Below are 144,179 nucleotides of genomic sequence, written 5' to 3' on the forward strand. Positions count from 1 at the left end.
TACGAGTAATGTCGATCCAAGCCGCTTCAATCCAACAATACCGCGGAATCAAGAAAAGACTAAGGAGGGCAGCAAAACGCACATCACCGCCCACAAAACCTTTTGTGTTCTACTCGAGAAGACATCTACGCATGAACCTAGCTCATGATGCCACTGTTGGAGAACGTCGCATGGGAAACAAAAATTTTCCAACGCGCACGAAGACCTATCATGGTGATGTCCATCTACGAGAGGGGATGAGTGATCTACGTACCCTTGTACATCGTACAGCAGAAGCGTTAGAGAACGCGGTTGATGTAGTGGAACGTCCTCACGTCCCTCGATCCGCCCCGTGAACAATCCCGCGATCAGTCCCACGATCTAGTACCGAACGGACGGCACCTCCGCGTTCAGCACACGTACAGCTCGACGATGATCTCGGCCTTCTTGATCCAGCAAGAGAGACGGAGAGGTAGAAGAGTTCTCCGGCAGCGTGACGGCGCTCCGGAGGTTGGTGATGATCTTGTCTCAGCAGGGCTCCGCCCGAGCTCCGCAGAAACACGATCTAGAGGAAAAACTATGGAGGTATGTGGTCGGGCAGCCGTGAGAAAGTCGTCTCAAATCTGCCCTAAAAGCCCCATATATATAGGAGGAGGGAGGGGGACCTTGCCTTGGGGTCCAAGGGATCCCCAAGGGGTCGGCCGAGCCAGGGGGGAGGACTCTCCCCCCCCCCCAAACCGAGTCCTACTTGGTTTGGTGGGAGGGAGTCCTTCCCCCTTCCCACTTCTCCTTTTTTTTTCCTTTCCCCTTTGATTTTTTCTCTCTTGGCGCATAGGGGATTGGTGGGCTGTCCCACCAGCCCACTAAGGGCTGGTGTGACTCCCCCAAATGCCTATGGGCTTCCCCGGAGTGGGTTGCCCCCCTCCGGTGAACTTCCGGAACCCATTCGTCATTCCCGGTACATTCCCGGTAACTCCGAAAACCTTCCGGTAATCGAATGAGGTCATCCTATATATCAATCTTCGTTTCCGGACCATTCCGGAAACCCTCGTGACGTCCGTGATCTCATCCGGGACTCCGAACAACATTCGGTAACCAACCATACAACTCAAATACGCATAAAACAACGTCGAACCTTAAGTGTGCAGACCCTGCGGGTTCGAGAACTATGCAGACATGACCCGAGAGACTCCTCGGTCAATATCCAATAGCGGGACCTGGATGCCCATATTGGATCCTACATATTCTACGAAGATCTTATCGTTTGAACCTCAGTGCCAAGGATTCGTATAATCCCGTATGTCATTCCCTTTGTCCTTCGGTATGTTACTTGCCCGAGATTCGATCGTCAGTATCCGCATACCTATTTCAATCTCGTTTACCGGCAAGTCTCTTTACTCGTTCCGTAATACAAGATCCCGTAACTTACACTAAGTTACATTGCTTGCAAGGCTTGTGTGTGATGTTGTATTACCGAGTGGGCCCCGAGATACCTCTCCGTCACACGGAGTGACAAATCCCAGTCTTGATCCATACTAACTTAACCAACACCTTCGGAGATACCTGTAGAGCATCTTTATAGTCACCCAGTTACGTTGCGACGTTTGATACACACAAAGCATTCCTCCGGTGTCAGTGAGTTATATGATCTCATGGTCATAGGAATAAATACTTGACACGTAGAAAACAGTAGCAACAAAATGACACGATCAACATGCTACGTCTATTAGTTTGGGTCTAGTCCATCACGTGATTCTCCCAATGACGTGATCCAGTTATCAAGCAACAACACCTTGTTCATAATCAGAAGACATTGACTATCATTGATCAACTGGCTAGCCAACTAGAGGCATGCTAGGGACGGTGTTTTGTCTATGTATCCACACATGTAAATGAGTCTTCATTCAATACAATTATAGCATGGATAATAAACTATTATCTTGATACAGGAATTATAATAATAACTATTCATTTATTATTGCCTCTAGGGCATAATTCCAACAATCACATCAGAAGCATACCCTGCAAAAACAAGTTAGACGTCCTCTAATTTTGTTGTTGCATGTTTTACGTGGTGACCATGGGTATCTAGTAGGATCGCATCTCACTTACGCAAACACCACAACGGAGATATATGAGTTGCTATTTAACCTCATCCAAGGACCTCCTCGGTCAAATCCGATTCAACTAAAGTTGGAGAAACTGACACTTGCCAGTCATCTTTGAGCAACGGGGTTACTCGTAGCGATGAAACCAGTCTCTCGTAAGCGTACGAGTAATGTCGGTCCAAGCCGCTTTAATCCAACAATACCGCGGAATCAAGAAAATACTAAGGAGGGCAGCAAAACGCACATCACCGCCCACAAATTTTTTGTGTTCTACTCCAGAAGACATCTACGCATGAACCTAGCTCATGATGCCACTGTTGGGGAACGTCTCATGGGAAACAAAAAATTTCCTACGCGCACGAAGACCTATCATGGTGATGTCCATCTACGAGAGGGGATATTCGATCTACGTACCCTTGTAGACCGTACAGCAGAAGCGTTAGTGAACGCGGTTGATGTAGTGGAACGTCCTCACGTCCCTCGATCCGCCCCACGAACCGTCCCGCGATCTGTCCCACGATCTAGTGCCGAACAGACGGCACCTCCACGTTCAGCACACGTATAGCTCGACGATGATCTCGGCCTTCTTGATCCAGCAACAGAGACGAAGAGGTAGATGAGTTCTCCAGCAGCGTGACGGTGCTACGGAGGTTGGTGGTGATCTTATCTCAGCAGGGCTCCGCCTGAGCTCCGCAGAAACGCAATCTAGAGGTAAAACCGTGGAGATATGTGGTCGGGCTGCCGTGGCAAAGTTGTGTCAAATCAGCCCTAAAACCTCCGTATATATAGGGGGAAGAGGGGGAGCCTTGCCTTGGGGTCCAAGGACCCCCAAGGACTTCGGCCGAGCCAAGGGGGGCAACCCTCCCCTTCCAAACCAAGTCCAACTAGGTTTGGAAGGAGGAGTCCTTCCCCCTTTTCCCACCTCCTCTTTTTTTTCTTTTCTCTTTGATTTTCTTCCTATGGCGCATAGGGCCTTCTTTGGCTGTCCCACCAGCCCACTAAGGGCTGGTGCGCCACCCCCCAAGGCCTATGGGCTTCCCCGGGGTGGGTTGCCCCCCCCGGTGAACACCCGGAACCCATTCGTCATTCCCGGTACATTCTCGGTAACTCCGAAAACCTTCCGGTAATCAAATGAGGTCATCCTATATATCAATCTTCGTTTCCGGACCATTCCGGAAACCCTCGTGACGTCCGTGATCTCATCCGGGACTCCGAACAACATTCGGTAACCAACCATATAACTGAAATACGCATAAAACAACGTCGAACCTTAAGTGTGCAGACCCTGCGGGTTCGAGAACTATGTAGACATGACCCGAGAGACTCCTTGGTCAATATCCAATAGCTGGACCTGGATGCCCATATTGGATCCTACATATTCTACGAAGATCTTATCGTTTGAACCTCAGTGCCAAGGATTCATATAATCCCGTATGTCATTCCCTTTGTCCTTCGGTATGTTACTTGCCCGAGATTCGATCGTCAGTATCCGTATACCTATTTCAATCTCGTTTACCGGCAAATATCTTTACTCATTCCGTAATACAAGATCCCGCAACTTACACTAAGTCACATTGCTTGCAAGGCTTGTGTGTGATGTTGTATTACTGAGTGGGCCCCGAGATACCTCTCCGTCACACGGAGTGACAAATCCCAGTCTCGATCCATACTAACTCAACGAACACCTTCGGAGATACGTGTAGAGCATCTTTATAGTCACCCAGTTACGTTGCGACGTTTGATACACACAAAGTATTCCTCCGGTGTCAGTGAGTTATATGATCTCATGGTCATAGGAACAAATACTTGACACGCAGAAAACAGTAGCAACAAAATGACACGATCAACATGCTACGTCTATTAGTTTGGGTCTAGTCCATCACGTGATTCTCCTAATGACGTGATCCAGTTATCAAGCAACAACACCTTGTTTATAATCAGAAGACACTGACTATCTTTGATCAACTGGCTAGCCAACTAGAGGCTTGCTAGGGACAATGTTTTGTCTATGTATCCACACATGTAAATAAGTCTTCATTCAATACAATTATAGCATGGATAATAAACGATTATCTTGATATAGAAATTATAATAATAACTATATTTATTATTGCCTCTAGGGCATAATTCCAACATCCTTCTGGCCTAGCACGGTTACGAACATATTTCTTTAAGACTCCCTTGAACCTCTCGAAGGGGAACATATTGTGTAGAAACACAGGACCGAGAATTCTAATCTCTTCGACTAGGTGAACTAGGAGGTGTGTCATTATATTGAAGAAGGATGGCGGGAACAACAACTCAAAGCTGACCAGACATTGGACCACATCAATCTGTAACCCTGATAGACTTTCTCGATCGATTACCTCTTGAGAAATTGCATTGAGGAATGCACATACCTTCACAATTGCCACGCGAACATTTCCCGGTAGAATTCCCCTCAATGCAACCGAAAGCAATTGCGTCATAAGCACGTGGCAGTCATGAGACTTTAGGTTTTGGAATTTTTTGTCTTTCATATTTACGATTCCCTTTATATTCGACGAGAAGCCAGTCGGGACCTTGATACTGAAAAGGACTTCAAAGAAGATTTCCTTCTCCTCCTTAGTAAGAGCGTAGCTGGCACGCCCTTGAAACTGTCCTGGATGCATGCCATCTCTTCCTTTATGACGTTCCTGGTCCTCCCGTGCTTCCGGTGTATCTTTTGACTTCCCATACAAGCCCAGGAAGCCTAGAATATTCACGCAGAGATTCTTCGTCAGGTGCATCACGTCGATTGCCGAGCGGACCTCATGGACTTCCCAGTAGGGTAGCTCCCAAAATATAGATTTCTTCTTCCACATGGGTACGCGCTTATCAGGGCCGTTAGGAACAGGTTGGCTGCCAGGACCCTTTCCAAAGATTACTTTTAAATCTTTGACCATATCAAATACTTCAGCACCAGTACGGATGACAGGCTTCCCCCGGGGTTCTGCCTTGCCATTGAAATGCTTGCCTTTTTTCTTTAAGGGATGCTTGGGCGTAAGAAAACGACGATTGTACGGGTACACATTCTTCCTACATTTGTTCGGATATATACTTTCTGTCTGATCCAAACAGTGCGTGCATGCATTGTATCCCTTGTTTGACTGTCCTGAAATGTTACTAAGAGCAGGCCAATCATTGATGGTTACGAAAAGCAACGCTCGAAGGTCAAATTCCTCTTGTTTGTGCTCGTCCCACACACGTACACCTGGTTCGGCCCACAGCTGTAAAAGTTCATCAACTAATGGCCTTAGGTACACATCAATATCGTTGCCGGGTTGCTTTGGACCTTGGATAAGCACTAGCATCATAATGAACTTCCGCTTCATGCACAACCAAGGGGGAAGGTTGTAGATACATAGAGTAACGGGCCAGGTGCTGTGACTGCAACTCTGCTCCCCAAAAGGATTCATGCCATCTGTACTCAGACCTAACCATAAGTTCCTTGCGTCAGCTGCAAATCTCGGGAACTCTCTCTCGATTTTTCTCCACTGCCGACCATCAGCGGTGTGCCTCAACTTATCGTCTTTCATACGATCTTCCATGTGCCATCGCAACAACTTCGCATGATCTTTATTTCTGAACAGACGTTTCAACCGTGGTATTATAGGAGCATACCACATCACCTTGGCAGGAACCCTCTTCCTGGGTGGCTCGCCCTCAATATCACCAGGGTCATCTTTTCTGATCTTATACCGCAATGGAGTGCATACCGGGCATTTATCCATATTCTCGTACTTCTCACCGCGTTAGAGGATGCAGTCATTAGGGCATGCATGTATCTTTTGCACGTCTAATCCTAGAGGGCAGACAAGCTTCTTTGCTTCGTACGTACTGGCGGGCAATTCGTTCTTTCTTGGAAGCATCTTCTTCATCAGTACCAGCAACTTTTCGAATGACGAGTCAGTCACACCGGTCTCTGCCTTCCACTTCAGCAATTCCAGTGTGCTATCCAGCTTCTTCTGGCCATCTTCACAAGTTGGGTACAACAATTTTTTGTGGTCCTATAACATCTGCTCGAACTGCAACCTCTCCTTTTCTGTGTCGGAACCTCGCCGTGCATCAGAAATGACCCGGCCAAGATCATCAGCGGGCTCATCTGGTTCCCGTTCTTCATCCTGATCTTCTTCTTCATTGTCTTCCATTGCGGTATCAGCATACTCAGGGAACATAGATCGGTAGTTGTCATCATCGTTCTCTTCTTCTTCATCGTCGTCTTCCATCATAACCCCTCTTTCTCCGTGCTTGGTCCAAACATTATAGCCCGACATAAAACCGGACCGAAGCAGGTGGCTCTAAATGACTCTTGAGGAAGTGTAATCCTTCTCATTCCGACATTCAACACATGGACAAAACATATAGCCACCACCATGCTTGTTCGCATCGGCTGCATCTCGAAAAGAATGCACGCCTTCTTTGTAAGTGGATGTGCGTCGATCACCGTACATTCATGGATGGCTCATCTGTGTTATACGATAGTATATCAAATACAATCACGATCCTAAAAATTAGTACCGCACGGTCTAAACGAGGAAATATAGTTGCTAACCTTTTAGAATAAGTAGAAATAAAGAGGAAGAGGTTTAAGCGTGGCTCAGGCATCTCATATCGTAGTTGTGTTCGGTGAACTAAAGCGGCATCGCTCTAACAGACATTACAACAAACACCTCTAGTGCATCAAAAAAAGTGGAGAGCTAGCACCCACCCACAATCCTCCATCCAAGAAAAATGCAAGGAAGAGGGGAGAGGGGGGCTGTGCTATATATAGGCAGAGGACTTTAGTCCCGTTTTGAGACACGAACCGGGACTAAAGGTGGCGCACATGCGGGCTGCCCGCCGCGTAGCCCTTTAGTCCCGGTTTGGGCTCCTTACGGGCCGGGACTAAAGCCTCGAGGGAGGCATTGAGAATTGGGGCGACATGGCCGGGCCTTTAGTCCCGGCCCAGAGGGTCCCGGCCAGATGCCCGTTTTCCACTAGTGTCGATCCCCTCCAAACTTCTTCAAATTTAAAGAAACCGAACAAGGCCTAAGGGAAATCCGATGGGTGTTTACAACGGCATCTTCTTATTGTTTACTGACAATGTATATTAACTGGCGGCCATATATGTACGCGACAGTGATTATGAATGGCCTATTGTACGTAGATAACAACGACATCTTCTACAGTCTGGTCGTTGCCAGAGGGCGCCCGTCGGGCATTTTTTCACTGTTTTAACCCATGAGACGAAAAGAATGCACAGAATGAACTCGATTTGGAAGTATTTCATGATCTGATCCTTTTTGAAACGCCACAATCCGTGTCATTGCTGTCCCACTACAAAACGTCAGTCTATTGTGACGTTTTCGACCACCACCAAAACGCCAGCCTAACCGAACGTTGCACGTCATGTGGCAACGCCATGGTAGCCGGCGTTTCTAGCCAGGCTAGAAACGCCATGGACATTGGCGTTGGGGTAGTACTTCACATGCATAGCCTCGTCCCTACCAACCTGCATGCATGGCTTTGTTTTTTTAGTGGCCACACATGCATGCATTAATGTTCAGGTACCCTGTTATATGCCATGCCTTCCTCCCTCTTAGTCTCACCTCACCTCTCAACTCAACACCCGACCCATCTAGTCTCCTCCTCTGCCCCTACCAGCACTATGCTGCATGCACAGCTAAACTAAACAAGAAAGGAGCAGTACTCCCTCCGATCCTCAATTCTCTGCGCATAAGAGCATCTCCAATTGTCTGTATGTTTAATTATTGGTATAAGTGTCCATGTCAGCAGCGAACAGCACATTATACAAGTTCTTTAATGGAGTGTATGTTAACCTTATGTAAAATAACTAAGGGGTCCACTAAATGTTGAAGAAATAACCATGTTTGCCTCGGAGCTTGTGTCTGAACCGTTGCTATAAGTTCATACGATTCAATTATCTCTCTTCTTTTATTATGAGACATGTCATTAAAATCATCTATTTGGCAATTTTATCAACGATGATCGTACGACTATTAAAGATGCCTTAAGAAGAAGCACAGATACCAAGGAGGTCCTTGTTATGTATCTTTTGGACTAGTTTGCCCTTGTGCATGCATGAAGATAGCACAATTTGTTTGATCACTGCATGCAACGGATTGGGTAGCTGCTTCAACATGTTTCTCTTTCCCACACGCATGCGCCATGGGCCCGTTTGCATGCCGCTTTGATTGGTTGGAGTGCTGGTGCTTCTGCCAAAGTAATGAAAGCGTATGCGGCAGGTGGGGGGGGCAGAGATGGAAATAATGACGAGCAAAAGGTAGTACGCAGACTAATTAGGAAAAAATGAGCAAAAGTTATACCCAAACAAAAAAGAATCGGAGGGAGTATTAGATAGTAGTAACAATGGCCCTGTTTGGATACTCTAACTCGGTTAGAGGTTAGAGTTAGATTCTAAATCTAGACTAACACTGAACTAACTCTAACCAAGGAGGTGTTTGATGGAAGGGTTAGATTGCCAATAAATGCACTTTTTCCAATCATTTGACTCCTTTATCTAGGATTTTGTGTGATGGAGGGAGAGAGAAAAGTAACTTTTTCTGGACCCCACCTAACTCTAACCCAAAAAACACCTCTTGGGTGGGTTAGATTTTTTAGGTGAGTTAGATGCATCTAACCAACTCTAACCCATCCTGTTTGGATTTTTGAAGCTTAGATGAGTTCAATCTAACCAACTCTAACTCTAACCCTAGGATCCAAACAGGGTCAATGTCTGGGTGTTTGTTCGCAATTGCAAGACATTAATGAGGCCATTAGCAGCAGCGGCAGCGGCCGCACATGTCTCAAGATCACTAGGCAGACTATGTTAACCAAGACGAGGCCATGCATGCATGTGACGCCCACTACAAAAGACGAGGCCATACATGCAGCTTACAACATGTGACGCCACTACAAAAGATGAAGCCATGCATATAGGTTGCAGCATGCAGGTTGGTAGGGACGAGGATATGCATGTGCCAAATTAAAGTCCATGGCGTTTTTAGCGTGGCTAGAAACGCCGGCTACGTTGCCACATGACGTGCAACGTTCGCTGGCGTTTTGGTTGTGGCTGAAAACGCCACAGTAGACTGACTTTTGGTTGTGGTTGGAAACGTCATAATAGACTGACGTTTTGTAGTGGGACAGCAACGTCGTGAATTATAGCGTTTTAAAAAGGTCAGATCATGAAATACTTCTAAATCGAGTTCATTCTATACATTATTTTCGTCTCGTGGGTTAAAACAGTGAAAAAACCCGCCCGCCGGCGAAGCCCGGTCCGGCCCAGAGGAAGGCGAAGGCGGGGCGTTTCCCCTGCTAGTGAGGCGCGGCAGTGTAGGGCTGCTGCTTGACGCGTCGAGGAGATCTCGAGCTTCGCGGTCTGCGCGCCCCGCATCCGCCCGATGCGCACCCATTGGGAGCGGGATGGAGCTTCTGGCCATGCGCCCGTCCAGCAGCGTGTGCGTGCGTGCCCTCGCTGCAACGTGGAGGTGCTAGGCACTGTTTGTACGGCGTGGTCGCCAGGGACGACGCGGACGCGCGCGTCGCTGTTTGAGGGTGATACTGGTGGGAGAGCGCTCGCCCCGTCTAGCGGCCTCTGGCCTGGAGCGGCTGGATCTGCCGGGGATCTGGCGCTATGGCGGCCGGAGGCGTGGAGGTGGTTCGGCAGGCGACCGTCTGCAGCAGGGTTGCATGGTGGCTCCTGATTTTTTGTTCAAAAGCATTGCAATTGACAAAAAACACCATCCCGAATTAAATTGCAAGAAAAGGCCACCTAAATCATAACAGAGGTGCCAACCGACACGGATGACACCTGCCGCCTCCGGTGGAGGCAGCAGCCCCTGCCGCTACAGGGCCATGCGGCGGGCGATACTTTACCAGCCCAAACAGGATCAGCCGGTGGGCCTTGCCGCCAATCAGCCAGGCAGGCTGCCTCCGCCACCCATCCAGACGGCATGCAGATACATGTTTGCCCTACTCGCACAACACAACCAGGTTAATTGTATACTCTGTAGCGAAGTATTTTAAAGCTTGCGGATTCTGTGGGCGCACCACCCGCTGGACTTTCTTCAATGATGATCTTTGATCGCCATGAAAGGCCTTGTTTGGATCCTAGGGTTAGAGTTAGAGTGGGTTAGATTTAAACCATCTAACCCTCAAAGATCCAAACAGGTGGGTTAGAGTTGGTTAGATGCATATAACCATTCAAAAACTCTAACCCATCCAAGAGGTGCTTTTTTGCGTTAGAGTAGGTGGGGTTCAGGGAAAGAGATGTCCAAAGTAGCCAAATAATTAAAAAAGAACATTTATTGTTCATCTAACCCTTCCATCAAAACACCTTTAAAGTTAGAGTTAGTTCAGGTTAGTTTAAGGTTTAGAATCTAACTCTAACTCTAACCAGGTTAGAGTATCCAGACAGGGCCAAAGGTGCTTGCTTGGGCCTTTTGAATTGATTACTCTAATTTTAGAGCAATTACCAAAGCATGATTCTTCTATCCTCGTGAAATAAAATGCATATGCATATGTCAAATCACTATCGCTTGTAGTATTGTCAAAGTTGCATCTATTGAGATCATTTGTTACTTTTCCTATTAACATAATGCATCTGCATGCCGTCTCAATGGGTGGCGACAAGGCTCATCTACTCACAACCTCTCGCATGGCTGTGTGGCGGCATGGTCCACCGTTTGATCCTGTTCCGTCGCTGTTTTTCTAGACAGGTATCGCAACGCCAGCCGCTTGGTCATGTGATGACGGACTGCCGTCTCCGCTCATGGCGGCACGTGTCATGTGTTGGCTGACGTGTCCGTCTCCACGGTTTAGGTGGTCTTTTCTGACAATCTGATTTAGGGATAGTCTTTTTTATCAATTGCACTAGGCAGGTGGTCCTCTTGGACAAAAATCCATGGCTCCCTGACGGGATGGTGGTCCGCGGTGCCGGGTTTGCGCGTCGGTGATGCTTCAGCTCGTTCTTGTGCGGTGTAGCAAGTGGTGTGTACCACGAATATGGCTATGCCTAACTACTGCACAATCCAAATCTCCATCGCACAATCACACGTCGCCTGGCATATCACATCAGCCAGTATACATGGTGTCACATCTGTTCACTCTCTTTCTTCTCTCTTCTCCCTCAAAAACAAATCCGTCCATTTTATTTCACCTTTCCTAACTTAAATTATTTATATCTTCTAAACCAATATTTCAATTTTAAAATAAATTACTTCACTATAATCATGAAACAAAGACCTTTAGAATAGGACTAATATTGAATATATTTGAGCTACTTTGAATTTTTAAATGAGTTAAATCTATTATTGCAACGAGTGAATTAGTTATTTGAAACAAGTGAAATTAGTTATGGAAAACGAGTGAAATGAGTAAACGAGATGAAATTAATTTTTGAAATGATTGAAATCTATCATTGAAACGATGAAATGAGTGAAATGTGTGAAATATGATATTGAAATGAGTGAAATATGTTAACAAAACGAATGAAATGATTGAAATATGTTATTGAAACGAGTGAAATCTGTTATTGAAACGATGATATGAGTGAAATGTGTGAAATATAATATTGAAACGAGTGAAATATGTTACCAAAACAAGTGAAATGAGTTAGATAAAATGTGTCAGAAAAAAGATAGTGTACATCCAGATATGACACCGTGTGTACCGACTGATGTGATGTGCATGACGATGTGTGGTGAAGATTTGGGTTGTGCACGCGATGAGTTGGACAAAATCTAGGCCGCGTCTACTGCTCCGGCTTGGTGATGGTGTGTTGGCGAGGTCGTCCCGGCATAGTTGCTTGGCTCCTGACAAAAGTCATGCTCGACGTCGGTATGGGCTCGTGGCAAATGATGCCCTCGGGTGCGATTTTTCCTTGTTGGGGGCGCCATCGAGGGGATCTGACGCCTCTTCCTGCTTCACGTTCTTGTCTTCGGTGAAAACCGTGTGTAATGGTGACGTCTTTGGTATCATTATTTTATTGGAAGCATTGCCTTGGAGTCAAGTCTGTTGTCGGGAGCACTTGGTTTGTGGTGATGCAGTAAATCTGAAGCGGCAACATTTTGGTGAGCTTGAAGTCGTTGGTGATGCATCCGTCTGGGGCCGGTCGTTTGGTTGATGGGGGTGCAGCAGGAGCACCCCTCGGCGGCACGTCCATCAGGGGAGATGGTGGTGGGCACTTGGAGCACACACGATATGCTTGCGGTGCAAGGCGAGTCATGTTGGGCGCCCTCTCGTGATCGAAGAGACACATGTTTGCTCCTCTTTCGTCGGACATGTCGTCTTTCTTTGGTGATGGTGATGTCGTCAAACATGTTTGTGGCGGCCTTGTCCAAGATGGTCGAGTATTGCTCTTTGACGAGGTTGAATAGAAGTCAAAGTCGTCGGGCCGTGTGCACAGTAGGTGATATACGATGATGCTACGTTTGTCTTTTAGTTTGTGTTATGTCTGCTTTTGGACGTTTATGTATGTTCGGTTGTGCATGAGCCCTAGCTTTGCTAGGTGAGATGTGCTCTTTGTAAAGATTACTAGATCATTAATGGCGCGTGTTGCTGCGCCCATCTATTTATGCGATGGAGTGTTAGGAATTTCTTCAATATATATGAAGAAATTAATTTGCATGAACATATACATTTTTTTAGCCACAAACATATACCTTTGTTAGCACAATAGATGAGATGCATGCCTTCTTTTAGGGCTAGAAGAGGTAGTAATGTTAATTGGTTTTTTTGGGAAGTATTGTGTAGTACGCTGGGACATGGTTTTTTCTTCGGTCTAATTAGCTTCAAGTTGGTGCTTGAATTTTGAATGTAGTGTAATCTTTTAAATAGCACGGCCCACAAGTGGCACGGTGGATAATGAAGCAAACATAAAATCGAAATCAGGAAGCAAAACAGTTCTTAGTACTACAAGTCTACAACACAGTGCAGGTATATCATGGAGCACTGAAGACACCCTGGACCCATTGCCTTCCTAGACAGCATAACAACATGTGCAGTGCTGACAAGAATGATTTATTCAACAACTGGTTTACAACAACGTTTGCATAAATTATATTCCCAGTGTCTAGATACATCCATGTCTAGAAAAATGTAATGCAACTAATTTGGGACGAAGGTAATAGATGTTAAAACCCAAGTAAATAACATACCAGTAAGCTGTCCAAAAGCATGCAGAGATGGAATTACTCAATGTTGCCTGTGCATCCAAAAGAACTAAAAGAAAAATCCCCTAGTGACAATGATGTTCACACTTAGGCTTGTGAATTCTTAATCAAAGTCAGGCTGCATACGACGGAAATCAACATGTAAACATGGCATGAACAAGAGTTCTAATTTAAATGGCACATAACAATAGTCTAAGAAATTATTGATGTGAAAATGCTCAACTGAATCCAACAACATAGCTCACCGTAATTAAGCAAATTATCTCTTATGTTAGCACAACGCCAAAATGAAAAGTGAAGTATGTTACCTGGGAAATTGAGATGTGAACCTTTCCAATCAGTATTAACCCAATAATAGTATTTATATTGTTCAAAGCCTTGCAAAAAAAGAGATGAGTCCATGGTTAAGTGGGTTACCCAACCAATAAAGCACAGATGCATGCTTGGTGTTAATAGAAAAAAAAGTCACAAATAGTATTTCATTCTTAACCTTGAATTATGTACTACTCCAACTACCAACTTTGGCTTATAAAAACGTTGTTGAGTTGAGCTGTAATATACAAACAAAAGTACATAACGAAGGAGTGAGTTATTGTATATGTAGAATAATACCTTCACTTCGTATAAAAATGGTTAGTGAACTAACATTGAGAGAACATAAAGGAAACATAATCATATCCAACATCTATTAATTCCAATGCCTCTTACATTCGTAAATTAATTATAGAAATATAAAATAGTGAACAGTTTGGGTGGCTCTTGAACCAACAGATTTATAACAAACTCGAATTTTATGGTAGCTTCACATGAACATCAATTGTAACATTGAGGTTAATGGCATCTGCTAAAGTGACTCTATGTTATACTCTTCACACAAAGTTCTCACGCTTAGAAAATAAAGACTGATTGAGTACAATGATTCCTCTCCCGCATTGTGTCACGTGACATGCACATTCTTAAGGAAATCACAAGCCTAATAGTTTAATGAAGCAAGTGTTATGAAGACTTAACCAGAAAGAGAGTTTTCTTAGAACAAAGAATGGAGCCTACCCATGCGCATCATGGCCACCATTGCTCCACTTGCGGTCATGAATGTTGACTTGCATGCCTACATTTGGATGTGCATTGGCTCATTTGACACCAATGAACGCTTTCTCAGTGCGGAGCAGAATCGTCCGAACCAAAAACTAAGCATAAGCATGTAGGCAAAAGTGCAGAAGTTTAGTTCAGAAAAATTGAAAGACATTGCAGTTTAAATCTTCTCCATGATTCGATCCATTATACACCAAAGGAAACCATTCCTGATCAAATGTGATTCGCTACTTGGTGCTAAATAGATGGTCAATTGTTATTTTTTGCACCGAAACTTAGATGGTCAATTGTCTCAAGTAATATACATTTCTAATCATATACGGCTGCAAGAGAGAGAGAGAGAGATGAGAGAGAGGAGAGAGAGAGATGAGAGAGAGTTCGGTTGAGAGCGTGAGCTACCGTGATTGGGCCTAAGCACGTTGCAGTCTGCCAGTCTGCCCCTTTGGTGGATTGGTAAACTGACTGGGGTGCTGGGGTTGGGCGACATGGAAGGCGTGGAGCCGTCGACTGAGATTGCAGATGAGAGGGGTTGCAGCGTTGGATCTATACTAGGACTGATGTTGCGGGAGAGAGACAGATAGCTCACCCGTGCTATTGCAGGGGAAGGAACAAACGGCGCGGAGGAGCGCAGAGTCACGGCCTCTCGCCTAGGGACGCCATCCAGGAGAGCTCACGAGTAGAGATGGACTCTTTTGCTCGGGTTCAAGGTCGGGTGAGGGTGACGCAGAAGTTGCCATGACGTTGATCGCGTCACTGGGAGGGTGGTGGCTCGCCGTTGCCGCCATCTACCTCGTCTTGGGCTCTGGCCTGACACCATCTGTCGCCGCCGCCACATACGGCGATAGGGTTTGTGAGGGACTACCTACCGTGGAAAAGAAGAATTAGCGGCGGCAGCAATCAGATCGGGAGAATTGGGGGCGTGACCGTGAGAGGATATGGGGAACGTGCGTGCAATGAACCCATCATGACCGTGTGTGTAGGATCAGACGTTAAATCCTGCCAATGAAGCAGAGGCTTCCGATTTGGTTTCTAGAATAGCGTCCACGGACATCCGGCCCGGGAGTGGCCCATGCGGGAGCAACAACGGTGGATTGGATGGCCGAGAATGACCCAGATTTTGAATCGGACGAGGGTGGTGGCTCGCCGTCGCCGCCATCTGCCTCGTCTTGGACTCCGGCCTGACACCATCCGTCGCCGCCGCCACAGACGGCGATAGGGTTTGTGAGGGACTACCTACCATGGAAAAGAAGAATTAGCGGCGGCAGCAATCAGATCGGGAGAATTGGGGGCGTGACCGTGAGAGGATGTGGGGAACGTGCATGCAGTGAACCCATCACGACCGTGTGTGTAGGATCAGACGTTAAATCCTGCCAATGAAGCACAGGCTTCCGATTTGGTTTCTGGAATAGCGACCACGGACATCCGGCCCGGGAGTGGCCCATGCGGGAGCAACACGATGGATTGGATGGCCGAGAATGACCCAGATTTTGAATCGGACGGCCAAAATTCCTGATAGCTTGAGATGGCTCGCTTTAGGTTCGGTTTTACTGTCCTTAATAGCCCGGTATTTCTCAATTGACCGAGCATCAGTTTATTTATCGCCTTCTCCTAGTGAATAGTAGCAGCTCTCTTTTTATCTTTCAGAAAAAATGAATAGCATATCGTTGTTCTTACCATAGTTAATTAGGACGGTTTTGTGTATTGTTTTACCAAAAAATGTTACTGTTCTCCAAGCAGAAGCAACATTGTAAAAACTACCATATGCTTAACAAGTGGAAACACACTAAGATTGGAATTTGAACATGGTTATCGGGAACAAGCATTTACGATTTAAAATGTGAACAACATTGCAACTCTTTTTAATGCATGCGGACCAATTATTTTTGAAACGCCCTCCCGTCGTCCCCGTGGGCGGCCAAGGGGTAACCCTAGTCGTGCCTACTCCCTCGCCTCTCCTTCATCCACGCCGTCGGGCAAAGCCTAGCTAGTAGGGGTGGCGGAAAGGATCCTCTCCCCTTCAGACGACATGGTTGGCGCGGGATGACGGTTCTATTGGAAATATGCCCTAGAGGCAATAATAAAATAATAATTATTATATTTCCTTGTTCAAGATAATCGTTTATTGTCCATGCTAGAATTGTATTGATTGAAAACTCGGATACATGTGTGGATAGATAGACAACACACTATCCCTAGTAAGCCTCTAGTAGGCTAGCTCGTTGATCAAAGATGGTCAATGTTTTCTGGCCATACACAAGGGTTGTCACTTGATAATTAGATCACATCATTAGGAGAATGATGTGATGGACAAGACCCGAATTATGTACGTAGGATGTGATTGTTTTGTTTTATTGCTACTGTTTTTCAGCATGTCAAGTATATGTTCCTATGAGCATGGGATCATGTAACTCACTGACACCGAAAGAATATCTTGTGTGTATCAAACGTCGTAATGTAACTGGGTGACTATAAAGGTGCTCTACAAGTATCTCCGAAGGTGTCCGTTCTGTTAGCATGGATCAAGACTGGAATTTGTCACTCGTATGACGGAGAGGTATCTCGGGGCCCACTCGGTAATACAAATCACAACAAGCCTTGCAAGCAATGTGACTAAAGAGTTAGCCACGATATTTTGTATTACGAAACGAATAAATAGACTTGGTGGTAACGAGATTCAAATAGGTATAGAGATACCGACGATCGAATCTCGGGCAAGTAACATACCGAAGGACAAAGAGAATGTTATATGGGATTAACTGGATCCTTGACATAGAGGTTCAACCGATAAATATGTTCGTAGAATATGTTGCAGCCAATATGGACATCCAGGTCCCGCTATTGGTTATTGATCGGAGAGTATCTCAGGTCATGTGTGCATAGTTCTCGAACCCGCAGGGTCTGCACACTTAAGGTTCGGTGGCGTTTCGGTATAGTTGAATTATGTATGTTGGTGACCGAATGTTGTTCTGAGTCCCGGATGATATCCCGGACGTCACGAGGAATTTCGGAATGGTCCAGAGACAAAGATTGATATATAGGAAAGGTATATTTGGATCCCGGAAGGTTTTCAGATATTTTCGGTAATGTACCGGGAGTGACGAATGGGTTCCCGGGGTCCATCGGGAGGGGCCACTCACCCGGAGAGGGCCACATAGACCTAATGGTTGGCGCACCAACTCCTAGTGGGTTGGGAGGTCAGCCCAATAAGGCCTATGCGCCAAAAGAGAGAGAGGTGGGGCAAACCTACTAGGAGGAGGACTCCTCCTCCACCAAACCGAATTGGAGGAGGACTCTTCCCCCTCCTTGGTGCGCCGGCCGAATCCCTAGGGTTTTCCCTAGGACGCGACCCCTCCCTCCCTCCTATGTATAGTGGAGGTGAGAGAGGCTAGCCGCACCTTAAGCCACGGTGCAACCCCTCTCCCTCCACTACTTCGTGACACCCCGTAGGTTGTTCCGGTAGTGCACGACGATGCCCTGCCAGATTAGCTCCACCATCATCGTCGTCACGCCGTCGTGCTGTCGGAGAATTCAGCTACTTCTTCGTCTCCCTTGGTGGACCAAGAAGGTGGAGATCGTCATCGAGATGCACATGTGCTGAGCGCGGAGTTGCCGTCCGTTCGGCGCTAGATCGTGATTCGATCGCGGGACGGCTTGCAATTTGGATCGCGAAAACGTTCGACTACATCAACAGTGTTTCTTAACGCTTCCCGCTTAACAATCTACAAGGGTAAGTGGATTCGATCTCTCCTCTCGTAGATGGTCATCACCATGGATAGATCTTATGTGTGCGTAGGAAATTTTTTGTTTCCCATGCAACGTTCCCCAGCACGTTCGTGATGAAGCGCCAAACTAGCGCGGGGTGCGGTGGCATTGCATGCGGATCTTGGCGGCAGCGTGCGGAGCGCGTAGATGACTGGGGTTCATTCTTGCGGTGCGGTGTGGTGGATGTAGGAGGGGCAAGACTCAGTGGTCACGTGAGTCACCGAGTTCGGGTCTGATCCTTCTGGATCCGGCGCCTTGACACCGTCGGCCAGCACAGGGTGGTGGTACTCGTCGCTGACCATATAGGATCTTCATGGATCCAACGCTTGGATGGATCTACGCCGGAGGCTCACCTCCATCTTCCTTGTTCCCAGATTGAGCCCTATGGTACTTTACTCTATGTAGGTGGTGTGTCTCGGCTCGTTGCTGGATATGGAGCACGCAAAGATTGGTGGAACATGATCAAGACTGGAGAAAACTTTGGTCGGCTAGTTTGGCCCAGCATCGGCGACGACATCGATCGTCGTTACCCTTCTTGGAGGCGAAGCCGAGGTCTCTCATATCCACCTCCGACCCGGACGAAAGTCCAAAATCCGTCTCTGGATTGGACGGAGACGGTTCCCTGCACGTCGTAACCTCCATGGAGGCGTCGTATTGAAGGCTTGGATGTTCGGGGGAGAGTTGCAGTGGGTGATGGGCTCCGTGTGTGAGCTTCAACAGTGGCAATGGTGTGGAGGTTGGTAGGAGGAGCGGCAATCCATCTACCGCTTCTATGACGACGAGTCTTGGCGGCAGGGTGCAGTCGAGCATCAGTGATGGATGCGTCTGGATGGACGAGCGCGGAGCGGTGGCACCGTTGGGCGCCGTAAGTGACGTTGACGGATGGCCGGACTAGCAAGGATGATACGGATATCTTCTTTGAAGGCGGGTCAGTTGCTCGATGATGGCGGCGGCTTCTAGAACGTATGCATGTGGTGTATGGTTTAGGTTTGTTGTTCCGACTGTAGATTCCAATACGATATACAAATGGATCGGAGACGACAACGACGGTAGATAAGGGAAGTAAAAGCATTCCTTATTGTCAAGGTTATAGGTGTGAGTGGTGGCTTCGGATGGCTTGATGTATGTTTTTATCAGATATTTGTTGAATAATGAATAAATATGGCTGTATGCAGAGACCCGGCGTTTTAATCTCCGTTTCCAAAAGAACTCTTTTCATAAGCACACAAGGGTTAAAACCACAAGATAAATGTCCTAAATATATTTTTATCCGTACATCGATGTTTGTGTGTAACCGATGATTATTCAGAGGATGGAGAGGGCGTCAATTCAACATTAATCAGAGCACACAATAAACAAGTGACCATCCAAGTAACACAACTCAGTTTGGGATGTCAGCTGGTGGGAGCATGCCCTTGAGGAAAGAGTAGAGAAGAACAAGCGCTCTTTTTGGCTGGTAACTAGGAACCAGATGGCCAGCACCCCTCACGGATGCAAACGTGAAGCCTCCCTTGTACTGCTGAACATAGCCTCCAACCTAAATCCACCACAACCCCATTAATTTCATCACAGGATCAAAGCACAAACATCATATCTGAATTTTACTTAGCTCTTTCTGATGTCCATTTCTGAACACCCGTTAATTACCTCGCTGTCCGGGGTGTACCAAGGGCGCCATGGTTCCGTGATGGGTAGGTTGAGATCCTTGACGGAGTACCTCGTCGCGGTAATGGAGCAGACGTCATCCATATCTCCACTGAAGAAATCATGGTCGTTCTAGTTAGAAACCTGAAGCCTAGCTATTTGATTCTACTAAATGCTCATTGCATGTGTGTGCATGCACAGTAATAGTATACCTGTAGAGCCATACACTTAAGCCACGTTTGACTAGCCTTCTGATGGTTGGCACCATGGAAACTGGGCCGTCGTTATAGCCCAAGTCTAAGCTGAAAGAAATGAAGTTGCGTAGTGCAAATCAGATCGGGGGTGTTCCGCTCAAAGGAAAGGAAAGAAAAAATAGACTGGTTAGACGTGCTCTGTAGCAGGTATCGTGTGTAATACTATATACTTACCTGCAAGCTGTCCACCTCGTGTTGGCCCGGGCGTGCAGAGCTTCTTGCACCTCGCCATTGTTGAGGTAAGCCAGGACGTAGTGGTCGATGCACGGATCGTAGCCAGCCAGCTGATAAATCATAATTTGCAAACACGTACCGTGAATGGCCAAATATATTTTTATTCTTATTATAGCTAGCTATCTTATGCTTGCATTGCTGCCCATGGACATGTGACTGCGTAAAAGAGATCGATCGAGACTAGCCCATCAATCGTGTTATAGTATTGTACTCCCTCCGTCCCGATGTATAAGTCCTAGATCATCGATTTGAGAAATTAAATATGTGTTATATGTCATGAAAAGTATATCACTAGATTTCTACACGGATGTAGTTTCTAAATATATATTTTTTATCACATACGATACATATTTAGATAGTTAAATTATTGATCTAGAATTACACGAATGACTTATACACGGAACGGAGATAGTACTGTATATCTTACGTAGCCGGACGAGTGGTAGGTGCCGTCGCGTTCTGACTTAAGGCAGATCGGGGCGTATATGTTGTGGAGATCGATGTTGCCTTTCTGGGGCCTGTGCGCCGCCACGAAGCACTGCCAGTCGTCTTTCGGCGTGAAGCTGCAGTTGGCACGGATATTGGCCCACCCCTCGTCGGAGATCACCCCATGGTTCCATAAAAACTCGAGGCCCCCCTCGTCGTTCTTGTCGTCGTCGAGGTACGGATTCCCGACCTACATACAACGTGACGATAAAGATAAGTTGCAGGACAAAAAGAGGTAACACGGCATGCGATCAAACTGGGCACTGGACCACTGGTGCTTACCAAGATGCCGCGGAGGTTTATGAGAGTGCCGCGGTAGAGCTCGTTCATGTATTCGATCACGGCGGCGAGCTGCGGCACGTAGTGGCCGCCGTAGCTCTCCCCGGCGATGTAGAAGTCGCGGCCCTTGTACTCCGGGAACCGCTCCAGCCAGTTGAGCAGGAAGACGAACGCGTCCTCGGCGGTCCTCGGGTCGCCCACGTTGTTGTTGTTGTCCGAGTTGTTGCTCGCGTAGGAGAACCCCACGCCGGCCGGCGACTCCAGGAAGATCACGTTGGCCACTGCACATATCATCGTAATCTTGCCAGTTCAGTTCGCATCAGTGATCAGAAGCCGGTTTCACTTGGACGCTAGCTTACGTACGGTTGTTCCAGCCGTGCTTGTTCCTGCTGAGGGTCTTGCCGTCGGGGTTCACTCGGAACGGGCCGAGCTCCGTCATGGCGCCGTAGCCCAGCGACGAGCACCCGGGCCCGCCGTTGAGCCAGAGGAGGAGCGGCTTGGAGGACGCCTCGTAGGGGGCCTCGACGAAGTAGTAAAAGAGCTCCCGGCCCTGCTTCTCGCTCACCGTGACGTAGCCGGCGTACTGGTCGAAGTTGACCCGCGGTGGCTGGCCGGGCAGCGCCGCGATCTTGTCCGCCGCCTTGGCGCCCACCGGCGGGCTCGGGCATCGCGTGGGCAGGTGGCTGAAGCTGCTGGCGTCGGCCCATGGATCAGCTTCCTCATCCACGTTTGCATTACTGGCCCTCTCAGCTCGCCTCTTCTTGGCCCTGGACTCGATGAACCTCATGAGCTGATCCTCCTGTGAGGCATCTGCGAGTGATGCGCCCAGCAGAACGAGCAACAGGAAGAATGTAATGGTGTTCCCAATCATTTTTGCTTGTGACTTTCTGATCGTGTGAAAGATTGGTATGTTGCAAATTTTGGTAGGTAGCTTACCAAGTCTATATAGTGTTGGGAGAAGTATGGTGGGAGAGGGCTGAAGAACTGTCTAAAGCATGCAACTCGGATTCTCCAAGGTGGCTGCCTGCTTGCCTGGTTTGGATTCCACGGAGATGATTATGAGTTTGCATGGCGTGAACGGTCAGGTGAGACGATAATAGCCAGCTCTGTTACATCGAAAGCACCCAACACCTAGCAGTAGGTTAAAAGCGCCGGCGAAAACCAATTTTAACTCGCTGGCTTACTGACAATTTACTTCGATCAAGACCAAGCTTCTGGAAAGTCTTTTTTATGAACTAAATAAACGGGCCCTTCAGATGGATTGTACTACAGGAATGATAAAAAGGAATTCGGTGAAAGATGGCTCCAGAAGGACCACGAAGCTACATCAATAAAGATAAGTAGGTTCTCGGCAAGTTATATGACGATCAAAACTAAAAGGAAATAACAACTGGCCTATGAATTTTACAAAGTGGACCCTAGAAAAGTGATGGAAAACATAATTGGGTTCAATGATTGTCGTGGGTATAAGTCTGACAGTAGAAGTGTATGGTACGAAAGGATGGGCAGAGCCTTAGCTACGGCGAGGATGTATGAGTTCAGGCCCCTCTACGGTGGAGGTAAAAGCCCTACGTCTCAGTGCTCTTGGGAGCTTAGTGTCGAGTGGAATATAGGATTACAGTAAAAGCCAACCCCGCACCAGTGGGGAAGGGCGACTTATATAGAATGCGCTGCCCTTCATAATGGCCCGGTGGACAAGGTGGAATAGTGGCAAATAAATGCCTACGTTACAGGTAACGTAAGCCTTAAATGTAAATAATGGTGTATGAAAACGTATGACCGTTGCCCTCCTGGGAGGTTACGATGTACAGAGTGGAATCCAGTCGGTACGTTAAATATGCTCCGAGTGCTCGTCACCGACTGGATGATGGGGAGTCCTTAGTTCAGTCGGAACTGTCCAAGGGCCTCGTCCTCTATGAAGGGTAGTCCTTGGGTAGGACCTATAGGGCAGGCCTATGACCCTATCCTGGGACTATAACCCCATCATTAGTCCCCGAATGGATCGGGGTTGGAACGATGAAGTGATGTCCGGAGTATGGATCCGACTGGTATGGAGGTGACTTTGGCGTTGTTTGCCTCGATCCATTTTGTCCTGTCAACCAGTGATCCGAGTGACGGTATCGGTGAAACGAACCGTCAGAGACCGAGTGCTTCCGCGGAATCTTTCGACGTGACTGGTCAAACTTACAGCGCCGGATTTTCCGGGATCCTCAAATTTCGATTGCCGCGCGCTCAGCGGGGATGACGACATTGCCATTGAGTAGGTTTCGCCGCCTCAATTACCGCGCCTTTATCTTCTCCACTAACATCGCAGCAGCCGGTTGGGGGGATAAGATTTTGGATCCACCTGTTAGTGACCCAGTCGGAAGCTTATTTAAGCCTCTCCGGCGGGATTCTCTGTTGCGCTGCTCATCCTCCTTGCATTAATCCCGCTTCTCCCGCAGCTCTCTGCACGCCCCAAGCTTCCTCCCTCCCCTCCTCCTCCGCGGATCCGTCGCCTTCGCCATGACGAAGGGGCAGACCAGCAAGCTTGAGTCGCAGAAGAAGAAGAAGAAGGGGGTGGCTCCTACCCGGCGGCGGCAGCGGCGCTGCCGGTGGGTTGGATCCAGGGGGATTTCCTCCCCTCCTCGGTGACGGAGGACGACTTGCTGGAGTTGGTGGAGCACGGCATGATCGTCAACAAGTCCTGGCGGCTGTCGGAAGGCGAGACGGAGCCGGCGCCGAAGGAGGGGGAGCGCGTTCTGCTGCTCAGCCATGTGTTCAGGGGCTTCTCCTTGCCTCCCCACCCATTCTTCCGAGGTATCATGACCTACTTCGGGGCTCAGCTCCATCATTTTCCTCCAAACGCAATAGCCCACCTTGCTGCATTCGTCACCCTTTGTGAGTGCTTTATTGGATGTCCCCCTCACTGGGGGCTCTTTAAGTACGTCTTCTCCGCTAGATCCCAAACTGTCAAAAAGCTTAGCCAGTCGGACAATAATACCCATCTCCTCCAGCTCTGCGGGGGTTTAGGTTTCCATAAAAAAACAAAGAGTAGCTACCCCCCCCCCATCCAGTTGTCTGAGTCAGTTAGGAACTGGCAATCGACCTGGTTCTATTGCCAGGACATTGCTTGTCCGAAAGCCTCGAGCGGGTTGCCACCTTTTAGCCTAGACCGTCCGGGCCCTCCCAGGAAGCTTGCGCTCTCTGAGGGGGAAAGGATCCAAATCCAGCCTTTGGTCGACGCGCTGATAGCCGTCGTCCGCAAGGGAGTCACCGGCACGGACCTGCTGGAGACTTTTCTGGGTCGGCGCATCCAGCCGCTGCAGGACCGACACCATGCCATGTGGCACTACGCGGGGCCTTCGGACTCCACTCGGTCTCATCCAGAGTGCGTGACTAGGTCAACTGTGAGGGCGTGGGTCCGCGGCATCACAGGCGCGTGTGATAACCCCGAAGGAGCCCGGCGGGTGAAGCCCTTCCGCGCCGACAATCCTCCTCCGAATGAGGTAAGCGCATCTTGTCGAGTGCTTTTAATCTTCTTAGATTTATTACTTTTCTTGTCCTGCTGACTCACGTTGCCGACTGTGTTTTGTGCAGGAGTAGACTAACTGGTATTCTGTTGTCTCGAACGGGAATCCAGCCGAGGAAGAGGAGGGCAGCCAGGAGGGCAGCACGGATAGCGCCGAGTACGTCTCCGACAGTGGGGAGACGGAGGAGGAGTCGGAAGAGGGGGAGAAGGAGGAGGAAGGGGAGCAGAGCTCGCCACCTCCACCACCAGAGCACCGAACTAAGCGCCGTCACGATCCTGCTGCTCCGCCGGCTCCTCCGGCGGCCCCGAGTGCTCCGCCAGCCCCTCCCGTGGCTCCGAGTGCTCGGAGTGTGAAGAGGACCAGGGACGCGGCTGCCGAGCCTACGGACCAGCCGTCTAAGGTGGCCAAACTCAGTGGGCCTAAGCCTCGGAAAGCTTTGCCTCGGATGAGGATCGCTGTTCCAGTAGCCTCAGCGTAAGTGTCTTGTTCTTCTATCTTCCTTCAGTATCTGATTGAACTCATGCTTACTTGTCGAGTGGATTTCACTCAACAGAGCTGCTACCTCCGCCACCTCTCTGCCGCGCCAGGACGATGACCCCATGGACACGGATAACACCGCCACGTCCCAGCAAGGTACGTTGTCACGACTCCGAGAGTTTGTATTATTGATTCGCGAGTGCTGTCCTTGACATTTTTCTGTAATTTCATTTTGTTCAGTCGAGCTTCCTTCGAAGGTGATCCATCTGGAGGACGACGACCAAAGGGGGTCAGAGCCAGCATTGGCGCCTGTCCTTGAGGTTGTCCCATCTACTGCTGCTCCCACCATGACCGTCCCGCCGACCGAGACCGTGGCGCCGACTGAGACGGTGCCCCTCACGGCGGGACCAACTGGAGCTGAGCTCGGGATGCCTAGGGAGTCTTCTGTTGCGCCGGGTCCGTCAACCGTTCAATATGACGCCCGACATCTCCCGGAAGACCAGGTGGGGGCCGCCAAGGACGCCATGGTGCAGGTGGAGCTGATGGTGGGTGATGCCAAGGGGGCGTATGACTCCATCGCGTCTTTGTACAAGAAAAGCTTGGAGCTCCAGGACGATATCCGAGTAAGTGCGCTAGTAAGTGTTTACTTTCCTCTTGTCACCCACTTGGGGTTTCAGTGATATACTCGGATGCAGTAGGATGATTTTGTAGTGGGTTCACTCCAAGTGAACCCAGTGGGTGTAGTCCCCGAGACTTCTGTCGAGTGCTTGCACCGGCAGTTGTCTTTATATGTATTTTCCATGACCTGAACAGATCAGAGCTGATATGCCCGAATGGTACCAGTGGGGGCACTCCGAGTGCACCCACTGGGTGTAGTCCCCGAGAGTAGTGTTACTCAGGTCGGGTAATAGTAGTCTCATAGATTTGTCTGTTTGTCATGTAGCTCAATAGGGTCGACCTGTTCGAGCTTCATGCCAGTGGGGTCACTCTTAGTGAACCCACTGGGTGTAGTCCCCGAGACCGCTGTCGATTGCTTGCATCGACAGGGGTCTGAAGAACTTTGAGCTTTGATTGTTTTCCTTGTTGAATGTGTCTGATCTTCCTTTTGTGCTTATTTGGCAGAAGACTTGCGAAATGGGGTGTGCGTACAATGCTCTAAAGGCTGAGAAGATTTAGCGTGCTGCGGACTTGGAGGCGGCTGTGAATGACCTGGCTGGTGTGAAGGGGGCTCTTGCTGACCGAGAGAAGTCTTTGGAGGAGTCTCGGGAGACCAACAAGGCATTGCTAGCCGAAGTTGAAAAATTGAAGAGTCAAAGATCCGAATGGATGGGCCAGCTGAAGTTGATGAACACTCGGTGCATGGTGCAGGAGAAGTACGTCACCGCCTGGGCAAGGAAGATGGTTGCACTGCTTGGTGGTAAGTTTTTGCCGAGCGCTTCTTGACTTTGGAGTCCACTTTGCGCTTACTTTCTGCTTGTCTTTTCTTTGCAGACTTCTGTCGGGACGTTGAGGCTGAAGCAGCCGATATTGAACGGTCGGTTGTTCCGAACGTTCCACTCGGCGACGAAGCCAACCGGGACTTGCTCCGAGCGCATATTCGCCTTAGCAGGGTGGGACCTTTCATTGGCCACCTGAGAGAAGTCATCGGCCGGATCGACAAGGAGCTGTGGCCTGAAGACGATTCTCGACAAGAAATAGACGGGTTGATGACTCGGCTCGATGACGTCCCGAGCAGAGTGCAGTCATGGAAGAAGTCTGTCGCTCGTTGTGGTGCGGACGTGGCGCTATCTCTGGTCCGAGTGCACTGCAAGGAAGCTCGCGAAGAAAAGCTGAAGACGTTGCAGGTTGCCAACACCAAGAAGCTTCGATTCGAAGATTTCATGGAGACCTTCCTGGACACAGCTACTCGCATTGCAGACGGAATCGACCTTGACACCTTTGTGGAGCTTGCCAGTCCCGGTGACGCTTGAAAAAAACTTGATGGTGAACGCACATTTACCTCGGTATGCCGAGTGGTATCTGTATCAAACTTTGGCCACTGCCGTTGGCCGTCACATTCGTAGTTCGGTGTGGATAAGCTTGATTCACACCGAGCCGACTGATCGTAGATCCAACTTTGGATTCGAATCGAATATTTTGCTCTTCTTTCGCCAAGTTTTTTTTGACACGATTTTGGCTCGTGGTTTTTGTTTGGCGTTTCTTGGTGAAGCCAATGGCAAACACGAGGAAGCTTTTTACTTAGGCGACTCTGAGTCGCAGCTAAGTCCCCGAGTGTGACTTTTCGTGCACACTCGAAGTGAGTTGTTACTCATGTAGTTGTCAGTTGGCTTCACATCCACGTGAGCCTCAATGAGGGTCTGCTAAGCCTTCGAGTGTATCACGAGTACACACTCGGAGGAAGCTTTTTTACTTAGGCGACTCTGAGTCGCAGCTAAGTCCCCGAGTGTGACTTTTCGTGCGCACTCGGAGTGAGTTGATACTCATGTAGTTGTCAGTTGTCTTCACATCCACATGAGCCTCAATGAGGGTCTGCTAAGCCTCCAAGTGGGTCTCGAGTATACACTTGGAGGAAGCTTTTTTACTTAGGCGACTCTGAGTCGCAGCTAAGTCCCCGAGTATGACTTTTCGTGCGCACTCGGAGTGAGTTGATACTCATGTAGTTGTCAGTTGTCTTCACATCCACATGAGCCTCAATGAGGGTCTGCTAAGCCTCCAAGTGGATCTCGAGTATACACTTGGAGGAAGCTTTTTTACTTAGGCGACTCTGGATCGCAGCTAAGTCTCCGAGCATGTATTTTAGCGCGCACTCGGAGCGAGTTTGTACTTAGGAGACTCTGGGTCGCAGCTAAGTCCCCGAGTGCGACTTTTAGTGCACTCTCGGAGCGAGTTTGTACTTAGGCGATTCTGAGTCGCAGCTAAGTCCCCGAGTGCGACTTTTAGTGCACACTCGGAGTGAGTTTGTACTTAGGCGATTCTGGGTCGCAGCTAAGTCCCCGAGTGTGACTTTTAGTGCACACTTGGAGCGAGTTTGTACTTAGGCGATTCTGGGTCGCAGTTAAGTCCCCGAGTGCGACTTTTAGTGCACACTCGGAGCGAGTTTGTACTTAGGCGATTCTGGGTCGCAGCTAAGTCCCCGAGTGCGTCTTTTAGTGCACACTCGGAGCGAGTTTGTACTTAGGCAATTCTGGGTCGCAGCTAAGTCCCCGAGTGCGACTTTTAGTGCGCACTCAGAGCGAGTTTTTTAGGCCGGAGTCTACAAACGCGGAAGAATTTTGAATCGGCAAGAAATCAATCTGCTTTGTATTACTTCAATGATACTTGCTCTTTACATTGCCCCCGTCGGCGGTTATGTGTAGAAGCGCTTTAGGAGATCTCCATTCCATGCTCGTGGCTCGTCCGTTTCCCTGTCGAGGTTGCAGAGTCGATATGCTCCGTTGTTCAGCACCTCAGAGACGATGAAGGGTCCTTCCCAGGCGGGAGCCAACTTGTGTGGTCTCTGCTGATCCACTCGGAGCACCAGGTCGCCTCCTTGGAATGTGCGACTCCTGACGTGCCGCGCGTGAAATCGCCGCAGATCTTGTTGATAAATTGTTGAGCGAGTCAGTGCCATCTCGCGCTCTTCTTCTAGAAGATCCACTCCGTCTTGCCTGGCTTGCTCTGCTTCGGCTTCGGAGAAGAGTTCGACTTGTGGAGAGTTGTGAAGCAAATCGCTCGGAAGGACTGCCTCTGCTCCATAAACGAGGAAGAACGGGGATCGTCCTGTAGATCTATTCGGAGTTGTGCGGAGGCCCCACAGCACCGAAGTCAGCTCGGTGACCCATGCGCCGGCGGCATGTCCAACTTCTCGCAGGAGTCGAGGCTTCAACCCTTGAAGAATAAGTCCATTCGCCCGCTCTACTTGCCCGTTTGTTTGGGGGTGCGCCACGGATGCAAAATCCACTCGGATACCTTGGCCTTTGCAAAAACCTTTGAATCGGTCTGGCGATGATGTCTCTGATAAATTTGATGGCCATAAGGGCGTCGAGCTTCTTGATGGGCTTGGCTTCGATCCACTTGGTAAACTTGTCGACTGCTACTAGCAGATGAGTGAATCCTCCTTGACCTGTTCTGAATGCTCCGACTGTGTCTAATCCCCACACAGCGAATGGCCAAACAAGAGGAATTGTCTTCAGCGCAGACGTTGGCTTGTGGGACTTGTTCGAATAGAACTGACAGCCTTCGCATCGGTCAACCATATCTTTTGCCATTTCATTCGCCTGTAACCAGAAGAAACCAGCTCTGAATGCTTTGGCGACGATTGCTCTTGAGGAGGCATGATGATCGCAGGTTCCCGAGTGAATTTCTTCCAAGATTAACTGTCCCTCCTCAGGGGAGATACACCGCTGAAGGACGCCCGAAACACTTTCCCTGTACAACTGGCCATCAATGACGGTGAAGGACTTCGACCTGCGGACGATCTGCCTAGCTTGAACTTCGTCTTCTGGTAACTCTTGCCTCATGATGTACGCAATGAACGACACAGTCCACTCGGGGATGACAGCAAGAATATCCATGATCAAATCAACCACAGCGGGGACGTCAACTTCAGTCGGATCTGTTGAGCTCTTTGGTTGTACTGGCTCCTCTGTAAAGGGATCTTCCTTCACCGAGGGGAGATGTAGGTGCTCGAGGCACACATCACTCGGGACTGGTCTCCGAGTGGATCCAAGTTTTGCCAATTCATCTGCTGCTTGGTTTTTCAGTCGGGGAACATGGTGAACTTCCAGACCTTCAAACTTCTTCTCGAGCTTCCTTACTGCATTGCAGTTGCAGTATGCAGTCATGGTGGGGTTCCTTACATCCCACTCCTTCATTACTTGATTAACCACCAGATCTGAGTCGCCATAGATCATCAGGCGATGGACGCCGAGTGTGATGGCCATGCGCAACCCGTAAAGGAGAGCTTCGTACTCTGCTTCGTTGTTGGAGGAACCGAAATGTATCTGCAACACATACTTGAGTTTATCACCCTTTGGGGATATGATCACTACGCCGGCGCCGGAGCCATTCAACATCTTGGACCCATCGAAGAACATAGTCCAATGGGCCGAGTAGATGTGGGTCGGTTGCTGTTGTTCTACCCATTCTGCTATGAAGTCAGCCAGAGCTTGAGACTTTATAGCTTTCTTGGCTTCGAACTTGATGTCGCAGTATAGCATCTCCATTGCCCACTTTGCCACTCGGCTCGATGCATCCCGATTGTGGAGAATTTCTGACAACGGAGCATCAGATATGATAGACGCCGAGTGGTCTTGGAAGTAATGAGCCACCTTCTTTGGAGTCATGTAGATCCCATAAATAAGCTTCTGATAATGGGGATACCTCTGCTTGGAAGGAGTCAGGACTTCGGAGACATAATATACTGGCCGCTGAACCTTGTACGCTTTTCCTTCTTCTTCGCGTTCGACTGTCAGAACGGTGCTGACGACTTGATTTGTAGCCGCGATGTACAGAAGAAGGGGTTCTTTACTGAGCGGGGCAGTAAGAACCGGCTGGGTGGAAAGCAGGGCTTTGAGGTCGTCGAATGCAATTTGGGCTTCGTCTGTCCACTCGAAGGTATCTGATTTCTTCATGAGTCGGTACAGAGGTAACGCCTTCTCGCCGAGTCGAGCGATAAACCTGCTCAAAGCCGCTAGGCAACCTATGAGCCTTTGAACATTATGTATTCTTACCGGCCGTTCCATTCGGACGATGGTCCTGATCGTTTCGGGGTTGACATCGATCCCTCGTTCGGAAACGAAGAAACCGAGTAACTTCCCGCTGGGAACACCGAATGAACACTTGGCTGGGTTGAGCTTGATATCGTACCTACGTAGGTTGGCGAATGTTTCTGCCAAGTCAGTCAGCAGGTCGGAACCTTTGCGCGACTTGACTACGATATCGTCCATATACGCCTCCACATTTCGACCGATCTGGTCAAGGAGGCATTTTTGGATCATGCGCATAAAAGTTGCTCCTGCATTGTTCAAACCAGATGGCATAGTGATGTAGCAGAAACACCCGAATGGGGTGATGAAGGCTGTTTTTTAATTCATCCGGACCATACAGACGGATCTGATGATAGCCCGAATAGGCATCAAGGAAGGATAAACGCTCACAACCCGCAGTCGAATCAATAATTTGATCGATGCGGGGGAGCGGGAAGTGATCTTTCGGACAGACCTTATTGAGATGCTTGAAATCGATGCACATACGGAGAGACTTGTCCTTCTTGGGCACCATGACCACATTAGGGAGCCACTCGGAGTGGTGCACCTCGCGAATGAAGTTGGCTGCCAAAAGTTTAGCCACCTCCTCTCTGATTGCCTTCCTCTTGTGCGCGGCGGACCGACGCAGGCGTTCGCGGACGGGCCGAGCAGCAGGATCCACATGCAGTCGGTGCTCAGCCAACTCCCTGGGTACACCTGGCATGTCAGCGGGCTTCCATGCGAAAATGTCCCAGTTCTCACGGAGGAATTGGATGAGCTCGGCTTCCTATTTTGGATCAAGGGTGGTGGAGATGTTCATCGGGGCGGCGGTGTCGTCTGTCGGGTGGATGCTGACTTTCTTCGTGTCGCCCGCCGACTGAAATGCGGACTCGGAAGCTGGCTTCTTTGAACGCATCAGGTCAGCGGGGTCGGCGGTCTTTTTGTACTCATCCAGCTCGAGAATAGCCATCTGCTGATCGGCAATCCTCGACCCCTGCTGCAAACACTCCTCGGCTCGCTGCCGATTGCCTGTAACCATGATCACACCTTTGGGACCTGGCATCTTCAGCTTCAAATACACGTAACATGGACGGGCCATGAAACGCGCATACGCCGGACGACCCAGAATCGCGTGGTACGCACTCTGGAAGTCCACCACCTCGAATGTCAGCTTCTCCTTACGGAAGTTCTTGTCAGAGCCGAAGACGACATCCAACGCGATCTGACCGAGTGACTTGGCCTTTCGTCCTGGGACGACTCCGTGGAACTGCATAGTGCTCTCGCTCAGTTTGGACATCGGAATGCCCATTCCCTTGAGAGTGTCGGCGTACATGATGTTCAAACCGCTGCCGCCGTCCATGAGGACTTTGCGCAGTCGGACTCCTTCCACCACCGGGTCGACGACCAGAGCTTGCCTCCCTGGGGTGGGTACGTGTGCTGGATGGTCCGACTGATCAAAGGTGATCGCAGTCTGTGACCACTTGAGGAATGTGAGGGTGGTTGGGGTTGTCATGTTCACCTCCCTGTTCACCAACTTCAGTCGACTTTTGCTTTCCATATCAGCGAAAATCATCAGCGTTGCATGGACTTGGGAGAACGGATCCCCCTTGTCCTCCTCATCCTGCTCGGTGTCCTTTTCACTCGGCTGACCTTCACCGAATCCTTGGATCAGGAGGCGACACTGCCGAGTGGTATGCTTCGGGAAAATGCGTTGCCTTCCTCGTCCATCTTCGTGTGGATTGGACACGGCTGATCCAGGATGGAATTTCCTGACTACCTCTTCTTGGGGGTGTACTGAGCCTTCCCCTTGCCTTTGAACTTGGCATTTGTAACGGCTGCTGCCTCTTCCTGTGGAGTGGATTGAGCTGCTTCTGCATCCGACTGATGTTCCCATCTCCATCGGCGACTGACTTATGCTTGCCGCTACGTATGCGGTCCTCCTCTTCTCCATTTGCATAGCGTGCGGCTATCTCCATCATCTTGCTCATGGAGATGTCACCTGTCCGACCGAATTTAAGGTACAGATCCCTGTACCACTCGTGTGCCTTGAAGGTGCAGACTGCTTGATGCTCCGTGACGTTCTCCACCGTCTGGTAGAGGGTCGTCCAGCGCTGGATGAAATCATGCAAGGGCTCGTTCTGCTTTTGGACGCAGTGCTGGAGCTCCACGAGACCAGCAGGGTGCTTGCACGTGCCCTCGAAGGTCCTGATGAAGACTCGGGACAGATTTGCCCAGCTGTAGATGCTTGATGGAGCCAACTGGTTCAGCCAAGCTCGCGCCGAGCCGTCGAGCATCAGGGGGAGATATTTCATGGCGACCTGGTCATCTCCGCCATCGATCTGGACCGCCACTCTGTAGTCGTCCAACCACGTTTCTGGCTTGGACTCTGCCGTGAACTTGCTGATTCCCGTCGCCAATCGGAAGTTGGGAGGGATGTCAGCTGAACGGATGGCCCGACCGAAGCACTCGGGGCCCGAGACGACGGTCTTGCTTCCACTCGGACGGTCTCTATCGTGACCATCACGGTGGGCTCGACTCCTGTCGACCTTCTTCTGGGCGATGTACCCTCTTGCGTTGGGCCTTGGATCATGCGCGTCGCCGACTGAACGACGATCATCGTGATGCCGAGGTCCGTAGGGCCCACCCCGCGGAGGGGTGCGTGAACGGCGACGATCTTCGGGATTCCTGGAACGGCTGCCCCCTCTGCGTCGCTGATGAGAGTCGGGGCTGAAAACCGACCGTTGCGTGTTCGCGTGAACAGAACTGTTGTGGATCCTGTTGTGCGACTGGGAGACCGCCGAATTTTGCTGCTGCGCCGTATGCAACAGGGCACGGATTTGCTCGATCCCTCTGCCAGCCTTCGAATCAGTCGGCTGGAGAGAATCGGCTATCCTGGCAGCCGCAGGCAGGTTGAGGACGGGTGTGCGGAATACCTCGACGTCGCTCTGGCGAGTGCGTCGACTGACAGAACGACGGTGTTGACGACGAGCGCCAGATGATTTTCCGACCTCATGCTCGTTCCGACCAGTCCGGAGGGGACTTTCATGGGAATCGGCCATGAGAACTTCGGCTGCAGGCCCGTGACCCAGGTACTCGGAAGGTAGCTCAGTCGGAACTGAGTCCAAGCACTGGGATGATGGCGCGACCACAACTGATTCAAGCACCGCCACTTGAGAGGACGCGCTTTGTCGCGGCTGGGCGTGTCGCATGGAGCCGGGGGCAACGGGATCGCTTGTTGCGACGCGTGACGGGGGCGAGGATCGACACCGGGGCCGATGGCTGGAGAAGAAGGATGCCGCGGGAACCGGCACGAAGTGCGTAGCCCCGCGACTAGGGAGCGACTCGACGTCGAGGGGCGCATCCCGAAGCCATGCCGAATCGTCGACGATGAAGGAGAGTGCACCAAAGAGGATCTCGTGACCAATGCACAGATCTCCGCCGGACGACATGATGAAAAGATGAAATCGCAAACTCGCCGGAAGTCGCTTAGACACCTGCCCCAAGGTGGGTGCCAACTGTCGTGGGTATAAGTCTGACAGTAGAAGTGTAGGGTACGAAAGGATGGGCAGAGCCTTAGCTACGGCGAGGATGTATGAGTTCAGGCCCCTCTACGGTGGAGATAAAAGCCCTACGTCTCAGCGCTCTTGGGAGCTTAGTATCGAGTGGAATATAGGATTACAGTAAAAGCCAACCCCCGCACCAGTGGGGAAGGGCGGCTTATATAGAGTGCGCTGCCCTTCATAATGGCACGGTGGACAGGGGTGGAATAGTGGCGAATAAATGCCTACGTTACAGGTAACGTAAGCCTTAAATGTAAATAATGGTGTATGAAAACGTATGACCGTTGCCCTCCTGGGAGGTTACGATGTACAGAGTGGAATCCAGTCGGTACGTTAAATATGCTCTGAGTGCTCGTCACCGACTGAATGATGGGGGAGTCCTTAGTTGAGTCGGAACTGTCCAAGGGCCTCGTCCTCTATGAAGGATAGTCATTGGGTAGGACCTATAGGGCAGGCCTATGACTCTATCCTGGAACTATAACCCCATCAATGATTTTTCTCAACGGACACAACCTCACAATCACCACACCACTTGGGATGACAAGACTTCCGAGAGACGTAGACTCCATTCCACACACTCCATGAAGAAGCAACGTTGCCTTCCTTTTGGCTCCATGGGCTGTAGGTAAAAGAATGGTCACCATTTGGACAGCAGATATGGTGCCGACTGCCGAGGTGGATCCGGCCGGCGGTCAATCGCCATACAAGGAAGCATATACGCTCCAAATCAACTATCATATATGTGTGATACATCTCAAACATATTTATATTTTTTTATTGTCTCATGTTGGTAAAAAGCACCGACAGAAGTCAATTTTACTCGTTGGCTCATTGCCAATTCATTGAGTGACGGCATGACGCTACGCCTCCGTCGACGAGTAAAACAAAAACATCTGCCGCCTCCAGGGTCATCCAAGTGTCGGAAAATAGCTATCGGATCTCCTCAACCGTATGTGTCATGAATTGCAAAAAACAGGTTGTTGCGATGTTCACTCTGCAGCGAACCACCCGATGCGTTCTTTTAGCGTGACGCCTTATTTTCTTAACCGTTATTTTTTACAACAAAGATCATGGTGCAGAAAAACATTTTCAACAGAAATTGTGTTATAAATGTTTTTTTGTCTTTCACCTTTTTGGAACATACATGTTGTTGCGGAAGGATTTTTCAAGAAGGATGATGTTGCAGAAAAAAAATCAATGAAAAAAATGAACGTGTTCGCTACTTGTCTGGACTTTGTATGTTTGTAACATACCATGTGTTACAAACTTGTGTTTGCAACACGTTTGCAACATGCCCAATGTTGTAAACTTGCTGGCCCGTTTCACGTAGCGTTACGTGTCGTATGACTAAAATCAAATCGAACGGTCATAGAAATAACGGATATGCACGAGTCATTCGCCGGTTGAAAGGTAACCTTTCTTAAGTTTACCTCGATTATTGTCGGTTGAAAGGTAACGTTTCTCAAGTTTACCTCGATTAAGATCATGCTCCTGGAAAGTCCTTTTATGCATTAAACGACCCTATATGGAGTGCACATGAATGGTAAAAAAGAATTTGGCAAAAGAGGGTCCAGAAGGACATGAAGCTTCATTAATAAAGACAGATAGGTACACACGGCAAGTTATATCAGGACCCAAACTAAAAGAAAATAGCAAACGGGCCCATCACTATTTTACAAAGTGGACCCTAAAAAAGTGATGGAAAACGTTATTTGGTCCAGTGATTCTTCTCAACGGACACAACCTCACCATCACGACACCATTTGAGATGATAAGACTTACGAGAGACAGAGACTCCATCCCACAGACTCCATGAAGAAGAAACGTTGCATCCCTTTTGGCTCCATGGCATGTAGGTAGAAGAATGGTTGCCATTCGGGCAACAGATATGGTGCCGAGGTAAGTCGATTCTTTTGTCAGGATTTCTACTCTTTTTTACTTGTATTGTTTAGGCTGATTTTCGACTTGCCCCTTTTTGGGCAAGTCGATTTATTTGGATTTTCGACTTACCCCTCTTTGATGCAAGTTGATTTTTTCATAGGCTCATTTTTTGACTTGCCACTATTTTGGGTAAGTTAGTTTTTCTATTGGGCTTGAAGCCCTTACACATTGTTTTTTCTTCTTTGTATGCGTTTTTTAGCTTTTGGTTTTATTTTAAATTTTACCTGGGTTTTTTTGCAACTGTGAGAGTTTCTCGGATGGAGATTCCAGACTTCGACAGAGATTGATTTATTTTTCTTAATAAATTGTCTACAGAGTAATGTCGACCTGCGAGTTCACCAGCCAAACTAACTTCCAGTCCACACACCCACTAGATCAGTTATTCGTATGCTCTCTTACGTTTGTTTCAGATGTCCGACACAGCGACCCTTACTCATTTTATGCATAGCCTGTATATATAATTGGACCCAGCTTTTATTAAAAAGTTTAACAAACAAATGACCATCGCACCCTCAGCCTTCGATTTAGTAATCAACAATAATATAGGTACTCCTCTATCAGCCCTCATACCAATGCCTTATTATTTCTTAACTGATTTCTTCTGCACTATAGGTAGAACTTTATTCAACAAAACTAAGCAAAGCATAATGCATTATATTATTGAGTTAATATAAACGAGGACGTGTCTCTAACATTTATGGGGACAACATACATAAGATGGACAACTGGTCATTTTACAAAAGAACTTGTGCAACAAGATCTAACCAGGGAGCTTGATATGGTATCACACTTATTTATTTGTATCCGACTCGAGGAATTGATTTGTCCAGCCTCTTGCAAACTTACACCCCACTCCATACTGAGAACCCAGGTGACAGAGTTCTGGGTGGCAGGACTCCTTTCATGAAGGAGTATAAAAGAACAAGTGATCTTTTGGGCTGGAAGCTAGGGACCATATGCCCAGCTCCTCGCACGGACGCGAACGTGAAACCTCCCTCGTATTGCTGAACATAGCCTCCGACCTAGATTTGGCCATAATTCAGCTTAGTACACAATCCGGTGAAAAAAAAACTAGCACGTATTGTAGGGTTGTTGCATATATATGGTTACCTCGTTGTCAGGGGTGTACCATGGACGCCACAGTTTTGTGATGGTCAGATTGAGATCCTTGACAGCGTACCTCGTTGCGGTAATCGGGCACTCATCATCCATGTCACCACTGTCATCGAATTAACCACCAAGTTACGAGAGAGGGATATTGTATAGCAACTATGGCAGACATAAAACATCTCCATTTTATGTTTTGAAGGAACTGTGAATGCTTGAAGTAATAAAGTTACCTATAGATCCAGACTCTTAATCCGTTGTCGACAAGCCAACCGATGGTTGGCATCATGGTAACTGGTGAGTCGGTCCAGCCGTTCAATGACCCCTCTCTATGTCAAAACACATAGTGCATATTAGTTTGAGCTTTGCAACACCTACGGGGCTTTACGTGAAGAGGCGGTTTATGTAATGATTGGTCATTAATGGAGGCATAGGGCCCACCCTAAAATTCGAGCGGAGGTGATTGAATAGCGGCGAGGAAAATTATTTAGGGCTACGTAAGGCTGGTTGTAATGTTGAGTATGATACTACATTCGTAATGCATAGTATCATATATTAGTAACATAAAATAATTTATTTATTGTCATAAATAACACATAGTAACACAACATTTAATATGATACGGTATCATGATATGATACTTAACCTTCTCATTTTTCATTTAATTCTATGTCATCTTATCAAAATTGTTTAGTTGGCATGCATGATACCTATGATACTCTCATTACGACCAGCCTAAGATCCATATGTAGGTGTTGCATTTTTTATATTAGATCCGTTCCAAGCCAAAATTTATGAAATTTGACTAAATTTATAGAGAAGATATATACTGGATAAGGTGGCGTAAATATCAACTCCTATATATATACGGAGCCTCTACTAAATATAAGAGAGAGTTTGTTAGCAAGTGTGTCACTTACGCGCACTCTGACCACTCGGTGTTGGTTCTAGCATGCATAGCCTTCTGCACCGTGGGATTGTTCAGGTACGTGTCGATATAGGAATCAATGCACGGATCATAGCCTGGTAGCTGTATCAATTACATCAGCTAATTAGCCAGTGCCTGTGCCACCACCTCTGATTTGCTAATGTTGAACAATTGTTCTTCTCAGAAAGAGAAAGAGCGCATGTATCTTGTGCAGGAGTACGTACGTAGCCACTGGAGTGGAGACTCCCGTCTGGGGACTGAATGCAGACCGGGGCGTAAATGTTGTACGTATCGATGTCGCCGGCATCGAACGAGTCGTCGCACGCTTTGTCCTCGAACTGCCCGCCGGAGTTGCACCTCTCGGTGACATTGTACCACACCTCGTCGGAGATCACCCCGTGGTTCCACAGGAACTCTAACGATCCATATGCGTTGTTGGAACTATCGAGGAGCGGATTGCCGACCTGCGGAAGATGAACCCCGATTTCTGTTAGGCAGAGAAACCAGTACTACATATCAAAGCTAACAACGCCGGCGCCCATGATCGGCCAACTTACGAAGATGCCCTTGAGGTTTACGTCTGTGAGACCGAGCTCACGGAGGGCGACGATGACGGTGGCGAGCTGGGGGACGTAGTGCCCGCTGTAGCTCTCGCCGGCGATATAGAAGTCGCGGCCCTTGTACTCGGGGAACCTCTCCAGCCAGTTGAGCAGGAACATGTAGGCGTCCACCGCGGTCCTCGTGTCGCCGCTCGGCATCGACGTGTTCGAGTAGGAGAATCCTACGCCTGCGGGCGACTCTAAGAAGATCACATTTGCAACTGCATGGCACGAGAACACAAACCATATGAATGTGAGGTTACACAACACAAGAGCGTAGACGAAGTTGTAAGAGGATCTGTCACCACACCGACCATTGTTCCAGGCATGCCTGTTTCTGCTCAGGGTCTTCCCGTCGGGGTTCACACGGAACGGGCCGAGCTCCGCCATGGCGCCGGCGCCGAGCGACGAGCACCCCGGCCCGCCGTTGAGCCAGAGCACGAGCGGCTTGGAGGAGGCCTCGTAGGGCGCCTCGACGAAGTAGTAGAAGAGCGCGCGGCCGTACTCCTCGCTGACCGTGACGTAGCCGGAGTACTGGTCGAAGTTGACGCGCGGGGGCTGGCCGGGCAGCGCCGTGATCCTGTCGGCCTCCCTGGCGCCCGCCGGCGGGGGCTCGCACTTGGTCGGCAGGTGGCTGAAGCTGCTGATCGGGTCGGCCCAGGTGTCCGGCTCCGCAGGCCCATTCGCGCGCGTCTGGGCCCTCGATTTGATGAAGGCCCTCAGCACATCCTTCTCGGTGACAGCATTCGCGAGCGATCCCCCTCCCAGTAGGATCGCCAGTACGAGTACTGCCGCGCAGTACATGGTATTGTTCCTCATCGTAACCTGCGACGAAACTACGGGTGTTACCGGCTTGCTGAGGATACTTATATCGTCTTGGTGTTTTTATACTGATATACGTGGTAGGCATTTCCGATATTCCATGTAGAAACTATGCGAGATTAGGATTCACCGAAACCAGCTTGCTGATAGTTAGGAGATGCATGCATCCCATCGACGTTTGACTGAGCTAAACAATCTTATATTCCAGATATCTTGGTTCGGTAGTGCCGGACATTGTTGGCGTACGTACATCAATGAAATCGACACCAAACTTGCCAACTTGGCCGTCGATGCCGAGGTGACACTCAATCCAAACGATAAGAGACTGAGGTGCAACTTCTTCTCCTAACCAACACTTGCTAGCAGAAAATAGCACATTAGTCCCGGTTTTAAAGCGTCTTTAGTTCTAATTCTGTAAGCGGGACTAAATAAATGGGACCAAAGATCTAAATTTTTAGTTTCATTTGTGTTATGAACCGGGTCTAAAGATGCTTCACGTGGTCGCTGTGGGATACGAAGGCAGAAGGACCTTCAATCCCGGTTGATAACACCGATCGGGACTAAAAGGCGACCACGCGTCAGCAGCAACCAGACGCTGGATTTTTTTTTTTTGAAGTAGGGCTTTAGTGGTTTTGGAGGGTTAAGGTGTTTCACATCGTGTTTCCCCCTTTTTTGTGTCCATCATCTTTGGTTCCTTATGCTTGTTGTTGTTCCCGACCGTGTCAACTAGACGCTATCTAGTACGTACATATTGCAATAAAGAAATCATTACACGACATCGTCATGAATATAAAGAGAAGTAACATCTTTTTCTTCGTGCTTGGTCGAACAACAAGTTTTCACATATCTATTCGACGCTACTACATAAAATGTAAAACTTGCACCTTAATTAGAGTTATTAAGTAAGTCACTCCAAGAAAATGTTTGTTATTTAAATAAAGGGGTAATTATTCTTTTGCCCTCAGTGATGTCCATTTGCTCTGTTTTGCCCTCAGTTGCGAATCGTGCTCAATTTTGCCCCTTATCTGTGTGCAACTACTATGACGAGGCCAAACTGGCAGTTTTGAGTCCATTCCGTCCGCCGGCGTTAGTGATAGTGGGTCCGGATCTTACATGTGGGACCGTGTGGACGTGGGTCCGGAGCTGACATGTGGGACTGTGCAACAACGTCCCCAAATCAATCCTACGGTGGCCACTCAACGCCACTCTATCCCGTCCGCCCGTCGGTCGTCCTGCGTCGCCGCCACCATCTGCGTCGTCGCCACCACCTGCGCGGCCGCGGTCGTCCTGCTACGACTGCCACCTTCCTGCGACGCCACGGGTGGGGCGCTTGCCACCTGCTCGACGCGACTTTCATGCTGGAAGATAAGGTTGCCATACTGGGAAAGGGGGAAAGGAAATAGGATCCCCTCTCTTCTCTACAGGAATGAACTTCTCCTCGCCGACCTATGGCACTATACTTAGGTTAGGCGCCGGTGTGGCCTCCTTCCGTGCGCCCGGCCGGAGCGCTAATAGGTGGGGGGCTGGTGCACACAAAGGAAGTTCGAGGGTGAACCCCAGGGCGAAATGGCGAGCAGCGGCGACCCCGGATGATTTGGCGAGGCGGGCATCGGGCCGGAGATCTACCACGTCCACGACTGGGTTCCCGAGGGGTAAGTCACGCCTCCTGTTTAGATTGAACTTAGTTGTGTATTTCAACAGTCGATTCGACTTGCTTTGACCAGTTAGTTTAGCTAATGGTGTGCTGATTGCGTCTCTGTTTTTCGTCGGTTAGGATGGAGTTGCGGTTTGCTTTCTTGGTGCACATTAGAAGGGACCAGTACATGTTGAATGCAGAGAATAAGAAGAAATTCCAAGGAGATTTCGATTATCGGTTGCCAATGGCTTGTAACTGAAGTTTCAGACAATTTGGGGAGGTAATTTGCAGTCAATATCCTTGGGTTTGCTTGATCAAGTGGAATACAAATACTACGATGGGGAAAAGAAATGGGTGACAATTAGTAATGATGAGGAGCTGGCTACCATGTTTGTTAGGGATAAGGAGAAAGAGAATTTTCATGTGAGGCTGCAAATTGATGTGCTTGAGCAGGCATTTGGACCTAGGATGGCGGGTGCACCTTCTCTGGCAGAAACAAGTCATCGTAATGGCATCTCTAGAGAGAACAGTTCAGTTAGTGCACGGTGACGTGCTGGCTCGACAAGCGTGGGCACCGGCAGTAGGGTCCCCCTTGAAGTGGAGCCTGATGCCTACAATTCTGGGGTTGATGAAGAGAAGCTATATTCTGATGTTATTCAGAATTTACGACGGGCACCTCGGGCTGAAAACCAAGATGAGGCTGTCGTGGGTATAAGCCTGACAGTAGATGTGTAGGGTACGAATGAGATGGGCAGAGTCCTAGCTATGGCGAGGTTGTATGAGTTCAGGTCCCTCTGCGGTGGAGGTAACAGCCCTACGTCTCAGTGCTCTCGGAGCTTGTTACCGAGTGTGATATGGAGTACAAAGATTTGCTAACCCCTTTACCAGTGGGGGAGGGCGGCTTATATAGAGTGCGCTGCCCCCCACAACGGTTCTGACTCAGGGGTGGAGTAGTGGCGATTGAATGCATACGTTACAGGTAACGTATGCTCTAAATGCTAATAGATGCACCCGGAAACGTATGGCAGTTTCCCTCCGGAGAGGTTACGACGTACCGAGTGTATCCAGTCGGTGAGCCTGGTGTCCTCCGAATGCTAGTTACCGACTGGATGATTCAGGGCTTGTTACAGACTGGATGACGGGGATACCTTGATTCTGTCGGGGCAGACTTAGGGTCCTGTCCTTTGTGTGGGGTAGTCCTATGATAGGACGTGTATGGCAGGCCTATGACCCTACCCTAGGACTATGTCCCCATCATTAGTCCCCGAATGGATTGGGGTTGAAACGTAGAAGCGGTGCTTGAGGTTCAGATCCGACTGAACTAGGTTCGGCTTGGGCGTTGCTTGCCTCTATCCATTTTATGTCTCTCGACCAACGCTCCGAGTGGAAGTGCTTGCGAAACAGACAGTCGGGAACCAAGTGCTTCCACGGCATCTTTTGACGCGACCGGTCAACTGACAGCGCCGGATTTTCCGGGATCTGAAATTTCGGGTTCCGCGCGCTCAGCGGGGGCGACGTCAGCGCGCTCGAGTAGCGCCTGACTCCTCGATCCTCGCGCCTTTAACTCCTCCACCGATATTGCCGCGGTTGTTTGGGTGGATAAGATTTTGGGCCCGCTCGCCAGCGACCCAGTCGGTGTTCTATTTAACTCTGGGCGACGAGACCTTTCGGTTACGCTCGCGGAATCCTTCGTTCTTGCTTGCTCCGTCTTCCTCGCCACCTCCTGCGCCTGTACGCCCTTCCCTTCCCCTCTTTCTCGAGAGCTCGCCGTCGCCGCCATGACCAAAGGTCAGACAAACAAGATGGAGGCAAGGAAGAAAAAGAACTAGGCGGCGGCTGCTCAGCGGCGGCAGCGGCCGTTGCCGGGGGTGGATCCAGGGAGACTTTCTCCCCTCCACGGTGACGGAGGGGGACCTGCTGGACCTGGTAGAGCATGGTCAGCTCGTGCATAAGTCCTGGAGGCTGCCGGCGGATGACGAGGTCGAGCCGGCACCACGGGAGGGGGAGCGCGTCTTGCTTCTTAGTCATGTTCACAGAGGTTTCTCTCTGCCCCCGCATCCTTTCTTCAAAGGTATCATCAATCATTTTGGTGCTCAACTCCATCACTTCCCTCCGAATGCCATCGCCCACCTTTCTGCCTTCATTGTTTTGTGCGAGTGCTTTATCGGTTGCCCCCCATTAGGGTTTATTCAAACATATCTTCTCCGCCCGCTCTCAAACCATCAAACGTCTTAGTCAGTCGGATGACAAGACGCATCTCCTCCAGCTCTGCGGGGGTTTAGGGTTTAAGAAAAAGAGTCGGAGTAGCTACCCTGCTCTCCAGTTGAGCGAGTCGGTTAGGAACTGGCAGTCAACGTGGTTCTACTGCCAGGACATAGCCTGTTCGAACGCGTCGACTGGGCTGCCTCCATTTAGTCTAGACCGCCCTGCTCCACCCAAGCAACTCGCCCTCTCGAAAGCCGAGAAGAACGACATCCAGCCTTTGGTCGAGGCACTCGTGGACGTTTTCAGGAGGGGGGTCACCGGTATTGACCTGTTGGAAGTCTTCATTGGTCGGCGAGTCCAGCCTCTGCAGGCCCGCCACCACGCTATGTGGCACTACTCAGGGCCCGAGAATTCCACTCGGACCAACGTGGAGGGCATTCTCGAGGAGAAGGTGACCTCATGGGTGCTCCAAATCACGGGTCCCTGTGAGAACCCCAAAGGAGCCCGCCGAGTGGCGCCTTACAGCGCGGACAACCCTCCACCGAATCAGGTGAGCAGCATTAGCCGAGTGCATTGAACTGTCTTGATTTCAGTCGTGTATATATATCTCCGTGTGATGCTTAATGTTTCCGACTGAACCTCATGCAGGAGTGGACCAACTGGTCTTCCCCCGTCTCGAACGGGAATCCGTTGGAGGAGGAGGAAGAAGGCAGCCAGGAGGGGAGCGTGGAGAGCGCCGAATACGTCTCCGACAGCGGGGAGTCGGAGGAGGAAAACAGCGAGGAAGAGGAAGAGGACGAAGAGTCAGATTCGCCACCTCCGCGGCCAGAGCATCGGAGTAAGCGTCGGCATGAGCCTGCCGTCCCTTCAGCCCCTCCTACGTCATCGAGTGCTCCGCCTGCTGCTCCGGCGGTACCGAGTGTTAGAGGCACCAAGAGGGCCAGGGACGCAGCCACTGAACTTGCAGGTTAGTCTTCCAGGGTGCCCAAGCCGAGTGGGCCCAAACCTAAGAAGGCTCTGCCGCGGATGAGGATGGCCGTCCCCGTCACCTCTACGTAAGTGAATCTAGCTTTCGGCTCTTTCTGTTGACCGAGTGAACTCCTGTTTTACAAGTCGAATGGACTTTACTTGACAGGGTTGCCACTTCTACGACCTCGCCGGCCCGCCAAGGGAACGACCCCATGGACACGGACGACGTCGTTTCGTCTCAACCAGGTATGATGTGGGAGAGTCGGGTATTTTATTTCTGTAGACTGCGCCATCCTTTTCTTTTTCTGAGGCGTTATGTTATTTGGCTTGTCAGGGGCGATCTTCCTGGACGAGGGTGACCAGGGGAGAGCTGACCCCGTCGTGGAGCCTTCCCAAGAGCCTGTCCTGGAGCCTGTCCTTGAGGCCGCTCTTCCTGCTGCCGCCCCCGCCGCCAACGCTCCCCCGACCGAAATGCCTCCCCTGACTGAAGTGCCTCCACCGACTGAACCGGTGCCGGTGGGTGAAGAACCTACTGGGGCGAACCTTGGGATGCCCCATGAACTTTCCACGATTCCCGGTTCATCGAATGCTGAATTCAGCATTCGGCGTGTCCCAGAGGAGCAGGTGGGGGCGGCTAAGGGGGCCATGATCCAGGTGGAGCTGATGGCCGGAGAGGCCAAGAGGGCTTATGACTCCGTTGCGGCCTTGTATCGGCAGAGCTTGGAGCTGCGCAATGACATCCGAGTAAGTAGCCTAGTAAGTACTTACTTTTCTTCTGTAGCCCACTGGGTGGTATTGTTGTTGCAATGGGTTCACTCCGAGTGAACCCAGTGGGTGTAGTCCCCGAGACTTCTGTCGAGTGCTTGCACCGACAGTTGTCTTTATATATTTGGTCTTTATTTTGGTTGTGTCCGTAGACAATATTTCCGAGTGCGAGTACTTATTGCAGTCGGAGCGCTCTTGCGTTAAGAGTCGCCGAGAGTAAGTTGCACGTAGGTGGAGTAGAATTAGCCTTTGATGCGTAGGAAAACATGCATCTCAACAGGGCGGACCTGCGTGAGGTGCATGCCAGTGGGGTCACTCTCAGTGAACCCACTGGGTGTAGTCCCTGAGACCGCTGTCGACTGCTTGCGTCGGCAGGGGTCTTAAGAACTTAGCCTGTGAACTGATAAACTTGCTGATTACCCTTTGTTTCTTGATGCAGAAAACTTGTGAAATGGGAACTGCTTATGAAGCCTTGAGAGCGGAGAGGAACCAGTACGCTGGTGAACTGGAAGCTGCAATGCTCGCCATGGCCGGCATGAAGGGTGCACTGGAAGTACGAGAGAAGTCCTTGGAGGAGGCGCTGGAGGCAAACAGGGTGTTGGTGGCGGAGGTGGAAAGGCTGAAGAAACAAAGGACCGAACTGCACAATCAAATGGCTGTTCGGAACAAACGATGGACAGCTCAGGAGAAGTATGTCAACGACTGGGCTGTCCAGATGATGTCTCGTCTAGCAGGTAAGTCTTATGCTTTGTCGAGTGGTTGTACCGTGTGACGAACACTCGGTTTTTACTGTCTATTTGCTCGTTTGGTGCAGATTTTTGTACTGATGCCGAAGCTGAAGCAGCGGCTGTGGAGCGGTCCATGAAGGACAATGTGCCACTCAGCGAGGACGCCAACCGGGATCTGCTCCGGGCGCATATCCGCGTAGGCAAAGTGGGTCCTTTCATCAGCCGATTGAGAGAAGTCTTCGGCCGCATTGAGAAGGAGCTTTGGCCGAAAGACGAGTCGCGGCAGGAGATGGGGAGTCTGTTGGCGTGACTGGATGAGATTCCGGCCCGAGTGCAATCCTGGAAGAAATCGGCAGCGCGTTGCGGTGCTGACGTTGCGCTGTCCTTGGTCCGAGTCCATTGCAAGGAGGTGCGGGAAGATAAGCTGAAAGCATTGAAGGTCGCCAACACGAAGAAGCTTCAATTCGAAGACTTCATGGAGACGTTCCTTGAGACTGCTACCCGCATCGCAGATGGAATCGACTTGGACACTTTTGTGGAGCCCTCCAGTCCTGACGCCGGCCCAGCTGACGCGTGATCGAACTGTATCCTCGGTATGCCGAGTGTTTACCTGTAATATACTCTGGTCACTTCTGTTGGCGGTCATACTTTTAAATCGGTGCGGGTAAGCTTGATCCGCACCGGGTCAGCTATCATTTTTGAACTTATGTTGTCTTTTGTTCGAATGCTGTTTCGAGTGCAACACATAGTGCATACTCGGAGAAGATTAAGACTTAGGTGATTCTTGGTCACGTCTAAGTCGCCGAGTGTGACGTATATCGCACACTCGGAGGAAGTGAATACTTAGGCGATTAAGGATCGCATCTAAGTCTCCGAGTGTGACGTATAGTGCACACTCGGAGGAAGTTAATACTTAGGCGATTCAGGATCGCAGCTAAGTCCCCGAGTGTGACGTATATCGCACACTCGGGGGAAGTTAATACTTAGGCGGTTCAGGATCGCAGCTAAGTCCCCGAGTGTGACGTATAGTGCATACTCGGAGGAAGTTAATACTTAGGCGATTCAGGATCGCAGCTAAGTCCCCGAGTGTGACGTATAGTGCACACTCGGAGGAAGTTAATACTTAGGCGATTCAGGATCGCCGCTAAGTCCCCGAGTGTGACGTATAGTGCACACTCAGAGGAAGTTAATACTTAGGCGATTAAGGATCACAGCTAAGTCTCCGAGTGTGACGTATATCGCACACTCGGAGGAAGTTAATACTTAGGCGATTCAGGATCGCAGCTAAGTCCCCGAGTGTGACGTATAGTGCACACTCGGAGGAAGTTAATACTTAGGCGATTCAGGATCGCAGCTAAGTCCCCGAGTGTGACGTATAGTGCACACTCGGAGGAAGTTAATACTTAGGCGATTCAGGATCGCAGCTAAGTCCCCGAGTGTGACGTATAGTGCACACTCGGAGGAAGTTAATACTTAGGCGATTCAGGATCGCATCTAAGTCCCCGAGTGTGACGTATAGTGCACACTCGGAGGAAGTTAATACTTAGGCGATTCAGGATCGCAGCTAAGTTCCCGAGTGTGACGTATAGTGCACACTCGGAGGAAGTTAATACTTAGGCGATTCAGGATCGCAGCTAAGTCCCCGAGTGTGACGTATAGTGCACACTCGGAGGAAGTTAATACTTAGGCGATTTAGGATCACAGCTAAGTTCCCGAGTGTGACGTATAGTGCACATTCGGAGGAAGTTAATACTTAGGCGATTCAGGATCGCAGCTAAGTCCCCGAGTGTGACGTATAGTGCACACTCGGAGGAAGTTAATACTTAGGCGATTCAGGATCACATCTAAGTCCCCGAGTGTGACGTATAGTGCACACTCGGAGGAAGTTAATACTTAGGCGATTCATGATCGCAGCTAAGTCCCCGAGTGTGACGTATAGTGCACACTCGGAGGAAGTTAATACTTAGGCGATTCAGGATCGCAACTAAGTTCCCGAGTGTGACGTATAGTGCACACTCGGAGGAAGTTAATACTGAGGCGATTCAGGATCGCAGCTAAGTCCCCGAGTGTGACGTATAGTGCACACTCGGAGGAAGTTAATACTTAGGCGATTCAGGATCGCAGCTAAGTCCCCGAGTGTGACGTATAGTGCACACTCGGAGGAAGTTAATACTTAGGCGATTCATGATCGCAGCTAAGTCCCCGAGTGTGACGTATAGTGCACACTCGGAGGAAGTTAATACTTAGGCGATTCAGGATCGCAACTAAGTTCCCGAGTGTGACGTATAGTGCACACTCGGAGGAAGTTAATACTGAGGCGATTCAGGATCGCAGCTAAGTTCCCGAGTGTGACGTATAGTGCACACTCGGAGGAAGTTAATACTTAGGCGATTCAGGATCGCAGCTAAGTTCCCGAGTGTGACGTATAGTGCACACTCGGAGGAAGTTAATACTTAGGCGATTCAGGATCGCATCTAAGTCCCCGAGTGTGACGTATAGTGCACACTCGGAGGAAGTTAATACTTAGGCGATTCAGGATCGCAGCTATGTCCCCGAGTGTGACGTATAGTGCACACTCGGAGGAAGTTAATACTTAGGCGATTCAGGATCGCAGCTAAGTCCCCGAGTGTGACGTATAGTGCACACTCGAAGGAAGTTAATACTTAGGCGATTCAGGATCGCAGCTAAGTCCCCGAGTGTGACGTATAGTGCACAGTCAGAGGAAGTTAATACTTAGGCGATTCATGATCGCAGCTAAGTTTTTCTTTTTTGTGTGTGAGAACTGTGAATCTGCACAAAACTGAATCTGCGGAATATATTATTTCTTCAAACTTGTTCATTACACTGCTTCAGTCGACGATCATGTATAAAAACGCTTGAGGAGATCTCCGTTCCATGCGCGCGGCTCATCTATCTCCCTCTGAATATTGTAGAGTCTGTATGCTCCGTTGTTCAGCACCTTGGAAATGATGAAAGGCCCTTCCCATGCCGGAGCCAACTTGTGTGGTCTTTGCTGATCCACTCGGAGCACCAAATCGCCAGCTTGGAACGTGCGACTCCAGACGTGACGTGCGTGAAAGTGTCGCAGATCTTGCTGGTAAATTGTTGAGCGAGTGAGTGCCATCTCGCGCTCCTCCTCTAGAAGATCGACTCCATCTTCCCTTGCTTGTTCTGCTTCAGCTTCGGAGAAGAGTTCGACTCGCGGGGCATTGTGACGCAGGTCGCTCGGAAGGACCGCTTCTGCCCCATAGACGAGAAAGAACGGTGATCGCCCCGTTGATCGATTTGGAGTGGTGCGGAGGCCCCAAAGTACTGAAGGTAACTCGGTGACCCATGCACCAGCAGCGTGTCCTACCTCTCGCAAGAGTCGAGGCTTCAAACCTTGAAGGATAAGTCCATTTGCATGCTCAGCTTGTCCATTGGATTGCGGATGTGCTACGGAAGCAAAATCCACTCGGATACCCTCACTCGCACAGAAGCCTTTGAATCTGTCCGAGTCAAAGTTTGTCCCATTGTCCGTGATTATGCTGTGAGGCACCCCGAATCTGGAAATGATGTCTCTGACAAACTTGACAGCTGTTGAGGCATCGAGTTTCTTGATGGGCTTGGCTTCTATCCATTTGGTAAACTTGTCGACTGCCACTAACAGATGTGTGTAGCCTCCTTGGCCTATCTTGAATGGTCCGACTGTGTCTAATCCCCAAACTGCAAATGGCCACACAAGTGGGATTGTCTTTAGTGCAGATGTTGGCTTGTGGGACTTGTTGGAGTAGAACTGACAGCCTTCACATCGGTCGACCATAGCTTTGGCCATCTCGTTAGCCTGCAGCCAGAAGAATCCAGCTCTGAACGCATTGGCGACGATTGCTCTCGAAGAAGCGTGATGACCGCAGGTACCCGAGTGGATTTCCTCTAGGATCAACTGTCCTTCCTATGGGGAAATGCAACGTTGGAAGACGCCTGAAACACTCTCCTTGTACAATTGACCGTCAATGACAGTGAATGCCTTCGACCTGCGAACTATTTGCCGGGCTTGGACTTCATCTTCTGGAAGTTCCTGTCTCAGGATATATGCCATGATCGGCACAGTCCACTCGGGAATGACTACCAGAATCTCTGTGACTAGATCAACCACAGCAGGCACATCGACTTCAGTCGGATCTATTGTGCTCTTAGGTTGTACTGGTTCTTCCGTGAAGGGATCTTCTTTGACTGAAGGAAGATGGAGGTGCTCGAGACAGACATCACTCGGGACTGGTCTCCGAGTGGATCCGAGCTTTGCCAACTCGTCAGCTGCTTGGTTCTTCAGTCTTGGAACATGATGAAGTTCTAGACCCTCAAACTTCTTCTCCAGCTTCCTGACTGCATTGCAGTATGTCGTCATGGTGGGGTTCCTTACATCCCACTCTTTCATCACTTGATTGACCACCAAATCCGAATCGCCGTAGACCATCAGGCGACGGACGCCGAGTGAGATGGCCATGCGCAATCCGTAGAGGAGAGCTTCATACTCTGCCTCGTTGTTGGAGGAATCAAAGTGTATCTGGAGCACGTATTTGAGCTTGTCGCCTTTGGGTGATATGATCACAACACCAGCGCCGGATCCATTCAACATCTTAGACCCATCGAAGAACATTGTCCAATGAGCCGAGTAGATGTGAGTCGGTTGCTGTTGTTCTACCCATTCTGCTATAAATTCAGCCAGGGCTTGAGACTTAATAGCTTTCTTGGCCTCGAACTTGATGTCACGGTACAGCATCTCCATCGCCCACTTCGCCACTCGGCCTGACGCGTCTCGATTGTGGAGAATTTCCAACAAAGGAGAATCAGAAACGACAGATACCGAGTGGTCTTGGAAATAATGGACAACCTTCTTCGCAGTCAAATAGATCCCATAGATAAGCTTCTGATAATGGGGATACCTCTGCTTGGAAGGGGTCAGGACCTCGGAGACGTAGTACACTAGCCGCTGAACTTTGTAAGCTTTGCCTTCCTCCTCTCGCTCGACTGTAAGAACAGTACTAACCACTTGATTTGTGGCCGCGATATATAGAAGAAGGGGCTCTTTACTGAGCGGAGCAGTAAGAACCGGCTGGGTGGAAAGTAGGACTTTGAGGTCGTCGAATGCGATTTGGGCTTCGGCTGTCCACTCGAAGGTATCTGACTTCTTCATGAGTCGGTACAGAGGAAGTGCTTTTTCGCCGAGTCGACTGATAAACCTGCTCAAAGCCGCCAGGCAACCTGTGAGCCGTTGAACATCGTGTATTCTGACCGGCCTATCCATTCGGACGATGGTCCCGATCTTTTCGGGGTTAACATCGATCCCTCGTTCGGAAACGAAGAAACCGAGTAACTTTCCGCTGGGAACGCCGAATGAACATTTGGCTGGGTTTAGCTTGATATCGTACCTACGAAGGTTGGCGAATGTTTCTGCCAAGTCAGTCAGCAGGTCGGAACCTTTGCGTGACTTGACTACGATATCATCCATATATGCCTCCACATTGCGACCGATTTGGTCGAGGAGGCATTTTTGGATCATGCGCATAAAGGTAGCCCCTGCATTCTTCAAACCGAAAGGCATGGTGATGTAGCAGAAGCACCCAAACGGGGTGATGAAGGCTGTTTTCAACTCATCGGGACCATACAGACGGATCTGATGATAACCCGAGTAGGCATCAAGGAATGACAAACGCTCGCATCCCGCAGTCGAATCGACAATTTGATCTATGCGGGGGAGCGGAAAATGGTCTTTCGGGCAGACCTTATTGAGATGCTTGAAGTCAATGCACATTCGGAGTGACTTGTCCTTCTTGGGCACCATGACGACATTGGCGAGCCACTCGGAGTGGTGAACCTCGCGAATGAAGTTGGCAGTCAGCAGCTTGGCCACCTCTTCTCCGATTGCCTTCATCTTGTGCGCGGCGGACCGACGTAGGCGCTCTCGGACGGGCCGAGCGACAGGATCCACATGCAGTCGGTGCTCAGCCAACTCCCTGGGTACACCCGGCATGTCAGAAGGTTTCCATGCGAAGATGTCCCAGTTCTCACGGAGGAATTGGGTGAGCTTGGCTTCCTATTTAGGATCGAGGGTGGTGGAGATGTTCGTCGGGGCGGCAGACTCATCCGTCGGGTGGATGCTGATTTTCTTCGTCTCTCCCGCCGACTGGAACGCGGACTCAGAAGCTGGTTTCTTCGAGCGCATCAGGTCGGCATGGTCGACTGTCTTCTTGTATTCGTCGAGCTCGAGTACCGCCATCTGATGGTCGGCGATTCTTGATCCCTCTTGCAGGCATTCCTCGGCTCGCTGGCGGTTGCCGGTGATGGTGATAATGCCCTTTGGGCCCGACATCTTCAGCTTCAAGTACACATAGCACGGGCGTGCCATGAAACTCACGTACGCCGGGTGGCCCAGAATTGCATGGTAAGCACTCTGGAAATCTACCATCTCGAATGTGAGCTTCTCCTTCGAAAGTTTTTGTCGGAGCCGAAAGTGACGTCCAACGCGATCTGGCCGAGTAACTTGGCCTTTCGCCCGGGGACGACTCTGTGGAACTGCATATTGCTCTCGCTGAGTCTAGACATCGGAATGCCCATTCCCTTGAGGGTGTCGGCGTACATGATGTTCAGTCCGCTACCGCCGTCCATGCGGACTTTGCGCAGACGGACTCCCTCCACCACCGGGTCGACGACCAGAGCATGTCTTCCTAAAGTGGGGACATGCGTTGGATGATCCGACTGATCAATGGTGATCGCAGTCTGAGACCATTTCAGAAACTTGGGAGCAGTCGGAACGGCCATGTTCACCTCTCTGTTCACTAACTTCAGACGACTCTTGCTTTCGACATCAGCAAAAATCATGAGGGTTGCATGGACTTGGGGGAACGGATCCTCCTTGTCTTCCTCGTCCTGCTCGGGATTCTTCTCACTCAATTGTCCTTCGCTGAACCCCTGGATCAGGAGATGACACTGCCGAGTGGTATGCTTCGCGTATATGGGATTGCCTTCTTCATCCATCTTCGTGTGTACTGGACAAGGCTGATCCAGGATGGGATTCTTGAACGACTTTCTCTTGGGGGCAGACTATGCCTTCCCCTTGCCCTTGAACTTGGCGGTGGTCACAGCTGCAGCTTCTGCCTGCGGTGTGGGTGGAACTTTCGGGTTCTGCTTTCGAGTATTACCTCCGTCGGCATCGCCGACTGTCTTGTGTTTGCCGCTCCGGATGCGGTCTTCTTCCTCGCCATTTGCATAACGAGCAGCTATCTCCATCATCTTGCTCATGGAGATGTCGCCTGTCCGACCGAACTTTAAGTACAACTCTCTGTACCGCACGCCTGCCTTGAATGCGCAGACCGCTTGATGCTCGGTGACACTCTCCACCGTGTGGTAAAGAGTCATCCATCGCTGGATGAAGTCGCGCAAGGGCTCATTCGGCTTCTGGACAAAGTGTTGAAGCTCCACAAGGCCTGCAGGGCGTTTGCACGTCCCTTCGAAGGTCCTGATGAACACTCGGGCAAGATCTGCCCAACTGTAAATGCTTGAGGGGGCTAACTGGTTCAGCCAAGCTCGCGCCGAGCCGTCGAGCATCAGAGGGAGGTGCTTCATAGCGACATAATCGTCCCCTCCTCCGATCTGGACTGCCACTCGGTAGTCGTCTAGCCATGTTTCAGGCTTGGTTTCCCCCGTAAATTTGCCGAGCCCCACGGTGGGCGCCAACTGTCGTGGGTATAAGCCTGACAGTAGATGTGTAGGGTACGAATGAGATGGGCAGAGTCCTAGCTACGGCGAGGTTGTATGAGTTCAGGCCCCTCTGCGGTGGAGGTAACAACCCTACGTCTCAGTGCTCTCGGAGCTTGTTACCGAGTGTGATATGGAGTACAAAGATTTGCTAACCCCTTTACCAGTGGGGGAGGGCGGCTTATATAGAGTGCGCTGCCCCCCACAACGGTTCTGACTCAGGGGTGGAGTAGTGGCGATTGAATGCATACGTTACAGGTAACGTATGCTCTAAATGCTAATAGATGCACCCGGAAACGTACGGCAGTTTCCCTCCGGAGAGGTTACGACGTACCGAGTGTATCCAGTCGGTGAGCCTGGTATCCTCCGAATGCTAGTTACCGACTGGATGATTCAGGGCCTGTTACCGACTGGATGACGGGGATACCTTGATTCTGTCGGGGCAGACTTAGGGTCCTGTCCTTTGTGTGGGGTAGTCCTATGATAGGACGTGTATGGCAGGCTTATGACCCTACCCTAGGACTATGTCCCCATCAGAGGCTGACAATGCAGTCTGTGTGGATGATGACGTGGTGGGTGAGGACGAAGACCTTGTAGCTGTTGAATGGGACCCTTTGAACCCTCATATGGAAGAAGGTACTGTTTTCGCATCCATGAGTGAGTGTAGAAATGCACTTGTGACATACTACATCAAGGTAGAACGTACTTTCAAAGTTGACAAGAGCGATCAAGTACGTTACAGAGTGCACTGTCCAACTGAGGGTTGTCCATGGAGGATGCTCGCATCTAAAATGCAAAATAGCGTGAATTTTCAGGTCAAAGCGAACCATTTTAAGCACACATGCCAGGAATCAACCCTTAGGAAGGATACAATCAGTAGAGCCAAGTCAAGATGGGTGGTAGAAGAAGTAAAGAAGTGGGTGAAAGAAAACCAGCAAGTGGGTCCAAAGAAATTGCAGAAGAACATCAAAGACAAGTTCAAGATAGATTTACCATACATGAGGTTATTCAATGGTAAACAACATGCTATGGATTCTATTTATGGTAACTGGCAAGAAAGTTTTCAATTGTTGTATTCATTCAAAGGTGAAGTGGAGAGGACCAACCCATGTAGTATTGTAGATATTGACCACCACACCGTGGATTACACATTCAGGGGAGTCACAAAGACGAAGGAATGCTTTAGGAGGGTTATTGTCTGCTTTAAGGCTTGTCGCCTGGGTTTTTTGACAGGCTGCATGCCTTATTTGGCTATTGATGCTACTTTTCTCAGAGGGAGGTTTAAAGGACAGCTAGTAGCAGCTTGTGCAGTTGATGCACACAATTTTGTATTTCCAGTTGCGTATGGTGTGCTGGAGATAGAGTCTGGGGAGAGCTGGACTTGGTTTTTGCATAATCTGCGCCGGGCTATTGCACATCCCAATGGGTTGGTAATTCATATAGATGCCTGCAAAGGTTTAGAAGTGGCCGTGGACAATGTGTTCCCCTGGAGTAGAGCATACAGAATGCATGCGTCACCTTGCTGCAAATTTTATGAAGAAATTCAAAGGAAAGGTGTATACCGACAATTTACGACCAACATATTTGACTTGAAGTGTGAAGAAGCACAACTACCACTTGAGGAAGTTATACACTAATCCCAAAGTGAAGGGATACTTGGAAACACACCACTCCAAGTTATGGGCCATAAGCCAATTCATTGAACTGAGCAAAGTTGACTATCTGCATAATCATCTTGTAGAGTCTTTCAACTCAACGGTCCGAAAACTAAAGGGTCATTATGTGGTGGATTTGCTTGACATGATAAGGATAGAATACATGCAGAAATTTCATTATCGTGCAGGAATAGCCGAGGCAAAATTCATGGGCCACATTATCATCCCTTCCGTGATGAATGAACTGAAGCAGAAAACAAGAGGCTTGGAAATGAACATGACTCTTTGCTTGGGTACCACAGCAGAGATATCATATTTGGATAAAGAGAAGAGGGAATAGAGATATCCAGTGGATTTAGAAGCTAGAACTTGCAGTTGTAGGCAATGGCAGATAACTGGGTTGCCATGCATTCATGCCTTGTTTTTCATCACCTCTCTCCCAGGTCCAGCAGGGAACATACAATAGTATATGCATGATTACTACTCTGTTGCAAGGTTCAAAGCCACATATGCGTATGCCTTGCCTACTATGGAGGGAAAACAACAATGGGACATAGTGGACCCTGGATTCAAGCTTTGCGCTCCAGCTCTGAAGAGAGCAGCAGGTAGACCAAGGAAGAGTCGAATCAGACCTCGCAGCGAAGGAGCTGGAATTGCAGTGAGGAAGCGTAAGTGCACAAGGTGTGGTGTGTCTGGTCATTTCGGTAAGTATTATGATAACAAGTAGATCCAGCGTTCGGAGAGTGTTTCGAGGAAGGCTTCGATGAAAATATTGGTCAGCAGCCGGCTGCCGCAACAGATGATGAAAATGATGTTCAACAGTCGGTTGCATCAGATGAGGATTTTGACGAGGTTCCAAATGATGATGGTCAACAGCCGCATGATTTTGATGATGATCCAAAATATCCTCCAAATGATGATTCAAGTGAGGCTCCAAATGGTCATCGAAGTGAGGCTTCAAATGGTGATCCAAGTGAGGCTCCAAATGGTGACCAACCTTCCGTCGTTGCGAGTTCTGTGAGGTATGTAAATCTTGCAAATACTACTGTACATTTATCACTTGACACGATCTCATTACCCTTTATGTTTTATACAACTCTGCGGTAGGTTTGAAAAAGACGCGCAAGGTACCGACAATCAAAAGGAGAAGAGAAGAAGCAATGAGCAGAAGGTGCACTAGGAGCAAAGTGATGGCAAGAAGCTCAAGGATCAAACAGAAGCCCCAACGCTATTTATGAGTAATTTTGAAACATTATGAATATGGTTTATGAATAATGTTGTATTTCTGTTGAATGATGTTGGACCTATGTTAGAGCTATGTTTAAATGATGTTGGACCTATGTTGGAACTTCAAATTTGACATGCAATTTGGATGTTGCAATTCTTTCGAAACTTTGGTAGGGTAAACTCACATTCATGAAAAATGTGCTAAAAAAGAGCTCCAAAGATAGGGTAAACGACCTCATTTCTAAGCAAGGTTTTTTTCGACCTTGTCTAAATCAGCCAAATAACTTTCCTACACATATATTCTATATACACACACTATGTGCGCTGGTTTTTCCTTTTTTGAATTGTTTTGAATTTGTTTTGCTCATTTGAATTCTGGTCAAACCTAACTTTGATCATGATTTAAACAAGTCTAAAACATCAAAATGAAAAACTAAGCCTAGACACACCACCATCCACAAGATGTGGTACTAGTCCTCCTATCTTGCCTTCCTCTTCAGCCCTTCCTATAATGATTGCCAACATATCCGCAACTACATTAAATAAGATAGAGGACACGGGATCTTCCTGTGGAAGACGTTTGTGCGTTTGGAAGTAATAACATATGTCATCATTAACTTTAATTCCAACGCTACCTTTTTGTACAAAAGATTCAATGTGGTACCTGCATATGTCGTCAAATCCCTTCATACGTAAGACTTGTTGTAAGAACGGTCATTTAACTTTATCATAAGCTTCCTCCATATTATTGAGATAGATTTTTGAAAGAACTTTTTCAAGCTCTAACCAAGGATTTTGATATGATATCGCACTTATTAATTTATTTCTATCCGGCTGGACTATCTGATTTTTCCGGCCTCTTGCAAACTTTAGACCCAGCTCCATACTGAGAATCCAGGTGGCAGAGCACCAGGTGGCAGAACTCCTTTCATGAAGGAGTAGAAAAGAACAAGTGATCTCTTGGGCTGGAAGCTAGGGACCATATGGCCAGCTCCTCGCACCGACGCAAACGTGAACCCTCCCTCGTACTGCTGAGCGTAGCCTCCGACCTAGATTTGATCGTAATTCAGTTTCGTATGCATTCTAGTCGCAAAAAAGTAGTATTGTAGAATTTATTGTATATACCTCGTTGTCAGGGGTGTACCATGGACGCCATGGTTTTGTGACTGTCAGATTGAGATCCTTGACAGAGTACCTCGTCGCAGTAATCGGGCATGCATCATCCATGTCACCACTGTCATCGGATTAGCAACTATATGGCAGGAAAAAAAATATCTACATTCCGTTTCTTGAAGGAACTCCAAATTGCTTATGCCAAATTACCTGTAGATCCAGACTCTTAATCCGTTGTCGATAAGCCAAGAGATGGTTGGCACCATGGAAACTGGGGAATCGGTCCAGTTGTGCAGTTTCCTACTACCTCTATGTGAAAACATGTATAGTGCATATTAGTTATGTTTTCAGTCAAACCTTGTGAAATTTTGCTAAATTCATAGAAACATATACACGGGAGAAGGTGGGGTAAATGGCCGGCTCAGAAGTACACAGAGCATCTACTGAATTAGAGAGAGTTTGTAAGCAAGTGCGTTACTTACGCACACTCTGACCACTCGGTGTTGGGTCTAGCATGCATAGCCTTCTGAACCTCAGGATTGTTCAGGTAGGCGTCGATATAGGACCCGATGCACGGATCATAGCCTGGTAACTGTATCAATTAAAAGAGCTAATGAGTCATTACCACCACCTCTGATCTGTTAATGCTGAATAATTTTCTTTTCTACAAAAGAGAAAGAGCGCATGTATGATCCGTGCAGGAGTACGTACGTAGCCACTCGAGTGGAGACTCCCGTCTGGCGACTGGATGCAGACCGGGGCGTAAATGTTGTACGAATCGATGGCGCCCTCATTGAACGAGTGTTGCGCTTCAACGCACCCTTTATCCCCAAACCGTCCGAAGCTGCAGTGCTGGCTGATGTTGCCCCACACCTCGTCGGAGATCACCCCGTGGTTCCACAGGAACTCTAACGATCCCTGTCTGTTGTTGGACCAATCGAGGAGCGGATTGCCGACCTGCGGAAATGAACCCCGGTTTCTGTTAGTTAGGGATACCACCAATACAGATCAAAGCTCGCAACGCCGGCGGCCGTGATCAGCCAACTTACGAAGATGCCCTTGAGGTTCATGTCTGTGAGACCGAGTTCGCTTAGGGCGACGATGACGGTGGCGAGCTGGGGGACGTAGTGCCCGCTGTAGCTCTCGCCGGCGATGTAGAAGTCGCGGCCCTTGTACTCGGGGAACCTCTCCAGCCAGTTGAGCAGGAACATGTAGGCGTCCACTGCGGTCCTCGTGTCGCCGCTCGTCACCGTCGTGTTCGAGTACGAGAACCCAACGCCCGCCGGCGACTCTAGGAAGATCACATTTGCCACTGCATAACACCACAACACAAACCGTCAGTGAGTGTGAGATTACACGACCCAAATGCGTACACAAACTTGTACGAGTACTAACTTGTAACAGGATCTGTCAGCCACCTACCATTGTTCCAGGCATGCCTGTTTCTGCTCAGCGTCTTCCCGTCGGGGTTCACACGGAACGGTCCGAGCTCCGCCATGGCGCCGAGGCCGAGGGAAGAGCACCCGGGCCCGCCGTTGAGCCAGAGCACGAGCGGCTTGGAGGAGGCCTCGTAGGGCGCCTCGACGAAGTAGTAGAAGAGCGCGCGGCCGTACTCCTCGCTGACCGTGACATACCCGGAGTACTGGTCGAAGTTGACGCGCGGGGGCTGGCCAGGCAGCGCCGCGATCCTGTCGGCCTCCCTGGTGCCCGCCGGCGGGGTATCACACTTGGTGGGCAGGTGGCGGAAGCTGCTGATCGGGTCGGCCCAGGTGTCCGGCTCCGAAGGCCCATTCACGCGCGTCTGGGCCCTCGATTTGAGGAAGGCCCTCAGCACATCCTTCTCGGTGACAGCATTCGCGACCGATCCTCCTCCCAGTAGGATCGCCAGTACGAGTACTGCCGCGCAGTACATGGCATGGTTCCTCATCGTAACATGCTGAGGATATGTAGATCGTTTTGATGCTTTTATACTGACACGTCGTAACCAGCTGAGGACAATCCAAGCAGCAACTTCGCGGTTAGGATTCTCCGAAATCAGCTTGCTATATACAGCTATAGTAGCTAGCTAATAGCTACGAGATACATGCGTGGCATCGTCGATGTTTGACTGAGCTCGACAATGTGATATTCCAGATATCTTGGTTGCATAGTGCGGGACATTGTTGGAATACAGCAATGAAATTGACATCGAAATCATTTCCTGTCGACGCCGTCGATGCCGAGGTGACATCTCTACGTACGAAACAATCCAAACAATGAGAGTAGGGACCGAGGTGACAAACTGTCCGCCGGTACCAGTACTCTTTATGAACTAATGGTCATGGTTCACTTTTGTACTCGGTTTGTTTTTCCTTTTTTTGTTCTTTCAAATTAGCTTTGTCCCTAGTTATAATTTAAAAGTTTGACCAAGTTTATAGGAAAGAGTATAAACATTCACGGTAACCAATATATATGGTGTGAAAAATTATTCAATGATAAAACCAATAGTATTGATTTAAAAAATTATCTACATACTAACTCAAAAGTAACAAGTTTGCTTAAGACACAGCTAAAATGTGGAATAAATAAAAATGAAAGATGGTATTTTTTCTATTTTGAATCCTGGATCAGACCTAATGGTTCAGTTTTTTTAGAATCAACTTAGGACAGTGAAAGTGCAAGGCCGTCATATATGTATCCACTACTATGAAAAATCCTACGAACAGTACATGGGGTAAAGGCCTAGCAGTACTACAGGGAGTCGTGCTACTGCTAGCTTACTACAACTAACTTTTAGGAGTAGCGCGGCCTAGACCCACGCTACTAGTACTTCTGTTAGGTGTAGTGTGGCTTTGGACACGCGCTGCTACTAAGTAACACCAAACCGGTTGCTGTCCCGCGACACTACTATTTGTGCGTATTTATTTCTTTATATTTATATTTATATTATATTTTTACACCGTTATATAAATTTTTATACATTAGCAATGAAGAGGTTGTGAAAGAAACATAGGTTATATTAAAAATAAGTGGATCCAATTAACCAAGTTGGATTAATAAAACAATAGAATGTTGGGACGGCACACAAGTATCAAATGATAAGTATTGGCAATAACTGTAGTAGGTCTTGTCTACTGCATTCCTTGTATTTTTTGGAGAAAGGCAATAAGTTTTTAATTATAAATAAACAACTTTAGTACGGATGAATGCCAACTATTTTTAAATGAACAATACAAAGTACTTAACAAATTTGTTTGACAAACTCACATAAAGGTTGAATTGGAATCATGTCCACTTCCACCCAAATGTCGATATTATCATCAGAATCATCTTCAGCACCAATATCGAAGGTTATTTTCATATCCTCTTGAAATCTGTAGGCCATGCATAGTGCTCTCTAATTTAAACAACAAAAATGTTTGTGATTTACTGCGTTATAGAGCTTAACCTCAGAAACGAAACCATGTTTCGTCTTATGGTGAGTTCTTGGTCTCCATTTTCTCTCTATCTTCAAAACCGAGCTTGTCTAAGACATAAGGTCTTGCACAGTAGGGAATGCACTACTCGAATTATAAAAAACAAAAATAACACGTTAAAGCAAAATAGCACGAGCCATGCTTACTTACATACTTCCCGTCGTTACATACCGTCTCGTATTCGAAGCACTACTTCAGCGTGAGGTTTGTCTTGTTAGTATGGAAACACCCTGCGTAGTATCTACAAAACGGTGGAAGCCGACGATGGGCCACTTTCAGATTATAAACATTTATAATGGAGTAAAAATAGCATATAGCATAAAAGCATTTGTATTCAATATGCGAGTATTGCCTCCCGTAATCATCGTTATAAAGTCATAAATATGCATCAATTTGACTTACGATTTTGGCCAAGTTGGGTTGCCCGGCTCCTGCGCTTACCCCCTACATTCCCAATTGTTCGGCTAGGGGGTAAAGGGAGCACCTGTGTGATTGTTACTTCCAGGTCATCCTGGTAACAGTGGTAAGTTCCTCAGACTCGGTGAAGCCGAAAGCTAACTATCTTAAGAATATAATTGGTGGGCAACGACGGAAGTGAAAAATTCGGTTCATTAAGGACCACAGAGTTCAGGGACATTCCCCGAACTAAAACCTCCATATTTTCCTCCCACATTGATCAGAGTTAATGTTTCGCGATCATGGTCAAACATGATATCCTGGGAAAAGGAACTTATAAATGAACTATTTTCCCCAAAAGATATTTTTTATGTTAAATAAGTAATCTCTCCGCGTTCCTTTGTTTATAAAACCGTATGACCGGATTGCCTTGTTTGCCATAAAGCCCTTATAAAGGCTTTATAAAGTAGGACAAACACTCCTCGACTATTGGCCGAGGAGGTTAAAGTCGATGGTCGGTCAACAAAGTGTTGTAGAATGCGGATCCGAGCATTAATGATATATAATACTTGAATACATAGATTCATTACACTTAAATTGTGTCAAACATAACAAAGTTTGTGTCAAACAAATATCGATCCTTAATTCGACCACCCGTACCCAAATTAAGGCTCGGGGGCTACTGCATTTCTTATTCAATGCAGCAAATGCAAAGTGCAATACGGTTTCCGAGGAGATTCGATCCTCAGGTCGGTCGGCCGCACCCAACCTGAGTCTCGGAGGCAATAACACACCTGAAAGAAACTTCATTTAGTATGGAACGTAATGTTTCTGCTAAAGTTTTCCGGTATTGTCGAGCTTATGATACCTTAAACTTCTTTATATGCTTTTTCTTTCAGGAGGCGGGACATCCTCTTGTTCGAGGTGTTCTGCGTGGTGATTATTCTTGGAGGATTTTTTCCGACCTACAGTTTGGCATCTTCCCAGCCGAGCTCCACCTCGGTGTTGTCAAAACACACTTAATGGATGAAATAGTTTCCGAGGAGATACAATCCTAGGGTCGGCTATGTTGCTCAACCCAAGTCTCGGGGGCTACTGGTTATATAGCTTGTGAGAGAATAAATTTCACCAACTGGAAAATCTTTTCCGACCCGCAGTTCGGCATCTTTCCTGATGATCTCCACCTTAGTGTTGTTACAACGTACACAACAAGTGCAAAACGGTTTCTGAGGAGATTCGATCCTTAGGTTGGTCAGATGCACCCAACTTGAGGCTCAGGGGCTATTGCACACCGTGTTTTAATTCCTAAAGTATGCCGAGCAAGGAATTGATCCTCAGGTTGTTTTCGCAAATCGACCTCGGTATCACGGTCTATTGGGATCAGTGGATTTATTTTTTCCTTCACGAGCATGTTGGGTTTTAGACCGACTCGCACCTTGAGGACTAGTGACTATATATCTTGACAGTAATTGAACTGCACTAATCGAAATCATCCCACGGTCGAGGTGGTGCACAACCTTGGAAGCAGTCCGACATATAGTTCGAATGCAAATGGCTGGCTCCATAAAAGTATATTCCGACATTTAAGATCGGATGAATTCCTTCGATATTTCACTGACCGAGGTAATCTGTGACACCTTGGATGCCGACCAGCGTTGAGCTCGGCTACAAAAAGACACCTCGAATGCAGTCCAGCGTTGGAGCTCGGACATAAGAGGAAACTGCCACACGGGTAACATTTCAAAGTCGAGGTGTGCCGTGAAAAATTATAAGGCATTAACAAAGACCAATAACTTAAAAGGGCTCCTCGGATGCCCGACGTGTGAACTCTTCGGATTCACCCCGGCGATCCTCAAGATCAGTGATGGGAGGATTTGTTGAACCAGTATTCAAGACTGATGACCGAAGATGAAGAACAGTTCAGAAGAATCGAGGAGCGTCCCCAACTTCAAGACCTATGCTCAGAAATCGGGAAGTCATCGACGGCTGAACTAGTGTTGGCCGAACATAAATTGGGAGAAGAACTCGCCCCCAAGCCAAAGACTTTGGATGCGTGAAGTTGTTGAGTATCAAGACTACGATATTGGTGGCTAGTTCGGGGGCTAATGAGGGAGTCATGGACTAAGGGATCCTTAGGCCGCCGGCCTATCTCTATGGGTCGGCATCATGGGCTACTTCGGGCAGCCGATGACGTAGACGAGGAAGATTCTACAAGACTTGGTCATCAAGGCAAGGACTCCTCTACACTGACTAAGCCGACTAGGACTCTTGTTATCCTAGGCCTATGGTGCATTATATAAACCGAGGCCAGGCTAGTCGACAGACAATCTCATATTCATATGATCATTATCATCAGGGTCTAGACCACAAAATATGATCTCGAGGTAGATCAACTCTGTATTCGATAATCCACCATCAATATAAACAAGAGCAGGACCTGGGGTTTTACGTGTGAAGAGGGCCCAAACCTGGACAAACATCGTCTCCTTTGTCGCTTGTTACCCATCGATCCAAGGTCCACAGTTTGAGACCCCCTACCCAAGATTCGTCGATTTTGAAGCTGACAGTGTCCTACTGAATGAGTTAGGAGTGTGAGGCCTCCCAGGACCTTTCAGGAGATACGGGAAGAACTTCTCGGGTTGAATGAAAGATGGAAGAGGAAAGGTCGGCACCTACACAAGGGCGTAGAACATCCTTTTTTATGGATGGACAACAGCGAGGACGAAGACGATATCTTCATGCCGAGTACCAAGGCCAAGAGTACCTCATCGTCGAAGGGCAAGAGCTCTACGTCGACGAAGGGCAAGAGATCTACGTCAACGAAGGGAAAGAGCTCTGCATCGGCAAAGGGCAAGAGCTCTGCATCGACGAAGGATGACAATGATGCCTTCATGTAGTTGTTCAGCTATATGTTGTAAGTTTAGTCGTACTTTTAATTTTGATGTATTTTCTATTATTTGTTTGTAATGTCAGGTTGTGGGGACATTATTTTCTACCTATACTGGTTGTAAGCACGATCGTTGGATGCATTTATTTGTAGTATAAGTGTTATCCCCGCTAAACTAATTGAGCATTGAAATAGAACATGAATATGTCTCATACATAAAATAGACATATGTCTCATACATAATTAGATAGCCATGTCTCTACTGATAGATAGAAGCGTCACTTACAACGTCTGCCTTGGCACTCAGTGGGTGTGCTAGGCGTACTACAGCCCCACCTGTGGGGGGCTAATGTTACGAAGTGGAATCTCGGACCCGCCCGGGTCATTCTGTGTATCCTGGGTGGGCCATGGTGGAGGAATCGAAAACATGTCTAGCCACATGTTTTGCTGCAATAGTTGATCTTCTTGTTTGCTCGCGCACCCGGATCCGGACGCCAACGCCTCGTGATATGCATAGGATCCTGTAGGAGGGATCATACCAGCTAGATGTTGTTGAAACATGAAACCCTCTATGGGACTTTGATGTTGTGGTGGAGGCTGAAACAAGATGGTGGACGAGGGAGCATGGTGTTGTGGGTGTTGCCACGCCAAACTGCCAGCCTGGTCAGGAGGTGATGGATGGGGCGTCTGCTAGAGCCCGGAGTATCATAGGTTCGGTACACATCCGACGTAACAGGGTTCGGTATCTCATCTACATTGGAGTGTTGAACAATGCATAACCGTGTGATAACCCACAAGTATAGGGGATCGCAACAGTTTTCGAGGGTAGAGTATTCAACCCAAATTTATTGATTCGACACAAGGGGAGCCAAAGAATACTCTCAAGTATTAGCAGTTGAGTTGTCAATTCAACCACACCTAAAAGACTTAGTATCTGCAGCAAAGTTTTAGTAGCAAAGTAGTATGATAGTAACGGTAGCGGCGGTAACAGTAGCAGTAGTAATTTGTATAGCAAGTGTGACAGCAGTAGCGGTAAAGTAACTTAGCAAGAACCAGTATAGGAAAAGCTCGTAGGCATTGGATCGGTGATGGATAATTATGTCGGATGGCATTCATCATGTAATAGTTATAACATAGGGTGATATGTAACTAGCTCCAGTTCGTCAATGTAATGTAGGCATGTATTCCGTATTTAGTCATACGTGCTTATGGAAAAGAACTTGCATGACATCTTTTGTCCTACCCTCCCGTGGCAGCGGGGTCCTAATGGGAACTAAGGGATATTAAGGTCTCCTTTTAATAGAGAACCGGAACAAAGCATTAGAACATGGTGAATACATGGGATCCTCATACTATGGTCATCTCCGGGAGTAGTTCCGGCTATTGTCACTCCGGGGTTGCCGGGTCATAACACATAGTAGGTGACTACAACTTGCAAGATAGGATCAAGAACACACATATATTGTGAAAACATAATAGGTTCAAATCTGAAATCATGGCGCTCAGGCCCTAGTGACAAGCATTAAGCATAGCAAAGTAGTAGCAACATCAATCTTAGAACACAGTGGATACTAGGGATCAAACCCCATCAAAACTAACTCGATTACATGATAGATCTCATCCAACCCATCACCGTCCAGCAAGCCTACAATAATATTACTCACGAACGATGGAGAGCATCATGAAATTGGCGATGGAGGATGGTTGATGATGACGACGGCGTCGATTTCCCCTCTCCGAAGCCCAGAACGGACTCCAGATCTGCCCTCCCTAGGAAGAACAGGCGGTGGCGGCGGCTCCGTATCGTGAAACGCGATGAACTCTTCTCTCTCATTTTTTCTGGGCGAGAGAGGTTATATAGAGTTGGAGATGAAATCGGTTGAGCCACGTGGGCCCCACGAGCCTACTAGGCGCGCCCTAGGGGGGGCGCGCCTGCAGGGCTAGTGGCCCACTGGCAGCGTATCTTCAGTTGATTCTTTCTCTGTTATTTTTTATATATTCCATAAAAAATCCTCGTAAGTTTCCAGGTCATTCCGAGAACTTTTATTTTTGCACAAAAACAACACCATGGCAGTTCTGCTGAAAACAGCGTCAGTCCGGGTTAGTTTCAATCAAATCATGCAAATTAGAGTCCAAAACAAGGACAAAAGAGTTTGGAAAAGTAGATACGTTGGAGACGTATCACCGTGCCCCTCTCATGTACTGATCCAAATAGGCATTGTATCCAGCGAGATCATATCCGGTATCCTCGTGCCACATATGTTGAGCGGCAGTATCCGGTATCCTCGTGCCACATATGTACGTATCAAAGTAACTACAAATATTCGCACAACTATATACGACGGGAACGCACGTTGAATCTTACCCTCGAAGTGTGCGAAGAACGAGGAACGCAACTGCCTCCACCACCACCACCACCACCACCTACACCTACACCTACACCACCACCACCACCACCACCTTCACCTCCACCACCACCACCACCACCACCTCCACTACCATCACCAAAATGGTCAACACCACCACCACAAGTTACCCCATCATGAGATCGAGGGTTCCCTTGCCTCCTCTAACCCTCTAGAATCCAACCACGACGAAAAAAGGGAAAGAAATCGGTTCATACCTCGTAGAAAATTTGATGCATTTTCGTGTGGAGAGAGTGGAGAAAGGAGGAAGAGAGGAGGAATAAGGGGGGAGAGAAGAGAAAGAAGGGGGCGCGGGCACGAGCCGAGGGTGAGCAGACCCCTATCGGCCTTGCCGCGGCTGACTGCCCAGTCGACTTCGCCGCGGCCGACTGAATGCAACCCAGGCCGACTGACGTGCACCGGCTAGTTGTTGGACATGCTCTAAGCAAAGCACAATGACCGCACAAAAATTCATGGTGTATTATATAATTAAGATAAATAAGGTCATGCCCATAACATTCTTTGGGACAACGTACACAAGGTGGAACAAAAAAATTTAGATTAGGAAGAACTTCTTCAAGTTCTAATGTGGGATGTTGATATCGTATCACACTTAATTTATTTGTATTCGACCAGACTAATTGGTTTCTCCGCCCGCTTGCAAACTTATGACCACTAGGACCAGCACTATATGTTCATGGGCATCATACTGAGACCGCAGGTGGCAGAACTCCTTTCATGAAGGAGTAGAAAAGAACAAGTGATCTCTTGGGCTGGAAGCTAGGAACCATATGGCCAGCTCCTCGCACCGATGCAAACGTGAACCCTCCCTCGTACTGCTGAGCGTAGCCTCCGACCTAGATTTGATCGTAAATGAGTTTAGTACACAGTCCCATCACAATATATTAAGGCTTATTGCATCTATAGTTACCTCGCTGTCAGGGGTGTACCACGGACCCCACGGTTTTGTGACTGCCAGATTGAGATCCTTGACAGAGTACCTCGTGGCGGTAATTGGGCACACATCATCCATGTCACCACTGTCATTCAATTAGCCATCGTGTTATGAGATAAGTGGCAGGCAAAAATGTCGAGAAGGTAATGCAAGTGTTTACCTGTACAGCCAGACTCTTAACCCGTTGTCGACAAGCCAAGCAATGGTTGGCACCATGGAAACCGGGGCATCGGTCCAGTCCAAGTTACTGTGGACAGAACAAGGTAAGGTAAATATCTAGTAGCTGGGAAATATACATGCTAGGGTAAATAAGAGAGAGTTCGTGAGAAGGTGTTTAACTTACGCGCACTCTGACCACTTGGTTTTGGCTCGAACGTGCATAGCCTTCTGCACCTTAGGACTGTTGAAGTAGGCGTCGATATAGGCCCCGATGCACGGATCGTAGCCTGGTAGCTGTTTCAACCACAGAAACCAACTAATCAGCACTGCAATCCATCAACTTTCTTAGTGATGATGAGATTTGTTCAAGTGAAAGAGCGTATATTTGTTTGTTCTAGTATACGTACGTAGCTACTGGAGTGGAGGCTCCCGTCCGGCGACTCGATGCAGACCGGGGCGTAGATGTTGTATCGATCGATGTCGCCGATTTTGAACGACTTCTTGGCTTGGCCGCACGCTGTGCCCTCGACCCGCCCGAAGCTACAATGCTCGGTGATATTGCCCCACACCTCGTCAGAGATCACCCCGTGGTTCCAGAGGAACTCGAACGTCCCCTTTGTGTTCATGTAGTCATCGAGGTACGGGTTGCCAACCTGCAGAAATGAACCCTCATGTCAGCCGTCAGCGATACTACCAAATGCCAATACAGAGCATTTTTCAGATCAAAGCTCGCAACGCCGGCGGCCATGATAGAGCCAGCTTACGAAGATGCCCTTGAGGTTCATGTCTGTGAGACCGAGTTCGCTGAGGGCGACGATGACGGTGGCGAGCTGGGGGACGTAGTGCCCGCTGTAGCTCTCGCCGGCGATGTACAAGTCGCGGCCCTTGTACTCGGGGAACCTCTCCAGCCAGTTGAGCAGGAAGAGGTAGGCGTCCACCGCGGTACCCGCGTCGCCGCTCTCCACCGACGTGTTCGAGTAGGAGAACCCGACGCCCGCCGGCGACTCCAGGAAGATCACATTTGCAACTACAAGACACCACAAGCCATCATCAGCTGAGAACACAGCGTACGTGAAGTTATAGGAGGATCCGTCGGTCACCCACCATTGTTCCAGGCATGCCTGTTTCTGCTCAGGGTCTTCCCGTCGGGGTTCACGCGGAACGGGCCGAGCTCCGCCATGGCGCCGGCGCCGAGCGAGGAGCACCCGGGCCCGCCGTTGAGCCAGAGCACGAGGGGCTTGGAGGAGGCCTCGTAGGGGGCCTCGACGAAGTAATAGAAGAGCGCGCGGCCGTACTCCTCGCTGACCGTGACGTAGCCGGAGTACTGGTCGAAGTTGACGCGCGGGGGCTGGCCGGGCAGCGCGGCGATCCTGTCGGCCGCCCTGGTGCCCGCCGGCGGGGCGTCGCATTTGGTGGGCAGGTGGCGGAAGCTGCTGGTCGGGTCGGCCCACGTGTCCGGCCCCGCAGGCCCGCTCGCGCGCTTATGGGCCCTCGATTCGATGAAGGCCCTCAGCACGTCCTTCTGCTGCACGGTCACCGCCGCACTCGCCAGCGGTGACGCGCCCAGTACGATCGCCATTACCGCTGCCGCGTAGTAGTACATGGTATGGTTCCTCATTGTAATCTGCGAGGGGTGGTGAGTGGCTGGCTGAGGGTACATAGATGGTTCTGTCGCTTTTTATATACTGGTATATGGGCTGATCAGGGCGAGAGCGGCAAGCTACCACGAAGCTGCTTGCGTGTTTCGGGAATTCCAAGCAGAAACTCTTGATGTTAGGATTCTCCGGAAGCAGCTAGCTGCGCGATGCATGCATCGTATCGATGTTTGACTGAGCTCGACAATGTTATTATTACAGATAGCGTTCGTTACGTAGTTGGCGGACATTGTTACCGTACGTCAACGAAATCAACATTGTTCCTCACGATGCCGTCGTTGTCGAGGTGACATCTCTAGGCAACAATCCAAACGATGAGACCGAGGTGATGGAAATGTCCGCCTGTGCCAGTATTGCTTACGACCTCCTAAGGTGTGGTTCATATTTTTACTCGTTTGTTTCCAATTACTATTACTGCCATATTAGCATTGCCTGAAATAAAAGAAGGAAGTGTCTAGAACTCATCTAGCTGAGTTACATTATGCTCTCATTCACCTGATGTTAGCTGATGTTATGTTTTAGTAGTCCCGATCCGTTTTTAATTGTCCCGGCCTGTGTTTTTCTGTTTTCGCCTCCGAACCAGCACGGCCACAAAAAATTCACCAAAAAACAAAAACCCTCATGAAATCTCAATCTCACGATCCACTACTACTCAATGCATGTTGCAAGCCACTACAGCTGATGGCCGTTGTTTATAAATTACATCATAAACTCTAAAGAACTATCTAGCATGCCAGATCGAAAAACTTTAGCACTTTTCAGATATTTCTTGAAAAACTATTTTTAACAAACTTACTAACATCTTTCGGAATTCCCCCGATCTTTTTGAATTTTAAACAAAATTATAAACATGAATATTTTGTGAACTGGTGAACAGATTTTTTTTTAAAAGGAAACATTTTTTGAATTCCATAACATTTGAAAGCAGGAATATTTTAAAAAATACTAAAGAAAATTTGAAAAGCGTGATAATTTATTAAAAAGGAAAAAATTGAAAAAGGAAAAAGAAAATAAAACACAAAAGAACATAAATAAAAATAAATTGCGACCGGTCTTCAATTTTTTTTTTGCAATTGCGACTACCCTAGGGAAATTTGCATTGCGACAGTGTTCAAAAAACTTGCAATAATCATTACTCTAGACTTCTAGAGAAACATGTAGTGCCTGTCCTTGAAAAAATTGCAATTACAACTACCCCTCAAGAAACTTACAGCTGTGATTGGCCTTCAAAAAATTTCAATTACGGCTACCCTAGAAAAACTTGTAGTTGCGACCGGTTTCCCAAAAAGTTGCAATTGTATCTATCCTCGAGAAATTTACAGTTGTGTCCGACCTTAAAAAGTTGCAATTCCGCCTACTCTAGAGAAACTTGAGGTTGCGACCGAACTTCAAAAAGCTTGCAATTGCGACTACCCAAGTAAAACTTGCAGTTGCCACATACCTTAAAAAAATATGCAATTGCGGCTATCCCTAGAGAAGTTTGAAGTTGCGACCAGCCTTGAGAAGTTGCAATTACGACTACCCTAGAAAAACTTACATTTGCAATCGACCTTAAAAATATGCAATTGCGGCTAGCCCTAGAGAAGCTTGAAGTTGCGACCGGCCTTAAAAAGTTGCAGTTATAACTACCCTAGGGAAAGATGCAGTTGCGACTGACCTTAAAAATATGCAATTGCGGCTACCCCTAGAGAAGCTTGAAGTTGCGACCAGCCTTGAAAAATTGCAATTACGACTACCCTAGAGAAACTTGAGGTTGCGTCCGACCTTAAAAAATATGCAATTGCGGCTACCCCTAAAGAAGCTTGAAGTTGCGACCGGCCTTGAAAAGTTACAATTCTGACTACCCTAAAGAAACTTGAGGTTGTGACCGACCTTAAAAATATGCAATTACGGCTACCCCTAGAGAATCTTGAAGTTGCGACCGGCCTTAAAAAATTGCAATTACGACTACCCTAGAGAAACTTGAGGTTGCGACCGGCCTTCAATAAGCTTGCAATTGCGACTATCCTAAAAATCTTGCAGTTGCGACCCGCCTTAAAAAATTGCAAATAAGACTATCCTAAAAAAGTTGAAATTGCGACCGGCCTTCAAAAAAACAAGAGCCAACAAAAAAAGTAGATCGAGCAATTTGACTGAAACTAACGAGAAAAAAGAACCCAATCTATATCGTGGAAAAACTGTTATGTAAGACGATTTTTTTTTAAATGGCACATGGATCAAAATGTTCAAAACAAAATTAAAATGTGATATTAATCTACAAACAATAAGAAAAACTATTAAACTGAATTACACATGCTCAAAAACTCTTAGAAAAATTGATTTGTATATTATTACGCACACAAGCTAGCAACAACCCTCAGCCAAATTTGAACATGCGTATCAAAAAACGGACACTCACAAAACAAGAATAACATATCCACACAATAAACTATATTAAGAAAAACTTACCATTCACTTAATAACCATAAAAAAAATGGTTCAAGCTTCTTTTCAAGTTCGACACACATCCATATTATACTGAGAAACAAAAAGGTTCTAAACATGCATGCATGCTACAGAAAAATCGCTTCGGAAACAGATAAGTTAGCCCCCCCCCCTCCAGTTTTCTTAACACAAAGATGCTACAGAAACACCGCATCTGACAACTCCTCTAGAAAAGAAATATGAAATTAAAAAATATTCATTAATTCTAAAAATACTTCTTGACTTTAATTGTTCTCAATTTGAAAAATAAATTCATAAATAAAAAATGTTCACAAATCGAAAAGAAAAAAAGAAAAGGAAAGAAAAATAGAAAAGATAGAAATAAAGAAATAAAAACTAGAAAACCTGATGGAAAACAGAAAAAAAAACTTTTGAAAGCTTCCCAAACTGATAGGAAAATCCGAGAAGCTTCTTAGAACCAGATTAAAAAAAGCTTCCTAGAACTAACCTTAACTTTGTTCCCCATGTTCCCTCCCGTAATGGGCTGGTCCTACGTTATCAAGTGTGGTGGATTTGGACAACGAAAAAAGAATATAACGCGTGACGCAAGTCCATAACTGCACAAGAGTGAAAGGAAAAAAAATGAGAAACGGGCCGAACGACAGAAGGAGCGATCGCTACGCAAGGCCCTTCAGTAGTTGCACGAATCACGACGTAAAAAGTCATCTAACGGCTGAGACGGTGAATGATACGAAACTTGATACTCAGCTAGCAGCCAAACCGATAAAAGAAAACACCATCATTAAGCCGGCTGATGCACACGCGAGCATCCACCGCTTGCATAGCCATCCGATCAATTTTGATCGAGCGCTCACGCTTGCAACAAATCAGTTCCGCGCAATCAGTTTTTTCATGCAATAAGGGTCTTGTTTCAGTAGATTTCTGCAACACGTGAAGAGTTTCAAAAAGAAAAACCGATTCAATGATGAAGTTTTTTTCTGCAACTGGGGTCTTGTTTCAAAAGGTTTTACAACATATCTTTTGTTTCAGAAAGAAAAAAAATGGTTCAATGGTGAAGTTTTCTTTTTCAGTAACAAGGGTCTTGTTTCATAAATATAGCTCGAGTTGCAGCATCGGAGGAGCGTACGACGATAGAGAGTGAGCGGTTAGACATTGAAATATGAGGCATATTTCAGAAACATACTCCAGCTGCAGAAAACGATGAAGGAGCAGCTGGCGTGAGAGGTCGTGAGCGTCGTGAGTAGTTTTTACAACAAGATCTATGTCGCAGAAGTTTCCGCAACACCTGCTTTGTTGCGGTGGTGGAATACATAGCACGTCCGCACGATGATGCCATATTCAATGGCCCGTAACCGGACCGATCTTCTAAAAAGATCATCCGACATAGATCTTGATTTGGTATTGTAGAAAGTTTCTATTAACTTGCTCGAAATTTATAAAGTTTGACTTGAGACAAATCCAAAATGCGGAGTAAATAAAAATAGAGGGGGTATTTGTTTTTACTAAATCCAGGTTTGGACTTCATGGACCATCATCACCACCTATATATAGCACTTTGACGGGGTAACACACCGTGGAAATCGCATCGGCCACGAAGCCCGGTGTCAGACTGGCCTCGGGGCCCGGGGGATGGCGGTTGTTGGTCTCACAAAAGCATTCAAGTCAACTCGCTCGAAGGGAGAAGCATCATATTGCCATACAAGCCAAGAAACCCATGACGCGACATCGGTTGGGGACATGTAAACCCTATATAAGGAGAGGCTAGGTGTAGCCATTCCATCTACTCTATAATACATACTCTCGTAGTCACAATCCTCATCATCTTGTAAACCCCACACATGAGGTGCTCCCACAATAATAGAAAATAAAGCGGGAGGTAGGGTATTACCTGGTCATGAGGGATTGAACGTGGATAACTCCCTTGTGTGAACTCTCTTCTAGTAGTGTTGACCATGTCCACCACCCTACCGAGGGTACTAGACGAGTGGAGGTTACCATACCATCAATTGGTGCGTCGGGCAAGGGCTGCATCTGCCAGAGACCTAACTCAGATTGGATACCTAGTCATGTGGGGCAACTTCATGGCGGGCGAGAAATTCATCTTCAGCTCCTTCAAGTTCATCACCGACAACCGAGGGCTGCTGTGTAACAAGACAGTGCCTCCCCCATCATCACCATCCACTTTGGGAAACTAGACTTCCAATTCGACCAACATGAAGACAATACTACAGGAATGCCTAGCAGTGACGGGTGCAAAAAGGCAAGCAATGACGGGCTAGGCTCCAAGGCATGCCCGCTTGTTGGAGAATGAAGCATGAAAAACAAATAAATTCCTATGAGCACCCAAGATATATCTATTGAGATGCATAACAATGAGAGGGGAGAGTGTGTCTACATACCCTCGTAGACCGTTAAACGGAAGTGTGTATTATGCAGTTGATATAGTCATACTCGTCACGATCCAATCGTGATCCAATCCAATCTAGCACCGAACGGACGACGCCTCCGCGTTCAGCATACGTGCGGCTCGGTGATGTCTCCTCCTTCTTTATCCAGCAACACAGAGGGGGAAGTAGATGAGACCTCGACCAACATGACGGCATGGTGGATATGGTGGTGGTGCAGTGCCCACAGGTCTTCGCCAAGCGATGTCGAAACAAACCTGAGAAGTAACGGGAGTAACGGAAGAGGGACGGCTATCGCCGGGGCATGGGAATCGGTGTGCTACCCCTTGTGCCTCCCCACCTTTATATAGACGTGGGAGGTGTTGGTGTCAAAACCAGCTGATCTTGAGTAGGGGGTCGTACTGTGCATCTTGGATGGATGGGTAACAAGGGACAAAGGAGATGGTGTTTACCCACTTTCGGGCCTCTTGATGGAGGTAAAACCCTACGTCCTGCTCTTTGTTTATATTGATGATGGAGTATCGAATACAGAGTTGAGCTACCTGAAGATCATATTTTGTGGTCTAAACCCTAATGATGTAGACGTTGTGTCTAATGATTCTCTATCAACTATCGTGGCTTCAACTTATGTAACACACCAGAGGCCTAGGATAACAAGAGTCCTAGTCTGCTACGTTGGTGCAGAGGAGTCCTTGTCTTGATCACCTAGTGTTGTGGAATCTTCCTTGTATATGTCATCGGCTACCCAAAGTAGCCAAGGAGTCTGGCCCGTAGAGATAGGCCGGCGGCCCGAGGAGCCCTTAGTCCTGGACTCCCTCAGTAGCCCCCGATCAGGTCGTCAATGATGTAGTCTGGATCCTTAGCATCACGTGTCCAAAGTCTTCCACTTGCGGGGCGAGATCTTCTCCCCATTTATGTTCCGCCAACACCCGTTCGGCCACCGATGACTTCCCGATTTTTGATCACAGGTCTTCAAGTTGGGGACGCTCCTCGATTCTTCCAAACTTTTCTTCTTCTTTGATCGTCGAACTTGAAAATTGGTTCAACAACTCTTCACATCTCTGATCTTAAGGATCGCCGGTGTGAGTTCGGAGAGTTTCACACATCGGGAATCCGAGGAGCCCCTCTAAGTTATCATCTTTTATTAATGCCTTGTAATTTTTCAAACCACACCTCGGGTTTGAAATGTCTCCCATGTGTCGGTATCCTCTTGTGTCTGAGCTCCAACGCCAAACTGTATCCGAGGTGTCCTCTTGTGTCTGAGATCCAACGTTGGCTGCATTTGAGGTGTCTTTTTGTGGCCGAGCTCCAACACTGGTCGTCATCCAAGGTGTCATAGATTACCTGGACTATGAAAATTTGAAGGAATTCATCCGAGCTTAAATGTCGGAATAATTTTTTATGGAGCCAACCATTCACATCTGAACTATATGCCAGATTGCTTCTGAGGTGGTGCATGACCTAGGTCTCGGGCTGTTTTTTGCGGAATTTATTTCCGATTGGTGTAATTTATTTACTACTGACATGTATATCCAGTAGCCCTCAAGGTGTGTGACGGTCTAAAGCCCGATATGCACCTTAATGATAAAAATAAAACCGCTGATCCTAGTAGCCCCCGAGACTCAGGTCGATGAACGTAATTGGCCCGAGGATCAATTCCTTACTCAACAGCATACTTTAGGAATGAAAACACGACGTGCAGTAGCCCTTGAGACTCGGGTTGTTGCGGCCGACCGACTTGAGGATTTTAATCTCCTCAAAAATAGTTTTGCATCTTTTGTGTATGTGTTGACAACGCCAAGGTGCAAATTGGGAGGAAAGATACCGAACTGCGGGTTAGAAAAGATTTCCTCGTTGATGTAATTTATTCTCTGACGAGCTATATAACTAGTAGCCCCCAAGACATGGGTTGGCATACATGGCCGACCCTAGGATCGTATCTCCTCGGGAACTATTTCATTCATTAAGTGTTTTTTGACAACATCGAGGTGGAGCTGCAGGTCGGAAAATATTCTCCAAGAAGAATCACCATGCGTAACACCTCGAACAAGAGGATGTTTCGCCTCCTAAAATAAAAAAACATATAAATAGGTTGAAGGTGTCATAAACTCGGCAATACCAGAAATTTTAGCAAAAGTATAACATTCCCAACTAAATCAACTTTCTTTCAGGTGTGTCGTTGCCTCCCAGACTCGGGTTGGGTGCGGTTGACCGACCCGAGGTTCGAATCTCCTCGGAAACCGTATTGCACTTTGAATTTGCTACATTGAATTTGCTACATTGAATAAGAAATGCAGTAGCCCCCGAGCCTTAATTTGGGCGCGAATAGTAGAATTAAGGATCGAGATTTGTTTGACACGAACTTTGTTACGTTTGACACAATGTACGTGTAATGATTCCATGTATCCAAGTACTATACATCATTAATGCTCAGATCCACATTGTAGAATGCTACTTCTCAAACAACAGCGCGAGAATTTGACACGTTGACGGAGACTTGCTTGCGTTGGTTTTTCCCTTGAAGAGGAAAGGGTGATGCAGCACAGGAGCAGTAAGTATTTCCCTGAGTTGAGAACCAAGGTATCAATCCAGTAGCAGAATCTCGTCAAGTCCAGAGTACCTGCACAAACAGAAAAGAGCTTGCACCCAACGCTATAAAGGGGTTGTCAATCCCTTCAAGATTGATTGCAAAGTGAGATCTGAATGCGGAAAGTGCAACGAAGTAAAAGAGTAAGGCTGAAAATATAGTGTGGAGTAGACCCGGGGGCCATAGTGTTCACTAGAGGCTTCTCTCAAAATAGCAAGTATTACAGTGGGTGAACAAATTACTGACGAGCAATTGATAGAACCGCGCAAAGTCATGACGATATCTAAGGCAATGATCATACATATAGGCATCACGTCCGAGACAAGTAGACCGATACTTTCTGCATCTACTACTATTACTCCACACATCGACCGCTATCTAGCATGCATCTAGTGTATTGACTTCATGACGAACAGAGTAACGCCTTAAGCAAGATGACATGATGTATAGGGATAATCTCAAACCAATGATGAAAACCCCATCTTTTTACCCTTGATGGAAACAACACGATACGTGCCTCGCTACCCCGTCTATCACTGGGTGAGGTCACCGCATGGTATGAACCCAAAACCAAGCATTCTCCCATTGCAAGAATCATAGATCAAGCTGGCCAAACAAAACCCACAACTCGAAGAGAATTACAAGGATATGAAATCATGCATAAGAGAGATCAGAAGAATCTGAAATAAGATTTCTAGATAATCTGATCATAAATAAACAATTCATCAGATCTCGACAAACACACCGCAAAAGAAGATTACATCGGATAGATCTCCATGAAGATCATGGAGAACTTTGTATTGAAGATCCAAGAGAGTGAAGAAGCCATCTAGCTACTAGCTATGGACCCGTAGGTCTATGGTGAACTACTCACGCATCATCGGAGAGGTCATGGTGTTGATGAAGAAGCCCTCCGTATCCGAATCCCCCCTCTGGCAGGGAACCAGAACGTGCCCAGATGGGATCTTGCGGAGACAGAAGCTTGCGGCGGCGGAAAAGTACTTTCGATGATCTCTTGATTTTTTCTGGGAGTTTAGGGAATATATAGGCGGAAGACCTAGGGCAGGGAAGCCACGGGGAGCTCACAAGCCTGCTAGGCCCGCCCCCCTAGGCAGGGCCTGGTGGGCTTGTTTCCTCCTCCGAGGTCCCCTGCCTTGGTTCTCAAGTCTCCCGCGTGTCTTCTGTTATGGAAAAAATCATTCCGCAGATTTTATTCTGATTGGACTCCGTTTAAAATTCTCCTCTGAAAAGGGTCAAAAACACGGAAAGAACAGGAACTGGCACTTGGCACTGAGTTAATAAGTTAGTCCCAAAAAAGATATAAAAGGCATACAAAACGTCCAAAGTTTGACAAGATAATAGCATGAAACCATCAAAAATTATAGATACTTTGGAGACGTATCAAGCATCCCCAAGCTTAACTCCTGCTCGTCCTCGAGTAGGGAAGTGATAAAGACTGAATTTTTGATGTGGAATGCTACCTAGCATAGTTGTCCTTTGTAACTTCTTTCAGGTGACATGAATGTTCAGATCCGTAAGATTCAAAACAATATTTTGCTATTGACATGAAAACAATGATACTTCAAGTAAACTAGCAAAGTAATCATGAACTTTCAAAATAACAATGCCAAAGAAAGTTATCCCTACAAAATCATATAGTCTGGCATTGCTCCATCATCCTCACACAACTAATGTAAATCATGCACAACCTTGGTATTGGCCAAGTAATTTTTTTCGCACTCTTACTTTCTCAAACTTTTTATAACTATCACGCAATACATGAGCGTGAGCCATGGATATAGCACTATAGGTGGAATAGAGTGTGGTGGTGGTTGTGAGACAAAAAGGAGGAGATGGTCACATTGACTCGGTGTATCAAAAGGGCTATGGATATGCCCATTAATAGATATCAATGTGAATGAGTAGGGATTGCCATACAAATGATGCACTAGAGCTATAAGTATGTGAAAGCTCAAAAGGATAACTAGTGGGTGTGCATCCAACTTGCTTTCTCATGAAGACCTAGGGCAATTTTGAGGAAGCCCATCATTGGAATATACAAGCCAAGTTATAAAATAAAGATTCCCGCTAGCATATGGTGGTGACGAAACGAGAGGCTCTCAAACATGAAGAACATGGTGCTATTATGAAGCACAAGTGTGGAAAAAGATAGTAGCATTGTCCCTTCTCTCTTTTTCTCTCTTTTTTTATTTGGACTCTTGGGCCTCTTTTTTTATTTGGGCTCTTTGGCCTCTTTTTCTTTATTTCCTCGCATGGGACAATGCTCCCATAATGATGATCATCACACTTTTATTTACTCACAGCTCAAAGCTTAGAACGATGATGACTCTATAGGAAATGCCTCTGGCAGTGTACCGGGATGTGCAACGATCTAGCTTGGCGTATGACGTTGAAACATCTCGCTAGCTATCTTACGATCATGCAATGGCAATATGAGAGTGACGGCACAAGTAATGAGACGGAACAGTGGGAGTAGCATGGCAATATATCTCGGAATCGCTATGAAAATGACATAGTAGGTAGGTATGGTGGATGTTTTGAGGAAGGCATATGGTGGGTTTGTGCACCGGCGAAAGTGGCGCGACACTAGAGAAGCTAGCAATGGTGGAAGGTGAAAGTGCATCTATACCATGGACTCACATTAGTCATGAAGAACTCACATACTTGTTGCGAAAGTTTTTATTAGTAATCGAAACAAAAGTGCTAAACGCATACTCCTAGGGGAAGGGCTGGTAGGTGTGAACCATCGCGCGATCCCGACCTCAACACAAAGGATGACATTCAATAGATCAATTATGCTCCGACTTCCTAACATAGCGGTTCACCATACGTGCATGCTACGAGAATCACTAACTTCAACACAAGTATTTCCAGATTCACAACACCCTACTAACATAACTCTTAATATTACCAAATCCATGTCTTCAAAACTAATTGAGAGGAATCAAGACTTCTCTTTCTACTCAATTGTCGGAATTATGCCCTAGAGGCAATAATAAATATAGTTATTATTATAATTCCTGTATCAAGATAATCGTTTATTATCCATGCTATAATTGTATTGAATGAAGACTTATATACATGTGTGGATACATAGACAAAACACTGTCCCTAGCAAGCCTCTAGTTGGCTAGCCAGTTGATCAAAGATAGTCAGGGTCTTCTGATTATGAACAAGGTGTTGTTGCTTGATAACTGGATCACGTCATTAGGAGAATCACGTGATGGACTAGACCCAAACTAATATACGTAGCATATTGATCGTGTCATTTTGTTGCTACTGTTTTCTGCGTGTTAAGTATTTGTTCCTATGACCATGAGATCATATAACTCACTGACACCGGAGTAATGCTTTGTGTGTATCAAACGTCGCAACGTAACTGGGTGACTATAAAGATGCTCTACAGGTATCTCCGAAGGTGTTCGTTGAGTTAGTATGGATCGAGACTGGGATTTGTCACTCCGTGTGACGGAGAGGTATCTCGGGGCCCACTCGGTAATACAACATCACACACAAGCCTTGCAAGCAATGTGACTTAGTGTAAGTTGCGGGATCTTGTATTACGGAACGAGTAAAGAGACTTGCCGGTAAACGAGATTGAAATAGGTATGCGGATACTGACGATCGAATCTCGGGCAAGTAATATACCGAAGGACAAAGGGAATGACATACGGGATTATATGAATCCTTGGCACTGAGGTTCAAACGATAAGATATTCGTAGAATATGTAGGATCTAATATGGGCATCCAGGTTCCGTTATTGGATATTGACCGAGGAGTCTCTCGGGTCATGTCTACATAGTTCTCGAACCCGCAGGGTCTGCACACTTAAGGTTCGACATTGTTTTATGCGTATTTGAGTTATATGGTTGGTTACTGAATGTTGTTCGGAGTCCCGGATGAGATCACGGACGTCACGAGGGTTTCTGGAATGGTCCGGAAACGAAGATTGATATATAGGATGACCTCATTTGATTACCGGAAGGTTTTCGGAGTTACCGGGAATGTACCGGGAATCACGAATGGGTTCCGGGTGTTCACCGGGGGGGGGGGGGGGGGACAACCCTCCCCGGGGAAGCCCATAGGCCTTGGGGGTGGCGCACCAGCCCTTAGTGGGCTGGTGGGACAGCCCAGGAAGGCCCTATGCGCCATAGGAAGAAAATCAAAGAGAAAAAAAAAGAGGAGGTGGGAAAAGGGGGAAGGACTCCTCCTTCCAAACCTAGTTGGACTCGGTTTGGAAGGGGAGGGTTGCCCCCCTTGGCTCGGACGAACCCCTTGGGGGTCCTTGGACCCCAAGGCAAGGCTCCTCCTCTTCCCCCTATATATACGGAGGTTTTAGGGCTGATTTGAGACAACTTTGCCACGGCAGCCCGACCACATATCTCCACGGTTTTACCTCTAGATCGCGTTTCTGCGGAGCTCGGGCGGAGCCCTGCTGAGATAAGATCATCACCAACCTCCGGAGCGCCGTCACGCTGCCGGAGAACTCATCTACCTCTCCATCTCTCTTGCTGGATCAAGAAGGCCGAGATCATCGTCGAGCTGTACGTGTGCTGAACGCGGAGGTGCCGTCCGTTCGGCACTAGATCGTGGGACTGATCGCGGGACGGTTCGCGGGGCGGATCGAGGGACGTGAGGACGTTCCACTACATCAACCGCATTCACTAACGCTTCTGCTGTGCGGTCTACAAGGGTATGTAGATCGAATATCCCCTCTCCTAGATGGACATCACCATGATAGGTCTTCGTGCGCGTAGGAAATTTTTTGTTTCCCATGCGATGTTCCCCAACAGTGGCATCATGAGCTAGGTTCATGCGTAGATGTCTTCTCGAGTAGAACACAAAAGTTTTTGTGAGCGGTGATGTGCATTTTGCTGCCCTCCTTAGTATTTTCTTGGTTCCGCGGTATTGTTGGATTGAAGCGGCTTGGACCGACATTACTCGTACGCTTACGAGAGACTGGTTTCATCGCTACGAGTAACCCGGTTGCTCAAAGATGACCGGCAAGTGTCAGTTTCTCCAACTTTAGTTGAATCGGATTTGACCGAGGAGGTCCTTGTATAAGGTTAAATAGCAATTCATATATCTCCGTTGTGGTGTTTGCGTAAGTAAGATGCGATCCTACTAGATACCCATGGTCACCACGTAAAACATGCAACAACAAAATTAGAGGACGTCTAAGTTGTTTTTGCAGGGTATGCTTGTGATGTGATATGGCCAATGATGTGATGTGATATATTGGATGTATGAGATGATCATGTTGTAATAGATAATATTGACTTGCACGTCGATGGTACGGCAACCGGCAGGAGCCATAGGGTTGTCTTTAAACTAACGTTTGTGCTTGCAGATGCGTTTACTATTTTGCTAGGATGTAGCTTTAGTAGTAATAGCATGAGTAGCACGACAACCCCGATGGCGACACGTTGATGGAGATCATGGTGTGGCGCCGGTGACAAGAAGATTGTGTCGGTGCTTTGGTGATGGAGATCAAGGAGCACGTGATGATGGCCATATCATGTCACTTATGAATTGCATGTGATGTTAATCCTTTTATGCACCTTATTTTGCTTAGAACGACGGTAGCATTATAAGGTGATCTCTCACTAAAATTTCAAGACGAAATTGTGTTCTCCCCGACTGTGCACCGTTGCTACAGTTCGCCGTTTCGAGAGACCACGTGATGATCGGGTGTGATAGACTCAACGTTCACATACAACAGGTGCAAAATAGTTGCACACGCGGAACACTCGGGTTAAGCTTGACGAGCCTAGCATGTGCAGACATGGCCTTGGAACACATGAGACCGAAAGGTCGATCATGAATCATATAGATGATATGATTAGCATAGGGATGCTTACCACTGAAACTATACTCAACTCACGTGATGATCGGACTTGAGCTAGTGTAAGTGGATCATGAACCACTCAAATGACTAGAGAGATGTACTTTTTGAGTGGGAGTCTAGCGAGTAATTTGATTAAGTTAAACTCTAATTATCTTGAACATAGTCTAAGTCCACTTTGAATATATTTGTGTTGTAGATCATGGCTCACGCGACAGTCACCCTGAATTTTAATACGTTCCTAGAGAAAGCTAAGTTGAAAGATGATGGAAGCAACTTTGTAGACTGGGCTCGTAATCTTAAGCTAATCTTACAAGCTGGGAAGAAGGATTATGTCCTTAATGCTGCGCTAGGAGATGAACCACCCGCTACGGCTGACCAGGATGTTAAGAACGCTTGGTTAAACACGTAGGGAGGACTACTCAGTAGTTCAATGTGCAGTCTTGTATGGCTTAGAACCGGGACTTCAACGTCGCTTTGAGCGTCATGGAGCATTTGAGATGTTCCAGGAGTTGAAGTTCATCTTTCAGAAGAACGCCCGGATTGAGAGGTATGAGACCTCCGATAAATTCTATGCTTGCAAGATGGAGGAGAACTCGTATGTCAGTGAACATGTGCTCAAAATGTCTGGGTACTCAAACCGTCTAGCTGAGCTGGGGATTGAACTCCCGCAAGAGGCTATCACTGGCAGAATCCTTCAATCACTGCTGCCAAGCTATAAAGGCTTTGTGTTCAACTACAACATGCAAGGGATGAACAAGCCACCCGGCGAGTTGTTTCCGATGCTGAAAGTCGCAGAGTCTGAAGTCCGTAAAGAGCATCAAGTGTTGATGGTGAATAAGACCACTAGTTTCAAGAGAAACGGCAAAGGCAAGAAGGGTAATTCAAAGAAGAGCGGCAAGCCTGTTGCCAATCCGACGAAGAAACCCAAAGCTGGACCTAAGCCTGAAACAGAGTGTTACTATTGCAAGGGTATGGGTCACTGGAAGCGCAACTGCCCCAAGTATCTGGCTGATAAGAAGGCGGCCAAAGAAAAATCAGGTATATTTGATATACATGTTATTGATGTGTACTTAACCGGCTCTCCTAGTAGTGCGTGGGTATTCGATACCGGTTCTGTTGCTCATATTTGCAACTCGAAACAGGAACTGCGGAATAGACGAAGGCTGGAGAAAGATGAAGTGACGAGGCGCGTGGGAAATGGTTCCAAGGTTGATGCAATCGCCGTCGGCACAGTTTCACTTCAGTTACCATCAGGATTAGTTATGAACTTGAATCATTGTTATTTAGTGCCTGCGTTGAGCATGAACATTATATCTGGATCTTGTTTATTGCGAGACAGTTACTCTTTTAAGTCAGAGGATAATGGTTGTTCTATTTCTATGAGTAACATCTTTTATGGTCATGCACCCAATGTGAGAGGATTGTTCAAATTGAATCTTGATAGTGAGACACACATACATTGAGACCAAAAGAATTAGAGTTAACAATGATAGCGCCATATTTTTGTGGCACTGCCGCTTAGGTCATATTGGTGTAAAGCGCATGAAGAAACTCCATGCCGATGGACTTTTGGAGTCACTTGACTTTGATTCACTTGACACGTGCGAACCATGCCTCATGGGCAAGATGACTAAAACTCCGTTCTCCGGAACAATGGAGCGTGCAAGTGACTTGTTGGAAATCATACATACCGATGTGTGCGGTCCGATGAGCGTAGAGGCACACGGCGGATATCGTTATTTTCTCACCTTCAATGACGATTTGAGTAGATATGGTTATGTCTACTTAATGAAGCACAAGTCTGAAACATTTAAAAAGTTCAAGCAATTTCAGAGTGAAGTTGAAAATCATCGTAACAAGCAGATCAAGTTCCTACATTCTGATCGTGGGGGTGAATATCTGAGTTTCGAGTTTGGTGCTCACTTAAGACAATGTGGAATTGTTTCACAGTTGACACCGCCTGGAACACCACAGCGTAATGGTGTGTCCGAACGTCGTAATCGTACTTTATTAGAGATGGTGCGATCTATGATGTCTCTTACCGATTTGTCGTTATCGTTTTGGGGTTATGCATTAGAAACAACTGCATTCACTTTAAATAGGGCACCATCAAAATCCGTTGAGACGACACCATACGAACTGTGGTATGGCAAAAGGCCAAAGTTGTCGTTTCTTAAAGTTTGGGGATGTGATGCTTATGTCAAAAAGCTTCAGCCTGAAAAGCTGGAACCCAAAGCGGAAAAGTGCATTTTCATAGGTTACCCAAAAGAGACAGTTGGGGTACACCTTCTATCTCAAATCCGAGGGCAAAGTGTTTGTTGCTAAAAACGGAGCTTGCCGTGGGTATAAGCCTGACAGTAGATGTGTGGGGTACGAAAAGGATGGGCAGAGCCTTAGCTACGGCGAGGTTGTATGAGTTCAGGCCCCTCTGCGGTGGAGGTAATAGCCCTACGTCTCAGTGCTCAGGGAGCTTGTTGTCGATTGGAAATATGGAATACAATGAGTTTCTAACCCTTGCACCAGTGGGGAAGGGTGGCTTATATAGAGTGCGCTGCCCTTCACAACGGTCGGTGTGCAGGGGTGGAATAATGGCGAATAAATACCTACGTTACAGGTAACGTACGGCCTAAATGCTAATAAAAGCGTGAGGAAATGTACGACCGTTTCCCTCCTGGGGGGTTACGATGTACAGAGTGGAATCCAGTCGGTCCGATCGATACGCTCCGAATGCTCGCCTTCGACTAGATGGTCGGATGTCTGTTACCGACTGGATGATGGGAATTCCTTAGTTCAGTCGGAGCTGACAAAGGGCCTTGTCCCTTATGAAGGGTGGTCCTTGGGTAGGACCTATAAGGTAGGTTTATGACCCTACCCTAGGACTATAACCCCATCATTAGTCCCCGAATGGATTGAGGTTGAAACGACGAAGTGATGCTTGTGGTTTGGATCCGACTGGCACGGACGGGACTTTGGCGTTGCTTGCCTCGGTCCATTTTATCTTTTCCGATCGACGATCCGAGTGGAAGTACTCGCAAAACAGACTGTCGGAAGCCGAGTGCTTCTGCGGCATCTTCTGACGCGACCGGTCAACTGACAGAGGCAGATTTTCCGGGATCCTCAAATTTCGGTTTCCGCGCGCTCAGCGGGGATGACGCCATCGCGCTCGAGTAGCGGCTGACGCCTCGATTCTCGCGCCTTCAACCTCTCCACTAATATCTCCGCGGTGGGTCGGGGGGATAAGGTTTCGGGGCCACCTGCCAGCGACCTAGTCGGAACCTTACTTAAATCTCAGCGGCGAGGGTTCTTCGTTACGCTCACCGAATCTCTTGCCTTCGTCTGCTCCGTCCTTCTCGCCACCTACAGCGCCTCTACACTCCTTCCTCCTCCTTCCTCCCGCGGGTTCGCAGTTTCGGCCATGACCAAGGGTCAGACCAGCAAGATGGATGCGAGGAAGAAGAAGGGGAAGGCGGCGGCTCCTGCTCAGCGGCGACAGCGGCCGCTACCGGCAGGGTGGATTCAAGGCGACTTCCTCCCCTCCACGGTGACGGAGGGGGATCTGCTGCAGCTGGTGGAGCACGGGATGATCGTGTACAAGTCTTGGAGGCTGCCGACGGAGAACGAGGTCGAGCCGGCACCCCGGGAGGGGGAGCTCGTCTTGCTGCTCAGCCACGTCTATCGAGGTTTCTCCTTGCCCCCGCATCCTTTCTTCAAGGGCATCATGAATCACTTCGGGGCACAACTTCACCACTTTCCCCCGAACGCCATTGCTCATCTCTCTGCTTTTTTAGTTCTGTGCGAGTGTTTCATTGGCTGTCCTCCCCATTAGGGGCTGTTCAGGCACATATTTTCTGCTAGATCCCCAACCATCAAATGACTCAGCCAGTCGGATGATAAGACAGATCTTCTCCATCTCTGCGGGGGCTTAGGTTTCCAGAAAAAGAGTCGGAGTAGTTATCCTGCCCTCCAGCTAAGTGAGTCGGTCAGGAACTAGCAGTTGACGTGGTTCTATTGCCAGGATATCGCCTGTCCGAATGCTGCGACAGGGCTGCCTCCCTTTAGCTTAGATCGGCTCGCCCCGCCTAAGCAGCTCGCGCTCACGAAGGCGGAGAAGAACGACATCCAACCTCTGGTTGAGGCACTCGTAGATGTCGTCAGGAGGGGGGTCACCGGCATAGACTTGCTGGAGGTATTCCTCGGTCGGCGTATCCAACCTCTGCAGGCTCGCGACCACGCCATGTGGCATTATACGGGGCCCGAGGATTCCACTCGGACCAACGTTGTGGGCGTGACTGAGGAGAAGGTGACCTCGTCGGTGCTCCAGATCACAGGCCCCTGCGAGAATCCCAAAGGATCTCGGCTAGTGAAGCCTTTCTACGCGGATAATCCTCCTCCGAATCAGGTGAGTAACACTTGTCGAGTGCGCCTAACTGTCATAATCTTATAGTTTGCTTGAATCTCTGTGTGACGTCTGATGTCGCCGACTGAATTTTATGCAGAAGTGGACCAACTGGTTTTCTCCCGTCTCGAACGGGAACCCGGCCGAGGAGGAGGAGGAAGGCAGCGTGGAGAGCGCTGAGTATGTCTCCGACAGCGGGGAATCGGAGGAAGAGACTAGCGAGGAAGAGGAGGAAGACGAAGAGCAGGACTCGCCGCCTCCGCAATTAGAGCATCGGACCAAGCGCCGACACGAGCCTGCCGTTCCCTCGGTCCCTTCGGCATCTTCGAGTGCTCCGCCCACTATCCCAGTGGTCCCGAATGCTCGGAGCACCAAGAGGGCCAGGGATGCTGCCGCTGAGCCTGTGGGTCAGTCTTCCAAGGCGGCCAAACCGAGTGGGCCCAAGCCTCGGAAGGCTCTGCCGCGGATGAGGGTTGCTGTCCCCGTCACCTCCACGTAAGTGCATCGATCTTCTTATTTCTTCTGATATCCGAGTGAACTCCTGTTTATTGGTCGAATGGATTTCACTCGACAGAGCCGCTACTTCTGCCACCTCTCCGGCGCGCCAGGAGGATGACCCCATGGACATGGACAACGTCGTCTCGTCCGAGCCAGGTGCGTTGTAGTGACTGCGAGTGTTTTATACTATCGCGTCTCGAATTCTATCATAGGTTCTGCCTCTTTCTTTTTCTGAGATCTCGCGCCGTTCGGTCTATCAGGGGCGATTTGCATGGACGAGGGTGATCAGGGGAGAGCTGAACAAGCTGCGGAGCCTGTTCTTAAGGCTGCTCCGCCTGTTGCTGCTCTCGCCGCCGACGTGCTGCCGACTGAGGCGCTGCCGCCGACTGAACCGGTGCTGGTGGATGAAGAGCCGACCGGAGCGGACCTTGGGATGCCTCAGGAACATCCGACGATGCCAGGCTCGTCGAATGTCGAGTTCAACATCCAGCGTCTCCTGGAGGAGCAGGTGGGAGCGGCCAAGGGAGCCATGGTGCAGGCGGAGCTGATGGCTGGAGAAGCCAAGAGGGCCTACGACTCCGTCGCATCCTTGTACCAGCGGAGCTTGGAGCTGCGGGATGATATCCGAGTAAGTGGGCTAGTAAGTATTTACTTTTCTCTTGTAACCCGCTGGGTGTTCTTGGATAGCATCTATTGTTTGCATTGGGTTCACTCTGAGTGAACCCATTGGGTGTAGTCCCCGAGACTTCTGCCGAGTGTTTGCACCGGCAGTTGTCTTTATACATATTGTCTTTGCTTTGGTCAGGTCTGTAAATAATATGACCGACTGCGAGCAGTTGTGGCACTCGGAGTGCACTTACTGTAAGAGTCCCCGAGAGTAATTTGTACTCAGGTCGGGTAGTATTGGCCTCGTAGGCGTAGGTGGTAACATGCATCTCAATAGGGCGGGCCTGCTTGAGTTGTATGCCAGTGGGGTCACTCTTAGTGAACCCACTGGGTGTAGTCCCCGAGACCGCTGTCGACTGTTTGCGTCGGCAGGGGTCTGAAGAACTTAGACTTCTATTGTTGAATTTTCTGATTGTCCCTTGGTGTTTGCTGGCAGAAAACTTGTGAAATGGGAACAACCTATGAGACTCTCAGGGCGGAGAAGAATCAGTTAGCTAGTGAACTTGATGCGGCGCTGCTTGCAATGGCTGGCATGAAGGATGCTCTGGCGGGACGAGAGAAGTCATTGGAGTAGGCTCGTGAAGCGAACAAGGTGCTGACTGAGGAAGTTGAGAAGATGGGGAAACAGAGGACTGCTCTGATGGGGCAGATGGACGTGCTGAACAAACGATGCATAGCTCAGGAGAAATACGTCAGGGACTGGGCTCGGCAGATGATGACGCGTCTGGCTAGTAAGTCCTGTTTTTTGCCGAGTGCTTGTCCTATGTGCGTCACACTCGGCGCTTATTGTTTGCTTGTCCTTCTGTTGCAGATTTTTGCATTGATGCTGAAGTTGAAGCAGCTGACGTGGAGCGGTCGATTCGCGATAACGTGCCACTCGGCGGGGACGCCAATCGGGATCTGCTCCGGGCGCACATCCGCGTGGGCAAAGTTGGCCCTTTCATCGGTCGACTGAGAGAAGTCGTCGGCCGAATCGACAAGGAGCTTTGGCCAGAAGATGAGTCGCGGCAGGAGATGGAGAACCTAATGGCTCGACTGGAGGAGATTCCGAACCGAGTGCAGTCGTGGAAGAAATCTGCAGCTCGTTGTGGTGCAGATGTTGCTCTGTCCCTGGTCCGAGTCCATTGCAAGGAGGTGCGCGAGGATAAGCTGAAGACATTGAAGGTGGCCAACACGAAGAAACTTTGATTCGAAGACTTCATGGAAACTTTCCTTGAGAGTGCTACCCGCATCGCCGACGGTATTGATCTGGACACGTTCGTAGAGCCCTCCAGTCGTGGCGTTAATCCAGATGATGCGTAAGAACACTTTTATCCTCGGTATGCCGAGTGTTGATCTGTAAGGAACTTTGGCCACTGCTGTTCGCCGTCACATTCTTAGATCGGTGCAGGTAAGCTTGATCCGCACCGAGTGAACTATCTTTGCTAGAGCTTTTGAATCTGAATCAAAGCGTTTGCTCTTGTGTTGCAATGTTGTCTCGAGTTTTTCTGTTTGGCGTTTCTTGGTGAAGCCAAAGGCAAACATGCGTAGCATGTAAGTGTTAGTCATGTATTTAGGCAATTCTTGATCGCAGCTAAATCTTCGAGTGTACGCTCGGAGGAAGTTGGTACTTAGGCGATTCTTGATCGCATCTAAATCCCCGAGTGTGGCGTGAAGTGCGCAGTCAAAGAAAGTTACTAGTTAGGCGATTCTTGATCGCAGCTAAGGCTCCGAGTGCAAAGTTTAGTGCACACTCGGAGGAAGTTAATACTTAGGTGATTCTGAATCACAGCTAAGTCTCCGAGTGCAATGTTTAGTGCACACTCGTAGAAGGTTATTATTTAGGTGATTCTTGATCACAGCTAAGTCCCCGAGTGTGACGTTTAGTGCACATTCGGAGAAAGTTATTACTTAGGTGATTCTTGATCACAGCTAAGTCCCCGAGTGTGACGTTTAGTGCACATTCGGAGAAAGTTATTACTTAGGTGATTCTTGATCACAGCTAAGTCTCCGAGTGCAACGTTTAGTGCATACTCGGAGAAATTTATTACTTAGGTGATTCTTGATCACAGCTAAGTCTCCGAGTGCAACGTTTGGTGCACACTCGGAGAAAGGTATTACTTAGGTGATTCTTGATCACAGCTAAGTCCCCGAGTGCGTCATTTAGTGCACACTCGGAGAAAGTTATTACTATGGTGATTCTTGATCACAGCTAAGTCCCCGAGTGCGACGTTTAGTGCACACTCGGAGAAATGTATTACTTAGGTGATTCTTGATCACAGCTAAGTCCCCAAGTGTGACGTTTAGTGCATACTCGGAGAAATTTATTACTTAGGTGATTCTTGATCACAGCTAAGTCTCCGAGTGCGACGTTTGGTGCACACTCGGAGAAAGTTATTACTTAGGTGATTCTTGATCACAGCTAAGTCCCCGAGTGCGTCGTTTAATGCACACTCGGAGAAATGTATTACTTAGGTGATTCTTGATCACAACTAAGTCCCCGAGTGCGACGTTTAGTGCGTACTCGGAGAAATTTATTACTTAGGTGATTCTTGATCACAACTAAGTCTCCGAGTGCGACGTTTAGTGCACACTCGGAGAAAGTTATTACTTAGGTGATTCTTGATCACAGCTAAGTCCCCGAGTGCGTTGTTTAGTGCACACTCAGAGAAATATATTACTTAGGTGATTCTTGATCACAGCTAAGTCCCCGAGTGCGACGTTTAGTGCGTACTCGGAGAAATTTATTACTTAGGTGATTCTTGATCACAGCTAAGTCTCCGAGTGCGTCGTTTAGTGCACACTCGGTGAAAGTTATTACTTAGGTGATTCTTGATCACAGCTAAGTCCCTGAGTGCGTCGTTTAGTGCACACTCGGAGAAATGTATTACTTAGGTGATTCTTGATCACAGCTAAGTCCCCGAGTGCGATGTTTAGTGCGTACTCGGAGAAATTTATTACTTAGGTGATTCTTTATCACAGCTAAGTCTCCGAGTGCGACGTTTAGTGCACACCCGGAGAAAGTTATTACTTAGGTGATTCTTGATCACAGCTAAGTTCCCGAGTGCGACGTTTAGTGCACACTCGGAGAAATGTATTACTTAGGTGATTCTTGATCACAGCTAAGTCCCCGAGTGCGACGTTTAGTGCGTACTCGGAGAAATTTATTACTTAGGTGATTCTTGATCACAGCTAAGTCTCCGAGTGCGACGTTTAGTGCACACTCGGAGAAAGTTATTACTTAGGTGATTCTTGATCACAGCTAAGTCCCCGAGTGCGACGTTTAGTGCACACTCGGAGAAATGTATTACTTAGGCGATTCTTGATCACAGCTAAGGCCCCGAGTGCGACGTTTAGTGCAGACTCGGAGGAAGTTAGAACTTAGGCGATTCTGGATCGCAACTAAGTTTTTTTTTGTGACCGGAGTCTGCGACTGCGGAAGAATTCTGAATCTGCAAAAACTGAATCTGCTTTCTATTATTTCATCAATACTTGTTCTTTACACTGCTTCAGTCGACGATCACGTGTAGAAGCGCTTCAGGAGGTCTCCGTTCCATGCACGCGGCTCGTCTGTCTCCCTCTCGATGTTGTAGAGTTTGTATGCTCCGTTGTTCAGCACCTTGGAGATGATGAAAGGTCCTTCCCAGGCCGGAGCCAACTTGTGAGGTCTTTGCTGATCCACTCGGAGCACTAGGTCGCCTGCTTGGAACGCACGACTCCTGACGTGGCGTGCATGAAAACGCCGCAGATCTTGTTGATAAATGGTTGAGCGAGGCAGTGCCATCTCGCGCTCTTCCTCCAGAAGGTCCACTCCATCTTGCCTTGCTTGTTCTGCTTCAGCTTCGGAGAAGAGTTCGACTCGTGGCGCATTGTGAAGCAAGTCACTCGGAAGGACCACTTCAGCTCCATAAACGAGGAAGAACGGTGATCGCCCTGTAGATCTGTTCGGGGTTGTGCGGAGACCCCAAAGTACTGAAGGTAACTCGGTGACCCATGCGCCAGCGGCGTGTCCCATCTCTCGCAGGATTCGGGGCTTCAAACCTTGAAGAATAAGCCCATTCGCCCGCTCTGCTTGTCCATTGGATTGAGGATGTGCTAGGAAGCAAAATCCACTCGGATACCTTGGCTTGCACAGGAACCTTTGAATCTGTCCGAGTCAAAGTTTGTCCCGTTGTCCGTGATTATGCTGTGAGGTACACCGAATCTGGAGATGATGTCCTTGATAAACTTGACGGCTGTTGAGGCGTCGAGTTTCTTGATGGGCTTGGCTTCGATCCATTTCGTGAACTTGTCGACTGCCACCAACAGATGTGTGTATCCCCCTTGGCCTGTCTTGAATGGTCCGACTGTATCTAATCCCCAAACTGCAAACGGCCACACAAGAGGGATTGTCTTCAACGCAGATGTCGGCTTGTGGGACTTGTTGGAGTAGAACTGACATCCCTCACATCAGTCGACCATATCTTTAGCCATCTCGTTTGCCTACAGCCAGAAAAAACCAGCCCTGAATGCCTTGGTGACGATTGCTCTCGAAGAGGCGTGATGACCGTAGGTCCCCGAGTGAATATCTTCCAGGATCAGCTGCCCCTCCTCTGGGGAGATGCATCGTTGGAGAACGCCTGAAACACTCTTCCTGTACAATTGGCCATCAATGACAGTGAATGACTTCGACCTGCGGACTATCTGCCTGGCCTGGACTTCGTCTTCTGGTAGTTCCTGTCTCAGGATATATGCAATGATCGGCACAGTCCAATCAGGGATGACAGTAAGAATCTCCAAGACCAGATCAACCACAACAGGTACATCGACTTCATTCGGATCTGTTGAACTCTTTGGTTGTACTAGTTCTTCTGTAAAAGGATCTTCTTTGACTAAAGGGAGGTGAAGGTGCTCGAGGCAGACGTCACTCGGGACTGGTCTCCGAGTGGATCCGAGTTTCGCCAATTCATCAGCTGCTTGGTTTGTCAGTCGCGGAACATGGTGGAGTTCCAGACCTTCAAACTTTTTCTCGAGCTTCCTCACTGCATTGCAATATGTGGTCATGGTGGGGTTCCTGACATCCCACTCTTTCATCACTTGATTGACCACCAAATCTGAATGGCCGTAGACCATCAGGCGACGGACGCAGAGTGAGATGGCCATGCACAATCCGTAGAGGAGAGCTTCATACTCTGCCTCGTTGTTGGAGGAATCGAAGTGTATCTGTAGCACGTACTTGAGTTGGTCGCCCTTTGGCGATATGATCACAACGCCAGCGCCGGAGCCATTCAACATCTTGGACCCATCAAAGAACATTGTCCAATGGGCCGAGTATATGTGGGTCGGTTGTTGTTGTTCTACCCATTCTGCTATGAAGTCAGCCAGAGCTTGAGACTTAATAGCTTTCTTGGCCTCGAACTTGATATCACAGTACAACATCTCCATTGCCCACTTCGCCACTCGGCCTGACGCGTCCCGATTGTGGAGAATTTCCGACAACGGAGCATCAGAAACGACAGACACCGAATGGTCTTGGAAATAATGAGCCGCCTTCTTCGCAGTCATGTAAATCCCGTAGATAAGTTTTTGATAGTGGGGATACCTCTCCTTGGAAGGAGTCAGGACCTCGGAGACGTAGTACACTGGCCGCTGAACTTTGTATGCTTTGCCTTCTTCTTCTCGTTCGACTGTGAGAACAGTACTGACGACTTGATTTGTAGCCGCGATATACAAAAGAAGGGGCTCTTTACTGAGCGGAGCAGTAAGAACCGGCTGGGTGGAAAGTAGAACTTTGAGGTCGTCGAATGCGACTTGGGCTTCGTGTGTCCACTCGAAAGTATCTGATTTCTTCATGAGTCGGTACAGAGGAAGTGCTTTCTCGCTGAGTCGACTGATGAACCTGCTCAAAGCCGCCAGGCAACCTATGAGCCGTTGAACACCGTGTATTCTGACCGGCCTCTCCATTCGAACGATGGTCCCGATCTTTTCGGGGTTGACATCGACCCCTCGTTCGGAAACGAAGAAACCGAGTAACTTTCTGCTGGGAACGCCGAATGAACATTTGGCGGGGTTGAGCTTGATATCGTACCTACGAAGGTTGGCGAATGTTTTTGCCAAGTCAGTCAGCAGGTCAGAACCTTTGCGTTACTTGACTACGATATCATCCATATATGCCTCCACATTCCGACCGATTTGGTCGAGAAGGCATTTTTGGATCATGCGCATAAAGGTAGCTGCTGCATTCTTCAAACCAAATGGCATAGTGATGTAGCAGAAGCACCCGAATGGGGTGATAAAGGCTGTCTTTAATTCATCGGGGCCATACAGATGGATCTGATGATAGCCCGAGTAGGCATCAAGAAATGACGAACGCTCGCACCCCGCAGTCGAATTGACAATTTGATCTATGCGGGGGAGCGGAAAATGGTCCTTCGGGCAGACCTTATTGAGATGCTTGAAGTCGATGCACATTCGGAGCGACTTGTCCTTCTTGGGCACCATGACAACATTGGCGAGCCACTCGGAGTGGTGAACCTCGCGAATGAAGTTGGCTGCCAGCAGCTTGGCCACCTCCTCCCCGATTGCTTTCCTCTTGTGCGCGGCGGACCGGCGCAAGCGCTCTCGGACGGGCCGAGCGACGGGGTCCACATGTAGTCGGTGCTCAGCCAACTCCCTGGGTACACCTGGCATGTCAGAGGGTTTCCATGCGAAGATGTCCCAGTTCTCACGGAGGAATTGGGTGAGCTCGGCTTCCTATTTAGGATCAAGGGTGGTGGAGATGTTCGTCGGGGCAGCAGTGTCGTCCGTCGGGTGAATGCTGACCTTCTTCGTCTCTCCCACCGACTGGAATGCGGATTCAGAAGTTGGCTTCTTTGAGCGCATCAGGTTGGCAGGGTCGACTGTTTTCTTGTACTCGTCGAGCTCGAGGACGGCCATCTGCTGGTCGGCGATTCTTGATCCCTGCTGCAGGCACTCTTCGGCTCGCTGTCCATTGCCCGTGATGGTGATCACGCCTTTCGGGCCTGGCATCTTCAGCTTCAAGTATACATAACATGGTCGGGCCATGAAACTCACATACGCTGGGCGGCCCAGAATTGCATGGTAAGCGCTCTGGAAATCCACCACCTCAAACGTGAGCTTTTCCTTGCGAAAGTTCTTGTCGGAGCCGAAAACGACGTCCAACGCGATCTGGCCGAGTGACTTGGTCTTCCGTCCAGGGACGACTCCATGGAACCGCATGCTGCTCTCGCTGAGTTTGGACATCGGAATGCCCATCCCCTTGAGAGTGTCGGCGTACATGATGTTCAAACCGCTGCCGCCGTCCATGAGGACTTTGCGCAGTCGGACTCCTTCTACCACCGGGTCGACGACCAGAGCTTGTCTTCCTGGGGTGGGTACATGTGCTCGATGATCCGGCTGGTCAAAGGTGATCGCAGTCTGAGACCATTTGAGGAACTTGGGGCTGGCAGGGGTGGCCATGTTCACCTCCCTGTTCACCAGCTTCAGTCGACTCTTGCTCTCGACGTCAGCAAAAATCATGAGTGTCGCATGGACTTGGGGGAACGGATCCTCCTTATCCTCCTCATCTTGTTCATTGACCTTCTCACTCGGTTGCCCTTCGCCGAACCCCTGGATCAGGAGGCGACACTGTCGAGTGGTATGCTTTGGATATATAGGGTTGCCCTCTTCGTCCATCTTCGTATGAACCGGGCATGGCTGGTCCAGGATGGGATTATTGAACTGCTTCTTCTTGGGGGTAAGCTGCGCCTTCCCTTTGCCCTTGAACTTGGCATTGGTCACGACTGCAGCTTCTGCCTGCGGAGTGGATGGAACTTTTTGCTTTTGCTTCCGAGTGTTGCTTCCATCTCCGTCGCCGACTGTCTTGTGCTTGCCGCTTCGTATGCAGTCCTCTTCTTCGCCATTTGCGTAGCGAGCTGCTATCTCCATCATCTTGCTCATGGAGATGTCACCTGTTCGGCCGAACTTTAGGTACAAATCCCTGTACCGACGCCTGCCTTGAAGGCGCAGACTGCTTGATGCTCGGTGACGTTCTCCACCGTATGGTAGAGAGTTGTCCAATGCTGAATGAAGTCACGCACGGGCTCATTCTGCTTCTGGACGCAATGCTGGAGCTCCACGAGGCCTGCAGGGCGCTTGCACGTCCCTTCGAAGGTCTTGATGAACACTCGGGCCAGATCTGCCCAACTGTAGATGCTTGAGGGGGCCAACTGATTCAGCCACGCTCGCGCCGAGCCGTCGAGCATCAGAGGGAGGTGCTTCATGGCGACATGGTCGTCCCCTCCTCCGATCTGGACCGCCACTCGGTAGTCATCTAGCCATGTTTCCGGCTTGGACTCTCCTGTAAACTTGCCGATTCCCGTCGCCAATCGGAAGTTGGGCGGGATGTCAGCCGAGCGGATGGCTCGACTAAAACACTCGAGACCAGACACGATGGTCCTGCTTTCACTTGGACGGTCCATATCGTGACCATCGCGGTGGGCTCGGCCCCTGTCGACCCTTCGTTGGGCGATACGCCCTCTTGCGTCGGGCCTTGGGTCGTAAGTGTCGCCGACTGAACGCCGATCGTCATGATGTCGGGACCCATAGGGCCCACCCCGCGGAGGGGTGCGTGAACGGCGGCGATCTTCGTGATTCATGGAACGGCTGCCTCCCCTGTGCCGCTGATGGGAACCAGGGCTGTGAACCGACCGATGCGTATTCGCATGAACAGAACTATTATGGATACTGTTGTGCGACTGGGAGACCGCCGAATTCTGCTGCTGCGCCATGTGCAACAGGGCTCGGATCTGCTCGATCCCTCTACCAGCCTCTGAATGAGTCGGCTGGAGGTAATCGGCTATCTTGGCAGCCGCAGCCAAGTTGAGGAGGGGTGTGTGGAACAACTCCACGTTGCTCCGCCGAGTGTGCCGACTGGCAGAACGGCGAGGTGGACAGCGCGCGCCGGACGTTTCGCCGACCTCGCGCCCGCTCCGGCCAGCTTGACGAGGATCTTCATGGGAGTTGGCCATGTGTACTTCTGCTGCGGGCCCGCGACCCGCATACTCGGAAGGAAACTCAGTCGGAACCGAGTCCGAGTGCTGGGACAGCGGGGCAACCACAACGGACTCTAGAACCGTCACTTGTGAAGACGCGTTCTGGCGCGCCTGGGCGTGTTGCACCCAACGCTGGAGCCGCGGACGGCGAGACCGCTTGCTGCGGCGCGTGACGGCGGTGCAGGTCGACACCGGAGCCGACTGTTGGAGAAGAAGAATGCCGCGGGCGCCGGCACGGAAGTGCGTAGCCCCACGACGGGGAAGCGCCTCGACGTCGAGAGGAGCATCCCGAAGCCACGCCGAATCATCGATGATGAAGGAGAGAGCGCCGAAAAAGATCTGGTGACCCATGCTCGAACCTCCACCGGACGACATGACGAAAGGAAGTAGTCGCAAACTCGCCGGAAGTCGCTTAGACGCCTGCCCCAAGGTGGGCGCCAACTGTCGTGGGTATAAGCCTGACAGTAGATGTGTAGGGTACGAAAAGGATGGGCAGAGCCTTAGCTACGGCGAGGTTGTATGAGTTCAGGCCCCTCTGCGGTGGAGGTAATAGCCCTACGTCTCAGTGCTCAGGGAGCTTGTTGTCGAGTGGAAATATGGAATACAATGAGTTGCTAACCCTTGCACCAGTGGGGAAGGGTGGCTTATATAGAGTGCGCTGCCATTCACAACGGTCGGTGCGCAGGGGTGGAATAATGGCGAATAAATACCTACGTTACAGGTAACGTACGGCCTAAATGCTAATAAAAGCGTGAGGAAACGTACGACCGTTTCCCTCCTGGGGGGTTACAATGTACAGAGTGGAATCCAGTCGGTCCGATCGATACGCTCCGAATGCTCCCCTTCAACTGGATGGTCGGATGTCTGTTACCGACTGGATGATGGGAATTCCTTAGTTCAGTCGGAGCTGACAAAGGGCCTTGTCCCTTATGAAGGGTGGTCCTTGGGTAGGACCTATAAGGTAGGCTTATGACCCTACCCTAGGACTATAACCCCATCAGAGCTTTTCTCGAGAAGGAGTTTCTCTCGAGAGAATTGAGTGGGAGGAATATAGAACTTGATGAGGTTGTTGAACCTCTCATCCCTCTAGATGGTGGCGCAGGGCAAGGGGAAACCTCTGTCATTGCGACGCCGATTGAGGAGGAAGTTAATGATGATGATCATGAAACTCCGGTTCAAGTTCCTATCGAACCACGCAGGTCGACGAGACCACGTGCTGCTCCAGAGTGGTACGGTAATCCCGTCATGTCAATCATGTTGTTAGACAACAATGAACCTGCAAATTATGAAGAAGCAATGGTGGGCCCAGATTCCAACAAATGGCTAGAGGCCATGAAGTCCGAGATAGGATCCATGTATGAGAACAAAGTATGGACTTTGGAAGTACTACCTGAGGGTCGCATGGCTATTCAGAACAATTGGATCTTTAAGAAGAAGACGGACGCTGACGGCAATGTGACCGTTTATAAAGCTCGACTTGTGGCAAAGGGTTTTTCACAAGTTCAAGGAGTTGACTACGATGAGACATTCTCACCCGTAGCGATGCTTAAGTCCGTCAGAATCATGTTAGCAATAGCTGCATTTTTCGATTATGAAATCTGGCAGATGGATGTCAAAACGGCGTTCCTTAACGGTTTCCTTAAGGAAGAGTTGTATATGATGCAACCTGAAGGTTTTATCGATCCTAAGAATGCTAACAAGGTGTGCAAGCTCCAGCGATCCATTTATGGGCTGGTGCAAGCATCTCGGAGTTGGAACAAACGCTTTGATGAGGTGATCAAAGCATTTGGGTTTATACAAGTGGTTAGAGAATCTTGTATTTACAAGAAAGTGAGTGGGAGCTCTGTGGCGTTTCTAATATTATATGTGGATGACATATTGCTGATTGGAAACAACGTAGAGTTTTTGGAGAGCATAAAGGATTACTTGAATAAAAGTTTCTCTCTGAAGGACCTAGGAGAAGCTGCTTACATTCTAGGCATTAAGATCTACAGGGATAGATCGAAACGCCTGATAGGACTTTCACAAAGCACATACCTTGATAAAGTTTTGAAGAGGTTCAAAATGGAACAGTCCAAGAAAGGGTTCTTGCCAGTTTTACAAGGTACAAGACTGAGTAAGACTCAGTGCCCAGCAACTGATGAGGATAGAGAGCATATGAGCACCGTCCCCTATGCTTCACCCATAGGTTCTATCAAGTATGCAATGCTGTGCACTAGACCGGACGTTAGCTTGGCCATAAGTATGGCAGGCAGGTTCTAGAGTAATCCAGGAGTGGATCACTGGACAACGGTCAAGAATATCCTGAAGTACCTGAAAAGGACTAAGGAGATGTTTCTCGTGTATGGAGGTGACGAAGAGCTTGCCGTAAAGGGTTACGTTGATGCAAGCTTTGACACAGATCCGGACGATTCTAAGTCGCAGACCAGATACGTATTTATTCTTAATGGGGGTGCGGTAAGCTGGTGCAGTTCCAAGCAAAGCGTCGTAGTATATTCTACATGTGAAGCGGAGTACATGGCTGCCTCGGAGGCGGCTAAGGAGGGTGTCTGGATGAAGCAGACGGATCTTGGAATAGTGCCAAGCGCACTGAATCCAATAACCTTGTTCTGTGACAACACGGGTGCCATTGCCCTAGCAAAGGAACCACGGTTTCAACAGAAGTCCAGACACATCAAACGACGCTTCAACCTCATCCGCGACTACGTCGAAGGGGAGGGCGTAAATATATGCAAAGTGCACACGGATCTGAATGTAGCAGACCCGCTGACTAAACCTCTTCCATGGGAAAAGCATGATCAACACCTGAACTGTATGGGTGTTAGATTTATTACAATGTAATTCACATGATGATGTGAGGGCTAGATTATTGACTCTAGTGCAAGTGGGAGACTATTGGAATTATGCCCTAGAGGCAATAATAAATATAGTTATTATTGTAATTCCTGTATCAAGATAATCGTTTATTATCCATGCTATAATTGTATTGAATGAAGACTTATATACATGTGTGGATACATAGACAAAACACTGTCCCTAGCAAGCCTCTAGTTGGCTAGCCAGTTGATCAAAGATAGTCAGGGTCTTCTGATTATGAACAAGGTGTTGTTGCTTGATAACTGGATCACCTCATTAGGAGAATCACGTGATGGACTAGACCCAAACTAATAGACGTAGCATATTGATCGTGTCATTTTGTTGCTATTGTTTTCTGCGTGTCAAGTATTTGTTCCTATGACCATGAGATCATATAACTCACTGACATCGGAGGAATGCTTTGTGTGTATCAAACGTCACAACGTAACTGGGTGACTATAAAGATGCTCTACAGGTATCTCCGAAGGTGTTCGTTGAGTTAGTATGGATCGAGACTGGGATTTGTCACTCCGTGTGACTGAGAGGTATCTCGGGGCCCACTCGGTAATACAACATCACACACAAGCCTTGCAAGCAATGTGACTTAGTGTAAGTTGCGGGATCTTGTATTACGGAACGAGTAAAGAGACTTGCCGGTAAACGAGATTGAAATAGGTATGCGGATACTGACGATCGAATCTCGGGCAAGTAATATACCGAAGGACAAAGGGAATGACATACGGGATTATATGAATCCTTGGCACTGAGGTTCAAACGATAAGATCTTCGTAGAATATGTAGGATCCAATATGGGCATCCAGGTCCCGCTATTGGATATTGACAGAGGAGTCTCTCGGGTCATGTCTACATAGTTCTCGAACCCGCAGGGTCTGCACACTTAAGGTTCGACGTTGTTTTATGCGTATTTGAGTTATATGGTTGGTTACCGAATGTTGTTCGGAGTCCCGGATGAGATCACGGATGTCACGAGGGTTTCCGGAATGGTCCGGAAACGAATATTGATATATAGGATGACCTCATTTGATTACCGGAAGGTTTTCGGAGTTACCGGGAATGCCGAATGGGTTCCGGGTGTTCACCCGGGGGGGGGGGGCAACCCACCCCGGGGAAGCCCATAGGCCTTGGGGGTGGCGCACCAGCCCTTAGTGGGCTGGTGGGACAGCCCAAGAAGGCCCTATGCGCCATAGGAAGAAAATGAAAGAGAAAAGAAAAAAAGAGGAGGTGGGAAAAGGGCGAAGGACTCCTCCTTCCAAACCTAGTTGGACTCGGTTTGGAAGGGGAGGGCTGCCCCCCTTGGCTCGGCCGAACCCCTTGGGGGTCCTTGGACCCCAAGGCAAGGCTCCCCCTCTTCCCCCTATATATACGGAGGTTTTAGGGCTGATTTGAGACAACTTTAACATGGCAGCCCAACCACATATCTCCACGGTTTTACCTCTAGATCGCGTTTCTGCGGAGCTCGGGCGGAGCCCTGCTGAGATAATATCATCACCAACCTCCGGAGCACCGTCACGCTGCCGGAGAACTCATCTACCTCTCCGTCTCACTTGCTGGATCAAGAAGGCCGAGATCATCATCGAGTTGTACGTGTGCTGAACGCGGAGGTGCCGTCCGTTCGGCACTAGATCGTGGGACTGATCGCGGGACGGTTCGTGGGGCAGATCGAGGGACGTGAGGTTGTTCCACTACATCAACCGCGTTCACTAACGTTTCTGCTGTGCGGTCTACAAGGGTACGTAGATCGAATATCCCCTCTCGTAGATGGAAATCACCATGATAGGTCTTCGTGCACGTAGGAAAATTTTTGTTTCCCATGCGACGTACCCCAACATCAATGCACATGAAGATGGAGGTTTTTGTATCCTCTGTGGGTACCTATCACCTTTGGGACTACTTTCATAGCATAAACCAACTACCAAGTCACGCACCGCTGTGCTCTAAAAGATCTAAGTGAAGCACATAGAGCAAAATTATCTAGCTCAAAAGATATAAGTGAAGCACGATGAGCATTCTAGCAAAATCACGATGAGTGCATGTCTCTCTCAAAAGGTGTGCAGCAAGGATGATTGTGACACAACGAAAAAAGAGTCCTACGATACAAGATGCTCCAAGCAAAACACATATCATGTGGTGAGTAAAAATATAGCCCCAAGTAATGTTACCGATGGATTGAAGACGAAAGAGGGGATGCCTTCCCGGGGCATCCCCAAGCTTAGGCTTTTTGGTGTCCTTGAATTTTTCTTGGGATTCCTTAGGCATCCCCAAGCTTGAGCTCTTTCCACTCCTTATCTCTTTGTCCATGAGAACATCACCCAAAACTTGAAAACTTCACAACACAAAACTTAAACAGAAACTCGTGATAACATTAGCACAAGAAAACAAACTACCACCTCTTTAGGTACTGTAGAAATCTTGATTTCTATTTATATTGGTGTTGGGCTACTGTATTCTCACTTTCCCGTGGCTAGTACCCCCCTATACTATCCATAGTTTCATCAAAACAAGTAACCAACTCAACAAAAACAGAATCCGTCAAAAACAGACCAGTCTGTAGCAATCTGTATACTTCATATACTTATGGTACATCAAAAATTCTGAAACATTACGAATGCCTGGGAAAAAGGTATATCAACCAGCAGCAAAAAGAATCAACTTAAAAGCTCTTTCTGAATAAAAATGAAAAACCATCTCGTGAGCGAAAAGTTTTTGTCTTTTTCCAGTAGGATTAAACAACCATCACCAAGACTAGTCATAAAGGTTTTGCTTGGCTCAAACACAAAAGAAACACAAAAGACACAACCATAACAGAATTATGTTGGTGTGGACGCAACAAAACAGAAAAGAAAAAGATAAATTCATTGGGTTGCCTCCCAACAAGCGCTATTGTTTAACGCCCTTAGCTAGGCATAAGGCGAAAGAATCACGTATCGTCGTCTTTGGTGATCAAAACATAAGTAGCCCTCATCATGGATTCATAAGGCAATCTTATTTTTTTTCTAGGAAAATGCTCCATGCTCTTCTTTAAAGGAAATTGAAATCTAATATTCCCCTCCTTCATATCGATGATAGCACTGATAGTCCTTAGGAAAGGTCTACCAAGAATACTAGGGCATGTAGGATTGCAATCAATGTCAAGCACAATGAAATCCACGGGTACATAGTTCCTATTTGCAATAATAAGAACATTATTGATCCTTCCCATGGGTTTCTTGACAGTAGAATCCGCAAGATGCAAATTAAGAGAACACTCTTCAATCTCATTAAAACCCAGAACATCACATAAAGACTTTGGAATCGCGGAAACACTAGCACCCAAATCACACAAAGCATCACATTCATAGTTTTTGATTTTGATTTTGATAGTAGGTTCCCACTCATCATGAAGCTTTCTAGGCATAGAGACTTTCAATTCAAGTTTCTCTTCAAGAGATTTTATCATAGCTTCGACGATATGATCGGTAAAGGACTTGTTTTGGCTATAAGCGTGTGGAGAGTTTAGCATGGATTGCATCAAGGAAATGCATTCAATCAAGGAGAAACTATCATAATTATATTCCTTGAAATCCAAAGTAGCAATTTCATGACTACTCAAAGTTTTAATATCTTCTACTCCACTTTCAATGCTTTTAGCATCAAGATAGATGGACTCCGAATCATTGGGCCATTTTTCAACCAAAGTGGATTCATATCCAGCCCCATCATCATTAGGTTTGACACAAGAAAATAAAGATTCAATGGGAGTCACACCAAGCACTTTAAGATCTTCGTGATTCTTATCACGAGAACACGCCTTTTTAAGCCATTCATGTCTAGCACGAATTCGGGCGGTTCTTTCTTTGCTGTCACTCATGGAAACACGCATAGCTTTTGATGTTTCATCCATATTGATCTTAGGAGGAGCACATCTAACTTCCAAAGCATCAATATCACTAGAAATTCTATCAGCGCTCTTAGCCAAATCGTCAATTTTGAGTAGTTTTTCCTCTATGGTCGTATTGAAAAAAAATGCGAGTTGATGAAATCTTTGATATTACTCTCTAGATCAGAGGGTAATCTATTGTAATTTCCATGAGTATTGTTGTAGGAGTTTCCAAATTTATTAGAGGAGTTAGTAGGAAAAGGCCTAGGAACATAGTTTCCTCTAAAAGCATTGTTATTGCCAAAATTATTCCTAGCAACAAAATTAACGTCCAAGCTAGCGTTGCTACTCTCAATCAAGGAAGACAAGGGCATATCATTAGGATATAAAGGAGAACTTATACTAGCAACCAAATTCATTAACTGATCCATCTTAGCACTCAATGAGTTAATTTATTCTATAGTGTGTACCTTCTTACTAGTAGGTGACCTTTCAGTGTGCCACTGAGAGTAGTTCGTCATGATATTGTCTAGGAGTTTTGTGGCTTCTCCTAACGTGATTTCCATTAACGTTCCACCTGAGGCGGAGTCCAAGATATTTCTAGAAGCGAAATTCAAGGCAGCGTAAAAGATTTGTATAATCATCCAAAGACTCAAGCCATGAGCGGGACAATTTCTAATCATCAATTTCATCCTCTCCCAAGATTGTGCAACATGTTCATGATCAAGTTGCTTAAAATACATGATATCATTACGGAGAGAGATAATCTTAGTCGGCGGAAAATACTTGGATACATAAGCATCTTTGCACTTATCCCAAGAATCAATGCTATTTTTGGGCAAAGACGAAAACCAAGTTTTTGCTCGATCTCACAACGAGAAAGGAAAAAGCTAAAATTTAATCAGATCATTATCCACATCTTTCTTCTTTTGCATATCACAAAGCTCAGTGAAGGTATTAAGATGGGATGCGGCATCTTCACTAGCAAGGCCAGAAGATTGCTCTTTCATAACAAGATTCAGCAAGGCGTTATTGATTTCGTATGACTCCGCACAGTGGCGGGAGCAATTGGAGTACTAATAAAATCATTATTATTAGTATTCGGGAAGTCACAAAGTTTGGTGTTTTCAGTCATGGTGACTTCGGCAAGCAAGCAAGCACACAAGCGAACTAAGAGCAAGCGAGAGAAAAAGGCAAATATTTTTGTAATTTTTGTTTTTCAGAAGTGGGGGAGAGGAAAACGAGAGGTAAAAAAGTAAACGCAAGGGATGAGTTTGCGACACTTACTTGGATGAGTTCTTGACTTGATCCTCCCCGACAACGGCGCCAGAAATCCTTTTGCTACTTCACAAACAACAGCGCCAGAATTTGACACGTTGACGGAGACTGGCTTGCGTTGGTTTTTCCCTTGAAGAGGAAAGGGTGATGCAGCACAGGAGCAGTAAGTATTTCCCTCAGTTGAGAACCAAGGTATCAATCCAGTAGGAGAATCTCGTCAAGTCCAGAGTAGCTGCACAAACACAAAAGAGCTTGCACCCAACGGTATAAAGGGGTTGTCAATCCCTTCAAGATTGATTGCAAAGTGAGATCTGAAGGCGCAAAGTGCAACGAAGTAAAAGAGTAAGGCTGAAAATATAGTGTGGAGTAGACCCAGGGGCCATAGTGTTCACTAGAGGCTTCTCTCAAAATAGAAAGTATTACGGTGGGTGAACAAATTAGTGTCGAGCAATTGATAGAACCGCACAAAGTCATGACGATATCTAAGGCAATGATCATACATATAGGCATCACGTCCGAGACAAGTCGACCGATACTTTTTGCATCTACAACTATTACTCCACACATCAACCACTATCCAACATGCATGTAGTGTATTGAGTTCACGATGAATAGAGTAACGCCTTAAGCAAGATGACATGATGTAGAGGGATAATCTCAAACCAATGATGAAAACCCCATCTTTTTACCCTTGATGGCAACAACACGATACGTGCCTCGCTACCCCTTCTGTCACTGGGTGAGGTCACCGCACGGTATGAACCCAAAACCAAGCACTTCCGCCATTGCAAGAATCATAGATCAAGCTGACCAAACAAAACCCACAACTCGAAGAGAATTACAAGGATATGAAATCATGCATAAGAGAGATCAGAAGAAACTCAAATAAGATTCATAGATAATCTGATCGTAAACCCACAATTCATCGGATCTCGACAAACACACCGCAAAAGAAGATTACATCGGATAGATCTCCATGAAGATCATGGAGAACTTTGTATTGAAGATCCAAGAGAGAGAAGAAGCCATCTAGCTACTAGCTATGGACCCGTAAGTCTATGGTGAACTACTCACGCATCATCGGAGAGGTCATGGTGTTGATGAAGAAGCCCTCCGTATCCGAATCCCCCCTCCGGTAGGGCACCAGAATGTGCCCCAGATGGGATCTTGCGGAGACAGAAGCTTGCGGCGGCAAAAAAATACTTTTGGCCTCTTGATTTTTTCTGGGATTTTAGGGAATATATAGGCGGAAGACCTAGGGCAGGGGAGCCACGGGGAGCTCACAAGCCTGCTAGGCCCGCCCCCCTAGGCCGGGCCTGGTGGGCTTGTGACCTCCTCCGAGGTCCCCTGTCTTGGTTCTCAAGTCACCCGCGTGTCTTCTGTTATGGAAAAAATCATTCCGCAGATTTTATTCCATTTGGACTCCGTTTAAAATTCTCCTCTGAAAAGGGTCAAAAACACGGAAAAAACAGGAACCGGCACCTGGCACTGAGTTAATAAGTTAGTCCCAAAAAAGATATAAAAGGCATACAAAACGTCCAAAGTTTGACAAGATAATAGCACGAAACCATAAAAAATTATAGATACGTTGGAGAAGTATCGTACAACACTTTATTGATCGACCATCGGCTTCAACCTCCTCAGCCCGGTGATACGTCCAAAATGCATCACTATTTTGTATCATAATTTGTCTCTATTCATTGATATATTTCACTTTATGATGGTGTACTTATAGTGTTTTGGCTTATTTTACACAATTTACAACTTTCTGGTGCCGAAACAACAGACACAGAATTCACCGGAGAAAATAGCACGAAGAGTTGCAATATCGGAACATCTCCAATTACGCTGAAATTTTGAGGGAAAAAGTTTCCGAACAGGTCCCGAAGACTGGCCAAAGAAGAGCCGGAGAGGGGCCACATGTCACCCAGGCGACCTGCTGGCGCGACCCCCTAGGTCGTGCCAGGAGGACGCATGGGTGATGGGTCCAGCCTCCGATGCTCTCCTTTGGCCTATATGCCCCTCTTGACCTACAAATTTCTAGAACCGAAGAGTTTTCGAGATTCCTTCGCAGCTCCGCGACGGAAACCTATAGAGAAGAAAACACCTTTCCGGCTGGCAGATTCCGCCGTGGAGAACTCCTCCCGGAAGGGGAGATCGTCCTCATCATCATCACCATCATCACGGGAATCATCGAGAACATCATCACCATCATCACAAACACTAGGACCACCTCCATCTTCATCCCATCTACTTCAGCATTGCAATCGGAGTTGTAACTTGCACTATTCATCCCCTCTACTCTACCGGTGTTGATTACTCTTTTGTGGTGAATGTTATTGAGTTTTGTTGGAGGATTATTGTTATGACCAGATTGTTAATTATATTTTCATGACCTCTAATCATGATCTCTTTTATGTCTTGTGAGTAGTTCCATTAGTTCTTGAGGACATGAGAAAAGTCTAGATGTTAGTAGTCATATGATGTTGAAGTAATATGTGTTGATTGATATTTAAATTATGGTGTTATTCTTCTAGTGGTGTTATGTGAACGTCGACTACATAACAGTTCGACTTTTTAAGGACCTAGGGGAATGCATCATGTATAAAGAATGCTTATGGTGGGTTACCGGAGTGACAGAAACCTGAACCCGAGTTCTCATACTTTTGCAAGAGGGAGTATTGGATCCTAAAGCTTATTAATATGGTTACGCTTTGCCTTAATTTCTCTCTTGTATTTGCGGATGCTTGCAAGGGGGATTAATCATAAGAGTGTACTGATAACCCACAAGTATAGGGGGTTGCAACAGTTTTCGAGCGTAGAGTATTCAACCCAAATTTATTGATTCGACTCAAGGGAAAGCCAAAGAATATTCTCAAGTATTAGCAGCTGAGTTGTCAATTCAACCACACCTGAAAGATTTAGTATCTGGAGCAAAGTATCAGTAGCAAAGTAGGGTGATAGCAGCAGTAGCAACAGTAACCAGTAGCAGCAGAGTAACATCAGTAGCAGCAAAGTAACAGCAGCAGTAGTGACATCAATAGCGGCAAAGTAACGTAGCAAGGACGAGTAGGAAAAACTAGTAGGCATTGGATCGGTGATGGATGATTATGCCGGATGTTATTAATCATGCAACAGTTATAACACAGAGAGATATGTAACTAGCTCCAGTACGGCAATCTAATGTAGGCATGTATTCCCTATGTAGTCATACGTGCTTAGGGAAAAGAACTTGCATGACATCTATTGTCCATCCCTCTCATGGAAGCGGGGTCCTATTGGAAACTACGGGATATTAAGGTTCTCCTTTTAATAAAGAACCAGACCAACGCATTAACACTTGGTGAATACATGAACTCCTCATACTATGGTCATCTCCGGGAGTGGTTCCGGCTATTCTCACTCTGGGGTTGCCGGGTCATAACACATAGTAGGTGACTACAACTTGCAAGATAGGATCAAGAACACACATATATTGGCGACAACATAATAGGTTCAGATCTGAAATCGTGGCACACACGCCCTAGTGACAAGCATTAAGCATGGCAAAGTAGTAGCAACACCAATCTCAGAACATAGTGGATACTAGGGATCAATCCCCGTCAAAACTAACTCGATTACATGATAGATCTCATCCAACACATCACTGTCCAGCAAGCCTACGATGATATTACTCACGAACGGTAAAGAGCATCATGGAATTGGCAATGAAGGAAGGTTGATGATGACGATGGTGACGATTTCCCCTCTCTGGAGCCCAAAACGGACTCCAGATCTGCCCTCCAGATGAAGAACAGGAGCTGGCGGCGCCTCCGTATCATAAAACGCGATGAACTCTTCTCCTTGAGTTTTTTCCGCGCGAGACGGACTAAATAGAGCTGAGATTGGAGGCGGTGGAGCGTTGTGGGCCCCACAAGCCTGCCAGGCGGGGCCTTGGGGGCACGCGCCTGGTGGGCTTGTGGGCTCCACGCTCCACTTCCTCCGCTGATTCTTGCGCCAGTATTTTTTATATATTCCACAAAAATTCTCCGTAAATTTTCAGGCCATTCCGAGAATTTTTATTTCTGCAGAAAAATAACACCATGGCAATTCTGCTGAAAACAACGTTAGTCCGGGTTAGTTCCATTCAAATCATGCAAATTAGAGTCCAAAACAAGGGCAAAAGAGTTTGGAAAAGTAGATACGACGGAGACGTATCATGTACTTGTCTTAGCCCAGACAGTGCACTAGTTAAGATCCACCCACATTACATTTATCAATATAAAACATAGTACTAGACACAGTATGGCGAAAGCACTTGACTATCTCTCCCGTGTGTCCTCGGGAACGCCTTAGTCTTTATAAGTTTAGTCCCTCGGTTTATCCTTTGGGTTAAAAAGGATTGGGACACTTGCTGCACCTCGGCCCCATTTACTTTACTTGCATTTATTTCCTTGTTGCTTATACCAGAAAACCCATAAAAAGTTACCTTTCAGTACTTGCAGTTATTCTTTGCTCAAGATCACTTGTCAATACCTCGTGCTCCTCGTTGGGTTCGACACCCTTACTTATCAAAAAGGGCTACGTTAGATCCCCTACACTTGTGGGTCATTAAGACCATTTTCTAGCGCCGTTGCCGGGGAGTAGAGTGCTATTGGTAAGTGAGATTGGTTAGGAAACTTTACGCTGTACGTGTTGTTTTTGTTTTGTTGTTCCCGCTTTTTGTCCCTATGGACCCCTCTGTTCTTGGTTTGTTGCTCATAGGGAACCGGCCCAACGCTATGGTGGTGGAGAAGCCTTCCCCACCAACTGAAATTGTGCCTTTTAAAATACCAACTGGTATTATCGATTGTGTTTTGGCTAATCGATATGCAGGAGATAGACATCCAGGTGAACACTTGTTATATCTTTCACAACTATGCTCCTTATTTAAGCTTGCACGTATATCGATGGATTTTGTTATGAGAATGCTATTCTCTCTATCATTAAAAGATAAGGCTTTGGATTGTTATAGGATTCTGGATGACTCTCATTTACTAAATTGGCAAGATCTTATGCATCTCATTTATGCAAAGTTTTATCCTCTTCATGAAATACATCGAGATAGGAACTATATTTATAACTTTTGTTCTCGTGACGGAGAAAGCATCGCTCAAGCTTGGGGGAGATTGAAGTCCTTAATGCTCAAATGTCCCAATCATGAGCTCTCCAAAGAAATTATTCTCACAAATTTTTATGCAAGGCTTTCTCGTCAAGATAAAGAGATGCTTGATGCTTCCTCTAGTGGGACATTCTCCAACCAAAGCACTGAAGCTAAGTGGGATCTTATTGAAAGGATCCAGAAGAACACTGAAGACTCGGAGATTGATAAAGTTATTGAACCCGTTATAATTATGAGCGTGATTACATTGAGAGCTATGTGAAAATTGATTATTTCAATACCTTTTTTTGTTAAGATTGGGCTTGATCCCCAGCTTCTAATTGATTTTTGCAAAGACTTTGCATCTCATATTGACTCTTTTGAGAGGAAGGAGGGTCAACATCATAAAACTTTTAAGGAATTACCTGTTGATATTAATATTGTTGACCCTATCTTGCCTGTAGTTGAATATGAAAAAAACCCTTTTCCCACAAGGATGAGGGAGCATTATTTTGCGAGAGGAATCTTGAATAAAACTTAAAGAACGACTGATGAGCATGAGGACCTGATTAAAGTAGATCCTCAAGTTGCATTAATCAAGGATCTTGTTACTAGTAATATTGAGGATTCTAATATAAATTTTTGTGTTGTTTCCACTATCCTTGTTACAGCCAAGAATAAAGGCCCAATTTAAGGTACTCCAGTTGTATATGTTAAAATAGGAGATCATAATTATTATGGGCTATGTGATTTGGGATCCAGTGCTAGTGCTATTCCTTTGTCACTTTATCAAGAGATTATGAATGAGATTCTACCATGTGAAATTGAAGAAGTTGATGTTACTATTCATCTCGCAAACAAAAAAACTATCTCTCCTATTAGAATTGTGCGAGATTTTGAAGTTCTATGTGGAAAGGTAAAATATACTACCGACTTTGTAGTACTTGGTTCAGTACAAGATAGTTTTTTGCCTATTATCTTTGGTAGGCCTTTTCTCAAAACTTGTGGAGCTATTATAGATTGCAGCAAAGGAAAAGTATCTGTTGAATTTAATGGTGGGCCATATGAATTTAACTTTTCTAAATTCTTGAAGCAAACTCGTCGTACTGATCTTCCTAGTAACAATAAAATTATTGAAGAGATTGCTTCTATTTCTATTCCTCCTAATGATCCATTGCAACAATTTATGGAAAACCACGAGAATGATATGCATATGCGGGAAAGGAATGGACTAGATGACATATTCTTGAGACAACCTGCTATCCTAAAGCACAACCTTCCGGTTGAACCTTTGGGAATTTTATCAAAACCAAAAGAAGACCTGGTGTTTGATGTTAAACCTCTTCCCAATACGCTCAAGTATGCTTATTTAGATGAAAAGAAAGTATATCTTGTTATTATCAGTTCTAACCTTTTAGGATATGAGGAAGAGTGATTATTGGAAGTCCTTCGTAAACACCGAGGAGCTATTGGCTATACCCTTGATGATCTTAAGGGGATTGGTCCATCTATTTGTCAGCATACTATCAATCTTGAGCCTGACGCTAAACCGGTGGTTCATCATCGACGAGGTTAAACTCGAAGATGAAGGATGTTGTGAGGACCGAAAGCTTCTAGTCGCGGGTATTATCTACCCTGTAGCTGATAGTAAGTGGGTAAGTCCAGTACATTGTGTTCCCAAGAAAGGGGGTAAATTGTGATTCCTAATGATAAGAATGAACTAATACCTCAAAGAATTATTATTGGATATAAAATGTGTATTGGTTACAGGAAACTGAACAAGGCAACCAGGAAGGACCACTACCCGCTGCCGTTCATCGACCAAATGCTTGAAAGGTTATCCAAAATAACTCACTTTTGCTATCTTGATGGGTACTCTGGCTTCTCTCATATTCATGTTAATATTGCCGATTAAGAGAAGACCACTTTTACTTCTCCCTTTGGTACTTATGCTTATAGACGTATGCCTTTTGGTTTATGCAATGCTCCTGCTACTTTTCAAAGGTGTATGTTCGCTATCTTTCATGGTTTTTGTGAGGAAATTGTGCATGTCTTCCTGGACGGTTTCTCCGTCTATGGAACCTCTTTTGACCATTGTCTCCACAACCTTAATAAAGTTTTGCACAGATGCGAGGAGACGAACTTGGTACTCAACTGGGAGAAGTGCCACTTCATGGTCAATGAGGGGATTGTTCTTGGCCACAAGATTTCTGAAAAAAGGAATCGAGGTGGACATGGGAAAGGTTGAAGCAATCGAGAGAATGCCTTATCCAAGGGAGATGAGAGGTATTCGTAGTTTCCTCGGTCATGCTGGTTTCTATAGGAGATTTATTAAAGACTTTTCTAAAACTTCGAAACCCCTTACTAATCTTCTCCAGAAGGATATTCCTTTTGTGTTTGATGAAGATTGTAAGGAAGCCTTTGAAGTTCTTAAGAAAGCCTTGATAACCACCCCTATAGTCCAACCACGTGATTGGAATTTGCCTTTTGAAATAATGTGTGATGCTAGTGATTTTGCTGTTGGAGCTGTGTTAGGACAAAGGTTGATAAGAAATTGAATGTTATCCACTATGCTAGTAAAACCCTTGACACAACTCAAAATAATTATGCTACTGATACGTCTCAAACGTATCTATAATTTTTTATGGTTTCACGCTGTTATCTTGTCAACTTTGGATGTTTGATATACCTTTTATATCTTTTTGGGACTAACTTATTAATTCAGTGCCAAGTGCCAGTTCCTGTTTTTTCTATGTTTTTGACTCTTTTCAGATCTGATTTTGGAATGGAGTCCAAACGTAATAAAATCCCCGAAATAAATTTTTCCAGAACAGAAGAAGATCGGGGGACTTGAGGGCCAAGGCAGGGGGCCCACAGGGAGCCCACAAGCCCTGTTGCCGCGGCTAGGGGGGCCACGGCAACCAGGCTTGTGGCCTCCCTGGCGCTCCCCTGCCCTAGCTCTTTGGCCTATAAATTCCCTAAAATCACATAAAAAATCAGGGCATCCACGAAAACACTTTTCCGCCGCCGCAAGCTTCCGTTTCCGCAAGATCTCATCTGGAGACCCTTCCCGGTGCCCTGTCGGAGGGGACTTTGGAGTTGCAGGGCTTCTACATCAACATCATCGCGTCTCCAATGACTCGTGAGTAGTCCACTTCAGACCTACGGGTCCGTAGTTAGTAGCTAGATGGCTTCTTCTCTCTCTTGGATCTTCAATACAAAGTTCTCCATGATCTTCATGGAGATCCATCCGATGTAATCCTCTTTGGCAGTGTGTTTGTCGAGATCCGATGAATTGTGGATTTGTGATCAGATTATCTATGAATTATATTTGAGTCTTTGATGATTTCTTATATGCATGATTTGATATCCTTGTAAGTCTCTCCGAGTCTTGGGTTTTGTTTGGCCAACTAGATCTATGATTCTTGCAATGGGAGAAGTGATTGGTTTTGAGGTCATACCGTGCCGTGACCTTTCCCAGTGACAGAAGGGGCAGCAAGGCACGCATCGTGTTGTTGCCATCAAGGTTAACAAGATGGGCTTTCATCATAGATTTGAGATTGTCCATCTACATCATGTCATCTTGCTTAAGGCGTTACTCTGTTCTTTTGAACTTAATACACTAGATGCATGCTAGATGGCGGTCGACGTGTGGAGTAATAGTAGTAGATGCAGAAAGTATTGGTCTACTTGTTTTGGATGTGATGCGTATAGATATAATCGTTGCCATAGATAACATCATGACTTTGCGCGGTTCTATCAATTGCTCGACAGTAATTCGTTCACCCACCGTCTACTTGCTTTCATGAGAGAAGCCACTAGTGAACACTACGGCCCCCGGGTCTATTCACAACTATCGTCTCCACTTTCACTTTTACTTTGCTTTGTTTACTCTTTGCTTTCAGTTCTCACTTTGCAAACTATCTATAAGGGATTGACAACCCCTTCATAGCGTTGGGTGCAAGCTCTTTGTTATTGTGCAGGTACTTGTGACTTGACGCGATCCTCCTACTGGATCGATACCTTGGTTCACAAACTGAGGGAAATACTTACCGCCGCTGTGCTACATCACCCTTTCCTCTTCAAGGGAACACCAACGCAAGGCTCCAAGGCCGCGGGGAAATCCTTTGCATATTTGCCAAGGAAGTCCCTATAGGCGTAGCCCGCAGCAGAAGGATTCCTGGCACCGTTGCCAGGGAAGGTCTGTTGACGCAGTAGCAGAAGGATTTCTGGCGCCGTTGCCGGGGAGGAGAGATCAAGTCAAGATCTATCCAAGTAGGTGTCACAAACTCATCTCTTTCATTTACTTATTTTGCGAGTTGCCTCTCGTTTTCCTCTCCCCCACTTCACATGTGCCGTTTTCATTTGCCTTTCTCTCTTGCCATTTTCATTTGCCTTTTTGCCTATCTCCTTTGCCGTTTTCTTTTGCCTTTTTGCCGTTCTCTTTTGCCCGTTTCACTCGCTTACTTCCTGCTCGTTTGTGTGTGGGATAGTCCATCAATGGCTAGACCCACTAGTCAGAACGATACCCCTGAGAACGAAGTCCTCAATTTCAAGCAGATTGAGGAAGAAAATTTAAAGGACGCTTGGTACAGGATTTGCAATGCTCAAAGCAGATCTACTCATAAGCAATCCACTACCGCTCTTCTTAGCAGTTTTTATGTTGGAATCTCTCCTTGGAATAGGTATATTCTTGATACCATCGTAGGCTTGAATTTTTTGGGGAGCCATACTGTTGACTCCTATGGAGCTATCATGAATTTGGTAGGCTCACCCCCGCTCATGGTTAATGGAACTACCTTGACCTTGGAACATGTGATGCAAAGGCTTGATGCCATTGAAAGCAAAATTGCCACAATTGAACTTATTGAGGGTTTGGATAGAAAGATCCACAATCAAATTACTCAGTACGGATCTAAAGTGGGAATGGTTTTCGAAAATTTAAGGGAGAAGGAACCTATAGTTAATGATTCTTCTAGAATTGGCAAACTAGAAGATGTCATAACCAACTTGGGTTCCGCTTTTGCCGCTGTGCAAAATACTCCAAATCTCACTCTCAAAAAGACCGTCAAGTCTGTTTTTGTTCCTAAAGCTAGTGGTGGGTCATCCAATAAAGATGAAGATCTTAAGATGATAAATGATCACGCTACTTATGGTTTGAGCACCAAAGATGACTATACGTGATTCCATCACCTTTTGCCTAGCTAAGGGCGTTAAACAATAGTGCTTGTTGGGAGGCAATGCAACGAATCTATCCTTTTTCTATCTGTTTTGTGTTTTCCACACTTTCATAATTCTGTTATTATTGTGATTTTTGTGTTTCTTTTGTGTTTGTGCCAAGTAAAACCGTTATGATTAGTCTTGGGGATGATCGTTTGGTCATGCTGGAAAAGACAGAAACTTTCTGCTCACGAAAAGAATTTTCGTTTTTTTTCTGTAAGAGATTTTGAGTTGATTCTTGTTGCTGCTGATTTCTACGCAAATTCTTCATACTTCCGTAATATTTCAGAATTTTTGAAGTACCATAAGTATATGAAGTATACAGATTGCTACAGACTGGTCTGCGGTTAACAGATTTTGTTGAGTTGGTTGCATATTTTGATGAAACTATGGATAGTATCGGGGGTATTAGCCATGGAAGATTGAAAATACAGTAACCCAATATCAACATAAGTAGAATTTAAGTTTTCTACAGTACCTAAGGAAGTGGTGGTTTGCTTTCTTATACTAATGTTATCACGAGTTTCTGTTTAAGTTTCGTGTTGTGAAGTTTTCAAGTTTTGGGTGAAGTTCTTATAGACAAAAAGATAAAGAGTGGCAAGAGCTCAAGCTTGGGGATTCCCATGGCACCCCAAGTTGATTCAAGGATGCCGTAAAAGCCTAAGCTTGGGGATGCCCCAGGAAGGCATCCCCTCTTTCGTCTTCAATCCATCGGTAACATTACTTGGGGCTATATGTTTATTCACCGCACGTTATGTGTTTTGCTTGGAGCGTCTTGTATCGTAGGAGTCTTTTTTTTTGTTGTGTTACAATCTTTCTTTCTGCACACCTAGAGAGAGACATGCACTCACCTTTATTTTGTCGAGCTTCACTTATATCTTTTGGTTAGACAATTCAGCTCACATGTGCTTCACTTATATCTTTTGAGCTAGTTGATTTTGCTCTATGTGCTTCACTTATATCTTTAAGAGCACGGAAGCGCGTGGCATGGTAGTTGATCTATGCTATGATAGTCGTCTCAAAAGGGGTAGTTATCCAAAGGGATATGAAAACTTCCACCTTCATGTGCATTGAATAGTTAGAGAAGTGTGATTCATCTCAATTAGTTTTGAGTTATGGTTGTGGTAATATTGAAGTCATATTAGTAAGGTGTTGTGGATCTAGAAATACTTGTGTTGAAGTTAGTGATTCCCGTAGCATGCACGTATGGTGAACCGCTATGTGATGAAGTCTGAGCATGATTAGTATATTGATTGTCATCCTTTGTGTGGCGGTCGGGATCGCGTGATGGTTTATACCTACCAACCCTTCCCCTAGGAGTATGCGTTGAATGCTTTGTTTCGATTACTACTGGAACTTTTGCAACAAGTATATGAGTTCTTCATGACTAATGTTGAGTCCATGGTTTAGATGCACATTCACCTTCCACCATCACTATCTTCTTCAGTGCCGTGCAACTTTCGCCGGTGCACAAAACCCACCATTAGCCTCCCTCAAAACAGCCACAATACCTACCTACTATGGCTTTTTCAAAGCCATTCCGAGATATATTGCCATGCAACTACCACCATGACATGTGCCACTACCTCGACATTGCCATTGCATGATCATAAGATAGCTAGCATGATGTTCCCATTGATGTCTATGCCATGCTAGATCATTGTCACGGTACACTACCGAAGGCATTCCATATAGAGTCATCATTGCTCTAAGTTTTGAGTTGTAAGTGTGATGATCATCATTGATCGAGCATTGTCCCATGTGAGGAAATAAAAGAGGCCAAAGATGCCCACCAAAAAAAAGAGGCCAAAGAGCCCATAAAAAATGAGAGAAAAAGAGAGAAGGGACAATGCTACTATCTTTTTCCACACTTGTGCTTCATGTTAGCACCATGATCTTCATGATTGAGAGTCTCTCATTTTTATCACCACCATATAGCTAGTGGGAAATTTTCATTATATAACTTGGCTTGTATATTCCAATGATAAGCTTCCTCAAATTTTCCTTAGGTCTTCGTGAGCAAGCAAGTTGGATGCACACCCACTAGTTTTCTTTAATAGCTTTCACATACTCTTAGCTCTAGTGCATCATTTGTATGGCAATCCCTACTCATTCACGTTGATATCTATTGATGAGCATCTCCATAGCTCATTGATATGCCTAGTCAATGTGACCATCTTCTCCTTGTTTGTCTTGCAACCTCCACCACACTCCACACCACTTATAGTGCTAAAACCATGGCTCACGCTCATGTATTGCGTGAGAGTTCAAAAAGTTTGAGAAAGTAAGGGTGTGAAAACAATTACTTGGACAATACCAGGGTTGTGCATGATTTAAATTCGTTGTGCAAGGATGATAGAGCATAGCAGACTATATGATTTTGTAGGGATAACTTTCTTTTGGCCTTGTTATTTTGAAAGTTCATGATTACCTTGTTAGTTTGCTTGAAGTATTATTGTCTCCACGTCAATAGCAAACTATTGTTTTGAATCTGATGGATCTGAACATTCACGTCACATAAGAGGAGTTACAAAGGACATCTATGCTTGGTAGCATGAAAGCATCAAAAATTCATTCTTTATCACTTCCCTACTCGAGGACGAGCAGGAGTTAAGCTTGGGGATGCTTGATACGCCTCAAACGTATCTACAATTTTTTATGGATTCACGCTGTTATCTTGTCATCTTTGGATGTTTTATATACCTTTTATATCTTTTTTGGGACTAACTTATTAATTCAGTGCCAAGTGCGAGTTCCTGTTTTTCTGTGTTTTTGACTCTTTTCAGATCTGATTTTGGAACGGAGTCCAAACGGAATAAAATCCCCGAAATAAATTTTTCCAGAACAGAAGAAGATCGGGGGACTTGAGGGCCAAGGTAGGGGGCCCACAGGGAGCCCACAAGCCGTGTTGCCGCGGCTAGGGGGGCGGCGCCAACCAGGCTTGTGGCCTCCCTCGCGCTCCCCTGCCCTAGCTCTTTGGCCTATAAATTCCCTAAAATCGCAGAAAAAATCAGGGCATCCACGAAAACACTTTTCCGTTGCCGCAAGCTTCCGTTTCCGCAAGATCTCATCTGGAGACCCTTCCCGGTGCCCTACCGGAGGGGACTTTGGAGTTGGAGGGCTTCTACATCAACCTCATCGCCTCTCCAATGACTCGCGAGTAGTCCACTTCAGACCTACGGGTCCGTAGTTAGTAGCTAGATGGCTTATTCTCTCTCTTGGATCTTCAATACAAAGTTCTCCATGACCTTCATGGAGATCCATCCGATGTAATCCTCTTTGGCGGTGTGTTTGTCGAGATCTGATGAATTGTGGATTTGTGATAAGATTATCTATGAATTATATTTGAGTCTTTGCTGATTTCTTATATGCATGATTTGATATCCTTGTAAGTCTCTCCGAGTCTTGGGTTTTGTTTGGCCAACTAGATCTATGATTCTTGCAATGGGAGAAGTGCTTGGTTTTGGGTTCATACCGTGCGGTGACCTTTCCCAGTGACAGAAGGGGCAGCAAGGCACCAGGAATCTTTCAGCCAGAAATAGGCAAGCATGCAAAGGATTTCCCCCGTGGCCTTGGAGCCTTGCGTTCGTGTTCCCTCGAAGCAGAAAAGGTGATGTAGCGTAGCGGTGGTAAGTATTTCCCTCAGTTTGAGAACCAAGGTATCAATCCAGTGGAGGAGTATCTCAAGATCCTGCACAAACACAAAAGCTTGCTCCCAACGATATGAAGGGGTTGTCAATCCCTTATAGATTGTTTGACAAGTGAGAACTGAAAGCAACAAAGTAACAAAGCAAAGTAAAAGCGGAGGTGTAAACGATGGATGTGAATAGACCCGGGGGCCGTAGTGTTTACTAGTGGCTTCTCTCATGAAAGCAAGTAGACGGTGGGTGAACAAATTACTGTCGAGCAATTGATAGAACCGCGCAAAGTCGTGACGATATCTATGGCAATGATTATATCTATAGGCATCACGTCCAAAACAAGTAGACCGATACTTTCTGCATCTACTACTATTACTCCACACGTCAACCGCTATCCAGCATGCATCTAGTGTATTAAGTCCAAAAGAACAGAGTAACGCCTTAAGCAAGATGACATGATGTAGAGGGATAATCTCAAACCAATGATGAAAACCCCATCTTTTGACCCTTGATGGCAACTACTTAATGTGTGCCTTGCTGCCCCTACTATCACTGGGAAAGGTCACCACATGGTAGAACCCAAAACCAAACACTTCTTCCATTGCAAGAATCGTAGATCTAGTTGGCCAAACAAAACCCAAGACTCGAGAGACTTACAAGGATATCAAATCATGCATATAAGAAATCAGCAAAGACTCAAATATATATCATAGATAATCTGATCACAAATCCACAATTCATCGGATCTCGGCAAACACACCGCCAGAGAAGATTACATCGGATAGATCTCCATGAAGATCATGGTGAACTTTGTATTGAAGATCCAAGAGAGAGAAGAAGCCATCTAGCTACTAGCTATGGACCCGTAAGTCTATGGTGAACTACTCACGCATCATCGGAGAGGTCATGGTGTTGATGAAGAAGCCCTCTGTATCCGAATCCCCCCTCCGGTAGGGCACCAGAATGTGCCCCAGATGGGATCTTGCGGAGACAAAAGCTTGCGGCGGCAAAAAAGTACTTTTGGCCTCTTGATTTTTTCTGGGATTTTAGGGAATATATAGGCGGAAGACCTAGGGCAGGGGAGCCACGGGGAGCTCACAAGCCTGCTAGGCCCGCCCCCCCCCTAGGCCGGGCCTGGTGGGCTTGTGACCTCCTCCGAGGTCCCCTGTCTTGGTTGTCAAGTCACCCGCGTGTCTTCTGTTATGGAAAAAATCATTCCGCAGATTTTATTCCGTTTGGATTCCGCGTGGCTTGTGACCTCCCATTTCTGTCTGGACGCGTAGGTCTAAAGTGAACTACTCATGAGTCATTGGAGGGGCGATGATGATGATGAAGAAGCCCTCCAACTCCAAAGTCCCCTCCGGCAGGGTGCCGGGAAGGGTCTCCAGATGCGATCTCGCAGAAACGGAAGCTTGCGGCGGTGGACAAGTATTTTCGAGGCTTCCCTGATTTTTCGCTGAATTTTTGGGAATATATAGGCCAAGGATCTAGGTCAGGGGGCGGCCAGGGAGGCCACAAGCCCTAACACCGCCGCCTCCCCCTGGTGGCGGAGTGGGAGCTTGTGGGCTCCCTCGAGCCCACCTGGCTTGGCCTAGAGGCCCCCTGATCTTCTTCCGTTCGGGAAAAAATCATTTCGGGATTTTTATTCCGTTTGGACTCCATTCCAAAATCAGATCTGAAAACAGTCAAAAACACAGAAAAAACAGGAACTGGCACTTGGCACTGAATTAATAAGTTAGTCCCAAAAAAGATATAAAAGGTACATAAAACATCCAAAGAAGACAAGATAACAGCGTGAAACCATCAAAAATTATAGATACGTTTGAGACGTATCAAGCATCCCCAAGCTTAACTCTTGCTCGTCCTCGAGTAGGGAAGTGATAAAGAATGAATTTTTGATGCTTTCATGCTACCTAGCACAGATGTCCTTTGTAACTCCTCTTATGTGACGTGAATGTTCAGATCCATTAGATTCAAAGCAATAGTTTTCTATTGACGTGGCAACAATAATAATTCAAGCAAACTAGCAAGGTAGTCATGAACTTTCAAAATAAAAAGGCCAAAAGAAAGTTATCCCTACAAAAGCATATAGTCTGGCTATGCTCTATCATCATTGCACAACGAATTAAAATCATGCACAACCCCGGTATTGTCCAAGTAATTGTTTCACACCTTTACTTTCTCAAAGCTTTTCAACTCTCACGCAATACATGAGCGTGAGCCATGGTTATAGCACTATAGATGGTGTGGAGTGTGGTGGAGGTTGCAAGACAAAAAAGGAGAAGATATTCACATTAACTAGGTATATCAATGAGTTGTGGAGATGCTCATCAATAGATATCAATGTGAATGAGTAGGGATTGCCATACAAATGATGCACTAGAGCTACGAGTATGTGAAAGCTCTTAAAGAAAACTAGTGGGTGTGCATCCAACTTGCTTGCTCACGAAGACCTGAGGCAATTTTGAGGAAGCCTATCACTGGAATATACAAGCCAAGTTATATAATGAAAATTTCCCACTAGCTATATGGTTGGGACAAAACGAGAGACTCTCAATCATGAAGATCATGGTGCTTAATATGCACAAGTCTGGAAAAAGTGGTAGCATTGTCCCTTCTCTCTTTTTCTCTCATTTTTTTATTTGTTGGGCTCTTTGGCCTCTTTTTTTATTTTGGTGGGCTTATTTGGCCTCTTTTATTTCCTCACATGGGACAATGCTCCATTAATGATGATCATCACACTTTCAACTCAAAACTTAGAGCAACTATGACTCTATATGGAATGCCTTCGGTAGTGTACTGTGGCTATGATCTAGCTGTTGGAATTATGCCCTAGAGGCAATAATAAATATAGTTATTATTATAATTCATGTATCAAGATAATCGTTTATTATCCATGCTATAATTGTATAGAATGAAGACTCATTTACATGTGTGGATACATAGACAAAACACTGTCCCTAGCAAGCCTCTAGTTGGCTAGCCAGTTGATCAAAGATAGTCAGTGTCTTCTGATTATGAACAAGGTGTTGTTGCTTGATAACTGGATCACGTCATTAGGAGAATCACGTGATGGACTAGACCCAAACTAATAGACGTAGCATGTTGATCGTGTCATTTTGTTGCTATTGTTTTTCTGCGTGTCAAGTATTTGTTCCTATGACCATGAGATCATATAGCTCAGTGACACCGGAGGAATACTTTGTGTGTATCAAACGTCGCAACGTAACTGGGTGACTATAAAGATGCTCTACAGGTATCTCCGAAGGTGTTAGTTGAGTTAGTATGGATCAAGACTGGGATTTGTCACTCCGTGTGACGGAGAGGTATCTCGGGGCCCACTCGGTAATACAACATCACACACAAGCCTTGCAAGCAATGTAACTTAGTGTAAGTTGCGGGATCTTGTATTACGGAACGAGTAAAGAGACTTGCTGGTAAATGATATTGAAATAGGTATGCGGATACTAACGATCGAATCTCGGGCAAGTAACATACCGAAGGACAAAGGGAATGACATACGGGATTATATGAATCCTTGGCACTGAGGTTCAAACGATAAGATCTTTGTAGAATATGTAGGATCCAATATGGGCATCCAGGTCCCGCTATTGGATATTGACCGAGGAGTCTCTCGGGTCATGTCTACATAGTTCTCGAACCCGCAGGGTCTGCACACTTAAGGTTCGACGTTGTTTTATGCGTATTTGAGTTATATGGTTGGTTACCGAATGTTGTTCGGAGTCTCGGATGAGATCACGGACGTCACGAGGGTTTTCGGAATGGTCCTGAAATGAAGATTGATATATAGGATGACCTCATTTGATTACCGGAAGGTTTTCGGAGTTACCGGGAATGTACCGGGAATGACGAATGGGTTCCGGGAGTTCACAGGGGGAGGGCAACCCACCCCGGGGAAGCCCATAGGCCTTGAGGGTGGCGCACCAGCCCTTAGTGGGCTGGTGGGACAGCCCAAAAGGGCCCTATGCACATTGGAAGAAAAATCAAAGAGAAAGAAAAAAAAGAGGAGGTGGGAAGGGAAGGAAGGACTCCCACCCACCAAACCAAGTCCAACTCGGTTTGGGGGGGGGGAGACCTTCCCCCCTTGGCTCGGCCGACCCCCTTGGGGCTCCTTGAGCCCCAAGGAAAGGTCCCCTCTCTCCCACCTATATATACGGAGGTTTTAGGGATGATTTGAGACGACTTTTCCACGGCAGCCCGACCACATACCTCCACGGTTTTTCCTCTAGATCGCGTTTCTGCGGCGCTCCGGCGGAGCTCCGGCAGAGCTCCGGCGGAGCCCTGCTGAGACAAGGTCATCACCAACCTCCGGAGCGCCGTCACGCTGCCGTAGAACTCTTCTACCTCTCCGTCTCTCTTGCTGGATCAAGAAGGCCGAGATCATCGTCGAGTTGTACGTGTGCTGAATGCGGAGGTGCCGTCCGTTCGGTACTAGATCGTGGGACTGATCGCGGGATTGTTCGCGGGGCGGATCGAGGGACGTGAGGACGTTCCACTACATCAACCGCGTTCACTAACGCTTCTGCTGTACGGTCTACAAGGGTACGTAGATCACTCATCCCCTCTCGTAGATGGACATCACCATGATAGGTCTTCGTGCGCGTAGGAAAATTTTTGTTTCCCATGCGACGTTCCCCAACACTAGCATGGCATAGACATCAATGGAAACATCATGCTAGCTATCTTACGATCATGCAATGCCAATGTAGACATGGTGGCACATGTCATGGTGGTAGTTGCATGGCAATATATCTCGGAATGACTTTGAAAAAGCCATAGTAGGTAGGTATGGTAGCTATTTTGAGGGAGGCTAATGGTGGGTTTTGTGCACCGGCGAAAGTTGCACGACGGTAAGAAGATAGTGATGGTGGAAGGTGAAAGTGCATCTAAACCATGTACTCAACATTAGTCATGAAGAACTCATATACTTGTTGCAAAAGTTTTATTAGTGATCGAAACAAAGTATTCAACGCATACTCCTAGGGGAAGGGTCGGTAGGTATAACCATCGCGCGATCTCGACCGCCACGCAAAGGATGACAATCAATAGACTAATCATGCTCAGATTTCATCACATAGCGGTTCACATACGTGCATGCTACTGGAATCACTAACTTCAACACCAGTATTTCTAGATCCACAACACCTTACTAGCATGACTTCAATATTACCATAACCACAACTCAAAACTAATTGAGATGAATCAAACTTCTCTAACTATTCAATGCACATGAAGGTGGAAGTTTTCGTATCCCTTTGGATAACTAACCCTTTTGAGACTACTTTCAAAGCATAGATCAACTACCAAGCCACGCACCGCTGTGCTCTAAAAGATATAAGTGGAGAGCAAAAGTATCTAGCTCAAAAGATATAAGTGAAGCACATGTGAGCTGAATTGTCTACCAAAAGATATAAGTGAAGCTCGACAAAATCACGGTGAGTGCATGTCTCTCTCTCTAGGTGTGCAGCAAGGATGATTGTGACACAACAAAAATAAAATACTCCTACGATATAAGACGCTCCAAGCAAAAACACATAACATGTGGTGAATAAAAATATAGCCCCAAGTAACGTTACCGATGGATTGAAGACGAAAGAGGGGATGCCTTCCCGGGGCATCCCCATGCTTAGGCTTTTACGGCATCCTTGAATCTCTTGGGGTGCCTTGGGAATCCCCATGCTTGAGCTCTTGCCACTCTTTATCTTTTTGTCCATAAGAACTTCACCCAAAACTTGAAAACTTCACAACACGAAACTTAAACAGAAACTCGTGATAACATTAGTATGAGAAAGCAAACCACCACTTCCTTAGTTACTGTAGCAAACTTAAATTCTACTTATGCTGATGTTGGGTTACTGTATTTTTAATCTTCCATGGCTAATACCCCCCGATATTATCCATAGTTTCATCAAAATATGCAACCAAGACAACAAAAATAGAATCTGTTAACAGCAGACCAGTCTGTAGCAATCTGTATATTTCGTATACCTATGGTACTCCAATAATTCTGACAAATTACGACAGTCTAAAGAATTTGCATAGCAATCACCAGCAAAAAGAATCAACTCAAAATCTCTTACAGAAAAAATGCAAATTCTTTTCGTGAGCAGAAAGTTTCTGTCTTTTCCAGCATGACCAAACGATCATCCCCAAGACTAATCATAACGGTTTTGCTTGGCACAAACGCAAAAATAAACACAAAAAACACAATCATAACAGAATTTTGAAAGTGTGAAAAACACAAAACAGAAAGAAAAAGGATAGATTCGTTGGGTTGCCTCCCAACAAGCGGTTTTGTTTAACGCCCTTAGCTAGGCGAAAGGTGATGAAATCACGTATAGTCATCTTTGGTGCTCAAACCATAGGTAGCCCTCATCATAGATTCATAAGGCAATCTTATTTTCTTTCTAGGAAAGTGCTCCATGCCCTTCTTTAAAGGAAATTGAAATCTAATATTCCCTTCCTTCATATCGATGATAGCACCAATAGTCCTTAGAAAGGTCTACCAAGAATAATGGGACATGAAGGATTGCAATCTATGCCAAGTACAATGAAATCCACGGGTACATAGTTCTTATTTGCAACAATAAGAACATCATCGATCCTTCCCAAGGGTTTCTTGACAGTAGAATCCGGAAGATGCAAATTAAGAGAACACTCTTCAATCTCATGAAAACCAAGAATATCACATAAAGACTTTGGAATCGCGGAAACACTAGTACCCAAATCACACAAAGCATTGCACTCATAGTTTTTGATCTTGATTTTGATGGTAGGTTCCCACTCATCATGAAGTTTTCTAGGTATAGAGACTTCTAGTTCGACCTTCTCTTGAAGAGATTTCATCATAGCATATACGATATGCGCGGTAAAGGCTTTGCTTTGGCTATAAGCATGTGGAGAGTTTGCAATGGATTGCATCAAAGAAATGCATTCAAACAAGGAGTAATTATCATAATTGAATTCCTTGAAATCCAAAGTGGGAGTTTCATTACTACCCAAAATTTTGACTTCTTCTACTCCACTCTCCACACCTTTATCATCAAGATAGGTGGACTCTGAATCATTGGGGCGTTTTTCAAACAAAATGGATTCATATCCAGCCCCTCCATAAATAGGTTTGACCCGCGAAAACAAAGATTCAAGAGGAGACACACCAAGCCCTTTAAGATCTTCGTGATTTGCATCACTAGAACGCACCCTTTTAAACCATTCATGCCTAGCGCGAATTTGGGCAGTTCTTTGTTTGCTCTCATTCATGGAGACACGCATAGCTTTCAAAGTTTCATCCAAGTTGACCTTGGGAGGAGCGCATCTAACTTTCAAAGCATCAATATCAGAAGACATCCTATCAACACTCTTAGCCAAATCGTCTATTTTGAGTAGTTTTTCCTCTATGGACGCATTGAAAATCTTTTGAGAGTTGATGAACTCTTTAATATTACTGTCTAAATCAGAGGGTAATTTGTTGCTATTTCCATAAGAGTGGTTGTAGGAATTGCCATAATTGTTAGAGGAGTTACTAGGAAAAGGCCTAGGAACATAGTTTCCTCTAAAAGCACTGTTGTTGCCAAAATTGTTCCTACCAACAAAATTCACCTCCAAACTAGCGTTGCTACTCTCAATCAAAGAAGATAGTGGCATGTCATTAGGGTCTACGGTAGAGTTTCTACTAGCAACCAAATTCATGAACTCGTCCATCTTAGCACTAAGCGAGTTAATCTCTTATATAGTGTGCACCTTTTTGCTAGGAGGCGACCTTTCAGTGTGCCAACGAGAGTAGTTGGTCATGATATTGTCTGGGAGTTTTGTAGCGTCTCCTAACGTGATTTCCATGAACGTTCCACCTTAGGCGGAGTCCAAGATATTGCGAGAAGCGAAATTCAAGCCACCATGAAAAATTTGTATAATCATCCACAAACTCAAGCCATGAGCGGGACAATTTCTAATCATAAGCTTCATCCTCTCCCAAGATTGTGCAACGTGTTCATGATCAAGTTGCTTGAAATTCATGATATCGTTACGTAAGGAGATGATCTTAGCCGGCGGAAAATACTTGGATATGTAAGCATCTTTGCACTTATCCCAAGAATCGATACTATTTTTAGGCAAAGAAGAAAAGCAAATTTTTGCGCGATCTCGCAACGAGAAAGGAAAAAGTTTCAACTTAATCACGTCATTAGCCACATCTCTTTTCTTTTGCATATCACAAAGCTCAATGAAGGTATTGAGATGGGATGCGACATCTTCACTAGGAAGGCCAGAGAATTGCTCTTTCATAACAAGATTCGGCAAAGCTGCGTTGATTTCATACGATTCCGCACTAGTGGCGGGAGCAATCGGAGTACTAATAAAATAATTATTATTAGTGCTCGAGAAGTCGCAAAGTATGGTGTTTTCAGCCATGATGACTTCAACAAACAAACAAGCAGACAAGCAAGCGAGAAAACTGGCAAAGGCAAAAGAAAACGGCGAAGGAGAAAGGCAAAGGAAAAAGGCAAATGTGAAGTGGGGGAGAGGAAAGTGAGAGGCAACTCGCAGAAAAAGTAAATGCAGGAGATGAGTTTGTGAGACTTACTTGGATAGATCTTGACTTCTCCTCCTCGGCAGCGGCGCCAAAAATACTTCTGCTACTGCAACAAAAGACCTTCCAACGGCGCCAGAAATAGGAGTGTTGCTTGATACTCCTCAGCAACGGCACCAAGAATCCTTCAGCTGCGGCTACGCCTTCAGGTACTTCTTAGGCAAGTATGCAAAGGATTTCCCCCGTGGGGTTGGAGCCTTGCGTTGGTGTTCCCTCGAAGCGGAAAGGGTGATGTAGCGTAGCGGTGGTAAGTATTTCCCTCAGTTTGAGAACCAAGGTATCAATCGAGTGGAGGAGTATCTCAAGATCCTGCACAAACACAAAAGCTTGCTCCCAACGCTATGAAGGGGTTGTCAATCCCTTATAGATTGTTTGCCAAGTGAGAACTGAAAGAAACAAAGTAACAAAGCAAAGTAAAAGCGGAGGTGTAAATGATGGATGTGAATAGACCCGGGGGCCGTAGTGTTTACTAGTGGCTTCTCTCATGAAAGCAAGTAGACGGTGGGTGAACAAATTACTGTCGAGAAATTGATAGAACCGCGCAAAGTTGTGACAATATCTATGGCAATGATTATATCTATAGGCATCACGTCCAAAACAAGTAGACCGATACTTTCTGCATCTACTACTATTACTCCACACGTCGACCGCTATCCAGCATGCATCTAGTGTATTAAGTCCAAAAGAACAGAGTAACGCCTTAAGCAAGATGACATGATGTAAAGGGATAATCTCAAACCAATGATGAAAACCCCATCTTTTTACCCTTGATGGCAACTACTTAATGTGTGCGTGGTTGCCCCTACTGTCACTCAGAAAGGTCACCACATGGTAGAACCCAAAACCAAGCACTTCTCCCATTGCAAGAATCATAGATCTAGTTGGCCAAACAAAACCCAAGACTTGGAGAGACTTACAAGGATATCAAATCATGCATATAAGAAATCAGCAAAGACTCAAATATATATCATAGATAATCTGATCACAAATCCACAATTCATCGGATCTCGACAAACACCCAGCCAAACAAGATTACATCGGATAGATCTCCATGAAGATCATGGAGAACTTTGTATTGAAGATCCAAGAGAGAGAAGAAGCCATCTAGCTACTAACTACGGACCGGTAGGTCTGAAGTGAACTACTCACGAGTCATTGGAGGGGCGATGATGATGATGAAGAAGCCCTCCAACTCCAAAGTCCCCTCCGACAGGTTGCCGGGAAGGGTCTCCAGATGAGATCTCGCGGAAACTTGGGGCGGCGGAAAAGTATTTTCGAGGCTCCCCTAATTTTTTGCTGAACTTTTGGGAATATATAGGCCAAGGATCTAGGTCAGGGGGCGGCCAGGGAGGCCACAAGCCCTAACACCACCGCCTCCCCCTGGTGGCGGAGTGGGAGCTTGTGGGCTCCCTGGAGCCCACCTGGCTTGGCCCAGAGGCCCCCTGATCTTCTTCCGTTCGGGAAAAAATCATTTCGGGATTTTTATTCCGTTTGGACTCCGTTCCAAAATCATATCTGAAAAGAGTCAAAAACACAGAAAAAACAGGAACTGGCACTTGGCACTGAATTAATAAGTTAGTCCCGAAAAAGATATAAAAGGTACATAAAACATCCAAAGAAGACAAGATAACAGCGTGAAACCATAAAAAATTATAGATACGTTTGAGACGTATTAGTGAATGCTATTGAGTTTTGTTGGAGGATTATTGTTATGACCAGATTGTTAATCATATTTTCATCACTTCTGATCATGATCTCTTTTATGTGTTGTGAGTAGTTCCATTAGTTCTTGAGGACAGGGGAAAATTCTAGATGTTAGTAGTCATATGATGTTGAAGTAATATTTGTTGATTGATATTTAAGTTATTGTGTTATTCTTCTAGTGGTGTTATGTGAATGTCGACTACATAACACTTCACTTTTTTAAGGACCTAGGGGAATGCATCGTGTATAAAGAATGCTTATGGTGGGTTGCCGGAGTGACAGAAACCTGAACCCTAGTTCGCATACTTTTGCATGAGGGAGTAATGGATCCTAAAGCTTATTGCTATGGTTAGGCTTTGCCTTAATTTCTCTCTTGTATTTGCGATGCTTGCAAGGGGGATTAATCATAAGAGTGTACTTGTCTTAGCCGAGATGGTGCACTAGTTAAGATCCACCCACATAACACTTATCAATATAAAACATAGTACTAGACACAATATGGCGAAAGCACTTGACTATCTCTCCCGTGTGTCCTCAGGAACGCCTTAGTCTTTATAAGCTTAGTCCCTCGGCTTATCCTTTGCATTCAAAGGGATTGGGCCACTTGCTGCACCTCGGCACCATTTACTTTAATTGCATTTATTTCCTTGTTGCTTATACTAGAAAACCCATAAAAAGTTAACTTTCAGTACTTGCAGTTATTCCTTGCTCAAGATCACTTGTCAATAGCTGTTGCTCCTCGTTGGGTTCGACACTCTTACTTATCGAAAAGGGGTACGGTAGATACCCTACACTTGTGGGTCATCAGCTCGTAGTCGAGGAGTGTTTGTCCTAGTTTATAAAGCCTTTATAAGGGCAAAGATTAATGGCAAATAAGGCAATCTGGCTATGCGGTTTTATAAACAAAGGTACACGGAGAGATTACTTATTTAATGTAAAAAACCTCTTCTGGGAAAAATAGTTCATTTATAAGTTCTTTTTCTGAGGATATCATGTTTGACCATGATCTTGAAACCTCAACTCCTATCAATGTGGAAGGAAAATATTAATTATTTAGTTCGGGGAATGTTCCCAAACTCTGTGGTCTTTGATGAACCAAAATTTTTACTTTCATCGTTGCGACCAATTATATTCTTAAGATGGCTAGATTTCGGCTTCACCCAGTCTGAGGTACTAATCCGGATGACCTAGAAGTAACAATTGTCGAGGTGCTCCCTTTACTCCCTAGCCGAACAATTGGGAACTTAGGGGGTAAGCGCAGGAGCCACGCAACCGATCTTGGCCAAAATATTAAGTCAAACTGATGCATATTTATGGATTTATAACGATGATTAGGGAAGGCAGCCCTCGCATATTGAATACAAATGCTTTTAAGCTATATGCTATTTTGACTCCTTTGCAATTGTTTATAATCTTAAATTGTCCTATCGTCAGCTTCCACCCCTTTGTAGATAATATGCAAGGTGTTTTCATACTACCAAGACAACCCTTAGCCGATGTCTTGGTGCCCGCAGGTGGTTGTGTTTAGTGGAAACGAAGAAATCGGATATTCAGGCTTTATAACTTTCACTTAGTAATAGGAGCTTTTAAGTAGGGAGGGAAGTTACTATCCCCTCGTTAAAAACCAAGGTTAAGCCATTAACACTTAAGTCAATTTTATATAAGGCCCATGGGGTAACCTCAATCGGTCTATAGTTTGAGAGAGTCATCGGGTCGCTGACCAGCTTCGCTCATTCTGAGAGTCAGTTTTTGGCTTTCGCCACTCAAGTACTTGACCAATCAAATCAGAAGTACAATCGCAATGGTTCTACGAGCTGAATTATTATGTAGGGCACCTCGGTGAAGAGGATGTCCCTCCTCCTACAAACATACAAGAGTTTAAAACTTTCATAAGCTCGAAAAACCAAAAAATTATGTATGGACTTGAAGTCCTAATTAAATTATTATTTTTGGTGCCAATCCAAACTTGGTCTTTAAAATTAATATGTGCTTCAATCATCCTTTAACATGATACTTTCGATCTCCATACTTCAAGCGGGTCAACCTTTGGCTTCAACCTCCATATTCCGAAGTGTGAGTGTTTCTCCGAAGCATATTTAGCGAACTAAACTCGAGCCGCTTTAGAAAGAAATCAGGCAATCGAACTATCGACCACACACTAGTGTCGAAAAAAGGAGTACTAAAAAAGACTTTGCAACGATGGAGAAGAAAAAACATTTATTTATAAAATGTCTCATATAAATTTAAGAGCCTCCAGATAACATGGGTAAATGAAGTGTTTTTAACAAATAATGCTTTTAAGAAGCTAAGTTTTAAAAAAACAACTTTTGTTTTTAACACAAGTATAATGCTTGGCTGAACCACACAGAAATTGAAAATTGAAAAACGGTTGAGCATGAAAGCGACTTAGGTGGTTAAAGTGCTTGGTGTGACATGGGCCGACCTATGGTGGGACAAGGTCCCAGCCCCCAAGCCTATCACGAGGTAGCCGATGAAGAGCTCGGCTTGATGAAGTGACAACACATGTTGGGGAACGTTGCATGGGAAACAAAAAAATTCCTACGCACACAAAAGATCTATCATGGTGATGATCATCTACGAGAGGGGAGATCGGATCCACAAACCCTTTTATATCGCTAAGCGGGAAGCATTAAGAAACGCGGTTGATGTAGTCGAACGTCTTCGCGATCCGAATCGCAAGCATTCCATGAACTCCGTCCCGATCTAGCGTCGAACGGACGGAACCTTCGCGTTCAACCACGCCTTCTTGATCCAGCAAGAGGGGCGGAGATGTAGATGAGTTCCTCGGTAGCACGTCGATGTGGTGGTGGTGGTGGTGACTTAGTCTAGCAGTGCTTCACCAAGCTATGTCGGACTAATCTAGACGAGGAAGACGTCTGTGGAGGAGAGGGCAACACGTGGCTTTTTTCTGGTGTCTTTTGCCCTCAAAACCTCCACTATTATAGGAGTAACAAGGGGGAAGGTTGACTTGCCTCCTACTGCAAGGAGGAGCTTCGGCCGAGCCAAGAGGGAGGAGTCCTCCTCCAATTCGGTTTAGTGGAGGACTCCTTCCCCACTTGTCCACCTCCTTCCTTTTTTCCTTTTTCCTTTTATTTTTTCTTTGGACGAAATAGGTTATTGGGCTGGACTCACCATCCCACTAAGGGATTGTGCGCCACCCATAGGCCTATTAGGTCCTCTACCGGGTGAGTGGACCCTCCCGGTAAAATCCCGGAACCATTCGTCTTTACCGGTAATGCCCGAAATTTTCCAGAAGCCAAAGGCAACACTCCTATATATCAATCTTTGTTTTTGACCATTCCCGAAACCCTCGTGACATCCGGGATCTCATCCGGGGCTCCGAACAACTTTCTGTCACCAACATACATAACTCAATACTACCAAAACGTCACTGAACCTTAAGTGTGCAGACCTTGCGGGTTCGAGAACTATGTAGACATGACCGAGACACTCTCCGGTCAATATCTAACAGTAGAACCTAGATGCCCATATTGTATCCTGCATATTCTACAGAGATCTTATCGGTTAAACCTCTATGTCAAGGATTCAGTTAATCTCGTATAACATTCCCTTTGTCCTTCGGTATATTACTTGCCCGAGATTTGATTGTCGGTATCTTCATACCCATTTCAATCTCGTTACCGGCAAGTCTCTTTACTCGTTTTGTCATACAAAATCCAGCAGCTAACTATTTAGTCACATTGCTTACAAGGCTTGTTTGTGATGTTGTATTATCGAGTGGGCCCCGAGTTACCTCTCCGTCATACGGAGTGACAAATCCCAGTCTTGATCCATGCTAACTCAATGGACACCTTCGGAGACACCTGTAGAGCACCTTTATAATCACCTATTAACATTGCGATCTTTTATACACGCAAGGCATTCCACCGGTGTCAGATAGTCACATGATCTCATGGTCATAGGAATATATACTTGACACGCATAAAACAATCGCAACAAAATGACACGATCACAAACTACGTCTATAGTTTGGGTCTTGTCCATCACATCATTCTCCTAATGATGTAATCCCGTTATCAACCGATAACACTTGTCCATGGCTAGGAAACATTAACCATCTTTGATCAACGAGCTAGTCAACTAGAGGCTCACTAGGGACATTGTTTTGTCTATATATCCACACATGCATTTATGTTTCCATTCAATACAATTATAGCATAGATAATAAACAATTATCTTGAAACACGAGATATAATAATAACTATTTTATTATTCCCTCTAGGGCATATTTCCAACAACACAACATTTCGGAATGGCTAAGGCGAACCCCCTTGTAATGCCCCAAGAGTGTAACTTGACATATTTGGAACCTTTTGTATGTGGGTCCATCTTGTCATTGCAATGAGAGATCAATGCATGTGTTATTTCATGTGTCACCTTGTCTTTTTTCCCTTTTGCATTCATGCATCCATTCATCCATGCCTATTGTGTTTGTTGCCTTGTGATCATATGTATATGGTGTGATAACATGTGATGATGTGATGATGATATGTGAAATGATGTGGGTGTTGCTTGAAGTAGAAAGCATCTATGTTAGTTGCAAATAGGATTCAAAACTTTCCCTTTCTCTATTTATCTCAAGCCCAAGATTCTTTTGCTCCATCCCTGTTTCAAAAATGCCCATGTTTTAGTATGTATTGTGGTGGATGTGAGGATGTGAATTTGCTGTTTTGAAACTATGTTTTAAGGTGCAAATATTCACAAAATAGATCAAATAAATTCTGTTTTGTAAATATTTATTTGCTCCACATATTCCTTTTCCATTTTATTTAAATGGGTCATAATGCCCTTATGACCAGGGGTATTTTGTTTTATTTTGAACTCCAACAGATTTGCCTTTGCTTTATTTCTTTTCTCTGTTTATTTTGTAATTAGAAAACCCCAGAGGGTTTTATTTCTTTCTTACCTTGCACCACCTAGTGGGCTTCGTCCCACAAGCCGGCCCAACCTCCCTCAAGCATGGCCCTTTCCCTGTAGACGGCGGTCCCCTTTCCTCCTCCTCCGTCAGTCTTCTTCAGAGAGACTGAGAGAGCGCGATAGCAAGAAGATGTCGTCACGGACGTCGAGGCGCACGTCCCTCGCCTCCTCTTCCTCCATATAACCCCCCATGGCGTCTGTGCAAGCCTAGGGTCCCTCCCCTTGCGCCGCCACCTCTTCCCCATCTCATCCTCCCTCTCTGTCGACGACATCAGGTAAGGATCGAGCTCCTCCGCCATGACCGCAAGCTGAGAAGGTCCTCGCCGTCCCGGTCGTGCACCTGCGTCCACTCCAACCCCTCGGCGAGCACGCGGGATCTCCAAGGAACCCATTCCCGCAGCTAGGAGGACGAGATCTGCCCTGCTTCCCCTTCATCGATGACGGCGGCTTCCTCCCCGACGTTCTTCCCCGGCGTGGCTTCTTCCCCTTCTTCCTCTACCTCCTCTCCGGTAGACGCGACTACCTCATCTAGTGGGTGAGCCCGAACTTCTTTCCCTTCCCCGTAGCTAGATCTTGCGCCTAGGAGCCCGTAGCCTCGCCGTGTTCCTTCTCTCTTGCTGGCGCCGCCGCGCAACGAGGAGCCGTAGCTGTAGGCTGTCTCGTGGCGTGATAGTTAGTAAAATGGAACCCTGGGAGTCTATACTTCCTTCCATCGACGGGTCGTAGTCCAATTTAGCGTGTAACGCCGGCGAGGTACTTCCCCTGTTCCGGCCACCGTCGGGCAGAGGAAATACAAGAGGGGGTTGCTCAAGAGAGTTTACTCCCCTTCTCTGTTAAGATCCGAAGCAGTAGCAGAGTCGTAGGGGCGTTTTGGTGCAGTGGACAGGTCGGGGGTTCAAATGCCCTCGGCGCACCCCTTTTGTTTTGAGAAATTTTGGCCCACTAGATGCAGGGAGTGTCTTACCCTGTTAAACACCTATGTTCTATCGAGCCGGTGGCAATAGCAGAGTGGTGTGCTCTTGTGTGGTGATACATGGGGTCTTGGGTTCGAATCCCTCCCCAATCCTTTTATTTCCTTTGCTATTTCTTTTACTGTTTTTCTTTGTTTGATATGTAGTTTTTGCGTAGGTGCTAGATCACCTTGTGTGTATTTTTTTCCCTCATGAACAGTAGGTGTTCCTAGTATTTTTGCTAGCTTGGGAGAAATGCATGTGTAGGCTTGAGTGCATATGTGTTATGTGAGATAGATGCCATGTATGTGTGTGTGTTTAGCATGTGTGTTTTGCAGTAGGCTAGTCATGCATGTGTGTGTGTGTTACTTATGCTCAAGAGTGATGATCTTGAGCATTAGTTGGTGCAAGAGTGTGTGTGTGTGTGGGTGGGTCCCCCCCCACACACATACTTGTGTTTATGATGTGCTTATGCTTATGACTGCATGTTGTGCAACTCCTGTGCATGTTTACTTGTGTGGTGCAAGCACCCAAGGGTGGTGTATATGCACATCTCCATGTGCATGTGATTGTGAGTTCTACTTGTGATGTGTGCTTGTGTGTGTGTGTCACACACATGCCCAAGGCATGATGTACCTTGATGAGCACATGAGCAAGCTGGTATGTGTGGGTGTAGGGATGCATGTTATGAGGTGTATGTATGTGAGTGGTGTATGCTTGAGGATGTGTGTGTGAATGGTGATGTGCTATGGCACACATACATGAGGTCTAAACCCTCATGTAACCATTGGACTTGTGAGAGTGTGCAAGTGCATGTGTAGATGATGATCTAGTGAGTAGCATGTGATATAGCACTATTCATCTCTTTGTGATTCCATGTTTCTTTTCTTCTTAGCTTTGTGTCCAATTGTTCTATGCAAGTGCCTATGTATTATAAATGTTTTTGGGGTAGAATCATCCCAGGAATCCAATGGTGGGTTCAGATTCCACTTTGGAGCACTTTCTGGGAATGTCATATTTCTGTTTTGTTCAATGTTTAGAGCTTGGTTCCATGAGATGTGATGAGCCCAAGAGGTTGATTCCTTGTTGTGGCATTAGAGGGTGAACCCATTTATAGCATGTTGGTTTTGTTTTATGCTTAGGAGTTCATATGTGCAAGTTGTGCCTATTCAAAGTAGGCATGTGGCTGAAAATTCCAGTTTAGTGAAAACCTGTGATTTTCACTAAGTCTGGGAGACTGCTGTTATTTTCTTCCCTTGTAGTTGTGCTTGTAGAAGTTTATGTGTTGGGAATCAGCCCCTGCAATCAACTGAGAAGTTGTAGCTTTTGTGTTTGTCTAGCTCTCTATCAATTTTCATTCCATTTGGCTTCTTGTAGATATTGTTTTGGGTGCTGTCAGCATGCTTCAGAGCATAAACAGCTAGTGAGAAACTGGGATTTTCACTAAGTCCCTGAAAACTGATATTTTTGTCCAAGTTAGCAGTTGTAGAACTTTCTGTGTGAAACTCCTTTGTATTGTATTTTTGCTTATCCTTGTAGAGCTTTTGAATAGCTTCTGCCACATATCTTATTTGGCACATTTGGGTGGCTGTAGGTGCTTTCCATGTAGCCCTCAAACTGCTATGATGTTGTTTAGGACATATTGTATAGTTTTGATGTTTTGATGCTTGTGAGTGCATAGTTGATGGTGTGGTGATATTCCTTGCACCACCCCATCCATACTTGATTGTTTTGTGTTATGGCAACCTGGGAATACCAGAAGTATGCCATTGGAGTGTGTTGTGATGGATTTGATACGTAGGACTCCATTTCTTGTTTCGTTGTTTCCGGTTGATCCGTAGCTCCGTTCGTAACGTTCTTTGTATGTTTTTGCATCGTTTTCGCGTGATGCATCTGTTCATGTCATCCTCGTGCATGTCAAGATGGCTTCGAGTGCAGTTCTTTCCGGAAGCTTGTATTTTCTTCTCATGCTTGTGATAGTGACTAGAATAGAGATGCATGTTCATTTTCATCTCATGCATCATGTGCTTGTTGCATCTTGCTGTGTTGTTGTTCATTGGATCCTATTTTTATGTTGGGTAGCACCGGGATCGGAGAGAGATTATGTGGATCCGGGAGAGTACGTGCAGGACGAACAAGAGCAGTTCCAAGCTGAGGACATCACAGGCAAGATGATATGACCTTGATTCCATCTCTAGACTTGTTGTGCTAGATTCACGTTTCTTTTGTCATACGCTCGCTGCCTACAACTGAAATAATTGCCTCCTGATATTGCCATGAAACCCAAACACTTATCCCTTCCTAGCAAATATTGAATGGCTAAGTAGGCTTGGTCAGCTACTAATGTTAGCGGTTCTAGTTGCAGATGCTTTGTCTCATGTGATAACATGAGCTGATATCATTATGTTAAATCTGTAATTTAATTAATTCACTTACATACTTGGTAAATAACAGAAGGCCTAGCCTTTTGCCGGGTGTTTTGTTCCGTCATTGCCGCCATAGTTTCCGGCTACCGGTGTTTGATTCCATAACTGATCGCACCTAACATGTTCGGGGTTGTTATGGGGACCCCCTTGATAAATCGTGTAGTGTTAAGACTTGTCCGGCAGGACCCAACATTGGTGTTAATTTGCTAATCACTTAATAATAATCTACATAGGGAATAGCTACCCCGAGGAATTAATCAACAACCCGGGCCGGTGCTCCTCATGAGTGTTGGTCCAAATTGAGCAGACTATGGGGCCACCACAGGGCAACCTGAGGTTTGGTATACCCGTAGTGTGACTCATCCGTCGTGTTCTGAGACTGAGATACGCGGCTCTTATCGGGGTCGTCGACACGACGGGAGGTCCTGCTAGAGTTGTCTTACCTTAGCGATATATCTTGCGTTTAGGAATTCTGGTGAAGCTTTGGTTCTCCCCAGAGTTGAGGTTTTCCTCTAAGGAATCCGACGAGATCACGAGATTCGTGATAGAGGATTACTTTGTGGCCCGTGACAGTTTGTGATGGACTAGTTGGAGCACCCCTAGAGGGTTAAATCTTTCGGAAAGCCGTGCACGCGGTTATGTGGCAACTTGGAATATTTGTTAACATCCGGTTATAGATAACTTGGACCTAATCTAATAAAATTGCCAACTGTGTGCGTAAGCGTGACTGTCCCCTTCGGAGACCTCTCTTCGATCGGGAACACGGTGGGGTTATGATTGACGTAAGTAGGTGTTCAGCATCACTTATTGATCAGCTAGTATTCGCCCGCTAGTATAGACCACCTTCAACAACTTGTTCTACGTAAGTTAGCCACCATACATGCTTAGGATGCTGCAACCTAAACACTGAACCTTCCTTACCTAATAACTTGACTAGTTTTGGCACCGAGGTCATAGATTGCTGAGTCCCTGTGGCTCACAGATTACTTCAACACCCCAACAGGTACAGGTACGCGTGACACACGTGATCCCGACAGCACGCAGCTGGCATGGCAGTACGATGAGGAGAACGACCGCCTATACGTGAACTATCCAGAAGACTGAGGCATGGTCATGATCGTGGGAAAGCATGCAGGATAGCATAGCCTTTTCTCATGTTATGTAGTCCGTAGCGAAACTACCTTGTTTGAACAAAAGTGTGATGTAAACTCTGATATTATTTATGAGACAACAGATGAATCCCTATTTGTCATTCTATTATTATGTACGTGCTATGTTATCGTGCTTCCGAAACGCTTAGATGCGCTTCTTTCCTTTTTGGGGCCTCGTTCCCTAAATAGGAAAGGACCGCATCTTAGTCGTTACAAGTTGGTAATGAGAGCCTTACCACCATAGGAGCCTTTGTGTGACCGTACTTGGCCGAGTCGAGTCTAGTAGGATGTTTTGAGTCTTAGTTATATCGGAGAGTAGGATTCTTTTTTCTCCTCTTCCATGTTCTGGTGAGGTTCCCGACTTAGGAAATCTTAATTCTACTCCTCTTCTCGCTCAAAAAAAAGTTTAGGGTCACGCGGGTATTTTTGAAATCTATACGATATTGATACGTCTCCAACATATCTATATTTTTTATGGTTTCATGCTATTATCTTGTCAAACTTTGGATGTTTTGCATGCCTTTTATATATTTTTTGGAACTAACTTATTAACTCAGTGCCAAGTGCCAGTTCCTGTTTTTTCATGTTTTTGACCCCTTTCAGAGGAGGATTTTGAACGGAGTCCAAACGGAAGGAAACTGCCAAAAAGATTTTTTTCGGAATAGAAAAAGATCGGTGAGCCGGAGAATCGGGGCAGGGGCCCACCAAGGACCCCACAAACCCTCATGGCGAGGCCAGGGGGGAGGCCGCGCCCCCCTGGCTTGTGGGCTCCTTGAGGCCCCTTTGCCCTAGTTTTTGCGCCTATATATTCCATAAAAATCCCAAAAAAATCAGGAGATCATCGAAAGTACTTTTCCGCCGCCGCAAGCTTCTGTTTCCGCAAGATCCCATCTGGGGCACGTTCTGGTGCCCTGCCGGAGGGGGATTCGGATACGGAGGGCTTCTTCATCAACACCATGACCTCTCCGATGATGCGTGAGTAGTTCACCATAGACCTGCGGGTCCATAGCTAGTAACTAGATGGCTTCTTCTCTCTCTTGGATCTTCAATACAAAGTTCTCCATGATCTTCATGGAGATCTATCCGATGTAATCTTCTTTTGCGGTGTGTTTGTCGAGATCCGATGAATTGTGGATTTATGATCAGATTATCTATGAATCTTATTTGAGTTTCTTCTGATCTCTCTTATGCATGATTTCATATCCTTGTAATTCTCTTCGAGTTGTGGGTTTTGTTTGGCCAACTAGATCCATGATTCTTGCAATGGGAGAAGTGCTTGCTTTTGGGTTCATACCGTGTGGTGACCTCACCCAGTGACAGAAGGGGTAGCGAGGCACACATCGTGTTGTTGCCATCAAGGGTAAAAATATGGGGTTTTCATCATTGGTTTGAGATTATCCCTCTACATCATGTCATCTTGCTTAAGGCGTTACTCTGTTCGTCATGAACTCAATACACGAGATGCATGCGGGATAGCGGTCGATGTGTGGAGTAATAGTAGTAGATGCTGAATTTATCAGTCTACTTGTCTCGGACGTGATGCCTATATGTATGATCATTGCCTTAGATATCGTCATGACTTTGCGCGGTTCTACCAATTGCTCGATAGTAATTTGTTCACCCACCATAATACTTGCTATTTTGAGAGAGGCCTCTAGTGAACACTATGGCCCCGAGGTTCTACTCCACACCATATTTTCAGCCTTACACTTTTTTACTTCGTTGCACATTCCACCTTCAGATCTCACTTTGCAAACAATCTTGAAGGGATTGACAACCCCTTTATAGCATTGGGTGCAAGCTCTTTTGTGTTTGCGCAGATACTCTGGACTTGACGAGATTCTTCTACTCGATTGATACCTTGGTTCTCAAACTGAGGGAAATACTTACTGCTCCTGTGCTGCATCACCCTTTCCTCTTCAAGGGAAGAACCAATGCAAGCCCAAGAGACGACAGAAGGATCTCTGGCACCACTCCTGGGGAAGAACTTTTGTTGCCATAGCAGAAGAATTTCTGGCGCCGTTGCCGGGGAGGATCAAGTCAAGAACTCATCCAAGTAAGTGTCGCAAACTCATCTCTTGCATTGACTTTGTTTGCCAGTTGCCTCTCGTTTTCCTCTCCCCCACTTCACCAATTTGCCTTTTTTGTTTGCTTTTCGTTCGCCCTTTCTCTTGCTTGATTTCTGTTCGTCTGTGTGGGATAGTCTACCTGTCCTCATGGCTAGATCCACCACTTCGAACGATACTCCCGAGAGTGAAGTTCTCTATTTCAAACAAATTGAGGAAGAAAACTTAAAGGACGCTTGGTATAGGATTTGCAATGCTCAGAGTAGATCTACTCATAAGCAATCCACTACCGTCCTGCTTCGCAGTTTTTATGTGGGTGTTTCTCCTTGGAATAGGTATATTCTTGACACCATCGTAGGTGGAAATTTCTTGGATAGCCATACTGTTGATTCTTACGGAGCTGTGTTAAATTTGGTAGGCTCACCCCCACTCATGGTTACTGGAACTACCTTAACTCTGGAACATGTGATGCGTAGGCTGGACGTCATTGAAAATAAAGTAGCTACGATCGAACTCATTGATAATTTGGATAAAAAGATCCACAATCAAATCACTCAGTACGGATCCAAGGTGGGAATGGTTTTGAAAAATTTAAAGGAGAAGGAACCCACAGTTAATGAAAAACTAGGTCATGACTCCGCTAGGATTGGCAAACTAGAGGATGTTATAACCAACTTGGGTTCCGCTTTTGGAGCTGTGCAGAATACTCCAAATTTTGCCCACAATAAAATCACCAAGTATGTCTTTGTTCCTAAAAGTAGTGGTGAATCATCCAGCAAGAAAGATGAAAACATTAAGATGATAAGTGATCACGCCACTTATGGTTTGAGCACCAAAGACGACGATACGTGATTCTATCGCTTTTATGCCTAGCTAAGGGCGTTAAACAATAACGCTTGTTGGGAGGCAAACCTATGAATTTATCTTTTTCTTTCTGTTTTATTGCGTCCACACCATCATAATTCTGTTGTGATTGTGTTTTTTGTGTTTCTTTTTGTGTTTGAGCCAAGCAAAACCTTTATGACTAGTCTTGGTATTGGTTGTTTGATCCTGCTGGAAAAAGACAGAAACTTTTCGCTCACGAGATGATTTTCCATTTTTATTCAGAAAGAGCTTTTGAGTTAATTCTTTTTTCTGCTGGTTGATATCCCTTTTTCCCAGGCAGTCGTAATGTTTCAGATTTTTTGAGGTACCAAAAGTATACGAAGTATACAGATTGCTACAGACTGGTCTGTTTTTGACAGATTCTGTTTTTGTTGAGTTGGTTGCTTGTTTTGATGAAACTATGGTTAGTATCGGGGGGTAATAGCCATGGAAAAGTGAGAATACAGTAGCCCAACATCAATATTGATAGAATTCAAGTTTGCTACAGTACCAACAGAAGTGTAGTTTGTTTTCTTGTGCTAATGTTATCACGAGTTTCTGTTTAAGTTTTGTGTTGTGAAGTTTTCAAGTTTTGGGTGATGTTCTCATGGACAAAGAGATAAAGAGTGGAAAGAGCTCAAGGTTGGGGATGCCCAAGGCATCCCAAGCCAAATTGAAGGACACCAAAAAGCCTAAGCTTGGGGATGCCCCGGGAAGGCATCCCCTCTTTCGTCTTCAATCCATCGGCAACATTACTTGGAGCTATATTTTTATTCACCACATGATATGTGTTTTGTTTGGAGAGTCTTGTATCGTAGGAGTCTTTTCTTTTTGTTGTGTCACAATCATCCTTGTTGCACACCTTTTTGAGAGAGAGAGACATGCACTCATCGTGATTTTGCTAGAATGCTCATAGTGCTTCACTTATATCTTTTGAGCTAGATACTTTTGCTCTATGTGCTTCACTTATATCTTTAAGAGCACGGCGGTGCGTGACTTGGTACTTGTCTTATGCTATGAAAGTAGTCCCAAATGTGATAGGTACCCAAAGAGGATACAAAAACCTCCATCTTCATGTGCATTGAGTAGAAAGAGAAGTCTTGATTCCTCTCAATTAGTTTTGAGACGTGGATCCGTTAGTATTAATAGTTATGTTAGTAGGGTGTTGTGAATCTAGAAATACTTGTGTCGAAGTTAGTGATTCCCGTAGCATGCACGAATGGTGAATCGTTATGTCAGGAAGTCGGAGCATAATTGATCTATTGATTGTCATCCTTTGTGTTGAGGTCGGGATCGCGCAATGGTTAACACCTACCAACCCTTCCCCTAGGAGTATGCGTTTAGCACTTTGTTTCGATTACTAATAAAAACTTTCGCAACAAGTATGTGAGTTCTTCATGACTAATGTGAGTCCATGGTATAGATGCACTTTCACCTTCCACCATTGCTAGCCTCTCTAGTGTCGCGCAATTCTCGTCGATGCACAAACCCATCATATGCCTTCCTCAAAACAGCCACCTTACCTACCTACTATGGCATTTTCTTAGCCATTCCGAGATATATTGCCATGCAACTCCCACCGTTTCATCTCATGACTTGTGTCGTCACTCTCATATTGCCATTGCATGATCGTAAGATAGCTAGCGAGATGTTTCAACGTCATACGCCATGCTAGATCGTTGCACATCCCGGTACACTGCCGGAGGCATTTCCTATAGAGTCATCATCATTTTGATCTTTAAGCTGTGAGTAAATAAAAGTGTGATGATCATCATTATTAGAGCATTGTCCCATGTGAGGAAATAAAAAAAGAGGCCAAAGAGCCCAAAAATAAAAAAAATGAGAAAAGAAAAAAAGAGAGGCCTAAGAGCCCAAATAAAAAAAAGAGAAAAAGAGAGAAGGGACAATGCTACTATCCTTTTCCACACTTGTGCTT

At 46.8% G+C, this 144,179-nt stretch overlaps 2 protein-coding genes and 1 pseudogene across 2 annotated transcripts; all 3 read right to left on the bottom strand.

The window, feature by feature from the left end:
• Positions 1-19,517: 19,517 nt before the first annotated feature.
• On the bottom strand, positions 19,518-39,702 carry LOC123396899 (annotated as a pseudogene).
• Positions 39,703-57,493: 17,791 nt separating this feature from the next.
• On the bottom strand, positions 57,494-59,664 carry LOC123396900 (serine carboxypeptidase 1-like). The gene is made up of 6 exons (XM_045091674.1): positions 59,160-59,664; positions 58,787-59,049; positions 58,449-58,694; positions 58,220-58,329; positions 57,750-57,858; positions 57,494-57,673 (listed from the first exon to the last, which is right to left on the bottom strand). Exons 1-6 carry the CDS (start codon positions 59,662-59,664, stop codon positions 57,494-57,496), a joined length of 1,413 nt encoding a protein of 470 aa, XP_044947609.1.
• Positions 59,665-67,373: 7,709 nt separating this feature from the next.
• On the bottom strand, positions 67,374-69,573 carry LOC123396901 (serine carboxypeptidase 1-like). Its single transcript, XM_045091675.1, has 7 exons — positions 69,099-69,573; positions 68,759-69,021; positions 68,447-68,647; positions 68,179-68,288; positions 67,996-68,082; positions 67,812-67,920; positions 67,374-67,737 (listed from the first exon to the last, which is right to left on the bottom strand). Exons 1-7 carry the CDS (start codon positions 69,571-69,573, stop codon positions 67,585-67,587), a joined length of 1,398 nt encoding a protein of 465 aa, XP_044947610.1. The 3' UTR covers positions 67,374-67,584.
• Between the last annotated feature and the right edge of the window lie 74,606 nt (positions 69,574-144,179).

The sequence above is a fragment of the Hordeum vulgare genome, chromosome 5H, assembly GCF_904849725.1.
Source record: "Hordeum vulgare subsp. vulgare chromosome 5H, MorexV3_pseudomolecules_assembly, whole genome shotgun sequence".
NCBI lineage: Eukaryota > Viridiplantae > Streptophyta > Magnoliopsida > Poales > Poaceae > Hordeum > Hordeum vulgare.

What these genes read in the sequence shown, in the direction of transcription:
- LOC123396900 (XM_045091674.1), bottom strand. Translation starts at nt 59,664, where the DNA reads ATGAGGAACCATGCCATGTACTGCGCGGCAGTACTCGTACTGGCGATC. An exon ending in TGAACCTCAAGGGCATCTTC is followed by an intron (nt 58,695 to 58,786) that starts GTAAGTTGGCTG and finishes TCATTTCCGCAG; the next exon opens with GTCGGCAATCCGCTCCTCGA. An exon ending in ACCGAGTGGTCAGAGTGTGC is followed by an intron (nt 57,859 to 58,219) that starts GTAAGTAACGCA and finishes ATCCGATGACAG; the next exon opens with TGGTGACATGGATGATGCAT.
- LOC123396901 (XM_045091675.1), bottom strand. Translation starts at nt 69,573, where the DNA reads ATGGCGATCGTACTGGGCGCGTCACCGCTGGCGAGTGCGGCGGTGACC. An exon ending in TTAAGAGTCTGGCTGTACAG is followed by an intron (nt 67,921 to 67,995) that starts GTAAACACTTGC and finishes ATTGAATGACAG; the next exon opens with TGGTGACATGGATGATGTGT. An exon ending in GGTACACCCCTGACAGCGAG is followed by an intron (nt 67,738 to 67,811) that starts GTAACTATAGAT and finishes GATCAAATCTAG; the next exon opens with GTCGGAGGCTACGCTCAGCA.